General features: G+C 38.8%; 2 protein-coding genes and 1 non-coding gene across 9 annotated transcripts in view; all 3 read left to right on the plus strand.

Annotated features, from left to right (window-relative positions):
• Nucleotides 1-12882: 12882 nt before the first annotated feature.
• UBN2 (ubinuclein 2) lies at nucleotides 12883-69838 on the plus strand. Its single transcript, XM_068973330.1, has 17 exons — nucleotides 12883-13353; nucleotides 18401-18493; nucleotides 32094-32195; nucleotides 37970-38107; nucleotides 38768-38871; nucleotides 40781-41270; nucleotides 45270-45340; nucleotides 49508-49637; nucleotides 51658-51776; nucleotides 52248-52361; nucleotides 52952-53095; nucleotides 53814-53864; nucleotides 56035-56077; nucleotides 59749-61299; nucleotides 67256-67487; nucleotides 67929-68018; nucleotides 69789-69838. Exons 1-17 carry the CDS (start codon nucleotides 12883-12885, stop codon nucleotides 69836-69838), a joined length of 3993 nt encoding a protein of 1330 aa, XP_068829431.1.
• A 25868-nt stretch (nucleotides 69839-95706) lies between these two features.
• On the plus strand, nucleotides 95707-95779 carry TRNAR-CCU (transfer RNA arginine (anticodon CCU)). Its single transcript has one exon. It is a non-coding gene; the product is annotated as a tRNA-Arg (tRNA).
• Nucleotides 95780-96345: 566 nt separating this feature from the next.
• The window catches only part of LUC7L2 (LUC7 like 2, pre-mRNA splicing factor), a 73266-nt gene continuing 25432 nt past the window's right edge, over nucleotides 96346-144179 (plus strand). For 2 of the 7 annotated variants that reach the window (XM_068972529.1, XM_068972526.1), the window contains exons 1-2: nucleotides 113788-114141; nucleotides 128456-128550. In XM_068972529.1, coding sequence (XP_068828630.1) covers nucleotides 114081-114141; nucleotides 128456-128550 — 156 coding nt within the window. In that variant the 5' untranslated portion in view covers nucleotides 113788-114080. Of the gene's footprint in view, nucleotides 96561-99675; nucleotides 99797-113787; nucleotides 114142-119359; nucleotides 119400-119764; nucleotides 119867-124026; nucleotides 124104-126818; nucleotides 126890-128359; nucleotides 128551-136705; nucleotides 136849-144179 lie in introns of those variants that run through there. The other 5 variants (XM_068972527.1, XM_068972525.1, XM_068972530.1 and 2 more) reach the window with 5 other exon arrangements.

Below are 144179 nucleotides of genomic sequence, written 5' to 3' on the forward strand. Positions count from 1 at the left end.
TGGCATTTTCTCCAAGTTGCAATAACAGATGCCTTTACTGCTCAAGGGTCACATCATTTCTGTCATCTTAATTTTAGCCATCTATGTACATGATCCTGTGTTACTGGGGAAATCCATAAAGTTTTGTAATGCATCTCTGAATCTTAGGAGAGCAGAAGTTATAAATAGCTACCTGGTTCTAAGAATGGCAGTAAGACCCTTTATCAAACTGTCCAGGCATTAATAGATAATAGACTTATGGGGTTATTCTTTTGATAGTTGAATTGTTGATGATAATAACATGTTACAGCAGAGTAACATGTATATTGAAGTTTTTAAAAGGTGAGTTCTATATGAAGAAAATCTGTGTGGGACATTTTAAAGATATTCAGGAAACCAAGTATGCAGGTCTCATCAGTCACTTCTCCATTATATTTTAGGTAATCGTACCGGTTAGGTTTTCCTTCCTATATCTCACTAAGTAAACATCAATTTTTGAAAGGAGGGCTCCAAAGACTATTTTATTTATTAATGTATTGATAATAGAATATGAATCATGTCAAGTTCTTTGAGGGATTCCCTAATGGCTGGACTTTGTCCGAAGCGTATTCCAGCTCAATGTTGCTGAGCTCGTACAACACAACTTATACAACTGAGCATTCTTAGGCTCACAACCTATTTTCATAAGATCGACCTACACATTTTATGTACCAGGTTGCTTTGTTTCTGTATTACATACTTTGTTTCTGCGAGTTGAAGGTAGCAGCATTACAGATACAGAAAGTGCAGAGCCATTCCTATCCAGCAGAACTCAAGGTCGCAATTCCTTGAAGCAGTAAAGACAAGACTTCTTTCTATAAGCTCTGAGTCAGGTTTTCCGCCCCATTCCCCACCCTCACCCCCACCCCACCCCCCATCCACTGTGGGCGAAGGAGTTGCATAGGATGGAGATGGGAACGTGGCAGAAGTCGGCGCAGTGGAGGTGAGCTCAGTGACGGCAGAGGGTCTTGCCTTCTGGACAATTATGAGGGTTCTCCCACCTCCACTCAGGAAGATGGCCAGTTCTCCAGTCTTTTATTAGACCCAGATCTAATCAAGTCAAAGCACAAATCAAAATAAACTGGCCCAAATAGCTGAGTTTTAGAAAACAAAATTATACCACAATTTTTTATATACAAAAGCTTCTGTTCCTTATTATACTGTTTATGTTTTTTCACTAGTTTGTTCTCAGTATCTAAGTTACTAGGTGGATCAGATCTGGACAGAAACTGCCATAATCTTTAGAGTCCTTGTGATTCTTCCTTACCTCACTCAAAATATTAGGAAACATGACAGTAGAAAAAGACGTATGGGCCTCTTCAGTGGTTCTTGGCAAGGAAATTTGTCTTCCAGTTAGTTGCTGTTATTTTCAAATTTCCTATACTTGGAAAGCTTTTCCACGGATGGCGATTTACTTTTAAATGAGCTCTCGTTGATCTTAACGCTCCAGCTTCTCCCTGCCATTTTTCTGTCTCCTGGAAAAAACAGATATTCCAAAAAGAGCAATTCCCAGAATTTTAGATTAACTTTTTAAAAAGTTTTTATCTATAGAACCGACCTCCCCCCCAAAATCCCATAGAGATTAGTTTAGGAGAGATACTACCCACTTCTGTTATTAAGGATAGCTACTTCTGAAGTAGCTTGGCCCCTGGGCGGGCCTCAAGATTGCAGAGTACTGCTGCATGGAGAGGAGAGGGTCCAGGTTTGGGAATGGAGTGGTAATGTGTACAATTCATAGCATCAATGTGCTCTTTTTACTCTGTAGCAGATACTACTTGCAAATGGAAAAAATGTTATTTTTATACTTCCAAAGAATTGTTATGTTCCACTGTAACATATTTAAATTAAAGTTATTATTTGGTTATTTACGGTATTCTGTTAAGTGTGGTGAGTAAGGGCGGTGGGTTTATAATGTGCCTCCTCCCCTTTCTTTCCTGACCTCAGAGTGAAGGGGGAAACACCAAGTTTTACTCTCCACAAGTTACTCTTTCTGAGAAGAGAATAGACAGCCCTAAGAAGCCTTGTCCACTAAGGCTTGTATTTCCTGCTTAGCCATGTTAGGTTTGGCTTTCTACTAAGTCACAGTGCATTCCAGAAGTTCGTTATACAATGTTAACGAACGTTATACAACACTATACAAGTCTCATATGTAGAAAGCTTCCAAATACTTGACTGAATAGTTTAAGGTAGTAACTGGAAGAACAGGGTACTTGTGAGATCTGACCTCATGTATTCTTGTTCCCATCTAATTTTCTTTTCCTTTTGAACTTTTTATTTTGTACTGGGATATAGCCAATAAACAATGATGTGATAGTTTCAGGTGAACAGTGAAGGGACTCAGCCATGCATATACATGTATCCATTCTCCCCCAAACCCTCCTCCCATCCAGGCTGCCACATAACACTGAGCAGAATTCCCTGTGCTGTACAATAGGTTCTTGTTAGTTATCTATTTTAAATAGAGCAGTAATTGTTTTCTGGTGTGCCAAGCATATACTGGGCTTCCCTGGTGGCTCAGACGGTAAAGAATTCACCTGGATTGTGGGAAACCTGGGTTTGATCCTTGGGTTGGGAAGATCACCCACAGGAGGGCATGGTAATCCACTCCAATATTCTTCCCTGGAGAATCCCCATGGACAGAGAAACCTGGCGGACTACAGTCTATGGGGTTGCAAAGAGTTGGACACGACTGAACGACTAAGCACTGCATAGCACAGCAAGCATATACTAGGTGCTAGAGATGCAGAGAGAATGCACAATCCTGATCCTTAAGAAACTCAGTCTAAAAGAAGTATACTCACCGAAACACAGTAACATGTGATTGTTGTCTCAATAGGAACAAGCTACTGAGAGAGAAAATAAGGCAGTGGGAATGTTTGTATCCATATATAGGAGACACCTCCTTCCCCATTTGGGAGAAGCAACCAGAATGGATCCTAGAACTCAACAGCTACCAAGACGCCCAGACCTCTGCCATTTGTGCGGCACATGCAACGTATATCCAAGTACACAGAAGCCAAAGGACTGCTTTCCTTCTTCATGGCTTGATACACTTAAAAAGTTTCAAGCTAGTGGGCATTAAATCACAATATCTACTTTCTAACAACAAAAATGAACTTGTGATTTACTTTTGCTGTTATTCAGTCACTAAGTTGTGTATGACTCTGAGACCCCATGGACTATGGCACGCTTGTCTTCTCTGTCCTAGACTTTGAGACACTAGCTCCTAGACTTTGTTCAGACTCGTGTCCATTGAGTCAGTGATGCCATCCAACCATCTCATCCTCTGTCGTCCCCTTTTCCTCCTGCCTTCAACCTTTCCCAGCATTAGAGTCTTTTCCAATGAGTTGGATCTTTGCATCAGATGGCCAAAGGATTGGAGCGTCAGCTTCAGCATCAGTCTTCCAATGACTATTCAGGGTTGATTTCCTTTAGGATTGACTGGTTTGATCTCTTTGCTGTCCAAGGGACTCTCAAGAGTCTTCTCTAGTGCCACAGTTCAAAAGTATCAATTCTTCAGCACTCAACCTTCTTTATGGACTGACTCTCATATCCATACATGACTACTGGAAAAACTATAGCTTTGAGTATACAGACCTTTGTTGACAAAGTGATGTCTCTGCTTTTTAATACACTGTCTAAGTTTATCATAGCTTTTCTTTCAAGTAGCAAGCATCTTTTAATTTCACTGCAGTCACTGTCCACAGTGATTTTGGAGCCCAAGAAAAGAAAATCTGTCATTGTTTCCAGTTATTCCCTTCTATTTGCCATGAGGTGATGGGACCAGATGCTATGATCTTAGTTTTTACTAATTTTAGTGATCTACTAGTTCCTGTATTTATGACTCCCTTAATATGACTTGCTGCTAAGTCACTTCAGTCGTGTCCGACTCTGTGTGACCCCATAGATGGCAGCCCACCAGGCTCCCCTGTCCGTGGGATTCTCCAGGCAAGAACACGGGAGTGGGTTGCCATTTCCTTCTCCAATGCATGAAAGTGAAAAGTGAAAGTGAAGTTGCTCAGTCGTGTCCGACTCTTCGTGACCCCATGGACTGCAGCCTCCTCCAGCAGGCTCCTCCGCCCATGAGATTTTCTAGGCAAGAGTACTGGAGTGGATTGCCATTTGCTAATATGACTTAGATAAATAGCTATCTTTCTTCTTCATCCTATAAAATACTTCTCAGGTTTGTATGTATTTTATGATAATGTTCAAACAGTCATCTGCTTATTTAGAGATGCTCTCAGAAAAGCAGAGCTGGAGACCTGATGATGTGCCCACAACCTGCCTCGACTCTGGAGGAATATGTGACATGATGAGGCAGCCACACACCAAAAGGATGTGTGAACACAGTCAGCTGATGCATGTGTATTGACTATGTAGTGTATAGACAACCTTGCACTCTTTTCTGCATCAAACCCCTTCCTTGAAATAAAGTCTAGATGCCAAATACTAAAGGACTACCTTGGTGGTCGGGGCAAAAAGAGAAAAGGAAGCAGACACAGCAAGCCTACCACTCGGGCTACCGAACAAAGCAACACAGTTTACGAACCTCAGATGTAGGAAAGCAGGAGGCTGCTAGGTGAACCTCAGGAAACAGGGCAGTGGGAAACACAGATGTAAGCATCCATACCACAAATTACAGAAGCATTTGATTTAATTCACCTTTGTGTGTGTGTGTGTATTGATTCATGTATTTATTTGGTCAGTTACTTCTACTGTGTTCAAGAAACAATTTGAGATAAATACCAAATAAATATATATACATACATATATATATATAACAAATAGAAGGCATTTAAGAGTAAAAGAAGGAATACCCTGGTGGTCCAGTGGTTAAGATTCCGTGCTTTCACTACAGAGGGTCTGGGTTTGATCCCTGGTCAGGGAACTGAAATCCCATAAGCCGTGCAGTCTGGTCAAAAAAAAGGAAGGCATGAGTAAAGTTAATACACAAAAATATGTACCAGAATTATGAAAAATGGGCCAGAAATCTGCTTTCAAGCTTCCCACAAACCAAAGCAAAAAGGGAAATACAAGCAGATAAAAAACTCAGTCCATCTGTGTAAATGAACTCCTTATAGGGAAAAAAATCCTGGGATCTCTGTTGATGGGGTTCTGAACTGGGTTTCTGGATCATAACTTAGACATAGCTATATGTGTAACAAAAATTTCAAGGGAATCTTATTGCATCTCTAAATATGTATAAGTCTTTCCCACTATGTATAAACTATACATACATACTATGTACAGTTAATTACATGAGCCCTTCCAATTTTCATTTCCTCCATAGACATATAATTATACCCTCCTTTGCTAGTTTTAAACTGAGAAGTAGCTATGAATATGATGGAGATGAGACATGTTATTCAAGTCTTAAAAATTAAAAGTGTATGTTAGGATGAAAATGTAGATAACAGCAACCTAAAGAACAATTACAAGGTACTATAAAAGCAATGAAATGATAGGATAGTATAGCTTATATTAATACGTTTACTGAGAAAATGTAACAGGGAAAACACTGTGGATGCGTCACACAGAAAAGGCTACATAGGGGAAGTGCATCTTAAGATGAAACTTGAAGTACAGAATTTAACCACATAGAGAATAAGTCAATAATTATGTCCAATGAAGATAACATAAATGAAGGCTTGAATAATATTTACAGATGTTTAATCTTACCTTTAATTGTTCTGCTACTGCTACTGCTAAGTCGCTTCAGTCGTGTGCGACTCTGTGGGACCCCATAGATGGCAGCCCATCAGGCTCCACCGTCCCTGGGATTCTCCAAGCAAGAACACTGGAGTGGGTTGCCATTTCCTTCTCCATGATTATTCCTATTTACCTACTTTCATTTACTCTTTGAGAAACGGTATGACCTTTTTTGTAAACTTTAGCTTCATACTATGACCCAGGAATTCCACTCTTCAGTAAATGTTCAGGAGAGACTCTTGGATGTCCTTGGTGGTCTTGGGGTCAAGAATCTGTTGCCAGTGTGGGGGACATGGGTTCGATCCCTGTTCCAGGAAGATTCCACATCAGATGGTGCAGCTAACCTCGCGTGCCACAGTTACTGATGTCCAAGCACCTGGAGCCTGTACTCTGCAACAAGAGACACCTGTCATGTCAGGAAACACTTGGTGTGTGGCTCTCCCACTTGCGAAGAATTCTATTCCTGTTAGTAGACTTGTATTACCAAAAAAATTATGGTCAGTGTCTATTTTTAATTTCATCAATAAGAAATTTGGGGAGATTTGTTTTCTCTCTTGTCATGTAAATAGCTACCGAATAGTCTCAATTTGCCTCTTGGGTCTGCAAAACCTAAAGTATTTACTGATTCTTTACAGAAAGAGTTCTTTGACTCCTGCCCTAGAATATTACCTTATTTTCCTCAGTGAAACTTTCAAGCAAGGTGTGGTTGCTTGAAAAAATTGTTGGGACTTCTCTGAGCTCCCATACTACACAATTACAGTTACATGAAGTATCCAAAGCAGTCAAATTCATAGAAGCAGAAAGTTAAATGGTAGCTGCCTGAGGCAGGGAGGGAATTGTTTAATGGATATAGAATTTCTTGTTCTCCAAGATGAAAAAGTTCTGGAGTGTACATTATATATGGTGGTGGCAGTAGTTTAGTCGCTAAACTGAAACTGTTAGTCACTCAGTTGTGTCTGACTCCTGTGATCCCATGGACTGTGCCCGCCAGGCTCCTCTGTCCATGGGATTTTCTAGGCAAGAATACTGGAGTGGGTTGTCATTTCCTTCTCCAGGGGATCTTCCCAACCTAGGAATTGAACCTGGGTCTCCTGTATTGCAGGCAGATGATTTACCAACTGAGCTATGAGGGGAGCCCGTATATTATATATAAAAGTTGTTAAGAGAGTAAATCCTAAGTGTGCTCATCATAAGGAAAAATATTTTTTTCTATTTCTTAATTTTTTAATCTATATGAGATGATGGATGTTCACTAAATTTGTGGTAATTCATGATTAAGTCAAATTATGCTGCATACTGTAAACTTCTACAGTGCTGCTGAACATCAACTGTCTCAATAAAACTAGAATAAAAAGTGAATAAAACATAAAAAAGTTCTGGAGATCTGTTCCAAAACAACATGAAGATACTTCTGAACTATACACTTAAAAATGATTAAGATCATCAACGTTTTGCAATTTTTTAAATCACTATTTAAAACAAGGAAAGGAATGTAAAAAGATATACCATACAAATAATAATCAAAAGCAAGTTGCAGTGTCTATATTAATAACCAGGCAAAGTAGCCTTTAGCTTCCCTGGTAGCTCAGCTGGTAAAGAATCCACCTGCAAAGCAGGAGACCCCAGTTTGATTTCTGGGTCAGGAAGATCCCCTGGAGAAGGGATAGGCTACCCACTCCAGTATTCTTGGGCTTCCCTGGTGGCTCAGCTGGCAAAGAATCTGCCTGCAATGTGGGAGACCTGGGTTCAGTCCCTGGGTTGGGAAGATCCCCTGGAGAAGGGATAGGCTACCCACTCCAGTATTCTCGCCTGGAGAATCCCATGGACTATATAGTTCATGGGGTCCCAAAGATTTGGACACAACTGAGCAACTTTCACTTTCACTTCAAAGTAGACTTCAGACCAAAGAGCCCACAGAAACCACTCAAATCATTTGCCTTGTTTTTGGACTGACTCTTGATGTTGCTCCCAATATCTTAGCTCCTTGAACAACTGTTCTTGACACAAGGCTGATTTATTCTATTTGCATACATTTTTCATCGACTGCTACAAGCAAACACAGTTTAATTAACTCTCCATTGGTAAATGGCTTTCCTTGCTTGACTAACAAATGAGCCACTCAGAAACCACTGCAGCTTCATTTTCACATTTTATTTTTGTGAAGAAATTCTGCTGTGATGAAACATCATTTTAAATTTTCCTATGTTTCAAACTTTGCTTTCCTGTGAGCTGGAAATAGTGTGGGGACTGCTTAATCTGGAAATGTGACCTATTGTGTTCTTCTAGAATTATTACACTGTCATTACATAATAACCATGAAGCTTTGACATCTAATTTGACACAAAATAATTCACACTTCAGTTCAGTTCAGTCACTCAGTCATGTCCGACTCTTTGCGACCCCATGAACTGCAGCACGCCAGGCCTCCCTGTCCATCACCATCTCCCGGAGTTCACTCAGACTCACGGCCATCCAGCCATCTCATCCTCGATCGTCCCCTTTGTCTCCTGCCCCCAATCCCTCCCAGAATCAGAGTCTTTTCCAATGAGTCAACTCTTAGCATGAGGTGGCCAAAGTACTGGAGCTTCAGCTTTAGCATCATTCCTTCCAAAGAAATCCCAGGGCTGATCTCCTTCAGAATGGACTGGTTGGATCTCCTTGCAGTCCAAGGGACTCTCAAGAGTCTTCTCCAACACCACAGTTCAAAAGCATCAATTCTTCGGCGCTCAGCCTTCTTCACAGTCCAACTCTCACATCCATACATGACCACAGGGAAAAATCATAGCCTTGACTAGACGGACCTTAGTCAACAAAGTAATGTCTCTGCTTTTGAATATACTATCTAGGTTGGTCATAACTTTTCTTCCAAGGAGTAAGCGTCTTTTAATTTCATGGCTGCAGTCACCATCTGCAGTGATTTTGGAGCCCCCAAAAATAAAGTCTGACACTGTTTCCACTGTTTCCCCATCTATTTCCCATAAAGTGATAAAGGCTCCAATATCAAGGGTGAAGACTCACTGGGGTTTCTCTAACTATCAAGTTTGTAGATCCTGATTATGTGTTAAAGACAGGGGAAATGACCACAAGGTGGGTCTGCCAACCAGCAGACCCACAGTAAGATGGACTTGGACCAGGGCTGCACTTATTACTTGGTTCCCAGACTCCAAAGCTGTACCAAAAGGGCAACGGTACATCCTGGGTCTCTGTATCAATGTCAACTAGGACTTTGAGTCTCCCAGTCCTCAGAAAAGTCAATTATTCCTCAGTTTACTGTCATCTGAGTAAATGGCCATAGGTCCTTTGGGGAAAGGACTGGGGAAATCATGAAATGTATGTTTTTTACAGTTCGATGGTTTTGACAAACGTATACAGTCATTAGCTCAGTCACTCAGTTGTGTTCAACTCTTTGTGACCCCATGGACTGCAGCACCCCAGGCCTCCCTGTCCATCACCAACTCCCAGAGTTTACTCAAACTCATGTCCATTGAGTTGGTGATGCCATCCAACCATCTCATCCTCTGTCATTGCCTTCTCCTCCTGCCTCCAATCTTTCCCAGCATCAGGGTCTTTTCAAATGAGTCAGCTCTTTGCATCAGGTGGCCAAAGTATTGGAGTTTCAGCTTCAGCATCAGTCCTTCCAATGAATAAAATATATATGTTATATGTAGATTTGTTAATGTATATATGATTTTTTTGGTATAAAAAAGCTATTTAAAAAAAAGAATACAGGGGACTTCCCTGGTGGTGTCAGTGGTTATGATTCTCTGTTTCCAATGCAGAGGGTGTAAGTTCAATCCCTGGTTGGGGAACTAAGATTCCACATGCTGCAAGGTGCAGCCAAAATAATAATAAAATAAAAAATAGAAATAAAAAAGAATCCCAGGTTTAAGTTCATGCTCACCTGCTATGGTTGCAACCACTGTTTGGAAACTGGCATGAGACCCGGGCAACTGTCCAGTGTGTCAGTGGAACTAAAAAAGATAATTACCGGAACATTGGTGATGAAGAGAACTAAAGCTTATAACGGGGAAGGTTGGCACAGGTTGCAGACAAATATCCAAAAATCAAATTGATAAATGGCCTTGGACTTCTCAGTAGCAACTCTGGAAGCTTTAAAACAGTGTTGCAAAGCCTTAAGAATTCTGAGGAAAAACTGTTTCCAACTAGAAACTGTCATCCAAGTATATAGTAGAACAAATGTCTTTTCAGACATGTATTTAATTTCATAAAATTAGCTCCTGAATTTTGTGCTTTACTATCTGTTCCTGTATTTCCCCATTTTTCTTTTAGGTTATTGTGTGCATGCATGCTGTCTCTTCAGTCGTGTCTGACTCTTTGCAACCCTATGGACTGTAGCCCGCCAGGCTTCTCTATCCATGGGATTCTCCAGGTAAGAATACTGGAGTGAGGTGCCATTCCCTTCTCCAGGGGATATTCCTGACCCAGGGATCGAACCCGCTTCTCCTGAGGCTCCTGCACTGCAAGCAGATTCTTTACCACTGAGCTGCCAGGGTACTGTTGTTGTTTCTCCTTGATTATTATCAGGGAAATTCACCCTTCGAGGAACGTGTTATAATTGTTTCTTTCCGATTTGTCTTTTGACTAAGGCTATTTTTCTTTCATGAAATTTATTTTAAATAGTCAAAATTATCAATCATAATTGGAAAGGCCTTTCCTAGTGTGAGTTTTTAAAAACATCTCAGCTGATTACTTCTAAAGTTTTTTTATTTCTTTTTTTTACATTTAAAATTTTGATTCACTATGTATTTATCCTTTTGAAAGGTGTGAAATAAAATTTTATTCTTGTCTCAGATTTGTCTCTTGCCTCTTTCCCCATCTTGCTCACTGTGCTCCAGCCACTCTGACCTTTTGTCCCACTCCCTACACAGAGCTTTTGCACTTGCTTTTCTTTCTCAGTGATACTCTGCCTTTGGATCTTCCCAAGACATTTTAGTCTTAAACCTGTCATCCTCAGAGAGGATTAACATAAAAAGGACTAACATGACACTGAACTGTCTTTAAATCTACCTATTCATGTTAATTCCATTTGTCTCTGCTATTACCAATTAAGATTTTCCTATTTAACTCCACAAAGCAGCTGTTTTAAGCTTATTGCTAAATTAATTCTGGGGAAGACAGAGATTTGGGGACAATCCTGCTGCTCTGCCTCTAGGACAGAACATTAAGGGAAAGGCATTAAATTAAGGATCAGATTGACCCGCCCTTTCTCTATAAGTACACTTCTCCATAAGTGTATGTTTATGGCACCCTGGACAGAACATTGATCCTCAACCTGAGACTTGAGAGTCTGTAAAGTTATCAAAATTGCTGTGAAGATGTTTTAGATAGTAATTATCCATTAAAAAGGTATGAGTAGGTTGATCTCACAGGATATTTTATAGATAACAAAGAATGCCTGCGCTCACAGCCGCTGTGTTGGCTTCATTTGTGGCTCAGCTGGTAAAGAATCAACCTGCAATGTGGGAGAGCTGGGTTAGATCTCTGGGTTGGGAAGATCCCCTGGAGAAGGGACCGGCTACCCACTCCAGAATTCTGGCCTGGAGAATTCCATGGACTCTATGGTCCATGGGGTCGCAAAGTGTTGGACACGACTGAGGGACTTTCACTTCACAGCGTTACAGTTAGATAACATGAGTATCTGACACATTTTAGATAATCTAGTATTTTAGACAAAGATATTTTGACTTTGAATGAGAATTGACTTTGACCTCTTCCCAACTTCTTTAAATGACCCCAAAACTAGGATTCTCATATTAGCAGTTGAGAGCTGGGAGGGAACATCAGAACAATCGATTCCAACACCATCTTTATACAATATGAAAGTAATAATATGAAGGCAAAAAACCCAGAACCTACTCATAATTCGTCTATGATATCACACTGATTCAAAGTCATCCATAGGTGTTAACGCTGTTAACTTGGTTAATGGAATTAACAGAAGGCGTGGAGGGCAAACTCTCAGATTTGTTTTCTATTAAATGTATTATTAATCAAATGGACCGTAACCCTCATTCTTTTAAAGGTGAATTTCAATTAGTTTATGACAGGTGTGCCTGTGAGTCGTTTCCAACTAAGGTTCCTCTGCTACCAGAAATGGGTCATGTAGCATTCCACTTTCAAGAGAGTCTCATAAAATACCAACACACTCTGTTGAGAAGGGTTTTTTTGTAAATTAAACAGCTTAGACTTTATGAATGAGTCCAGAAGTGTTCATTGGCTGGTTCAATTTCCCAACTGCAAAACGTTACTGGGCATTTTATGACCCTGTGACACAATCCCCGGCGCAGTCCGACCGAAAAAAAAAAAAAAAGGAGTCGGTTTAGGAAAGGGAGGCCTGTGGGAGTCAACGTCGCGCTTTGCGCAAGGAAGCCGCAGGGTGAGTCAGGTTGGAGTTAGCCATTTCCCTTCTTCCCCTGACATTTCGGGCTGCCGGGCGCTGGGCGGGCAGACACCGAGGCTGGTGTTTGCGGCCTTCTACTCTTTCCCCGCATTGGCCTTGACTAACCAGCTGACAACCCCAACTCTCTAGAAGCGACAGAGAGAGAGAGAGAGAAACAGAGAGAGAGAGCGAGAGAGAGACAGAGAGCGAGAGAGAGACGACCCGGCGCCATAGCTAGGTCGGTCCCAGGCACATCTCCACGCTCGCCACTGAGCGCCCCTCGGGTTTCCAGGTGCGAACAGGAAGCTTCTCGCTTACCCCAGACCCCTCCCCTTTAGGAAGGGCGCAGACAGCGTCTCTGTTTCCGTGGAAACCGGTCCTGCCATGATGTCACTTCCGCTGACCTGTCCGGACTCCAGACTGTTGGGAGGAAAAGAGGAAAACTGAGCTATAGCCACGACGGTGGATGCGAGCGTCTCCTGCCTGCGCATGCGCCCGCTCGGCGGCCTGCTTCTATTTATGTGGGGGATCCAACATGGCGGCTGCGGCGACCCTGGCGATGGCGGTGGAGCCCGTCAGAACATAGTGGCGGGGAAGGGGGCACAGTCCGCACTCACGGTGGCGTCGGCGGAGACGGCTGAGGGTGGTGGAGGGAAGAAAAGCTACAGAGAGCAAAAGGAAAGGCAGGCAGGCAAACAACTCGGTGTAGAACCGAGCGCCGGCTCGAGCGAAGGCAGAGGGCCAGAACAGTGGGGATGGCGGAGCCACGCAGAGTAGCGTTTATTAGCTTGTCACCGGTGAGGCGGCGCGAGGCCGAGTTCCCGGGGGCCGAACGCGAGCCCGAGTATCCTCGCGAGCCTCCCCGGCTGGAACCGCAGCCGTACCGCGAGCCGGCCCGGACGGAGCCGCCGGCCCCGCGGGAGGTTGCCCCCAGGTCGGAGGCGCAGCCCCCGCCGCGGGAGAAGCCGCTCCCTCAGCGCGAGGTCAGCCGCGCCGAGCCGCCCATGTCGCTGCAGCGCGAGCCCCCGCGGCCCGAGCCGCCGCCACCGCCGCTCCCGCAGTTGCACTTGCAGCCGCCCCCGCCGCGGGAGTCGACTTCCCGGGCCGAGCCGCAGCCGAGGCCGCCGAGGGAGACGGTGCGCCTGGAGCTGGTGCTCAAAGATCCCACCGACGAGAGCTGCGTGGAGTTCAGTTACCCGGAGCTGTTGCTGTGTGGAGAACAACGGGTACAGAAGATCCCTCCCTCATCCCCCAGACCCCAGGAGCCTCGAGACCAGACCCGTCCGCCTCCCCCCAGTGGTTTGCACCTTCCGACGCCCACCTTGCGCGTCTCGGGTCTCCGCAGAGGGTGGCTGGAAGGGGCAGGGGCCGAGCGGGTGTGCTTTCCTCTGCTCCCCTGGGTTGGCCGAGGCTCCTACCCGCTCCACCGACCATCCTCCCCTACCCCCCGCATCCTGCTCTCGCTCCCGCTCCAGACGCTGTTCGGATCTGGCTTTCCCCTGCACCTTTCGAAACCTCAGGTTTCATCTCTGCCTTCTACAAAAAAACCTGGGGCCCCTGCAAGTTGCGTTGTTGGGTTTTGCTTGCGGACCTCCAGCAGTCGTTTCGGTAGAAAGGAAGAGAAAACCTGGGGGACACGCCCCCCAGTGTGAAGCAGAGACATTGTGTAACCCCTCCAGGATCTTCCTCACCTTCGTCGCTGTTTGTTGTTGTGAGCGCTGAGATGTGCTTCTGAGCGTGGGGTATTTTTCTTAATTGAAGGGGATTTAAAAGTAATCTAAACATTTTCAGACTAAGGATTCCACTTTAGGAATGAAGGATACCTGGGCTAGTTATCTGGTTCTTTATTTTTCTCTTTCGTGTTGATATTGGCAAACCTTTTAAGCTTTGTTTTCTCTAGTGTTCATGCAGCAATTGAATGGGAGGGTGTCTCGTTTTATTTGGTGCTTACCATCATATACTTATTTGAGTGTACATATCATTAGTTTATTGGTCCTAGTTGAAGGATATTGCACTTGGCCATTGTGATTTTTGGATGATGAAAATAATGTTAGCTTTGAATTTCTAAAAACTTTATTAAAAATACCTAGGTATGCCTTTGGTGGAACTGGTGAACAATGGAGATAGAAGAGGGGCTTGTTGGTAGCTGTAATTTTTATTGTTGGTTGGTGATCTTCAGAAGTCGGCTAGAAAGGGAAATGACGGGGTAAGAGTAATAAGAACAATTTCTTCTGTTGTTTAGAGACTATTTTATTAGGTTTTGCTTTAGCACCCGTCTAATGGACCCCAGAAGTCACTTGTTTTATTTTCATCCTCGATTTTCTTTATAGTTGAAATGAATAACTTAGTTTAAAAATAGCATATTAAACAATGTCACTAGATTTTGTTTGTTGTAAAGCCAGCCAATGTTTTGATCATTATTTACAAATACTATTGTGTGATCAAATCATTACTAAATGTTTGCAACCAAAATGAATTGTTAAGGATAGAGATCATTTTGGTCATTTCCACACAGCATTTTGTCCTCACTTTAGTGCCCCTGTTATTCATAAAGTGATCACATATTTTTCCTCCAAAGAATTTTGAGAATATTGAACTGAAGCATTTTTTTAAAAAATTGTGCTATATTTGATCTTCTAATCTAAAAAAGGCTTGCAGTTGTACTCCCTAATCTACTTCATAAATTATAGGTGATTATATTGGGGGAAAAAATACATGATAATGACATTTACTGATTTCTCACTGTGTGCTAAACACAGTTCTAATTGTGGCTTGTGGAGTTTAGTCCAGCAGAACTGCATGAGAAAAAACCTTCATCCCCATTTTACAAAGAGGCGGCTGGTTCCCAGAGTGCTTATATGTCATCTTATTGGTACTTTTTCCCAAATGCTAGTACCAGTTCTTAATAAAAACAGAATTCTTACAATTAACTCATATAGTATAAATTTAGAAAGTCCTGCCCAATTGAACTGAAAAAAAGAATTATAGTAGAAATACAAAGACCTCCGTTATGATCTTTATGCTATAATAATCATGGGATGATAGACTAATAATAGATACGTATCTTTTAATTATGAAGTTGATTTTGACACGCTACCCTATTAATTTGATAATATCAGAACTAATAATTTCATGTGCTAGGAGAAAGGTGAATAATTCATTTAATTTTCCTTTTACACTATCAATTTGTGGTGTATTAGTCTAGTTATCTTGTACATTCAGCCATATATCATTTGACATATTCCACTGAACCAAAATATCCATTGTTTATACATATAGTGTGCCTTTGCAACAAATATTTGTCAGATTTTCCTATGATTATTTCCAGTGAACATATTTATTACATAAGGAAGTATAGAAAACACCTTTCTAAATGAAATTGTCACATTTCCATGAAAGGAAATCCTGGGAAGAGAAACCAGGAAAAGGCAAAATGTAAGCAGTAGAATTAATCTGCAAAGAGATTCCCAGCTTTGGTTTTTCTTCCCCTCAGGAGAAGTCCAGTTTATTTTCAATGATGATGGAATATTTTCAAAATAGTTTTTAAATTTTGTGGTGATTTAGTGGCTAAGTCGTGTCCGACTATTTCGACCTCTTGGATTGTAGCCTGCCAGGCTCCTCTGTCCATGGAATTCTCTAGGCAAGAATACTGGAGTGGGTTGCCATTTCCTCCAGGGGATCTTCCTGACCCAGGAATAGAACCCAGGTCTCCTGCATTGCAGGTAGATTCTTTACCTACTGAGCTATGAGGGAAGCCCTCATTTTACCATATTGTAATTGAACAACATACTGTGTAGCAGGTTAAGAGTAGCAGGGGAAGGAAAAGAGATCTTGTAAAATTAAAAGAAGAAAACTTTCTGCAATATTGGGATAGCTATTACCCAGTAAGGCTTTACTTGATAGATATGTAAGTATAAAAAACCTGTTATATGTGAGTACAATCTGTACTGGGGTGAATTTAAACCATCTTTCATAAATACACAACAGTAAAACCCCTATTAACTAAATGCAGTCAGGAATTTTTCTAAACTTTTTATTTATAAGGGAAAACATAATCAAATGAGCAGGTGTTGGCAAAATACGGAAAACAAAACCCACTCTAGTTGTCAGAACACAGATTAGCTAAACCCTTAACCTTGTCTGCGGGAGTATTGATCCTGGTTGAGGTGGAGGTATTGTAATCACCTCTATCCTGAAAGAGTAATTTGTTCACCTTTTCTGGCTCAGGGGAATTGATACACAAGAAATCCTTTTTTAACTCTTAGTAAACCAGAAAATCACTTAACCAGAAAACGTCTTTCCATAAACATGATTAATTGAGCATTTTGTATAAAAATAAATGATTACAATGGTAATGTGAGAATACTGTTCCCAGAGAACTCTGTGTTATTCCATTATTTGTCATACTGCATATTTTGGATAACATATATGAAACCTCTTCTGAAAATGGTGTTAGTTAACATCAAAGGAAAGAATCGTTGCATCAGTTTTGCCTATGGGTTGATCGGTTATTTTGGTATTTACTAATTATTAGGTCTTTTCACCCGAAAAATGTAAAGCTTAGAGCCTTAATTTTGAAAGCAAGTCAGTTTCCTTAAATTTACTTTTATAGATTATGATGAGTAAATAAGTGATTTAATTTTGCTGCCCATATAAAAATCCACATATAAAATATTTGATAATGGTATATAAGGTGATTCTTATTTAAAATATCTATTCGTGTGTTTATATTTGCTCATACAGAGATGGGTCAGGTCAGTAGTGAGATGTAGTATTTGGGCTCCATCGTGATATAAGGGGAACAGTTTATAATGGCAAGGGTGGTTGTTTACTGTCCATAACTCTAATCTCATGTTAAGGCTATCTCCTGAACATACCTAGTGCTTCTTGTTTCATTACCTTTCTGCTTGCTTGCTTGCTTTTTTTGTTTCTTTCGTTTACGTTTTGTTTCTTTCCTTTCTTATTTCATCACCTTTCTGCTGCTTTGTTTGCTTCAGGTCATATTTATATTTTCCTTTGATAACTCCTGTTGGATAAAGGACTGTACATGTTATTTAATATAATAGATAATTTTCAAAATTGATTTAAAAGTTCCTTTAAGGTTTAAAATGTATCCTTTCATTCTAATGCCTCCTAAGTATGAATTGTTTTGTATTCATTCTGTCCATATTTTTCGATTAATCATGTCTCAGCCTTTATAGCCAGGATGAAATATCTTGGTTTCAAAGTTCGCAAAATGTCATCCCTTCTACATTTTTTCTTGACCTTCAGGGCAAATCTGTGTCTAATATTTCAGCTGTATTGTACTTTCATTTTAATTACTGCTTGAAGATGGTACGTCAGTTAAAGCATCTAGCCTTTTTTTCCCATGAACTTTATAGTCAGTTCATAATTAGATAATATGTAGCTCCTTGTTTTGTTTTTTTTTATATATTGGATTATATCTATATATATATGAAGTGTGTCTGTGAAATAGTAAGCTTGAGTAAAAGATGTGATGTGTCTTTTTGTTTATTTTGATCACTAGGTGGTAAATGCTGGATCCTGGCTGTATGTTTTGAACTGTGCTTTATAGTAGATTTTAACTCTTCCTGCTAAAAGGAAGCCTTGATAATCTAATCTGTAGCTATTGAACTTTTCTGCCTTGTTTAGAAGTCGTATGAATTTCTTGAATGGATATTCATTGACAGGATGTAGGTGATACAGAGCTTGTCTATGCTTGGCCTCAGCAAAAAGCTATAGCAGCTACAGATATTCCAGTGCTAACTCAGGGCAGATGATTAAATGATGATTGTAATAAACTTTTAAAAGCAAAAGAATTTCTGACCAAATTGGTTAATCTTTGTTGGGAAGTTATTAGTGTTTTGGGTTTTTTTTTAACCTAATTTTCTTGGGTTTCTTTGGCCTTTTTATTTTGGATAGGGTAACCATAGATCATTTTGTGACTGAAGACAATTTGAATTGTTGAGTTTTTAACTGTTGAAAAACTTTAAAATGTGTAAGACTCCATTAAAACTGCAAATATTTTTGCTATAAACTCACATTTCTTTCTAGTTTTTTTTTAATTTTTAAATTTTTTAAAAATTAAAATGGATTTTTCAAATCAAGTGTAGTTGATTTACAGTGTTTTTTTTTTAGTTACTTTTTAATGCTTCTAATTTATTTGTTAATATTTGGAAAATTTGACTCATTTACTAAATTTTAAAGATATAGTCAACTCTAATTGAAGTAATACTAATACTTCTGTTTCTTTTACCATTCACTTTGAATCAGAAAAAGCCTGTTTACACAGAAGATCCGTTCAGTGATGATCATCAAGAGAGGCAAGAAGTGGAAATGTTGGCTAAGAAGTTTGAAATGAAATATGTGAGTATAATAAACTTCACTGAGGTAATTTTATCCTGTTGGCCTTTTTTTTTTTTTTCCTTTTGACTGGTTGGGAGGGCTTATGACATCCATTGCTCACATTATCTTGTTCTAATAAATTAAACCCAGATAAATGGTTAGATGATCAAATAAAGATGCTGGTAGGTATGTGGTGGCTATAGTAGTAACTGTCATTTCTTGTACTCCTTCTGGAGTTTAGGCAGTTTGCTTATTATTATCTGCAATCCTTGTAACAGCACTGCAAGGTAAGTGACATTGACCACATTTACAGATGAGGAAACAGGTCTGTGCTTAAGGTTAAATAACTGATCTAAGGTCACATGTACTGATGGCAGAAATGAGACTGCGTTTCCAGGTCTATTTTAGCTTAATCCTTTGCTCTTTCCACTGCCATTGAGAACACTGCTTTAATTCCTTTGGTATAGTAGTTCTTAGCCTTCCTGCCTCTTAAGTGTTTAAGAGATTTTGAATGTGTGTCCTTCTAGGCCACTTACAGGATCAATCAGAAGCAGCATGAAATTTCTTTATAAGTGCCTTGTCTACCTTAAAAACCCATGTGCATTTTATAAACTGTGCCACAATAGATTAGTATTTGTTTTAATATAAAAATAAATTTGAATTTCCTGATTGTGAAGTTGCTTACTATTATTCTCAATTTTTCTGGTGTAATTGACTTTGTTGGAAAATCCCTCCCATACCCTTCCCATGTTTATTCTATGGCTTTAACTACCCCTGTCTTGTTGCTCAGACCTGACCCAAGAGAAGCAAGACCTTACCTCTCTTGTGGTTCCTCTGAGAGCACTGAACTAGCCCTGTCATTCGTGTTATCTTCAAAATGCAGTTAGGGTGGCTGTAGTAGTAACTGTCATTTCTTGGTGATCTTGGTGAACACTTATTGGCTCTTTGTGGTAATGAGGAAGCAGTTTGAGGGGAGGAAAATATATGAGAATGTTTTGAAATGTGGGTCAGGTTCTAGGTCATACTTTGCCAGCTGCTAATTGTATCCACTGGTGAGTTTATTTAACCTCTTTGTGCCAAAGTTTTCTTCCCTGTAAATTTGAGAAGTTCAGATTTTTCACACCCTTCTCTGGCTCTGTGGTCTGCGGCTGTATAATATCTTGAGGGGTGAACTGATGGAAAGAATAGCCAAAGTTGTTACACTGATTTGCAGTGTTAATTATAATGCAGTGTTCTCAGATTATAAATCCTGAAATACCTATCCATAATTTTTCTACAAATTAATAAATACTTTGGTTAAATTTAGTGTTTTAATCAGCTAGTCCATTTTACATGGTTCAAATTCAAAAGTATGGAATGAAAAATCTTCCATTTATTCTCTTGTCCACCCACTGAATCTCATTTCCGAGAGGCAAATAGTGTTCTTGAGTGTCCTTCCCAAAGATATTTTATGTGTATCTTTATACATTATTCATTCCCCTGCCACCACCCTTTTACACATATTGCAGAATACATGATTCTGCTCTTTGCTTTTTTCATTTCCTATATCATGGAGATTTTTTTCCATATCCAGGCAAAGGGAGCTTTCTCTCTTTTTCAAAGCTGCATGGTATTCCGTTGTATGGAAATATCACAGTTTATTTAACTAGTCCCCCACATAATTGCAAAATTGTTTCCGAAAATTTGCTTTTCTAATAGTGCTATAGTAAACTTAGTAGCATGGCATTTCATACTTCTTCAAGTTTATCTGTAGAACAAATTCCTAGAAGGGGATTTTTTAGGTCAAAACATTTATGCATGTATATTTTTGGTATATACAGTATTATCAAATTAGGAGTTTCAATTATTAGTTTCTACTCCCTCCAACACTCTTATTAAAATGTTTTTTTCCCCCATGGGTTATAAAACCAAGGGTTACAATTGCCCTTTGGAAATGGAAGATTCCCAGCATATCCTATAAGGAAGGAACCTCATAGTTTGCATTAAATCTTATTGGGAATCTTTTAGATAGTTCTTGGCATAGAAAAACCAGTGTCCAGAAGAAGTTGGTTGTTGTGTAAAATTGTTTTATGTGATTAGAATATACTCAAGCACTGTCATTTTGCAAGGATAAAATGTTGCTCTTGTTATCACTGAATTTAATGGACTATATTTCTTCTCTAGTTTTTTATTTTGACTGCTGACTCTTTTATTTCATTCTAAGTAGAGATTTAAAATATTCTGCCTCATCAAGGTTTTATGTACATAGATCTAAAAGCCTGCCATGAATATCATAACAGTGAATGTTAAGTATGCATATTATTACAAGTTATTTGGAACCTTTTAAGAAAATCGTCAGACTCTTAAGTGACCTGTGAGAAGATACCTTGTCCAGCTCTAGGCTCCAGGCTCCACAAAAGATCACTCTTAAATAGCAGATTTTTATTGGTGTTTAAAGACAGTATATGCAGATGTCTATATGTATATTTATACATATATGACAATTGTTTATGTAAGTACCATATGTATATTTATATTTTAACTAAAAGAAAATCTTTTAGATATTTGCAAAATGTTAACCCACCAAAGTTCGATTACTTTTTGTGCATATGACAAAAAGATGACTTATAAACCTTTTGAGGTTTATAAAACACAAATAAAACTTGTATCCCTAGCTACCTTTTCTTCTTACTTTTTTTCCCCCTAAGTAATATAACTTAGATGTCCTTGTCATTATTTCTGAAAATCACTTAAGGTTATTTCTGACCTTTTGTTTCTTGTAACAAGAGATGGAGATAATTTGTTAAATTCTGTATATAAATAATAAAATATTTGAGTATTTATGTTGGACATACAAAGAATCATGTTATTTGCCGCCTCCTGGAGAAACTTTAAAAATAATTGGGAAGACAAAACATATATGACACACAAATGCAGTGTCTGTGGAAATGAATGACTCTCCTTTGGGGACCTAAAATTGAGTAGAAGAGCCAGTCTCATTCTTGAAATTGGGAGGAATTTTGGAGACTTGAATGGATCCTTTGAACCTCCTTTCCACCCTTTGTAGGCTTACACTGGATGAGAGGCGGCAGTAGCAGCGGGTTGTAGTGGAAAGAACCCAGGGTTATGATTTAATGAAGCTGCATTCTAATCTTCTCTGCCATAACTAGCTGGGTTACCTTAGTGAAACCTCTTGGCTTTTTTGTGCTTTAGTATGTGTAAGGGGAAAGTAAGGTCTGCTTAGTCAACTTTATAACACAAAAGTTTTGTCAGCATAAGATGAAAAATAGATTGTTAATGTTTAAAATGTTTAAAGTGCTATCTAAATGCGAAATGCTGTTTAGTCACTTTAACATATCATTCTTTTCTCTGAAAAATAATTTATTTCAGGAAATAGCAAGTAACAGTTAATTTTGCAAAAAAAGACATTAAAACACCAATATTTTTCTCTCTCTTTTAGGCAGATATATTAACCTGGCCTCCTGATTACCCAGAGGGCTAGATCTATGCAGAGAATTACTTCATTGGATAAAACAGAAATTAAAGCTTATCATTCTTGTGGAGAGTTGCTTTATTCTGTACATGTCATAAATTCTTTGTGTATAAACATCTGTGTGGTTTTAACCTCTTAATTGACAACCCCACTGATTTTGATCTTTTCCTTCAGGCATTCTGTTCCATGTAGCCTTTATCTTTGGTCCTCCAATCACTTGTTACATATTCTTCTTAACTGTTGTGTCTTCTTACAGACCACAACAGATTATTTGGAGCCCTTTAAGAAAAATTATTGGCCAACAGTGACTTGGGAGAAGATATCTTCTCCAAACCTAGGCACTCACAAAAAGAGTACGGTTAAACAACAAATGGGGATATTATTGCCCTATAGTTTATACTGTCCTATAGTTATTTTAGTGTTTGAAATTCAGGAGTAGCAGATTCAGATGTCCTCAGTTGTGCACTGATCAATCAGTGAAGCAAGTCTGATGGACATTGGAAGTGGGGAATTCTTCTGAACAGGGGACAGACAGCACATGCCCTATGTAAAAGGGGACACTGCTGCTCGGTTCCAGCCTTTGTTAACTTTGCAGGAATTTGGCCTTAGGGTTGCCAAATCTTTTCCATTTCTCCAAAGAATGCTGAAATCTGCATTTTCTTTATTATTCTTACTTTTGAATGTTGGCTTCTAACTAAAACACCTCTCGGGCTAGCCAAAATATATCTGAGGGCCATATTTGGCTCTCAAGCTTTGGTTTGAGACCTTTGTGTACTTGGTTCACTGTTTTTTTTTCCTAATACATTTAACTCGTCAGTTCATCTACTTTTTACATTCTGCTCTTTCTCTTCTGTGAGCAGGGTGGCTGGTGGTACACATGGGAGCCTATACCATTTCTACTGTGATGAAGCATGTATTTGTATGAAGATTCAGAGAACCAGGCAAGCTAAACTCAGTTGGGGATTTCCAGATAAGGAGAAAATAGGATGCATTGAGATGTGGCTGGGTCCAAGAGAGATGTTAGTGATAAATTCTGTGATTTGTTGGAAAGCCTGTGAGGCCAGTTTGTGGGCTTTTTGTGGTCTTTAGTATATATAGTTGTTACTTGTGCTGGAGAGGAGTTATGTGAAGGGGGAGCAGGTGACCACCTAAGGGAGAAGGGAAGGCTGCCTGTGGAGTATAGGATGCACTTTATCCTGCAGCCGTTGCTTGTGGATAGAAGGACTGAGACAGCTTTGGTAGTTGAAAAGCAGTGATAACAGAAATTATGGGGCGTATAGAACCCTGTGTTGAATGATTGGTTTGTGTTTTTCCCCCATTCCATCCTATTTTTATTGTCTGTCATATTTCCTGCTACATTATTTGTCAAATAATGTGACAGTGTGTCAGTTCAGTTCAGTCGCTCAGTCATGTCCAACTGTTTGCGACTCTCACATCCATACATGACCACTGGAAAAACCATAGCCTTGACTGGATGGACCTTTGTCAGCAAAGTAATGTCTCTGCTTTTGAATGTGCTGTCTAGGTTGGTCATAGCTTTCCTTCCAAGGAGCAAGCGTCTTCTAGTTTAATGGCTGCAGTCCCCATCTGTGGTGATTTTGGAGCCCAAGAAAATAAAGTCTGTCACTGTTCCCATTGTTTCCCCATCTATTTGCCATGAAGTGATGGGACTGGATGCCATGATCTTTGTTTTTTGAATGTTGAGTTTTAAGCAGCTTCTTCACTTTCCTCTTTCACTTTCATCAAGAAGCTCTTCAGTTCCTGTCGTTTTATGACATAAGGGTGGTGTCATCTGCATATCTGAGGTTATTGATTTCTCCAGGCAGTCTTGATTCCAGCTTGTGCTTCATCCATCCCGCCATTTTGCATGATGTACTCAGCATATAAGTTAAATAAGCAGGGTGACAATATACAGCCTTGACATACTGCTTTCCTAATTTGGAACCAGTCTGTTGTTCCATGTCCAGTTCTAACTGTTGCTTCTTCACCTGCATGCAGATTTCTCAGGAGGCAGGTCAGGTGCTCTGGTATTCCCATCTCTTAAAGAATTTTCCACAGTGTGTATTTCCTCAGTATGTGACAGTATGCATTCAGCAGCAGTTGCTAAATTATTTTTTGGAAAAAGGGCAACATAAGTATTCAGCACGTACTTCTACCTAGAATATATCAAAATGGTTGTTGTACACTCATAATAAATAGCTAAGTCCAAGTTTTGACATTTGACATTTGTCTTGTTGGTTATTGTAGGCAGGAAGTAGAAGACAGTTTAAAGAGACCACCATAACTTTCCTCATTCCCAGTCTTAAGGCTCCACATGTTGAGGCTAAATATGTATAGTACTTTCCAGTTCAGTTTTTAGATATTTCCAGGTTGTGTATGTTTTTCTGAGGCCATGTATACTCTAGATTAGAGCATGGAACGAAGTTTGGTTTGATGGGTATAGACTTGCTCTCTAAGCCTGCGAGGCCATAGGATGACATTTGGTGGTTGGAAGATTTGTTTTAGTGATTTTCCTCACTCTCTTACCCCAGCATCTTGAAAGATCATGCTGTCCTAGAACTGGATATAAATTCAATAATCTAAAGGAAAGTGCTCAACCCAATATCTGCTACCTTGCAGTTAAAACTATTTGAATCTCAATGACTCTCTAAACAGGAAGACATATATTCTGCCAGGCATTTATTAGCCTTTATAAAATCACATCGTGACTTTAAAATCTGCTTATTATACCACATAGATTTTGAATCCCACCTCTGATGCTTTGATTTTGGACTTTCTGAACCCTTAAGTAGCTTCATATTTATTTTAAAAGAGAGGAGAGGGGTAGATTTGACGGTTTAAAAGTTATGAGCAGTCTTATAAGTAAGGCATTTGATGAAGTAGAGTTAACACTTTTTAATAAAAAAGTACATGAAAAGTCATTCTTCTGGTATGGCTTTTAAAACTGATTTTGTTCAATTATGTTTAAAAAAATGGCAATATCTTGGCATAACTAATTTTCAATGAAATTGGCTTCTTCATAGTATATACTAAACTGAGTTGAAACGAAATATATTTTTGTACTTAAAATAATTATAAATTGTTAGAAAAGTATCCTCAAATGTGAGAATGATATAAGTGGATATCAGAAAGCATTTATGTGCCCTGTCTGGGAATTTTAAGGATTCTCTCTGCTCTTCATATTATTAGATCATCATCCACACTTGCTGAGGCATTCAAGCTTCCTTGAGAACTTCCTGGGCTGGTTTTCCTCTATTTTTTTTGGCCTTATACTAGATCTTGTCCGTAAGGATCAACTTGGTAGGACTTTGGGTAAAACAGTTCGGGCGAGCTTGTTAATACTACCACAAAATGAGTTCTACTTACAAAGCACTAGTGTTTTTAAGTTCTGTTGACCAGTAATAGTATGGAACTGCAAATACAATAAAAATGTAAAATAATAGCCTTTTAAAGCAGTCTGAAGGGTGTGGTTTTTCAAAGGGCAAGAGAGAATTCTCCCCTCAAATAATAGTTTCTTTATTGCAGTTAACAATTCTAATTGCTTGCCATGACATGCCCTTTTAAGTCCTTGGCCTGTTTAAGCTAAATAAGTTCTCTTCATCTTCTTTAGATCCCATAGGAACAGTTGAGAATCAGCAGTTTTAGGGTATTTGGGAGGAAGGTTCTGAATCCATAAGTGGTGATTATAGAAATCTGAGTATACTGTTTCTCTGTTGTTAAGTCAGCTCTTGACTGACTTTCCACTGACTTAAATCTCTACCCTTTTCTGTTGGTAGGTTAAGGAAATTAGTAAAGGTGGAAGATAAGGTTGTGATAGGGCTGCAACAGCTATCTGTGTGACCGGGAGATATTTTCTTCTCGGTTATCAAATTGGAGTCTTGGCAGTGTCATGCTTCTGTCTTCCGTAGGTGATCAATGAAAGTTGGTTATTCAGTTCAGTTCAGTCGCTCAGTCATGTCCGACTCTTTGCGACCCCATGAATCGCAGCATGCCAGGCCTCCCTGTCCATCACCAACTCCTGGAGTTCACTCAGAGTCATGTTCATCGAGTCAGTGATGCCATCCAGCCATCTCATCCTCTGTCGTCCCCTTCTCCTCCTGCCCCCAATCCCTCCCAGCATCAGACTCTTTTCCAATGAGTCAACTCTTTGCATGAGGTGGCCAAAGTACTGGAGTTTCAGCTTCAGCATCATTCCCTCTGAAGAAATCCCAGGGCTGATCTCCTTCAGAATGGACTGGTTGGATCTCCTTGCAGTCCAAGGGACTCTCAAGAGTCTTCTAGGGTTATTATAACTTGGAGGCAATAGGTGGTCCTGTAAGTTTGTTTTCCGTTCTGGTGTTCCAGTATAATTGGGCTTCCTTGGCTTGAAACACTGATTATTAGGTTAAGCAGGTACTAATGACTCGTAAGCCATTTTTTTCTGAGTCATGGTATGTGAACTAGTGCCCTCCAGGAATAGATTTAAAGGGATTTCTTCGTCTTAGATGTAGCAAAATAAGGCTTTTTAAAATTTGGAAAATAAAATTTGCATTGTTTTAAGATGCATTTACTATGTAAACTATAATATCAACAACTGCAGGAGGCCAGACAATTTATCAGGTAAGGCTTTGATGCTTCTGAGGAGTATTTTTGCTAAAGATACTGGACAAGAGAGCAGCTCCAAATAGGCCTAGTAGGAAAGACATGATAATACAGTCCTTTGCCAATCTGTCTTGAGTTTCTTTAGGTGAATTTTAATATTTGTAGATTAAAAAAAAAAGAAATTTCACTGGTGGCCTAGAGGTCAGGATTCCAGACTTTTCTTTGCTGTAGTTCTGGATTCAGTCCCTGGTTGGGGAACTGAGATCCTGCAAGCCAAAGTCTTCCTTCACTGCTACTTCCAATTATATCCCTTCCACACTGGTAATAACCATGGTTATCCAGTGGTTATAATTCTTTGAGCTTTTTATATATAAAGCTATATATATAGCTATAGACGTATATTGTTGTGTTTTTCTTAAATCCTTCCGTTTGTATGATAGTTGAATAAACAACTTGTTATTTTTAATGTTGTCTCTGTGATTACCAGTTAGGTTGAGCACTTCCAGATACTTAGTGAACATCAGCATTACTTTTTCTGTGAATAGCCTGAACTATACGTAACATTTGGTAAATTGTTCTTGTTACCTTCTATATTATTGAATAGTCTTCTACCACGTTGTTTTAAAATGGCTGTTCATATTGAATAGATTTGTCATAGTATATATAATTTATACCTTTATCATTGTTATGGTGCTATAATAGGAGCTTGGTAAAATGCTTATACTTCTAAGATCCTATTTTTAGAGGCATTTTAGTTTGATTATTACTATTAGGTAAAGCATTAGCCATTTTGGTTGCTATCATTAACAAGTGTCACATTTACTTATTTAACCATTTTACTGAATATAATAGGGATTCAGAGCTATTCATAACAGCTATCATTTTCAGTGGTAATTACTGGTATCTTTGACTAGACTTAAATGTTCCTAAATCTCTCTACTTAGGCGTAAGTTACTGGACTTATGCATAAGTCTCATTGTGTTCATTAAAATAGAACCTATTTGTTTCTGAAGTTTTCCCTAGATAAATCTTTTATAGGCAACTAATTGTGCCTAGACAAAAAAATATATTAGGAGAGCAGAAAAAGATCATTGTGATTTTGAGTGGAAAACATCTAGGAGAAAAGCTTTACAACTTGGGCTAAGCTGTAAAGGGTGGGAGTATTCAGAGAGGTGTTAGGGGAAAGCATGAGGAAAGATAAGCTAGCATGTTTGGGAGGAGAGTGGGTATATAAACTAAATGGATTAAAGTGCTCAAGTGAAAAGTTGGAAAGGTAGTTTTGAGTTAGCATGTAGAAGGCATTTAATTAATGCCATAGTAAGAGTTTTGGATTTATGTTGTTATAGGATGCTTCTGAAGTATTTTGAGCAAGGAAATGATACGAAATGATATTTTAGAAATGTTAGATGATATTAGGCAGGATGAATGGAGGATTAATATGAGGAAATAATATGACAAACCCAGGCAGCATATTAAAAAGCAGAGACGTTACTTTGCCGACAAAAGCTATGGTTTTTCCAGTAGTCATGTATGAATGTGAGAGTTGAACCATAAACAAAACTGAGCGCTGAAGAATTGATGGTTTTGAACTATGTTGGAGAAGACTCTTGAGAGTCCCTTGGACTGCAAGGAGATTAAACCAGTCAATCCTAAAGGAAGTCAGTTCTGAATATTCCATTGGAAGGACTTATGTTGACTGGTATTGACCATCTGGTGATGTCCACGTATAGAGTCTTCTCTTACGTTGTTGGAAGAGGGTGTTTGCTATGACCAGTACGTTCTCTTGGCAAAACTCTTGTTAGCCTTTGGCCTACTTCATTTTGTACTCCAAGGTCAAACTTGACCGTTACTCCAGGTATCTCTTGACTTCCTATTTTTGCATTCCAGTCCCCTGTAATGAAAAGGACATCTTTTTTGGGTGTTAGTTCTAGAAGGCCTTATAGATCTTCATAGAACCATTCAACTTCAGCTTCTTCAGCTTAACTGATTGGTACACAGACTTGGATTATTGTGATATTGAATGGTTTGCCTTGGAAAGGAACAGAGATCCTTCTGTCGTTTTTGAGATTGCATCCAAGTACTGCGTTTCGGACTCTTCGGTTGACCATGATGGCTACTCCATTTCTTCTCAGGAATTGCCCTCAGTCGTAGATATAATGGTCATCTGAGTTAAATTCACCCATTCCAGTCCATTTTAATTTACTGATTCCTATAATGTCGATATTCACTCTTGTCATCTCCTGTTTGACCACTACCAGTTTGCCTTGATTCATGAACCTAACATTCCAGGTTCCTATTACCAACCTAGACAGCATATTAAAAAGCAGAGACATTACTTTGCCAAACAAAAGTCCATCTAGTCAAGGCTATGGTTTTTCCAGTAGTCATGTATGGATGTGAGAGTTGGACTATAAAGAAAGCTGAGTACAGAAAAATTGATGCTTTTGAACTATGGTGTTGAAGAAGACTCTTGAGAGTCCATTGGATTGCAAGGAGATCCACCCAGTCCATCCTAAAGGAAATCAGTGCTGAATATTCATTGGAAGGACTGATGTTGAAGCTGAAATTCTAATACTTTGGCCACTTGATGTGAAGAACTGACTCATTTGAAGAGACCGTTATGCTGGGAAAGATTGAAGGTGGGAGGAAAGGGAGACGACAGAGGATGAGATGGTTGGATGGCATCGCTGACTCAATGGACGTGAGTTTGAATAAACTCCTGGAGTTGGTGATGGACAGGGAGGGCTGGCATGCTGCCGTCCATGAGGTTGCAAAGAGTCGGACACAACTGAGCAACTGAACTTACTTGCTGATGCAGTATTGCTCTTTATAGCATTGTACTTTACTTCCATCACCAGTTACATCCACAACTGATTGTTGTTTTTGGTTTGGCTCTGTCTGTTCATTCTTTCTGAAGTTATTTCTCCAGTGATCTTCAGTAGCATATTGGGCACCTGTTGACCTGGGGAGTTCATCTTTCAGTGTCCTTTTTGCCTTTTCATACTGTACATACTGTTTGTACTGAGAAATCTGTATGCAGGTCAAGAAGCAATAGTTAGAAGTGGACATGGAACAACAGACTGGTTCTGAACTGGAAAAGGAGTACATCAAGGCTGTATATTGTCACCCTGCTTATTTAACTTATATACAGAGTACATCATGAGAAATGCTGGACTGGCTGAAGCACAAGCTGGAATCAAGCTTGCCAGGAGAAATATCAATAACCTCAGATATGCAGATGAAAGCACCCTTACGGCTGAAAGTGAGCCTCTTGATGGAAGTGAAAGAGGAGAGTGAGAAAGCTGGCTTAAAACTCAACATTCAGAAAATGAAGATCATGGTATCTGATCCCATCACTTTATGGCAGATAGATGGGGAAACAATGGAAACAGTGACAGACTTTATTTTCTTGGGCTCCAAAATCACTGTAGATGGTGACTGTCTGCCATGAAATTAAAAGACGTTTGCCCCTTGGAAGAAAAGCTGTGACTAACCTTAATAGCATATTAAAAAGCAGGACATTACTTTGATGACAAAGGTCCATCTAGTCAAACTATAGTTTTTCCAGTGATCATGTAAGGATGTGAGAGTTGGACCATAAACAAAGCTGAGCACTGAAGAATGGATGCTTTTGAACTGTGATCTTGGTGTAGACTCTTGAGAGTCCCTTGGACTGCAAGGAGATCAAACCAGTCAATTCTAAAGGAAATCACTCCTGAATATTCATTGGAAGGACTGATGTTGAAGCTGAAGCTTCAACACTTTGGCCACCTGGTGTGAAGAATGGACTCATTTGAAGAGACCGTTATGCTGGGAAAGATTGAAGGTGGGAGGAAAGGGAGACGACAGAGGATGAGATGGTTGGATGGCATCACTGACTCAATGGACGTGAGTTTGAGCAAGCTCCAGGAGTTGGTGATGGACAGGAAAGCCTGGCATGCTGCTGTCCATGGGGTCGCAAAGAGTTGGACACAAGTGAGCGACTGTACTGAACTGAACTCAGTCATCTTATCCAGGAAAATAAAAGGGTTTCCACTCTGTGTTGGTCTCCAAATTGTTTTTAAAACTGGTAAAATATGAAAACGTGAGCAACTACTTTATTTCAAACCAAAATGACACTCTCGCTGGTGATCGTATTGTAACGGTTTTATTCAATGAAAAGCATACAATGGCGTCATAGTTATGGGGGGTAGGTTTTTTTTTTTAACATTAATATGCAATACAAACATAGCATTTAGTCAGAATTACCTTACAAAATTACCTAAAAAGGAAATGGTTTTATGTTGGAGACATTTCAAGTTCATCATAATTTTTTTTTTTTCATGTGAACACTGGAAGAGATCACCATTTCTTCACATGGAAATAGATGAAGTAATTTGCTTTTATTTAAGAGCCATGTTGCAGAAAACTCAGCCATCTTTCACCGATGGAAGAAATGGTGAAATGAACTGCATTGAGAGACATGTGCACTGTGGAAATACAAAGCATAGGAGAGTTAGGTCTCACATGTTGCAGCTTCTGCAGGGCTCATTCTCACTCAGTGGTGGCGTGTGGGCAGGCAGCACCCTTAGCCCTGATGGTTTTCTCTCTGCTTTCTGAGCCTCCTTTTCCCCACTCCCGCTTCACAGCAGGTTTGACCTGGTTTTTCTCAGTGACTTAACTATAGTTACCAAAACTAGGAAATTGGCATTGGCACGATACAGTTAACTAGACTACAGACCTTACTCAGATTTCAACAGTTTCTCCATGCATTCATTTTTTATTTTCTTATATGTCTATGTGTATAATTAATTCTAGGACATTAAAAATACTTTTAAGAATAGTTTGGATTTACAGAAAAGTTGAAAAGAAAATATAAAGAATTTTCATATAGTTTTCACCCACTCTTCCCTGTAACATCTTATGATTGTATAGCAGACTTGTTACAAGTAACAAACCAACTTTGGTTCATTACTATTAATTGATAGTGCATTTTATTCAAGATTTGCTTATTTCCCCCTAATGTCGTTTTTTTAGTGCCTGCATGCCAGGCAAGAGAGCAGATCACAATTTGTTTTTCTGTCTCTCTAAGCTTATCTAGACTATGACAGTTTTTCAGATTTTTCTTGTTTTTTGTAATGTTGACCACCTTGAGGAATACTGGTCAGTTACTTGTAAGAATGTCTCTCAGTTGAGTTTGGTGTTTTTCTTGTGGTTCCGTTTGTCATGATTTTATCTCGTGGTTAACCTATAACTGAGGTGAAGGGCTTTTGAAAGGAAGATTGCAGAGTTTAAGTGCCATTTGTGTCTGTTCGTGTCAAGAGTAATGCAGTATCAATATGACTTACCACTGTTGGTGTTGACCTCGATCATGTGGCTGAGCAATGTTAGCCAGGCTTTTCACTTCAAACTTACTTTGGAAGCGAGTCCCTAAGTACAGCTTTCGTTCAAGATGTGAAGGGATTTAAGTTCAACCTCCTGAGGGGTATTATTTACAGAAGTCATTTGCAGATTCTTCTGACAGGTATATTATAATTTAATGGAAACAACATGAGTACTGATTCAGTCTAACATATCTGTTCTTCACAGGGTGGGAAGCCCCGTAAACACCGGAGGGATCGGCTACAAGATTTAATCGATATAGGCTTTGGCTATGATGAGACAGATCCGTTTATTGATAACTCAGAGGCTGTGAGTAATTTGTCTTTAATATAATAGCACTTCTTTGTTTATCTGGGTAGTGGAATTCAAAGTAAATGTTTCAGCAAGTGTTTTAACTAATTCCCTTTTGATGTATGTCTAAATCATTTACAGTTTTGGTAATTCCCTGGCATTCTGCTGGTTAGCATGCAGTGCTTTCTGGGTCGGAGCCTGGGTTTGATCCCTGGTTGGGAAACTGAAATCCCGAAAGCTGCATGGTGTAGCCAAAGGAAAAAATAAGTTTCCAGTTTTATGTGCTTACAAGTAATTGAGCCATCAGTAGTATACACTTCTCTTTGTGTACTTGAGTATGCATGTAAGATAATTATAGTTAAAATTATATGTATAGGTTAAGTTTCTAGTAGTGGGATTTATTGATCAGAGAATATTTCCATCTTGAGTTTTTAATCGATGTTCCCAAGGGCAGGTGTGTTTTGAAACTCCTTCCAGATCAGAACCATGAGATTTTGAAGACTGGGGCTGCTGGGTTGTAGTTAATCTGGCAAATACCTTGAAATTGTGCTTCATGGTTTTATTGCTGCCAATCCTTACTACAGTGGTGATAGTTGAATGCTATCCTTCATCGCAGCCTGTTTTGATGAAGCCCTACAGCTTTCCCCCTGGAATCTTCTTTCTCTTATAAAAGGAAGAGGAATTCAGGAGATCATTTCATGACTACAACAGTGCATTGGTCGCGTAGCAAATAAATAAAGGCATGTCATGTTTAGGGGTTGGTAAGTTGTATGTTCTTACATTCTTCTCAGTGTGCTGGAATAATCTAATCCCTGCATTATGATATCCCCTGCACTGTGTAGTGACTACTTAGAATATACAGAAGGTTACACTAAGGTGGCTGTTAGACTACCCACAAATTAGTACCTCTTTTTCCTGTTACTACAGTGCTTGGTTGTATAGAGGATGACAAGGCATGTAGTGGTAGGAAAGTGATAGGAAGGACTTCCAGCACGAGGCATGCATACCCTGTCATACTCCTGTGTTACTTTGGTTTCCTGACATAAACTGGTTTACAAGCCTACTCTGTAGAAGTAAAATGTTGACAGTGTCCTTTGGAGTTGAGAGGACTTTGTGTTACCAAAAAGATTGTCAGCCTTTTTGTAGGTTTGGGCATGGAACGGTCGCAGAGAGTTTTGGCCTTGATTTGACATTGAAGTCAAAAGTCCTGGATTCTAGACTCCACTTGTTTTCTAATTCACTGTGGACCAGGAGCAAGTCTTTTATTCTAGCATCACCCAGTTCTCTCTGTTACGACTGACTTGCCCAGCAGCATTATGTCCTCTGGGACTCAAGATAATGGCATGCTGCAAAGCCTGCGTGGGTGCTCAGTCGCTTCATTTGTGTCCAGCTTGTTGCAATCCCATGGACCGTGTAGCCCATCACGTTCTCCTGTCCATAGGATTTCATAGGCAAGAATACTGGAGGGGTTTGCTGTTTCCTTCTCCAGGGGATTTTCCCAACCCAGGGATCGAATTCATCTCTCCTAGTGCTCCTGCATGTGGATTCTTTACCAGTGTGCCACCAGGGAGGCCCATCGAAAAGCATAAAGCAAGTATAAAGCAATGGTATTGATGTGAACACTCTATGTGAAGTAGATTTTCAATTCTAAATAACCCAAGAGGAAACTCAGCCATGGCCATATATAAATGAACATTGCATGTACTCAGGCTTACATAAATAGAATTAAAATTTTTTTAATTAATTTTTTTATTGAAGGATAATTGCTTTGCCAAATTTTGTTTTCTGTCAAACCTCAACATGAATCAGCAATAAGAATACATATTTCCCCTCCCTTTTGAACTTCCCTCCCATCTCCCTCCCTATCTCCCCACCTAGTTGATACAGAGCCCTTGTTTGAGTTTAATTAATAAACCTAAATTTTTTAGAGCAGTTTGAGGTTCACAGAAAAATTGAATGGAAGGTGCAGAAATTGCCCACGTACTCCTTGCCCTCACAACATGCACTGCTTCCCCCATTATCAGTGTTCCCCCACCGGAGTGGTATGCTAGTCACAGGTGAAAAATTGGCATCAACACATCATCACCCAGAGCCCATAGCTGACCTTCAGAGTCACTCTTGGTGTTGTACGTTCTATGGATTTTGACAAATGTATAATGACATGTATCCAGTGTTACACTGTCATACAAGATAGTTTCACTGCCCTAAAAAAAATGCTCTACCTATTCATCCCTCCCTAACACCTGCAACCACTAATCTTTTTATTGTCTTCATAGTATTGCCTCTTCTCCAGCGTCATACAGTTAGAATCATATGGTATGTAGCCTTTCATAAAGAGCATTTTTAGTATTTTCCTTTTGTAGCATTTCAAATATTTGAATAAAAGTGTTTTTCAAACTGACTTTTGTGAACTGTAATTTCTTTGGGTATTGATTTAAAGACTGGCTGGCATTTTCAAAGAGAATGAAATAGAGTAGGAGCTGTTATAGTAAGCCACTGATACATTATGCAGTTTTTATTATGTGTGTGTGTTTATATACGCATGCACTGGGTTTTGATGGGTAGTGTATTTTCCACTTGGGCTGGTGAAGAAAATTTGCAAGCCACTGCTTTAATAAATGAGGATAATTTTGTAGGTATAAGTTGTTGTTATATATATATATAAATATATATCTATTTGTTATATATATGTATATATAACTACACAGTTACTGACATTTATAGGACAATTTCGGTCCCTGTTTTATATGAGGAAATTGAACTAAAACACAGGTTGTTTATTGACTTGCAAAATAATTTTGCATCATTTTCTTTAACATTATTTCATTTTTACATGAAATAATTCAGTGATTCAAACAAAACACTTTTGAGCCAACCAAATTATTTTCTTGTTTTTTTCCAATGGGTATATTGCCAATTGGGTTTTTGGTTTTTTTTCCTCTGCGTCACCCTCATGGGATCTTAGTTCCCTGACTGGGAATTGAACCTGGGCCCTTGAAAGTGAAAGTGCAGAGTCATAACAACTGGACCGCTAGGAAATTCCCACTAGTAGGCTTTCTCTGTTTGTATATTGTTCAATAGGGATCGAAAATAATCTGGTTCTGTTTCACTTTAAGAATTGTGTACTATTAATACTACTGTAATATCTGAAAATAAATGCTTTTGAAGATTATTTTTAGTCTAACATGCATGCTGCCAAATTTTAAAAAAACAAGGGAAATCTTTTTATTGTTGAAATAATAGATATGATTAATGCTTTTATGTAGGTTATGTCTTTTAAATTTCACTAGAACTTAGTGAAGTAAGTAATATTGAATCTGTTTCACAGCCACAAAGTATTGACGTGAAGTGATGTATTCTGGGTCACAATAGCTAGGCATCTCTGTTGGCAAAGGATCTAATAAATCTGGTTTGCAGGTTCAGTGATCCATTGTCTCTTAATACATTGTACTCAAAAGGCTAAAATTACTACAGAAGTAGAAATGTCACATACTCATGAAACTTATGTAAGGTTATAAATGAGTGTTACCTTAACAAAAACAACCCCAGAATATATCCTGTACCTTGCAAGAAAAAAAAAAAATGCTTGGTACGTGTATACCTCACGGTGCAGTAGAAGCTGGGTGTTGATACATGTATACCTCACGGTGCAGTAGAAGCTGGGTGTTGATACATGTATACCTCACGGTGCAGTAGAAGCTGGGTGTTAATCCTTGCTCTGTCACATTGGTTGTGTCACTTTAGCGTGGTTGCCAGGTTTATCAAGTACAACTGTAGTCCACCTGGTTATATTTTTTTAAAAAGGCTAAATAAAATATGCATAAAGAGTTTGTTCTCCTGAAGAGTGTTTTGATAGGGAAAGCTCAGCAGAATACTGCAGAAGAAGATAGACACTGAGCACCTCCACATTGTCTGGTAGCCTGGTGATGCGTGTGTTTCTAAGCGAGATGCTGCTTATTATAATGGATAGGTTGGGAAAACAGCCAGTGACACTGCCATAAACCAATACAGGTACTGTGGCAAAGTTCTTAACCTCTCTGAATTTGGTTTTCACTTATAAAATGGGAGTAATATTTGTCTTCCTTGCCTCAAAAGGGGATCGGGGAACCAAGTGAAATAATTTATATGAGGAAGCTAAAAATTGTAAAGCATTATACAAGTTTATGTAAGCAAAAAGTGCAGGTGTATTTATCTTATCACAGTTACACATTTTCAAAATAATTACTACAGAGACTTTTCACTTTGTAAAAAAATTTATTTATTTTTGTCTGCTCTGGGTCTTCATTGCTATGTGTGGGCTTTATCTACTTGTAGCAGGCCGGGTCACCTCTCTAGTTGCAGTGCATGGGCTTCCCATTGCAGGGCCTTCTCGTTTGTACCACATCTTCTTTATCCATTCATCTGTTGGACATTTAGGTTGTTTCCATGCTTTGGCTCTTGTAAACAGCGCTACAGTGGCCATTGGGGTGCATGTATTCTTTAGGGTCATGTTTTTCTCCAGATAAATGTGGAGATTCCTAAGCACTGGACCACCACGGAAGCCCGGTCTTCTCACGTTTTATTCTTTACTCCTCACATTACTCCTTTACTTACAGATAGTACTGGGCCCTTTCTGAAGGTCTTAGCTGCAGGGCTTTGTAGTAACCCCTCAAGTGGAGCAACAGGAAAGGAGTGTGTTCCTTTCTTCTTTTTCTAACATCATTCAGTTTTGGTTCAAAATCATTAAATGTACAGTCTTTCTCCATTCTCCATGTAACTTAAGAGGATACAGTTTAAAATCACAAGTTTTGTACTTAGCCTTAATATGTCTAACAAATATGTTCTGTACATTTTTTGCCCATGGCAAAAGAATTTTCCTTACAAATATGACTTTCTTAAAGACTAATTATATAATATGAAGAGTACCCTTAAGTAGAGTTCTGGGGACCCCAGGTAGCAGGTATCTTGCTTCTGTTAGATAAGTACTTCCTTTTTTTCTCTTTTGCCATGAATACCTTCATTTACTTAAGATTGACCTTCCATTTAGTGCTTGTTTTTTCTTCTTCAGGTGAGATAAGATAAACCTTAAAATCCAGACTTACACAACTAGAGAAAGCCCATGTAGCAACAAAAGACCCAGCACAGCCATAAATACTTACATACATAAAGTTTTTAAAAATTGAAGCTTAGAGGACATCAGCTTAATGTGATATTCTAGACCAGATCTTCATACTGATTTATACAATTTAAATCTTTTTTTCAGAGCAGTACCTGGATTCTCAGTGTATGCTTACTGAACAGGGCAGTTCTTTTTCTACTTCCCTTTAAAATTTATTTTTGTTTTATATATTTAAAAAAAAATTTCTTACTTAAAAGCTTAGAACTAAGGCAGAAGAAATAACCTTTAATTTTTACAATCTATTTATGAATAAAATTATATAGTAATACCATTATTGGTAAGAAATGAAGTTCATTTGTCGTCTGGCCATTTAGTCTTTTTTAACTTGTTTCGATTTCTCAGCAGAATCATTTGTCATTAAGAATAGCAGTGATTGATAAGTTTTTCTCAGCAGATGATATATTTAGAATTAGCTTCAGTGTTTGAGAAGTTTCTTTTTTTTAACAAATACTGAATGATCAGAGCTCATTTCTGTTACAGATACTAACTTTTTCTAAGTTTATTCACAGACATCTTCATTGCAGTTAGTTTTGTAGTTAATATGTAAGGAAGATGCTGACGGGATTGAATTTCTTTGACGTATTTATAGAATTAAATATAGTAAGATATATCTGAAAAATTTTTTTCAATCTAGTATGACGAATTAGTTCCTGCTTCTCTAACAACAAAATATGGAGGCTTTTATATCAATACTGGCACTCTCCAGTTTCGCCAAGCTTCAGATACTGAAGAAGACGATACCACAGACAACCAAAAGCACAAGCCACCCAAAGTGAGTTTATCCAACACTGCAACAGCAATGAGAGGATTCAATTAAAAAGATGTGGTTTTTGAATTTTACTTTTGCTTTACAGCTGTGAATATAAGGAAAAGTAAAATGCTAATCATTTTTTAATGAATTTATAGTTAATTACATGCTTTAAAGTAAAATTATATAATATGGGGAAATATATTCTTATATCATAATAAGTTATATTTTCTGTTAAAACTTCTCTCTCCATATGTAGTCTAATAATCCACTATTTCTGGATAAGGTTGTGGTTCTAGGATAGCTTAAGACTTAATATGGAAATGACCGGTTTAGTAGTTACTTGTTCTACGATGTAAAGCAAATTTTATAGAATATATATATTGTATTTGAGAAGTGAATAAAATGTCTTTACATGTTTCCTGAAATGTGAGCCAAAGACAAATATATTTGTACCAGAATTATCAAAATGTTTGTTAAAAATGCAGATTAAAAGGCTCTCCCCCAGATAACCAAAACCAAGGTTTGGGGGCTCTCATGGACCCAAAGAATTTGCATTTTTAGCAAGCAGTTCTAATGCACCCTGAAATTTGAGTAAAATCATTTTCCCTGGATGCTGGATTGATATCATCAAAGAGTAAAGCAGTAATACTTCAGTAAGTGATGTACTTTATCATTTTATAGATTCCCAAAATAAAAGAAGATGATATTGAGATGAAGAAGAGGAAGCGGAAAGAGGAAGGGGAAAAGGAGAAGAAGCCAAGGAAAAAAGTACCCAAACAACTAGGGTAAGTGAAATTAGACACAATGAGGGAACTAGTATTGTAGCATAACAAGCACTCTTTTTTAGAAAGATATATTTAACATTAATTAGTTCAACTTAGCTGGATCTAATTTAATACAGTATTTATAAATGTCAGTGACCTATTAACTTCTTTTTAGTATTATTAAGTAGAAGTCATCTTAGAGACTTCAGGTGTTTTAGATCAGATTTACATATTTGTTCATGAAGTATTTTGCTCATTACAGCATTTTATCAACAAGAACCAGTTTGAAAAATGGAACACGTTTTCTTAATTTTTTGCACTAAAACAAAGCTTAGATACCCGGGGTCTGAGAATTGGCAGTAGTCTTTGTGTTAATGATTGATGGTCGTTTTAATATTTTTTAAAAGTCATTGATTTTATTTAGCTATTCTTAATGCTTGTCACAAGTCATAAGAGGGAATTCCTTGGCAGTCCAGTGGTTAGGACTTGGTGCTTTCACTGCCAGGGCCCGGGTGCAATCCCTGGTTAGAAACTAAGATCCTGTACATTGAGAGGCACAGCCACAAAAAAAAAACAAAAAAAGAGCGAGAGAAATGAAATAAAAAGTCATAAAAATAAAATGTACCTTGCAATTACGAAACTACCAGTCTCCCTACTTCTCTCGGCTTTTTTAAATAGAGCTTAGGGACAAAAACTTGTGAGAGGCTGGATTTTTCTCCCCTCCTTAGCAGAGGAAGAGGTACATCTGAATTTGGGACTCTGAAAATCTCAAGAGTTAATGTAAGGACGTATTTAGCCCCTCCTATACGTGAGATTGAGCTTCCCAGGTGGCGCAGTGGTAAAGAATCCACCTGCCAACGCAGGAGACGCAGGTTCAGTCCCTGGGTCGGGAAGATCTCCTGAAGAAGGAAGTGGCAACCCACTCCAGTATTCTTGCCTGGGAAATCCCATGGTCACAGGAGCCTGGCAGGCTACAGTCAGTGGGGTCACAAAAGAGTTGGACACGACTGAGCGACAAACATACTTCCTGCATACCAGACACTGTCTGGGTTTTGGATATATAATAGTATGAAATGAAACACTGGCCTACCTTCAAAGCATTAATCATCATTTTTAGTTTCTATAGTGCACATAGAAGCATATAAGCCAATGAAATTCGAAAAGATTTTTTAGAGAAACTGATGGCTAAACCAAGACCACCCTTTCCTTATAATCCCCACAGGGAGAAAGTTGTCACTGAAAATTACATGTATCTATATGACACCCTCAGAGAGAAATGGAAAGTGAAAAAGGATCAGAAGGTAGTAGCAGACGGAATGAGTTCTGAATAGATGACATGGTGATGAATGGAGGCTCACAGACTGACACAGAGGACTTTGCATTCCTTGGGGAGTTGGTAGCACGAACCGCCTGGGGCGCCAGTTTGAAGGTGTACTGTGTAGGCTTCTCTGGTTATTAAAGTCAGCTCTGTTTTCAGCAAAAGTGCAGTTCTTTACTTCATTAATTCTTTAGGTGACTACTTTATAGATGTGGCAAAGAAAGAATATTCCAAAAGGTGTAGAAGTTTAAGTTCATATACTTTCCTTTTTTTCTTTTTTTTTTTTTTTGACTTGCGGGATCTCAATTCCCTGACCAGGGATCAAACCTGCACCCTTGGCAGTGAAAGCTCAGAGTCCTAAACCACTAGACCAGAGGGAATTCCCTAACTTTGTATACTTAATAAACCAGAGCTCTATTCAGTGTTGTTTATTTCTGTTGACTTTATCCCTTTCATTTTATTCACTCTAATGGCCATTTACCCATCTGCCTTTCATAAATGACAGTCCAGATGATGAAGATGATGTTACTTTAACTCTATGCCTCCTTATTTCCATGGGGTTTTAACCTTTAAAATCATACATAGCCTAACTGATCACTATTTTCTTCACAGAGTTATGGCTCTAAATTCACACAAATCTGAAAAAAAGAAGAAACGTTATAAAGATTCTCTTTCTCTAGCTGCCATGATAAGAAAATTTCAGAAAGAGAAGGATGCATTAAAGAAGGAATCTAACCCTAAAACCCCAGTGAACTTCTCAACCTCCTCTCTGAATAAACCCCCCTCTGCTGCTGTAGCGTTGGGAAATGATGTCTCGGACCTGAATCTGAATAGTGCTGATCCGGACCTCCCCATCTTTGTTAGCACAAACGAACATGAACTATTTCAGGAAGCTGAAAATGCCCTAGAAATGCTAGATGATTTCGACTTTGACAGATTACTGGATGCTGCTTCTAATGGTAGCCCCCTCTCGGAGTCAGGGGGAGAGAATGGAAACACCACCCAGCCAACCTATGCCTCTCAAGTTATGCCCAAGGTGGTACCTACACTCCCAGAGGGTCTGCCTGTCCTCCTTGAAAAACGTATTGAAGACCTCCGTGTAGTAAGTGTGATAATTCTCTTGTTTTTTGTTTACTGCATAAACATAGCAATAAATACTTATTTTCAAGCAAAAATAATAACCTGTAACCCTAACATACTTTTAAGTAACTTTATTTTCTATATTTCCTTTTAAGCATTGGATCTGTGCATAGCCTTTTTAGGTATAGTTATAACATGGGAATGGCAACCCACTCCAGTATTCTTGCCTGGAAAATTCCATAGACAGAGGGACCTGGTGGGCTACAGTCCAGGGCATTGCAAAGAGTCGGAAGTGATTGAGTGATTGAACACAAATGCACACGTGACATGGATACAGTTCATTGTTTTATTACCTCACTTAATCATATTTTTCCATATAATTTTCATAAATATAATTTTTATTGGCTTACATAGCCTGGCAAAGAAAATACAGGGAAGGTAGGAGCAAATAAGTGTACCTGAACTTGGTCCAACTATGTTGACTACTAGTTATTCTACAGTTGATTTTAGCAGCTAGTCCTGACCCACTCATCAGCTTTCATAAGTGCACATTGTGTTCTCACTAGACAGACTTTTAAGAGTTGAGCTTTTAGCGTTTCACAATGGATTCCTCTGCCGATTGACTTGGATACATAATCTCTGTTCAGTTGCAGATTCAGGTATGTGAGTACACTTTTTTCTTTAATCTCAGGGAGATACTATTTTGACTTAAAGTGTTCCAAACATAGCTTAAAATGCCCCCTCCCTTTTTTGTTACTACTTTGGCATGTTTGTCTAAACCCATGCCATGTTTTTAGTCCTCTTTTTTATTTTTTTTTCCCTGATTACAGAAGTTATATATTCAATATAAGTTGTATTTTTCACTTAGGGAGGGAAACATACCTGATAATCAGACATTTTCCACCCCCAGTATGGGACAACCACCATTAAACTACTTATTTTTCTGGATTTTATTTCATGCATTTGCAAATATGTTGTTATTAAAAATAATTATTGTGATTATTAAACATATTAAATAATAAAAATAATTATTAAATAAAATAATCCTGTCCATGGGATTCTCCAGGCAAGAATACTGGAGTGGGTTGCCATTTCCTTCTCCAGGGGATCTTTCCGACCCAGGGATCAAACCCAGGTCTCCCGCATTGCAGGCAGACGCTTTAATCTCTGAGCCACCAGGGAAGCAAATCATTGTTAACAGAAGTGTATCCTATAACTTGTCTCTTCTAGGGTTATAGTAGCCATTTAAATCACATTGTAAATTTATTAATCGTCTCCATGTTGTATTTATTTCTCTTAACTCTTTCTAAATTTTAAGTATCTGATTAGGGGAGCAAGAGATCTATCTAATTTTTCCAACAGGTGACTCATGGATTCTAATTATCAATTTTATTCTTTTTCTATTTTTTGTTCTTTAGCATTTCTTCTGAGCTCATCGGTTATTAAATTCTCTAAAATTTTTACTAATTTTAAGGTAATTTGTTAGTTCAGGACTTACAGAAGTGTGTTCAAGTATCTCATTGCCAGTGTTTCTTAGGTTATGACTTGCATTACCATAATTTTTGCTTTATGTCTATGCTGTGTTGTTTGTTGGCCCATACAGTTCTTGCTGGCTAGATCTCTGTTGGATGTGTATCATTTGAAGATGGCCCTGTCTGTGCTGTTAATGTTTCTTACTGCAAATTCAGTATTGTCCGATTTTACTGTGGATTCCTTTCTCTTTATTTTTGCATGGAATAGCTTTTCCCATCATTTCCCTTCATTTTAGCTCTTTTTTGAGTTCATTTGTTTAAGATTCTCTTTAGGATTTTATCTTACCTACAGCTGTTACAATGATTATGACATAATCTTTATTCTGTCATTTTCTTTTATATTCTGTTTTATTCCCTCCCCCTCCTTTGTTTTTTCATTCTTGCTATTTTCTATGCTTATCATCATATAGTTTTTTTATTTAATCTTCTTAACCACTGTATGAAGTATAGGCATTGTTTCCTTTTTATGGTTAACAAACTTAAGTGGAAATAGATTAAGTAGCTTGGTCAGGCCCCACAACTAGTAAGTGGTGGAGCCCTAATTTAAACACAAGGGTTCACCTGACTCCAAGGTACGTGCTTTTTGCCATTGCGTATTGCCCCTAAAATCTTTGGTTTCTTTGATGGTTTAAATATAAAAGTGCTAGGGATGTAATCCAGGTTTTTCAACATGTAATTAATAATAACAGCTATTATTATTAAGAAATAGCAAATAGTTATTAGCAAATACCTATACCCTGCACTGAGTGTAGTGCTCCTGGGACCCACAACTTCACAGGACCCCAGTTACTGTTGAGGAGACAGTGCCCTGAGTGGAAGTGGCTAAGCCGTGATGCAAAGTCAGAATTGAAAGGGAGGACTGTCAAGCTTTATATAACTTGCACTCTGTCCACTGTGTTGTGTACCATTCTTTCCCACTTAATAAACAAAACTGGTTGGCAGTGAGTGTGTTTCAGCTTTGTCGGGCGCTGGCATATCTCATATACTAAAACCCTTTCTGTAGTAGCCATGGCAGCACTGAAACAGCTACTTTCTAACCTCTTAAGAAATGATCAGTAAGAAGATTCATTTCATTTGCTAGTATCTGTAAATTCTCCATATTTTGTCTTTCAAATAGGAGTTGTATTTTTTCCTCAGGAAGTAAGGATTCATCATTGCCTACAGTGCTCACCTCTGTCTGATAAGGACTTTCTTCTTGTAGTTCTTTTCTCACTTTGTAGCATTCTTCCACTATTCAGCCTCTTGAAAGTTTAGTTTTCATTCTGGCTTTCTTCCTATATTTCTTCTCCCTACACATACCCAGTCTTCCTCCTTTCTAAGAAATGCTGAGGCACATCCCCAAAATTGTCTTCATCTATTTATAGCATGTGAGGTTGTCAAACAGTGTAAAATTATCAACAAAGTTGACAGAGTCAGCATGTTTCTTGCTCAGATTATTGGATCAGGATGTTTTACAACTCAAGTGTCTTAAGATAAGCTGTCTTTTGTGATTTCCCTGGTAAGTTTCACTTATGGCAGTGTACTGGTTGCATACTTTTTGTTTCTGGTAAACTGGTTAAGAGACACAGTGATGAAAATATCATTCTTATCTTCGTTGAATTGATTTTTGCTTATCTCTTGGTAATGATCATGGCCAGTTTTTTCATTGTTAGTAATTAAGTGGAACCCAGACTGGCTGCGGGGCTTCCCTTGTGGCTCAGGTGGTAAAGAATCTGCCTGCAATAGGGGAGATCTTGGTTCGATCCCTGGGTCGGGAAGATGCCCTGGAGAAGAGAAAGGTTACCCACTCTAGTATTCTAGCCTGGAGAATTCTATGGACTGTGTAGTCCATGGGGTCTCAAAGAATTGGACATGACTGAGTGACTTTCACTTCACAGACTGGCTGCAGAGGCTGAGTATCTTTGTACAGAGTCACAGTATTATACAGTTGAAGTCAGAAAGCTTCTGGTCTGAGTCCTGGATCCACCACTTACTAGCAGTGTGATTTGGGGGCATATCATGTAACTTCTGTAAGATTTAGATTCCTTGTTTGTAAAATGGGAGCTATAATACCAGTGTCACTGGCTGTTACGAAGATTAAACATGGTAATGTGTACAGTATATAGAATATCAGACATATTGTTAGACAATATTGTCTAGTAAAAAGTGAGACAGCTGCTTTCTGTTATCTTGGATAACAGAAAGAATAAATAAAACTAACATATTCAAAATACGCAAGACACCCATAGCACTAAAAAATCTTACAGGTATAACTTATTGAATTTGGAAAAATTCAGAAAAATGAAATACAGACGTAAAATTAGGAAAGAATGTTACGTATGCCAAATTTTGTTTCAGCACCCTTTAATTGTCTGTCACACCAGGTAATAGCTGGGATGTGAAGTGGAACTAATCCTAGCCCTGCCCTCAAGGAGCTTATTCTAAAGTAAATAGATATGGAAACAAATGTGTTTATTGAGAGTTATATTGACAATTTTGTGTTTCTGTAGGCTGCCAAACTTTTTGATGAAGAAGGAAGGAAAAAATTCTTTACACAGGATATGAATAATATTCTTCTGGAGTAAGTAATTTTCTTCTTTGATTAAAAAACCGTAAGAATTCTTTGAGAAATATGGTAGACCTTTGAGGTGCAGATGCTGCTTTTTGGTTAGTCTCAGGCCTTAGCTCTTTCCTTTTGGCCTCACAACATGTGTGATTAAGTTTCTTAGCAAAACTATGTGTCTGTGTACAGTGACCCCTTATGATAATCAAAGCTTCCAATGTGAAAACCGCCAGAGCAAGTGACTACTGTATGGATTGAATGTTATCCTACGTTTAAATGCAGTCTTTGTCATGTTATGTGAAGATATCTTTTTGAGACGTCTCTGATTGTTTACATTAAAATTCACACAAACATTTTATATCCAAATGGAAAGTAGATGTTTTAACGAAGAATCGTTGTTATGGGATAGGATGGAGGCAGTGTAGAGAAGACAGATGGAAAGGAAAGGGTAAAAGCTGGTGTGTGATACAAACAGTATTTAAATTAGTGATGCTCTTCACCCTTAGGTAGAATTTGATGTTAGTGAAATTACAGGTTCTAAGATTGTTGTCAACTAAGCTGTATTTGTAAACCTGTTGCCTTATAAATTTTGACCATGGTTCCAGAAATTGAGTATATAATTGGCTACAGACAGAAATGGGCAAAAGAGAAGTGGTCCTGGGGAAAGCAGTAAATTCCTTTCTGATGAAAATGATTATGCCTACTTTTGGTGGTTTAGTAGCATCATATATATAGAAACGAGGCAATGTTTCCAATACTGTGATTCCTGTCTTTTAAATGTATAATGAAGACAGTTTCTCATGAGATATAAAAGATGAATTGGTTTACTGGTTTTGATAACTTTTAATTAATGAAGTACTTAAAAAAATCTTTTTGGTCCCATGGACTCATAAAACACATAACCTAGTATGCTGCTAGCATGGAGACTGAGGAATTTCTTGTTCCTATTATTTATTTTAGCCAGGGGTTTTCAGATTTACTCAGTTTGCTTGCAAATGCTTCCTGTCAGTGCCACCTCCTTTTACTTAGCTCTCCTCTAAACCTTAAATTCAGTAACCAGTGTAACCATTACTCATCACAGCTGCCCCAGATTCCAGGATCAGGGATCTGACTAGCTCTTTTTCTTTTTACCTAATAGCCCAAGTTTACTAGATTAGGTCTTTTTCCTGTGACTGAGACAGTCTTTTTTTTATTTTACTCTTCTATTAAGGGGACAACTCTTTTTCTCTCTTTGAGAATCAAAAGGTCATACTTGGGACATAACATCTCAAGTAAACAGAATACCAGTTAAGGCTTCCCTGTTGATTCCTGCCATGTCTGTCTTAAAACAAATCCTCTAGTCTTTTTTTGGGCCTATTTATTTTTTTATTTCACAGAGAGTGTGCCTGTAATTCTACAAGCCTTAGTGTTCAGGCTTTGAATTTTTTTCCCTTTTAGTAACTTTCTTATGCTCTCTTGTCTTCTTACACTTTCCTGAACAAACATCCCTTATTTCTCTGTACTGATTGTCTAAGGGCATATGATACATGATTATTTGGGGGTAGTAATTGCATGAATTTTTTCAGATAAATTTTAGTCATCCCCATATACTAAAAGCAGAGAAGGCAATGGCACCCCACTCCAGTACTCTTGCCTGGAAAATCCCATGGACGGAGGAGCCTGGTGGGCTGCAGCCCACGGGGTTGCTAAGAGTCAGACATGACTGAGCGACTTCACTTTCATTTTTCACTTTCATGCATTGGAGAAGGAAATGACAACCCACTCCAGTGTTCTTGCCTGGAGAATCGCAGGGACGGGGGAGCCTGGCGGGCTGCTGTCTACGGGGTTGCACAGAATTGGACACAACTGAAGTGACTTAGCAGCAGCATATACTAAAAGATTGGAATTCTTAGAAAAAAATATTAAAGTATATATGTGAGGGATGTGTACTTAAACTGCTCTCCGATATGAATTTGTATCTGTTTGGGATAGACCAGTATAGTCAGTAACCTCTAGGGTTAATCCTTTTCTCTAATTTTTCCCTACTTTCACTTTTTACTTCCATGCATTGAAGAAGGAAATGGCAAGCTACTCCAGTGTTCTTGCCTGGAGAATCCCAGGGACGGGGCTAACCCTAGTGGGCTGCCATCTATGGGGTCACACAGAGTCGGACACGACTGAAGCGACTTAGCAGGGGCTTGGGAGCAGAGTCAGTGCTTCCAGTTTCTGAGTTGCCCCCTCTTTGGAAACCACTAATTTTTATAAGTCATTGATTTAATGTGTTCTTACTTGGAATCTCTTTCTGTTTGGAGTTTCTGTTTTATTTTAAGCTTTAACTAACTTTTTATAATGGGACAAGCCTAAAATGCCTCCTACTCAGAGTCTAGACTTTTAATAAGTTCTAACCACATTATTTAGCCAAATGTTTACACACAGAACTTATGACCATAGTGGTTATCTTCCATATGTACCTCTGCGTTTGACCCTCTGGCTCTAGTAGGTCTTAAACTTCTGCTCATTTATTTCTTTATTGGGTTGGCTTCTCTAATACTGAAAATTTTACACTGTCCATTCTAAGGCGTATAGTTAGTTTTCCACGTTTCATTGTTTCTGAAATTGCAGTGTATATTGTAAGTGTTAGGTACATTTGATCTGGCAGGCTTTCTGGTTTCTTTTTTTCTCCAAAAGCTGTTAATTGAATCTTTGGATGCACCTACATTTATGAAAGTATTTAAGTCTGTCAGCACCTTCTCCTATAGAAGAACATGATGATTTGGACATAATTTGCTACCAAGGGCCCCAGTTTGGTCTTGGCCTTCAAATTAACATCTGTTCTCACCTTTCTACAGTAGCAGCTGCCAGATATAATGTCTTCCATCTTAAAGAAATCTCAACTGTTTATTATAGACCTGTCCTGCTAAGAATATGGTGGCTGTTACAAAATCTTTTTTTTTTAAGCAACTATTTGGCTAAATACCCTTTAGGAACTGGAGAATTAGAATATATTGAGTAGACTAATAAATACCTAGCTTGTTCAGTGGAGGCACAATAAGGCCAATAAAAGATGGATAAAACAATCTGTGTTTGTAGCCTCTTCTGAATCTGTAGTTTTTTCAAACACCTTTAAGGAAAATTTACTCAGAACTTATGGAAATTGTAACTCTAGTATAGCGGCTGCAGGGTGGTGAGGAGAATTATGAAATCTCTTTGATGAAATGAGTTTTTGGTTAATAGTGGAGTTCCTTTGCTTTATGCAAAGATGGAGACTGTATCCCTATCATTAGGAAGTTATTTGGTTATAGCTGATTCACGTGGTGGTGTTGTACAGCAGAAACCAACATAACGTTGTAAAGCAGTTATCCTCCAATTAAAAATAAAAGATCCCCCCCAAAAATTATTTGCATGGGAGGGGAGTAAATTAGGAGTTAAGGACTTTTTTCTGGCCATGTTGTGTGGCTTGCGGGATGTTAGGGCCCCGATCAGGGGTCAAACTTTTGCCCCCTGCAGTGGAGGCATGGAGTTCTAACCACTGGACTGCCAGAGAGTTTCCAGGAATTTAGGGATTAACAGATACACACTGCTGTATGGTAAAGAATATGCTTGCAATGCAGGAGACCTGGGTTCAGTCACTGGGTTGGGGTTATCTCCTGGAGAAAGGAATGGCTACCTACTCCAGTATTCTTGCCTGGAGAATTCCATGCCTTGCTGGCTACAGTCCCAAGGAGAATTCTTTGCCTGGCAGGTTACAGTCTATGGAGTTGCAAAGAGTCGGACACAACTGAGTGACTAACATGATGATGATATATAAAATAGATAAAGATACTGTATAGCACAGGGGACTATATTAAATATCTCATAATAACCTATAGTGGAAAAGAATCTGAAAAAAGTATATATATAAAACTAAATCACTTTCCTGTATAACTGAAACTAACACAATGTTGTAAATGGCTATACTTAAAAAAAGAAAGCAAATTATTTGCCATCTTGTTTAGGGTTATGAATTCTACTCTTAAACTAGATTCATTGAAATTTTTTTATAGCATAGTTATTTATGTTGGGTTTTTTTATTTTTTTACTTGAACAATGCTGTCCAGAAAATCAGGGAAGTATAAAATGAGAAAAGAATCTGCCTCTGTCTCCTTGCCTGTTTGTTACTACCTAAAAGAAATTTTCTACTACATATTTGTTATTGTTTTTGGTCAGCATTGAGTTACAGCTGCAGGAACTAGGCCCTGTCATTCGTAGTGGTGTCTACTCCCACCTTGAAGCTTTTGTGCCATGCAATAAAGAAACACTGGTAAAACGTCTGAAGAAGTTACATCTCAATGTCCAGGTAAGAAGAGGAACAATAATAACTGCATCTGGGGTTTTAGAACCTGTAAAGAGACTGGTTTCTGTTTGCTGCTTTTGCATATTAATTGCTGTATAGTCATAGTATATATATTTAATAACCATAGAATGTTCTTTTTAAGGCCTGGGATACAATTGCTTTTCAACAATTGATAAGTTTCAATGAGAAATAATGTTTTCTAATGCTTCCTGGATGAGGTAAATAACTTCCTTCCACAGCTGACACAACTTTATCTTCAACAAATAACCTGACATGTGTCACTCAATTTTCTTATTCCCGAAATAGACCTATATAGATATACTTACTCACATAGGCATGAAGACCAATGGAAAAAATCACAGGGTTGCATGTAAACTCAAAGATTATTCATTGTAATCATCCGTGTTTTGCTAGGTTCTTTTCCACTACAACCCTTCTAAGTGTTTCATTACAATATCAGGAAGTTCTTCCATACATTGGGCCAGATCCAAGTCCTTTCCATCCTTTCGACCCTAATTCTGCTTTTGGCATGGAATTCTGTTACAGGTTGTATACTTCCATTAATCAAATGGTTCCTTTGAATTGAGAAACTATAGTTCTTTCTCAGTTCAAGCAGGTTAATGAACAAATGAAATTTATTCTAGGTCTCAGATTTCCTGGACTGTGGAATGTTAGCTATGGAAGAAGACATTTATCTAACCCTTGCTTTTCTTCATGTGGTATAATTATGTACCTTTGTATCCCTAAACATATTGTGTGGTTTGCATGTTTTTGAGCTTCATATAAATGGAGAAAGAGTGTCTGTTTTCTTCTTTAGCTTGCTTATTTACACTCAAGATTATGCATTTCAGGTTTATCTGTCTTTACGTGTAGTGAGACTCCATTTTTACTGCTGTGCGTACAGTGTTCCATTCTATGAATATATTTTAGTTAATTTATTCATTTAACTGTTGATGGATACTTGATGTTTTCCCAGGCAGATAGTCTCAACTATGTAATTCTTAAGATCATCAAGAAACCATGATACTGGATTTGCATTTTTAAGAATGATATTTTATAGCAAACACTGTCATGTGTGCTGCAATATTAATTGGTATGCATGAAATAAGTAAAATGCTTGTTAGTAATATTTGTGTTTTATTTTTATTAGATTTTGGTCACTATTTAATCATTTTATTACATTTAAAGTGTCCATATAATTTACTGCCCAAACATGGAGTACTTTTAAGAATGTAATTGAACACTATTAATTATGCTGAGGCAACAGGCAAATGGAAGGACAGTTATGACCAACCTAGACAGCATATTAAAAAGCAGAGACATTACTTTGCCAACAAAGGTCCGTCTAGTCAAGGCTGTGGTTTTTCCAGTGGTCATGTATGGACGTGAGAGTTTACTGTGAGGAAAGCTGAGCACCGAAGAATTGATGCTTTTGAACTGTGGTGTTGGAGAAGACTCTTGAGAGTCCCTTGGACTGCAAGGGGATCCAGCCAGTCCATCCTAAGGGAGATCAGTCCTGGGTGTTCACTGGAAAGACTGATGTTGAAGCCGAAACACCAGTACTTTGGCCACCTGATGCGAAGAGCTGACTCATTTGAAAAGACCCTGATGCTGGGAAAGATTGAGGGCAGGAGGAGAAGGGGATGACAGAGGATGAGATGGTTGAATGGCATCATCAACTCGGTGGACATGGGTTTGGGTGGACTCCGGGAGTAAGTGATGGACAGGGAGGCTTGGCGTGCTGCGATTCATGGGGTCGTGAAGAGTCGGACATGACTGAGCGACTGAACTGAACTGAACAGGCAAAAACTGGGACTCTATTTGGCTGTCTGAGAAGTATGGTTATCCTAATTTTATATCTAGTGTACATTATGAGAAGTCAGCGTTGTAGAAGAAATGTCTGTATTTGAGTATGCTATTGTGTGATCAATATCTAAAACCCAGATTTCATCTTTTGAGTATCTGCTTACAAAATAGGCTATGTAAATATGCTTGAAAAAACTTTTAGTTTTTTTTCCCTCAGGATGATCGTTTAAGAGAACCTCTGCAAAAGCTGAAACTGGCTGTCAGCAATGTCATGCCTGAACAGCTATTTAAATACCAGGAGGACTGCCAGGCTCGTAATCAGGCTAAGTGTGCCAAGTATGTACCTCTTTTAATTGGACTGGCTATTGCACTTGAGAAATAGTTGTTGCTGTTAGGGATTGGTCTTAAGTAGAAATCCACATAAACCACTAGAGTGGTATAATTGAATATTTTCTAAATGGTCAATCACTTCCCACTCAGTTGCTTTGGGGTAAAAGGCAAAAGATCTTTTGATGTTGTGTATGAGTGTGATCAAAGCTAGAGCTGACACTGGTAAGACATTTTACAGGTTGACCTACTTGACTGGTTGCAGTTAGATACAAAAGATAAGTGTTCATGCCTTTATATTAGAATTTAAAGACCTTATATACCAGAGTGCTATATAATGCACTTCAAATTCAAAGTACTATGTGGAAAGTTAAATTCCTTATTTACCCTGTCTTTGAAGCAATTCAACAAGTATCCAAGGAGCATATTATAGCAATGTTGGGTTACCACTTTGCTGCATAAAGTGTTTTCCATTTTTAGGTTTCATACAGATGAAGAACGAGAAAAAAATGGGTCCGAGGAAGATGACGAGGAGAAACCAGGGAAACGTGTGATAGGACCAAGGAAGAAATTCCACTGGGATGACACCATTAGGTAAGGTTTAACGAAAACCTTCACTTTCAACCAAATAGATAATGCAGAAGTACAGTGTTTACGGTTTCTCATTAAAAAAGACTCTATAGTAAATGGAAAACTCGATTAGAAGCAACCAAAAGTTAGTGTGTAGGAAAATTTTATTCAAGAGAAATTAATTTAGTTCTAATATCCATAGAGTTCTGTCACTTTTATTTTCATATAGTGGTTTTCATAAACTAATCTTACTGAGTAAGTCATACTGGTTTCAGAGGTGAAGTACTCAGTGTGTTCGTGTAACGCGTCATCTTTCTTACCAGTATTTCTGTACTCTGAGTAGAGGGTTTAGTTGTAGGACTACCCCTTTTAAACTTTGGTGCCTGGATTAAAGGTACCAAAGGGAATTATCTCATACTGGGGATTTGGCTATAGTGCACTGAATGATGTATGTTAGAAATTATTTATCTTCATGTCATCTTCTGAATTCTTCAGATAATATTCTTTATTATTGCTATCAGATTTGTGTGCTTTTTAAAACATCTGTTTCAAGCTTAATTTTCTACAGTTTGCAGTCAGATTTATATATAAATATATATTTTTAATCTGTTTAGAACTTTGTTATGTAACCTTGTTGAGATCAAATTGGGATGCTATGAGTTAGAGCCAAATAAAAGCCAGTCTGCTGAGGATTATCTTAAATCCTTTATGGAGACAGAGGTGAAACCATTGTGGCCTAAGGGCTGGATGCAGGCAAGGTAAGAAATGTGACATCCTAGATTTTATTTTACTCTCTTATTGCTGTTGTTAAAGACACATATATACACACACATTACATTCATTTTCCTAAGAACCTAGTGTGTTTAACATTTTGTAAGTCATCTCAGATGATGCCTACTCTGAAAGCTTCATTCACTTAAAAGAAAAAAGTCATATGGACATAGAGATAAACGTAGAAGTGATTCTCTTTAACTGACCACTTTTTCTTCTTTACACCTAAATCTTCCTAATAGAGAAAAAGGGAGGGGGGAAGAAGGTTATGAACTTTGGGAAGGGGGACTTTATATGGGTATCTTTAAGATAAGTAACTGAATACAAGATTTAGACTGCAGAAAAAGAGGCACAGCCTTACTTCTATTGAAAATATAGTCAGTGTAGAGTGGTATCTCAAAAACTCAGGGTAGCTCAGTTTAAAGAGTTAAATGTAGAATGTTAAAATCAATAGGCCTGGTTGTCTCAACCTGTCATCCAAAAGTGTTCATCTTAAATCAACAGAAATCTGTTAAAAGATTTAAATAAAGAGGTAATACAAAATTTTGCATAATATAGGTTATTGAATTTACTGTACCATTGTAAGTCTTTATTTGGTAAATAGGAAGTAGTAGCCTGTTGAGTATCAAATGATTAAAATGACAAAATGATTATCCTGTTATTGTCTGCTATGGAAAAATAACTGTGTTTTTTTAATTTTTCCAGAATGCTTTTTAAGGAAAGTCGGAGCGTACATAATCATCTTACTTCTGCTCCGTGAGTAAATGCAGACCCCAGATTTCTTCATTTATTTTTATTCACATTATATTTAGAAAACAAAATATTCATTAAATGCTAGGTAAAATAGGACTTAAACATACAATCTGTCTTAACACAGCTTTAAAAAAAAATCATTTTAACTGTTGACTCTCTAGACCTAAGGACACATTTCTCTATTTAAAAACTTCTCAGGCTGGTCTCTAAAAATTTGAATCCGTAATGTAATATGTTGGCTTGAAATCTGGTGGTGAGAAGCCATTTAAATAGGAAGGCTTCAGTGGTTTCCTTTGTTCCTAGACAGTCTGCCCTCCAGTTCTTCTGTATCCTTTTTCTTTTCCTCTTAATGACCATCTACAAAGGTAATCTGTTAGCCTCCTGCTTTCCACTACAGTTCTGTATATATCCTACCTAGCCTTGCCTTGCGAAGTGTTTTATTCCACAAGATTAATGTACTCTTCATGTCCTTCCTTCTGTCCCAAAATGGATCTTTTCATTCGTGATGTAATTACTAAAGAATGGTCTCTAGTAAAAAGGCAGGTTTTTTCTGTGGTTATATTTTTGTTAAAAGACTTCGTGGTGGCTTAGATGGTAAAGTATCTGCCTACAATGCGGGAGACCCAGGTTCGGTCCCTGGGTTGAGAAGATCCTCTGGAGAAGGAAATGGCAACCCACTTCAGTACTCTTGCCTGGAATATCTCATGGACGGAGGAGCATTGTAAGCTACAGTCCATGGGGTCGCAAAGAGTCGGACACGACTGAGTGACTTCACTCTACTGGTTATCTTGACTTCAAGGATTCTATTTTTAATTACAACTTAACGCTCCTTCTCTATAGCCTAGAAGTGTAGTGTTAAGGGTTAATAAAATATAAAATTAGCAGGTCACTGAGAAGTTACTGAACAACTCTAGTGCAGTACTTCACTAAGAGGTCTGGATAACAGTCTGGGTAGTGTTACAAAATTCCCCCTCTCCTTATATATAGTTGTAGTAGATAGAATTTTTTTTACAGCTTTTAGGAAGGACACTTTGTTAGTATACTATCGGAGATATATTGAAGTTGGCTTTGGTTTTCAGATCTTGCTATTTTTGTTTTTGGGGGTATAAATTTGGAGTAGTTTGGTTTTATATGTTATAGGTTTACTTTGTTGCAGGTGGTTTACATATCCCAGGGTCAGCGTAAATGTATTTTTTTATGCATTTATGTGTATTTGTGTCAGTATTCCAGGCCTTTAATTTCCCTATAGTCCTAAAATCCCATTACAATTCAAGTATGGAAATAATTTATTTCTTTAATTCTAGAACAAGTTTTACATAGATCCTTTCCCTCAGTTTGTCTTTTTTTTTTTTTAGTAGCCTCATTATTATGGCTAACTTTTTGTTTTGTTTTGTATCAGAAAGTAGGAATCTGTGTGATAATATGGGCCTGGAAGTCATGAATATTACTGTTGCCTTAATGAAGTTGTAGATTGACTGTAAAATTTTAATTGAGACATTTGTTAATTTAACTTAGTGAAGTAGAAATATTCAGACAGTGTTCAGAAATATTCAGACAATTTTAGCTTTACAACCCTTTAATTATTCAGCAAACATGTGAGTACTTTCTTGTGTAAAGAAACCTTAAGAGTTTTTTAATCTTTTCACTTTTTCGCACTGCTTCACAAGTGTTCTAAGCTTCCATGGTATTTTTTTATTGCCCTTTTTCTGTCAGCTTTGAAATTTTTTATTTGAACTCTTTATGTTAAAAATAACTTTCTTAAAAAACTTGAGGATTTTTTGTTTTGTTTTGTTTTTTAAATAGTATCTCATTTATAACCTCTTAGCATGGTTTCATTTGAGCTTGAAGTTCCTTGAAGCTCTTTTCTATAAATAATTACAAATTCCTACCAATTCTTTGAAATATGTCTCCTTTAGGCAGCTTCGTTAGCCTGTTTTGAGTTTTAATTTTTATTTTTAATAATTATATTTAATTTAAAAAATTTTATCATCTGCATTTTACTAATGGTTTGACCTTTATTGTAGTTAATTGAGGACTTGAAATTAGTAAAAATATTGGGGTATATTCACATATAAACTGAATACTTACATACGTACAAGATTATGTGTTATAATTTCCTAATGAGTGACTTAACTGCTATTGAGATAACCTCCTTTTTAATCTTTTCTCTTAGGGCAAAGAAAAAGGTGATTCCTGCACCTAAACCCAAAGTGAAGGTGAGTATTGAACCAAATCTTTAGTTAGTGATAATTGGTGACTATTCAAATACATTCTTTTGATGAAAAGGTTATATGGCAGTTAGCATAGATTTAGGTACTGTTCTCTTAAGATGGGTATTTTTAAGCATTGTAAAAATCCTGGGACCATTGTATTTGGGAGAATAGATGACTGTGGCACTGGGAAGTTTACATACATTAGTTGAATTCTAAGGCTTAGTACTACTTAAAAATATTGGATAAAATATTAATATGACAAATAGCATTTAAAAGCGTGGCTGGGATCTTGAATGAGTGAAATCCCTGTCTCAAAACAAAGGAGAAGCTGCCAGAAAATTAATCTGTCACTGAAACTTCAGTTGCCTTAGATGCATTGCTGATTTCTATCACCTTTCACAGCACAGCTGATAAGATTTTCTTAGACTTAAATAGATTGGGAATTGGAATGAAGCTCTCCATAAACCTGGGACTCTCAGAGGATGACATTTTTAGTAAAAGGACTAGAAAAGAAATCCATTCACCAGTAGAAAGATTAAGAAATTTGTGTGTTTTGGCTTTGGTTCTGAATTAGGAAAGGAAAGTCTTCCCTGAAAATTTTCCATGGATTAGTTTATACAACCTGCGTGATCTGGGAAAACCTCAAGCTAAGAAAATAACTTAAAAGTTGCTAGATTAGTATTAATCCAGGGCACTGGCAAATCACATTCTTTCTGGAATAACGTACCCTCATCCCATACCTCAGAGGCTTATTACATGTGCTTAGTTGCTGAGTCGTATCCCACTCTTTGCGACCCCGTGGACTGTAGCCTGCTAGGCTCCTCTGTCCAGGGGGATTCTCCAGGCAAGAATACTGGAGTGTATTGCTATGCCCTCCTCCAGGAAATCTTCCCAACCCAGGGATCAAACCCAGGTCTCCCACATTACACGCAGATTCTTTAGCATCTGAGCCACCAGGGAAGCCCAAAAATACTGAAGTGGATAGCCTATCCCTTCTCCAGGGGACCTTCCAGACCCAGGAATCAGACTGGCGTCTCCTGCATTGCAGGCGGATTATTTACCAGCTGAGCTACTGGGGAAGCCCAAAGAAAGGTTTCCCTAATTGGGAAACGAACCTAGGTCGTGGTGGTGAAAATGCCAAATCCTAGCCACTATATATACTGTGTCAAACATCTGAAAATACGGAATACATGAGGAAATGTTGTGAGGAAGTATTCCTATGAGTGGGTCAGCAGAGACAACCAATAGAATCCCTGAGAACAACAAGTGATGGATTTATTATGTTTAGAACATAAAGTAACTTAAGTTATTTAATATTTTAAAATGTAGAAGCAGGGGGCAAAAAACGTCAAAATAGACAAGGCACAGTTGAACCAAGTATATTGGGTTGGCCAAAAAGTTTGAGTTTTTCTGTAGGCTGTATGGAAAAAACCAGATGAACCTCTAGAAGTGAAAACTATAATCATTTGAAATTAAAATTGTAATGAAAGCCCATACCTTTTAGATTTCAGACTTTTCCCATAGCTTTCACTCTTTGAATAAAGTTTCTTTGCTTGTGAGGTTATGGGCAGAAGATCTGTATTTGCTACTCTGTGGTCTTCTTAACTTAATAGTGTTAGAGGCTTTTTGAATACAAATTAAGTAGTCTTCTTTTTCTTGGTTAACCTACTTTTAACTTCTAATCCAAATAATATTGAGCCAGTATTTGATTAAATCTATTGGTTCATGCTTCGTTTTGACATTTGACTTATTTTTAAACTCCTAATACCCACCATAAAGAGTTGGTTAACTTTTGGTACATCTATTTAAACATACAATTAAATTTACCAGAACTCTGATAACGAGTGTGTTAACAGTGGGATTATCTGTTGTGTTCATCTTTAAAAAAATTTTTTTAAATTTATTTTTGGCTGCACTGGGTCCTTGTTGCTGTGCACAGCCTTTCTCCAGTAGCTTTGAGTGGGAGTTACTCTTGATTGCGGTATGCGGGCTTTTCATTGCTCTGGATTCTCATTGCAGAGCACGGGCTCCAGGCACAAGGGCTCAGCAGTTAATGCCAGTAGTAGTAGGGCATGGGCTTAGTTGCCCCCAACGTGTGTCAGATCTTCCCAGGCCAGGGATCAAACCCATGTCCTCTGCATGGGCAGGCAGATTCTTAACCGCTGAACCACCAGGGTAGTTCTGTTTGGTTCATCTCTGTGATGAACTTACCTTTTTCTTTTCCCTAGATGGAAAAAACTGTATTCTGATTTTTCTTTCCTGCTCTAATGCCCCTTCAATACCTATTTCAGTTATAAAGGTAATACAAGGAATGCTTACAGGAGAAATTGCAAACAATATAGAAAAGTGAATTTCAGAAGTATCCTGAAATTTCTGCTCACACAGAGGGAAAAAAGCTTCTTATTTTCTGGTACACATCTGCCCTCCTTTCTTCTGGATCTCTGTGCTTGCCTCCCCTCCTTCCTTCCAGATGCATCTGCCCATCCAGTCATTCATTTATCCAGATTGAATTAACATTTTATATAAAAGGAATAACCTGTTTTTTCCACTCATTTATCCTAAACAATTGGCCAGTATAAATCTACACAGTACTCTTGGATGGATTAAATGTTATTTTTATAAAGAAAAAATAAAGAAGTTACTTTAAAATGGCAATTTTATACTGGTAACACTACCGATATTATTTTGATGCCCTCCCTCACTCTCAGTTTCTGTCCTCTTTATAGTGATGGAGTTTTCATTGAATGGTATGTCAGTGCCATCGTGTCTCATCTGCATTTCATCTTAGCAGACAGTCTTGACCTTAATGTAGCTACACTTCAGACTGCTAAAAGGCACTGAGGCTTTCAGTCAGGGCTGTTTAGAAGTTTTAGAGAAATTGCTAACAAAGTTAGAGAGTGCAGTGGCATTCTTAAGAGAAATAAGAATTTACTATTCCTATTTATTGTTATCATAATACCTTAGAAGGTAGATGGTAGAGACTATTTCTCCATGCTTTCCCCACTATAGTTAAGGTAAGTGCTATGGTGGTATAAATTAATATATAAGGCTTTGGTTTTATTTGGATTTGTCTCTTTTTGAAAAACTAATTAAAACTTTGAAATGATTTTTGTATAGTTTTTTTTCTTCTTAATTGTAAAAATAAAATGTCAAGTACTTCATATTTTTCTTGAGAAAGATACTTTTTTAATGCTTTTGCTCTTTAAGTATTTTAAACTGCTCTAATTCTATCTCTTCCTTGAATTTTAAGAAGGTTAAATTCTTAATTCTCTCTTAGGTATTTAGAGTTTTAATTTCTAATACTCTTGTTTTCTTAGCCTAGTACCTTGCTCATAGTGAATATATATGAAATAAATTATGAATGACTTCTACCATAATGAATAGAAAACATAATTTAAATGTGCTTGAATTGAATCATCTACCAGTTTGATGTTCTGGTTTCTCTATGTACTGTCTGTAGGTAGCTGTAAGACAGGCATATAAAGAGGCCAAAATGCAAGGAAGCAGGGAGTGATGATCTGTATCATAGCAAACTATACTATATAAGATGGGTAAAATCTTAAGATAAAGGCAAAGGGACTTGTGAATTATGAAAATTCTAAGCCTTTAAAAACTAATAGTGTAAATTTTGATTAATTGTTTTTATTTTTCCAATATAATGCTGCTTATGCTAGGAGTGTAGTCCAAAAAAGGACCAGAAAACTCCTGCATCCTCGGTGGCTTCAGTTGGTGGTCCTTCAACGAGCTCTAGCACATCGGCCGTGGCCTCTACCAGTTCTGGCTCCACGCCAGTGCAGGAGACCATCTGCCTTGATGACTCACTAGATGAAGAACTTTCCTTTCATCCACCTGCTCTGGATCTTGTTTCTGAAGCTTTAGCTGTTATCAACAATGGAAACAAGGGCCCTCCAGCTGGCTCAAGGATAAGTATGCCAACTGCAAAACCTCGTCCAGGACTGAGAGAAGAAAAATTAGCAAGTATCATGAGTAAACTGCCACTGGCTACGCCCAAAAAACTAGATTCTACTCAGACTGCACATTCGTCGAGTCTCATTGCTGGCCACACGGGGCCAGTACCAAAGAAACCCCAGGATTTAGCTCATACTGGCATCTCTTCAGGCCTTATTGCTGGTTCTTCAATTCAGAACCCAAAAGTTTCCTTAGAACCTTTGCCAGCCAGGCTGCTTCAGCAAGGACTGCAGAGGTCAAGCCAGATTCATGCTTCTTCCTCTTCACAGACCCATGTCTCCTCCTCTTCCCAAGCCCAGGTTGCTGCCTCTTCTCATACTCTGGGAACATCAGAGGCCCAAGACGCTTCTCCTTTAACACAAGTAACAAAGGTGCACCAGCATTCAGCTGTCCAGCAGAACTATGTGTCTCCATTACAAGCAACTATTAGTAAATCACAGACCAACCCAGTGGTGAAGTTAAGTAATAATCCCCAGCTTTCCTGTTCATCCCCACTTACTAAGACTTCAGACAAGCCACTTATGTACCGCCTTCCCTTATCTACACCCCCACCTGGAAATGGTTCTCAAGGGTCCCACTCCCTGGTTTCTAGGACAGTACCTAGCACCACTACCTCCACTAACTATTTAGCCAAGGCGATGGTGTCACAAATCTCCACGCAGGGTTTCAAGTCCCCCTTCTCAATGGCTGCATCCCCAAAACTTGCCTCATCTCCAAAACCCGCCACGTCTCCTAAACCCTTGCCCTCACCTAAGCCTTCTGCCTCACCCAAGCCCTCTCAGTCAGCTAAGCCTTCAGTATCGACTAAACTTATTTCTAAATCCAACCCAACTCCCAAACCTACTGTATCCCCAAGTTCTTCCAGTCCAAATGCACTAGTGGCCCAGAGTAGCCACTCGAGCAGTAACAACCCAGTCCATAAACAGCCCAGTGGAATGAACATCAGCAGACAGTCTCCCACCTTGAATTTACTGCCCTTGAATCGCACTTCAGGCCTTCCGTCTACAAAAAATCTTCAGGCCCCTTCAAAGCTAACAAACTCACCATCCACTGGAACTGTTGGGAAGAATAGCTTGAGTGGAATTGCAATGAATGTACCTGCCAGCAGAGGTAGCAACCTTAACTCAAGCGGAGCTAATAGGACTAGTCTGTCTGGGGGAACAGGAAGTGGAACACAGGGTGCTACTAAACCGTTGTCTACTCCACAGAGACCATCCTCTGCCTCAGGGTCTTCAGCGGCAACAGCCAGTGTGCAGGTACGTATGTCAGATGCACTTACCTGATGAAGCGGAAGGTGGTGTAATCTCTCTCGGTCAATTTAATGATCTTATTACAATGTGTCAGTTGTTTATACTTTATAACTTACGGATGTTGACGTCACAGTGATGGATAATCTTGGGGACACAATTTTTGTTGGGGTGTGTTTTTTTTCATCACATGCTTGCTTTCAAAATTCTTGAAAAACACAATTTAAAACTGTATCTTATCAAAGTCCAGAACAAAATAGTCACTTAGGATTTTAACATACCTTCGCTTGTCTCTTCTTTTCCCTGTCCTAGTCCCTTTCTCCTGTTGACTTTCATAACTTTTTAAATCAAATTTATACATTCATATTATTTTTTTCCTTTAACTGTATCTTTTTGAATAAAATTATTATTTTTTATAAATTTTGCAGTTGTTCATATATAATTGTCTGTCAAATTAGTATCAGTAGTCTGTTAATACCATACTTCCCCCATTCATGAGTTTTTCATTTAAATTTCTCTCTCAGTTAACAGGAGTACCTAATTCAAGGAATCTTTTCGAAAAGGCTAATGTGAAAGTTGTTCTACTTCAGCACTTATATACCTGATGATTTCTGTCACGCTTGAATAGATACAGACTTCTTGGGTCACTAAGTGTCTCACTCCAGATTTTATAAAGATTGCTCCACTGACCCTTTCTATTTAAGATTATAAAAACGTTTGAGGCCATTCTGACTTTTTGTTCCATTATAAGTAACATGTTTTCTCTGCCTAAATGCTAATCACATTTTATCTCTTTCCTTTAAAATCAAGTGTTCCTAGATAATGGCTAGGTTTATCTAGATAGTTTTCATTAATTTTGTGCCTAGAAAATAGTGACATCTTTCAGTCTCTGACCCACCCATTTTTTCAGCTCAAGAATATTTTATTCTGTTATGGGCCTGATTATCATTTCTGATCCATTTGCCTAGGTTTTTGAGAGCTCTGTTGCTCATATATTTCATCTCTCTGCCTTTCATGTCATCTCTTCTGTTATTATTTTCATCTATCTACCACTTATTTGTATTCTGAGGCTTTCTCATATTTGTTCTTCACTTTACTCATTTGGTTTCTTTAACTTTTCCCCCCTCCCTTGAAACATATCCATGTTCACAGTTGGTAAAATTCAGAAAAAATTTTAAAAAGAAAGAAAAGTCATGTATCACCTCACCAGTGTTGATGTTTTCCAGATACTTTTATTAGACTCTTCAAGAAAGTAGATTTATATAGTATGTTTCATAAGCTTTTTTAAAAATAGCATTTTATGATGTTATTTCTTAGCTTCTCAATTATCCTTTGAAAATATGACTTATTTGTGAAACTCTGGTGTCTAAGAAAGTGCTCTGACTTTGTACTGCATCTTATTTACGTGGAATAGGAACATCTCATGAAGTAAGTTTCCTCGTGGTATCGGAGAGATTTCCTGCTGTTCAGTACAAGCTAAGTGTTGGTGTTCAGTGTACACCTGAAACCCAGACCATCACTCTGCCTCTACTATAGGCTTGGAAGTGAATGAATTCTAAAATTCTGATATAGAACAAAATCCCATTAACTGACACTTCATTAATTGAAATCTAGGATTTATAGATATTTTATCTATATGATTTTGCTTTTATCAGAAATAAGAAAATAGCCAAAAAAAAAAAACCCCTAGGGATCGTATGTTAAAATTTAAGTTATAACTAAGGTCTAGGAGTTAGTCTACATTCTTATTTTATTATCTTTGTTAAAATGTTGACTGTTTTTGAAATCAATCTTTAATTTGATTTAATTTGATGTGAAAGGATTATAACCAAAGTGACAGTTCCATGGCCCATATCCTCCTTCCTATTGTCAACTACTTTTAACTGTTAGCTTTTTCTCTTGTGTTTTTTAAAAATAAGAATGAATGGAAGTCTCTTTTAGTGTTATCTTTCAGCTTCTCATTGTGATAAATAAGGCTTTTAACTGTCTTATACTTCTCCCATTCTCTTCAGAGACTAAAATGACAACTTTTGGTTAAATCTGTGACTTTGTAAAAGATTGTCTGTGTTGAGCTAACTATTGTGATCTGTGGTTTCAATCATAAATTTTGGGCTTGTTTCCTGGAGTTAAAATTTGCTTGTTTTTTTCTTTCACTTAACTTTGTTTTCTTTAAAGTTAAATCTCCCTCTATCTTTCGTCATCTCCAGAATCTATCAGTTCTGCCCACCCCCCCCCCACCCCCCCCGGAAAACTTCCTACATTTGATCATTTATCCCAAAAGAACAATTTGGTTTATTGTTTACCAGTTAGTTTCTTATCAAGGAACCTACATGGCAAAATTTGTGTTTCTAAAATGTAACTCCTTTCTTCTGATTTCTTCCTCTCCAAAATGGCTTTATGATTTGGAGACCTTAATGTTCCTGCCTCATATCTGATCCTTTTTGTCTTTCTTACTGGTTTGACTGAAGAAAAGATCAGTAATTGAATAAGGTTATTCCTAACTTTTATTCTCTTTTTTAACACAACATCTTATTGATGTCTTATCAGCTACCTTGTGGCCCCTAGATCCTGTCTTTCTAAAGCTAGCCAACACGAAAAACAGATTTCCTATCTAAGTCTATAAAATATTCCACTTGCCTCTGAAAGATGTCTTTAGCTGTGTGCAGATGTGAAAATGACAGGTCCTGAGGTTAACCAAAGTTAAAGTCTTTCTAGGTTCAGATTAATCTCTACCTGCTTTTTATTTAATAACTTTGCACTAAAGGCTTTCCTGTTCTTTCTTACCCTTCAGCTTATTGATTTTCTTTGAATCCAGTCTTTGCCACTCTATAATTTCCAAAATAATTCATTAAGCAAATATTTACTAAGTGTTTAATATGTGCCAGGCACTCTTCTAGATGCTGGGGAAATTGGGATGAGTCAAGATCATGCCCCCACTGATGGGGCATATATTCTAGGACGAAAATAAGCAAAACACAGTATTTAAAAATATTTTGTGCTATAAAAATAAAAACAATAATATGATAAAGTGTGATTGCTGCTAACATGGATAAGGGAGATGGAGAAGGCCTCTTGGAAGAGGCAAAGTTTGAGCTGATAATTGAATGACTAGGACCAAGCCTTTTGGAGAGAAGAGCAAACAGCCCAGGCAAGAAAGGGAAGGTAGATGTGAAGACACTGAGATAGGAAAGAGCCTGACAGGGCTGGACGGTTGGGAAAGATGGGGAGGTGACAGGTCGAAAAACAACTCCAAACCATGTGATTGAGGACCTTGGGGGCTACAGTAAGGACTTGGGCATTTACTTTGTGTTCAGTGGGAAGCCGTTGGAGGGGAGTGATATGGTCTGATACACATTTCAAAAAATCACTCTGGGTGTTATAGAGAGTGTGGGGGGCAGATGTACTCACCAAAATGAAACATGTCCTTAAAAAGAAATCTAATGCCCACCACGAAGAGCAAGGTGTTCCTTTATATGTTCCCCTGGAGATGAAATGTGGAGATCATGGAAAATATTTCTGATTATGGGGCATTATCCTGAACTGTTTGCCTGCTTCGTGTTGATAGCTTCTCCTGTAGTGTTTCTGAATAATACCAACAATGGGATACCTTGCTTTTAAAAGGTCTCCATCTTCTGTGAGAGAAAATTAGAACTGTGATGTAACATTTAGATAAGCTGGTGTTTCATTTTAGTTTTATAAACAAAAGTGGATATGGAAGGTTTTTATAAGTATAAAATGTCAGACAGTTAGGGCCTAGTGCCATTTTTTTCTTTTGCTAATACACATAACTTTATTTTGGAAGTTCCCCTAATTTACATTTTCTGTCAGCTTTAATGCTTCAATGAACCTACTCCAGAAAAGCATAAGAGTTTTCCTTATTAGCAGTATTTAATGTTCCTCACCAGGAGGGCTCCACTTGGGGAACACAGTTTTAGAGTGTGTTCCCCATATTATCCTGAGACTGTAGTAGAATGTTGATGAAAAAGAAGAGAAAACTCTTGTTAACTCTTGATACTGATCCTTTTTTTTTTTTGCTTCAAACCACTGTTGTTTCTAAGTTAGTAATTTTTTCCTAAATCACCCATTTTTAATATCATGGTTGGCACAGTAGAGGGGAACAACTGACAAATAAGAAAAACAGTTAAGTCCAAGCGTAAATTGATAAAGATTTGCACTTAAATGTGGGAGAAAGTTGTGATTTAAAAAAAAAGGATATGTTGAATATGAGATCATTTTGTCTTTCATTTTGTGTTGTGTAAAAACTAAGGTTTCAAGCCTTGAGTGGTGGGAAAGAATTGAAACTACTGATCTTAGCAGCTAACATATATGGGAGGGAAATGATTGTAACAGATGATGAGTTCAATTCTGAGCATAACAATTTGGTGAGGTTAGATATCCAAGTGGAATTCTTCACTAAACCATTAGCTAAATAGGATTGGAACTGAGGTAAGAGGTTAGAACTGTAGGTACAAATTTGAGACAAATAAAGGAGGTAAGGGAAGGCAATTGGAGAACTAGTGAAAAAACAGTTCTAGAAAGCTTTTTAAGAATGTTCTTCATTTTTTCATTCAGCAGTGGTGTGGACCATTGAGTGTATAAATACGTGAGATGATGTGGCATTTTTGCATGGGGAAATCACCTACATTTTTCCTATAGATTAACTGAGAAATAAAATGACCAGCCCTTTATTAATAATGTTTACTGGTAGAAATCATCAGTATACAAAATGTAACAGTTGCTAATGCTTATTATTGATTAACAAATATTCAGAGAATTCAGTTTTCTTGACCAAACTTAGAACTGTGAAAATTTTTTACCACAGAAATTTGGAGTTGATAAAATAAGGCTATAAAGGAAAGCTCACAGTTGCAGATATAGTAGGTAATATCTGATACTGAGAAATTTTGGTTATAATCTTTATTAAGTACACACAAAAAAAGTCAGAATGGAAAAAAATGTTTACTTGCTGTATAGAAAATTGTTCAAAGAACTAAATTAGCTTTATAGAGTATATTTCAGTAATTTCTTAATGAAAGCTTATCAGTGCTGGCATGTTTCGAAGTGTTTTTCTTCATAACGATGGCATCAAAGCCCAAGTGGGGGAGTGTCAAAACACTCTATAATTTACCTTTTGCCTTAGGAGTTTGAGTTCAGAAATGTAGTGGAATTGAAAATCAGCTTTCAGGGGTTAAGAAGAGATGAGATAGTGTGGAAAATGAAGGCTGCCATTCAATAAGTTTGATAATAAAAGAAAGATACATAAGTCAGGTTGTTGCTAGGGGTTAGGGAAGATCCAGGATTAACGGTTGGTTGTAAGACAGTTGGTTTTAAGATATGTCAGCGGTCTCTGTATATGCAAAAGCAGAGGAAATGCAGAGAATGTGCAGTTCTTGGTTGACATCTGTGACAGAAAGTTCTGCAGGGGTGATATTCATGGCATAGGTCAGGTGGTTAGCTTTTGAGGAAGAGGCAGATAAAGCTTTTGAAGAGGAAAACACGGATGGCCGTTAACGATGAAAGTACAGGGTATCGAGTTGAGGGATCTGAGAGAGTAATAGTCTAGAACAGAAGCTGCAGAGATTGTGCCCAGAAAGACAGTTAAATTACAGATCAGAGACCGAATTGAAATTATATGGAATTAATTACCTGTGTCAGATGTAGAGGTAAGAGCAAAAGTGGAAATCCAAGTAGTTTAGAAATGGAGAGGAATGGGTGTTAATGTAGACACTGCAGTAACAGTTAAGGAAGCTTAACTGGTGCTGAAGAGCTACGTAGAAGTATTTCCAAAGCCAGTATTGGTCACTCATTGAAATGTAATTTACACTTCAGCCTTCATTTCTGTCTCCCAGAGTTTCTGTTAGAGTAGATGTAAGACAGTCTCACGTCCATGAGGATATTAAGTAAAATAAATCAATTCAGGTTAAAGACTTGATTTCTTATGTATTTTGACCCCTGGTTTCTGCAGTCCACAGCAGGAGCATCATTATTGGCTAATGCCTCACCTCTGACTCTCATGACATCACCTTTGTCTGTAACAAATCAAAATGTGACTCCTTTTGGGATGCTGGGTGGCCTTGTTCCAGTGACCATGCCCTTCCAGTTTCCCTTGGAGCTACTTGGCTTTGGAACGGACACAGCTGGAGTGACAACCACCTCGGGATCTACCTCAGCCGCTTTCCACCATAGCCTAACTCAGAGTAAGTGGGGCTCTTTTTCTTACATGGCTGCCTAGTCTTGACAGAACAGGAAACCTCACAAATTTATACTAATTGAGAGCAGTCCAGTTGGAGTCAATGGAGATGATAGAATTTCTTTTTAGAAGAAATCCAGTTTATTTCTTGTGTATATATAAAATAAGTGGAATTACTGGACTCTGAAATTTTTTTATAGGTTCTAAAGTGAACTGGCTATTCCATACTTCTATCTTAATGAAATTTATAGTAAGAGAAAGTCAAATTTCCTGGGTTATTTGCATGCACATTTATATTTATACACATAATGTATGTGCTCTAGTTTACAAAAACCTTTATAAAGTCGAGGTCTGTGCTTGCATTGGATAAATTATTTTCATTTTTGTATCTAAGAGGGCTCAGGTCTTAGTTTGAAGAAGATCACTGACAAGTGTGTTCTTCCCCCAGATTTACTAAAGGGTTTACAGCCAGGAGCTCAGCACGCAGCAGCGCTTTCCCACGCACCTCTGCCTACACATGTACAGCAAACATTTAATGGTAAGAGAGCCCCCTGTTTCTTCCTCTATCTAATATTTATACAGATTTACCAATATATTAAACAATGTGAGAGAATGACAAAGATTGGAAAAAGTAATTTTCATATGAGCAAATCCTCATCGGCAACAAACACCTTTTCAGAGAAAGGAAACAGGTAAAGGAGATCTTTTGTTACATGTGCAGAGAGCCTTTTTGAAGGTGTTTGTTATATGGGAATGAGGACAAAGAATAGGATTCATAAGACAGTATACAAAAATCATGTCCAATAGTTAATCACACTTGACCTTTATGGAAATTTTCCAAAGTGCCAGATAGTCTTGTGACACACACATTAGCTAATTTAATCCTTACAATAAAGCTGTGAATGAGATCACAGTCCCCATTTTACAGATCAGGAAATGGAATCAGAGGTAAGCAACTTGCCCAAGTTGATGGGATAATAAGTGTTTAATCTGAGATACAAATCCAGGAAGTCTGACTCCATGGCCTGTATTCTTAACTATCACTCTTCTCTGCATCTTAGTGCTGATTAAACTAATGTGATTTCAGACTGTCTGTGTTATATACTTGGCAGCCCAGCTAGATTCTCTGAGATCTGGAGTTGGACAGTGGACACTGCACCCAACCTTGGCCTTCAGATTCTCGCTCTCATCAGCAGCTGACCCCAGTAAAATGCTGAAACTGTTCTGAGGGCCATTTTCAGCATCTTTGAGCAGCTCAGCTGCTCTCTTAACTTTGAAAGCTGACTAGGGCCTCACTGTTCTTTTTGGCCACTGCATTTAAAATGGTTGTTGAGCAAGTTTACAGCTGACCACAAAGTGGAAATGGGAGCTTCAGAGCAATCTTGAGGCAGTAGGTTGTAGTAAATGCTCTAAGACACCCAAGTGTTAAGCTGCCCCAGACTAACTCCTTGAGAGAATGAACACAAGGCCACAGTTGTGCCAGTGTGGGAACAAAGTGTGAGTCACTCAGTCGTGTCTGACTCTTTGCGATCCCATGGACTATAGCCTGCCAGACTCTTCTGTTCATGGGATTCTCCAGGCAAGAATACTCAGGCCTGGTGGAGCTTAATTTTCCTTGACAAGGCAACAAATGATAAGAGATTTTCTACATTTTTTTTTGGCCCTCGAAGTCACCCAGTCCTACTCTTGTCCAGTTTAAGTAGAGTGATTAGCATTTTCCCAGTATAAGTTTCATAGCCATATGTAAAACTAGAAAAATCATTCTTCCCATAGCAGACTTTCCTACCTTTTACGTTTGCCAGGTTAGGACTAAAAGATGCAGCTGGAATTTTCACTCCCAGTGTGGCCCAATCATTTACATAAATAATTTAGAGTTATTAACTGCTATGTTATGGCAAGAAGTTTTCACCTGCATGAAAATGAAGTCGACCTTGAAGTTGACCTTGTTTTCTAAGGGAATCAAAAAATGTGATAAGTTCCTTGAAGGAGGGGGACTGATTGTGTTTTTACATTTCTTTATAATCCTCGTAGCATTTGACACAGTTGACTATGAGGTAGATAACAAATACTTGTTGAAATAGTATTTGTAGGACACTGGAAACCAATTAAACCATAGTCATATTGAGATAAGAGAATCATTCTTTATATCTCAACTTCTCTGTGCTGTAACATGTAAGGTACTAAAGGTTATCTTTCTAGCAATGTCGTCATCCACATGAAAATTAGAAGTTAATTGTATGTTTTGCTTCATATGCTTTTATTTTTTATGACATGCTGACCCATACTGATTAAACACCTCTTTTCTCAGATGGAGGCCAAAGTAAAGGGGACACTAAGTTACCACGGAAATCTCAGTGACTTCCCAGTAAACAAAGGAGATGGCACACTTGGCTGGCTGTTGGAACCTACCTGATGGGAAAGTACTCGTGTGGTCTTAGGGCTGCTGTTCTGTCGATGTTTACATTCTCTCGTCCCAAGCACTGTGGTGAGGAGGAAAAAGAAAAGGAAACATTACTTGAGTAAAGCCAGGTGCAGGAGGAAGAAATGCTTTTGTGCAAAGTTAAGTGTGACCCTTAGTCTCTTCTAAAGAAAGACAAAGTTACCATATTAACTGACTTGAAAGAGACTCAGTTGTCAAACCCACAGAAATACAAATTTGATTTTTCCCTGGGCAGGAAAAAGGAAATTGAGGATTTGGGTAAACTCCATCCATCCTGGGGGTTGGATCTGAACACTTGTAGACATAGTTGCATAATAAAAGGCAGTATACTCCAAATTAGGCCAGTTTGTCAGGAGTAATGGTCATGTCTGAGTGGACTATGCAGCAGATTTGCCACAAAAAATATTTAATGGCCCTATGTCTGATGCAGACAGTAGTTGAGTATAAATCATGTACCCTCAAAAATCCTGAGCAAACTTGAATCTTCTCCAGTGTGTAGCAACTCCTATGTAAATCAGTGGACTAAAGATGTTTCAGGAAAGTTATTTTAGCACAGTGATATATATTACATTTTTTTAAGTCAAAAAATTGAGCCTGTTGCTCATAACAGATGAAACTTAGATGTCCCCTTTTTGTAAAAGGGTCAATTACATCTTCCATTCAGAAGCAGGTACTTAACTCTCTTCTTCAGGTGATTTGTGCATCTGGTGTTGACTGGTTAATTCTTATTTCCATTCTTGATGTTAAAATGTGACTTGTGTTCACATTTTCCTCTTGAGAAATGGGGATCTTTGTTGTAGGACTGCAGCTTTGGTCCACTTAGCCTTTGCAGGCCTGCCAGTATGAACTGTCAATTTCCCCCAGCATCACTTTAGTTCATAACCTCTCCTTCTGTTCTTTTAGCTAGTGGTATTTCAGGTGATTATTAACTGTTGATATAAACAGGTATAAGTGTGTGTTGCAGTGCTTCTTCATTGGTCATTCAAATGGCATATATGTATTTGGGGGGAATTTTGAAGATGGTATTTTAAAGGGAGGAATTAAATTAGGATCATTGTGTACAGGGGATTATTTTTATAACAATCATAGTGTATTTTTACTCCCTATATCCACTGTAGTGAAACTGATTTGGAGCATTTGAAATTTTAAAGTTTTACTAATACTTAGAGTATTGATATATGAGTAAACCTGCAGATAATAAGACTCCGTTACTAGAGCTTTCTCATGCAAATTGCATGTTCAACAAAGGATGTTAAGGGAGAAATTTATAGTGTTTGGATACATTTTGTTGACTTTTTTCACCTCATCATTGTTCTAGTCTTTTTCTTCCTGTTTAGGCTTCTGAATGTTTTCAGACTGTTCACAAGAATGGTGTAAGGTTGGTCCATTAATAACGCCAGACACCTAAAAAAATTGCACCAGATTGGTGGTAGCAAGATTTTTTATGTACGTTTTCATTACAGGTCACCCAATACCATTAATATTTATCCAGATAAGGGTATAATCAGGCCCTTTTTTCCTTTCACAAGCAAAAGTTGCAAATAGGCTTTAGGACTGTGAATAAATTAACAGAATGCTTTAGATCTGTAAGCCCATATTTTGACTTCAGAGTCATATTGGCTTACTTCACAGCGGAAAAAAAAAAGTTAATAACCGAAAACTTTAGTTCCAAGAACTTGTTACAATAAGGGGAAAGGGTTATTTCAAAGAAATCGTTGATATAATTACTTGCTTCTAAGAATTTAGTTTATCAGTAAAGCAAATAAGAATGTTCTGTCAACCCTAGTAGATATTTTGAAAGGATATTGGGATGTTGCAGATAGGTTTGGCTTGAATGGAGAATGTTTGATTAAAGTTTGTTCAGTTTTTTTAACTAGGAAGCTTACCCAGTTCTTGAGTTCTTCCAATGTAGCATACCTCTTGCTTTTATCTAATTTAGAGGGGAAAAAAAAGTCTGCTAATCCTTAGGGATTTTCCTTTGAGAAGCCACCTTCATTTTACTTCCCTGAACAAGGAGGGAACCCAGTGCAGATTTATCTCTCTTCTGGTGGAGAGTGGTGCATGTACTCATCTGTGTGTGTGTGTTTGTACACATATATTTATTGATAGATGAGTTCAGTGGTAGTTTAAGTTGAGGAATGACAACTTTAATTTGGTAAGCCCATCAACTCAATCACACCATATGAAGACACCCCTCCCCCCCATGATTCTGTCTTCATTCGAGAAGAGTGGGATTATCAGTTCCTCCCCCATATTGTTTTATAAACACCTGAGGGCTCTGGGCTCTGAGGCCTCCTCTGTGGAGATTTTATTCTGTTCTCTTCAATCCTAATTCTGTGAGAACTGCTGCCTCACCCCCATCACATTTTCATTACCTTCATCCATTTCAATCAAGACTGCCCTTTTATGTTGTACAAATGAAATAAACATCCTTATATTTCTTAAAAAGTATGATCAAAGAGTTACCGCATGTAAATACCTGTTTCTTTTCTAGGTCATAACATTGAAAATGGTGTCCATACCGTATGGTCACCTATTTTTACAGCTTTTCTTACTAAAAACATACATACAAATCAGTTATTTTTTAGCACAGAGGCTTGCGATTCATTCTATTTTTGCACTTGAAAATCAAATTATGTTATTTTTTAAAGTGGAGAGTAATTGGAAAGGCTATAGAGCAATGTGTCTTTTCTGAAGAGCATTAGCAACATCCCAGTGTAAAAGTAATCAGCACACAGTTACATCCCATGCCATGGGATTCTTGATTCAGGAAAAGTAAGCTGTTTTCAACGGTCTTGTATTTTAAATTGCCTTCGCTGACGTATAAGCTGTTACTGTACATACAAGTTAATCCTCAGTATTCACAAGCAATAATGAATGATCAGCAGAGCTGTCTCTAGAGATAGCAGTGCTGAGCCTCGGCTGGAGACTGAGAGCAAAGTGTCAAGCTCATTCAGAGCCTCCACAATCGATGTAAGCAATAATTTCATTACCAGTCGGTTATAATTCTTTCTCATCTGCTTCTGAGATCAGAGGGTAAAAGAAATCATGATTTTAAAACCAACTGAAGAGATTAAGTATTGGGGGAAGAAGTAAAGTTCATCTGAGGTCCCCAAATCTCAATTTTGAGGGACTCAGAGCATTGTGTCAGCACATTCCTTCATGCCTGCCACCCCTTTGATGGATGTTGTTAGCCCAAATTTCTTTCTTTCTTTTTTTTTTAATATCATAGAAGCTGAATAGGGTTTATCATATCACCCAGCTAGAAGGAAGAACCGGGCACACACCTGTTTGAATGCTGTGGGTTTGACACCTGTATGAAAACAACTTCTACAAAAAGATATTTAATCGAGGATTCCCACCCACCCCCAAAGCAGATTTAAATTGTTTACTACCCAGGTTTGGAAAGGGCAGACACCTCTAATCTTTCTCCTCTCGTTGCCCTCTACCACACCCCCTTTCCACCTCTACTTGGTTCAAGACATTTTCTGAAATGTAATTCTACTGTTATTCAAACTGCCATTGATCACGCGAATACTGTGTCCCTTGGGATCATCTCTTAGCACTCCAATTAATCGATCAGATTTGCTGCTACATTTGTAAAATGAACTTTGCCTGTAATGTTCAACTTCAATTTACAGTTCTTTATTTCTGGGAGGCTTTGTCATATAATTTGACCCATGTACAGAACTAGGATACTTTATTTTAGGGGTGTACCATAAAAGCACACTGGTCCTTGTATTCTTTTCATCATTTGGGTTTTGAATTTTTGTTTGCTCTTTTTGTTGGTCGATGTTTATTTTGTCCTGTTTTAAATTAGAAGAGTGAGAGAAATCTGCAATCAGGCCAAACGTGAGAACTTGCCCCCGTGCTTCAGCACTGCAGTTTCTGCTGACCTTACATTCTCAGAAGGGCACTTTTACTTGCTGTTGCGCATGTATGGTGGTTTTTGTTTGTTGTTTTTGTTTTTGCTTTTAGGGGGCTTTTGTTTTTGTAACAATGATGCAGAAGACAAATGCAGTAGTACGTAAATGATTAGAAACATGTTAGTTTTATTTCACAAAATTTAAGAGGAAAGGTTTAACTCTGTAAATCGTTTCTTAGCTCTGGTAAAATGGCTTATATTACTCCTCTGAAGCATATTCAATTCAGGCCTTTGTCTTTGTTAAGTGCCTTTTTTTCCTTTCTTTTTTCCCCTCTTTTGAAACTGTTCTCAGATATCCTAAAGTACAGGCTAATAACTAACGTCAGGGGATTCAGGAGGAAGAATCTCAGAGTTGCCAAGATCATGCCATGCTGTAATCTTCTTTTTCTTTATATGTATATGGATATATGTGTAAGATACACACATACATGCATACATATATATGTGTGTATATTTGTATACATATGTAATATATATATATATAAAACTAGTAGCTGCTGTACCATTGCGTCCTTTCCAAGCACTCCCCTTTTAATGTTTGCAAAATTTCTGCCTTGTTTATTCCATTGCCTTTAGTTGATTTGAATGGGTAGATTGGGAAATTGTCTTCTCACAAGATACTGTCTCTGCCCTTCGAATATCTGTTTGTAGAAGTTAACAGGAACAACAACTACATATAAAACAAGTCAGTTACTATAACTGAAATAAATTTAGTGGGCTCATTGGCTGCTCCTGGATGTAATCCACTGCTGTGCCCTTTGGACTGGGCATATGTAATACTAGAGAAAGCATTGGCACAACAAGAGTCTGTCCAGGTCAGGTTGATAAGGCACATGATGTCAGGCAAGACCAGAGACATGGGAGAGCTAGAGTTAGAACCATGGTCTTGTTTCTGAGTTTCGAAGCAAGTTAGCAACTTTGTCCATATTAAAAATGCACCATATACTCTTCTGGAAAATGGGTTTTGAAGAATTCATAGAGCTGCTTATCTGTTAAAAGGGTAATAAACTTAGAAGCAGAAGGACTTCAGATATGGAGGGAAACACTCGTATAACCCATGGCATTCTTGAGAGAGCTTCAGTTTTCTCATTTGCCAAATAATTACCTTTGGCTTAATATGATTTAATGGTTATTTATGTTTCTCCTTTGAGCAAAATAACATAATATCAGTAATTAGTGTCCATCTGTTTCTTGTTGAAAACAGATGTGACATGTGAAGGGAGACTAAGTTGAACCAATCCTCAAAACCCAGTATAAATATGTTTAATAAACGCCCCCTTTTAAATTCATTTTAACTGAGGAGACTGGTGGCCAAAAAGGAGAAAGCAGAGGCTCCTGGCAGTGTTACTTGATAGCAAGACTGTTATCAGGTAGCCTCAGTTCAGTCATGTTACTCTTGAATTATTGTGTTTAGGGGGAATATCGTTTAACCTTTGTGCCTCAGATTACCCATTAGAAAATTGGGTATAATAATATTGACCTACCTCCCAGGGATATCAGAGACTTTTTCAAAAATATTTTGAGTTTTTCTAAAATGTCCTATATAATTTTAAAAAGTATTATCATCTTCCTGCAGAGGCTAAAAAAATGTTTCCCTATGATGGGTATAAAAAGCACCATATGATTTTTAGGTTTAAAAAAAATCACTGGAATTCTAATTTAGATACATATGTGTTATTTAAACATACTATATTTGTGGTTGGATAAAATGCTTAGTTTCAGGTTAATAAGAGGGGAGGGGGTAAATAACACTAAGTTTCCTAATTATAAGTAGTTGGTTTTTTTTTTTTAAGCTGTTTATGGTATTATTACATGTGTGATTTTTGCCAAGATTGTGGAGCTGAAGCTAGCTAAAGTGTGAATGATTGGTTACTGGAGTTGATTAATGATCCCAAATGTTTTATCTGCCTCACTTTGCCATGTTCTCAGCCTAATTTCCTTATATTACTGTTCAGTGATGAGAATAGCTAAGCTTTTAACTTTCTAAGAATGAATGGGGGTCTCCTTCTCGTAGAGACTGTCCTGTTCCTGTAGGTTCATCCAGCTCCGCACTGAAGGGGCAAGCACTACACAGTCTGCTAGGCACACTTCAGCCTGTCTCCCTTTGTGATTTATGCTTCTTCAGCGTGAAAGAGTTGGAGCCATCAACTGCTCAGGTTGTAGAAAAATGGGAGAGAGGAGGCAGGTTCCTCTTCCTAGCTGGGGCAACCGTGGGAAGGGTGGGGGTACAAAGAAATATATTTTGCCCAGCTCCAGGGACGAGAGGAAGGTCATCTTATCCTGCCCTCCATCAGGTATATGAAGCAGTAATACATAGAATTTTCCTTTTATCATTTAAAACAGTAACAACAGGAAACATCGGATGCTGCTTCTCTGTTAGAGCTAGATGCTGAGCACCATTTGTGAGATGTGTGTAGATTTTGTAGCACATATTCAGGGTCAGGAAAGAGAATGTCAGGGGATTAGAAACAAATGATCCAGTGTGAGTGAGTCGGAAGAAGGCCCCAGGCCCAAGTAGACAAAGCCTCTGAGTTAATTCCCAGAACTGGCTGAGGCCCATTTACTGTCTAGTGATAGGATGTTTTTCCTTAAAAGTCACTTTTTGGTTTTTTGTTGTGTTTTCCAGATAAAGCCTTAGTTAGTAGCCTCTAAATATCAACTATGCAGATAAACATACACGTTTTCCACATTCTTCCTCTTTTTTCCATTCTTTAAATAACAGATGTTAATTAAGACTTCTACCCAAAGAAATAAGGCATAAGGGTTTTGTTGAATGTGTGTTTGTTCCTCTTGGGAAAATTAATGGAAGCATAAAAATTGAGATATTTTGTGTGTTCATCTGTCCTAAAATGTGAACTTTATATTCAGAAACTAAGTACAGATTCTGGTGCACACTGTAGTTAGAATCATGGAATGTCTTCGGGTTGTTAAGATAAAACCATCCCAGTGTTCAATTCTGAGAAAGTTTTAGATTCTCTGGCACAGTGTTCAGGTTTGTGGAGCTAATAGACAGATGGTCAGACTATCATTACAAAGTGGCATTAAATATTAATGTCAGATTCTCATTCTTTCTCCACTTTATTTAGTTTTCATTCTTCTTTTCTCTAGTCTGAGCTCTCAAGTTAACATTTCATCAACCAGTGGGTACACTAGAATAAAAGTTGCTAAGAGTCTGGGGAGGAAAGGTTTAACTTTCACCTCCTCTTCTCATTCACGTTGGTCATCTACGCTGGGTCCCCACTGAATTTGAAAGTAAAGACTACAAGCGTGTTGTAGGAGACTGTTTACATCCCAGCACACTCAGACAGGGACTGGTAGGATTTTAATCAGGCTGCCTTTGAATAACTTGATATTTTTCTCAGATATTCCCAAAGTACCATTTGCTTGAAAGTAGCTATTTGCGATCTTTATTTAATTTCCTCATACTGTAATATGTAATACTTCTGCTTTTCAGACTTTCTTTCATATGTCCATTTTAGAGCAGGTTAGTACTTAAATTTTGGACACTTTTCCGAACTGTTACCCAAACAGGTCAAGAATACTTTAAAAATAAATAAATAAATAAATAAATCTCAGTAGCATAATTAAGGGGGTCTATATGTCCAGGACTTAGAATCATCACTGGTGACCTGAATTTTTTTTTCTCTTCTCCTTTGTGTTAAAAATAGATTCCTCTACTATATAATATAGTAGTAGCTACATTGCATGGCCTTTTCTTGATACTTTTCAAGGTTATTCAAAAGAGAACTCTTGTTTTTGTTGGGTTCTTATTTCACATAATAGCCTGCCTTGCTTCTTTTCATTAATTCCTCTGGAATAAACCTACTTTACAAAGGTCTGCGTCAGAAAGGCCATATGAATCCTTAGTACCAATTTTAGGTTCCTCGGAAAACTCTTGATATATTATTTGTTACTGTTTTGCCAATAATAATATAATTCTATTTTATCTTGTCTAGTTTTAAAATATTTTGTAACAAAGCACTAATGGAAACTTAATTGAAACACAAGCAAGGTGACTATTACCTTAGATAACGTGGAGATACTGTTTTTTAATTTAACAGTTCCATCTACCCTCCAAGCACATTTAGGAGTTGGCAGTAACCAAGACTAGCCAAGTGGCATATTCTCCTATGTGACAACCTGCTACATTACATTTCATGCTCTTTTGGCTATAAACTTCCCTCCTTTTTTGCTTCTCTCATCTGTTTGCAGGGGTAGTGTGCCCTGTGCCAGCATATTGGGTTTTCTTTCCTGTACCTGTGAAATTACCAAGAATTACCCCCAATTTTGGCCAGAGGCATTAAAAGAGAAATTATTCTCAGTTGACAGAGTTATTACTGTTTTAAATAGGTAGTCGGGAAGTTGACCAAGTTTGGCCAACTTTTAAAATCCTGGCTATGCTTATATAATTAATTACATAGACCTTCTGAGGCTTGTAGATAAGCAAGGGGCCCTTGCACCGGTAGAGGTAGGTTTCCAACATACACACAATTTTTTTGGCCAGCCTCCAGAGAAGGGATTCAAGCTTTGTACTGCTCTTTTGTTGGCTGTCATTGAAAAATTATATTACAGAATGTATCAAAAATATCTAATTGTTCTTAAGAGTATGTAAATCTTGGAGCTTGCCCTTCCTTATCTGTTGCTTGCTAAAAACACTGGCAAGCTGAAAAGGAAAGGAAAGGAAATCTCTGGCTGGTGAAAATTTTGTGCCCCAAATAAGTTAATCAAAGTCTCCCAAGGTAACCAAGTGATGAGTGTTTTCTCGTTTATTACAAGCAAGAAAATTTATTCACAGTTGTAAAAATTATCGTGGGACTGCAGACCGATTTGCTATAACTGATTGGAAATAAGGATTCTGATTTTTAGTCTGGGTAAGCACATATTTCCAACTCTTGCAGTATGAATTTTGATAAAGGAAAGACTTTTGTTTGGTAACAGAAAGAAAAACGGGACTTATTTATACAGTGAATGTTCACTCTATAGAGGAATGTCCCTCCAGTTACACAGCATCTTCTTTCTTGAGCCACCTCCCCGCTTTATATAGATGCCAACAGGTTTTATAATGCATCTTTAAGGAAGGAGCCTAAATAATTACTGCTCCTCTGGGTGAAAGGCCCTGACTACCATATTGCAGTTGTTTTTAGGGAGGTGCATTTTTGCTAACTTGAAGGGATATGCTGTATTTTAAATTTAAATAAATGTGTGACTTAATATTTTGGGAATTTTTTTTCCTCCTTTAAAACTGGACCTGAACACAGCTTTGAGTTGATATTTGTAATAATCTCAGGACCTGAAAGATTGTAGCATTTAGTGTGTCTTAAAAATTATGTACTGTACCAGCCATGGATTTTTGTAAATATACCTGTCTCCCTTTTTTGTATTATTTTAGTAAAAAAATAATAATAATAAATTTAAATAAAAGGGGGTGGTGAGGAGATGTGAATGGGTGTGGGTGTGTATGTTTGTATAAGGCTCTTTTGAGATGAACTGGTGCTTGTTTAATTTCCGGCTCTAATCAGAGCAGGAATATGGACAAACTGCTGCTACCGAACCCTGCACTGAGCCTAGATGTTTCCATTGTGTTTCCTAGTGACTGATCAGGAAATGACTAAGTTAAATTCTTCTTCCCACTGCCATCTTGCCTTTGAATTCTCAGTTCTACACACTTTTTGAACATTAATGGTAAAGCTTTCCAAACTTTGGGTGGTTTGCTGGTCTCTAGTTTTTAGAGAGCTCTTGTCACTATTTTCTAAAAAGAGAGGACAGGTAAAAAATTTTAACCCCCCCCAAAAAAATCACATTTCATAAAACCCTGATGACTTTTGGATATGTAAGAGGACTTAAACATTCCTAGATGTGGATCTGTGAATTTAGTAAATTGACCCCATTGATAATATATACTCCTTCAGTGCAGGGATTTTTTTTTTCTTCTTTTTTTGCAACAGCCTTGCTCATATTCCAGGTGTAGCTAAGCAAACCCCTGTTTTAAAGCAGGAGCCTTATTTGATTGTGTAGATGTTTCCTGTCTATCCTTTGCGACAGGGCCTTTTACATGAGTGTTTTTTCTTTTTGTATGTGTTACGTGTTGTTGTATTAAATAAAGAGGAATGTACATATTATTCTTGCGTCTGTTGTATCATTGAGTTAACTTGAATTTTAATATCTCATTCTTCCAGTGGTGCTGGAGTATCTCTTGCTTGTATCACTGTGCTGGGCGCTATGGGATACAGAAATCCGGGCATAGGCCCTACCCTCCATGTATTTACAAAGAGTCTCCCATCATATGACAAGTTACAGTTCAAAATGTGTCACAAAGGTGTGGCCCATGGCCACCTGGCACTTGAGTTCAGAGCAGGGGAGAGATGGGCTGGAAAGATCTGAGGAGACCTTGTCAGGTTGATGACATTTGAACTGGGCCTCCATGGATAAATGGGATTTGACTGGGAAGGAGGAAAAGGGAGCATCCTGAGCAGACTCAGGAAGAAACGGGAAGGAGGCCAGGCTGGTGTGAGGTGGGTGCTGGGGTGACTAGAGGAAGCCAGACTGTGGGAGTCCTGGAATGCCAGCATACTAGGTTCCTCCTTCAGATTAGAGGGTGTGTGCCTGTGTACGCCTCCAGGGTCAAGGCTTGCAGTTGCAGATACAGGATGCCCATCGAGTCGCATAGGTGAGCATCTTTTAGTCTTACTCGTAGAGGACTTCCTTAGGGAAAATATTGGTGTGAAAAAAAAATTAACCTTAGAAATCCAGGTAAAGAGTGGGAAAGAGGGTGAAAAGATAGCAATTTGTGAGAACGGTCGAACAGTTTTGTCATTTATAAGTGTTATGTGCGTGTAAGATACAGAAAAGAACATATGCCCTCAAATATAAACAGTCCTGGTATTTAAGTGTATTTTCAGTGCACTGTCATTAAGATGAAGTTTAAAGACATAGTCCTTAGGCAGGAGAGGGTAGGCTGCAAATGCTTTTACGAAAAACTCGTAACATTTAAGGCCAGTTTTGCAAAAGTGTGTTTTTGGGAGTAACAGCCCCTCAAATTTGTAGCTAAGTAATCTGACTACTATCTTGCAAAAGTGGATTAACGTATTAAAACTGCCATTGTTAAACAGGATTTTTTAAACCCATAATTTCCTCAAGCTCCTTTGACTGTGGAATACTTTTTTTCATGTAACTTTGATTAACATTAAATTATATATAAGGCATGTGAAGCACTTAGCACAGTGACTCATAGTGAGTACCAGATAAATGTTAGCTTTTATCATCATTTATACTAGTCTGTTTTATTATTGATTATATGGTGTATATATTTATATATGTTTGAAGTTTTTAAGAAGAAAAAACATGGCCCAAGGAGTTAAGGATTTCAGAATAACCAAGTCAATATAGAGCCAAGAATTAAACAAGAGATGCAGCCTGTTCTCTGAGGCTGAACTGAATGAGGGACAGATGTCCAGAGGGGTTGGTTCACAGGAGTATAGAAAACTGAAGCAGCAAGTATGTTTTATACTTGTCCATGTAGTCAAGAAATCATTTCCAACCTTAGTTTTAGTGCAGAAAAGTGTCTGTGGCTAGTTAGGAAAAGTGACAACAGTAGATGGAGCTCAAAGGCAGAAGTTAACTTTGGTTTTACAAACATATTCTAAGGAGAAAAGGGACTCATACAAGGGTGTTCGTCTGTGTTGCTCATAACAGTAAAATTTTGAAACAGCCTAATGTGCTGGAGGGGATTGGTTGAGTGAATAAAATCACACTACTAAATAAAATTGTTTTAAGATAAGAAATGATCAAGATGTCTATGTATTATTAATAAAAGAGCAGTTATAAGTGTTAATGCACATACATATGCACAGAAAGAAAGGAAAAAAACATGGACATACACTTCAAAATACAAAGAGTGGTGAGATAAATGCTTTTTTTATCTTTTTACATAAATGGATTTTCAATGAACGTGGATACCATGAATAAGTTTTTTGGTTTGGGAGTTTTGTAAAGAAACAAAGAGGTAGGCTTAGTTGGAGAAAAGGGGGAAAAAATGGGAAGGAGCCTCTTGCTATCTAATCACTGGGAGAAGGGAAATAAATAATTTATTTCTTCTACTCAGACCCCAAAATTGGATCTGGTTTAGAGGGAAGACACAACTGAACTGCTTGATATAAAGATTTTAGGGGAAAAGATTATTCTTGCACTTGGATAGAAGAAATACCAAATACGTGATTGACAGTGAATGCAAAGCATCTTTGCTACCCATTGTCCCCCTTTTTCTTCCCCAGACCACCCACTCCTACCAAGTTCTCCAGTTAAAAGTATAAATATGTATCCAACTTTTTAACATATCTTGGAGGTTGTTCCATGTCAGTACATAGAGATCTGTCTTTACTTGTTGACAGTTCATATAGTATTCCATAGTTGCAGTACCACAGTTATTGATGAGCGGTTAGATAACTATTACAGGTCAAATTGTGCTGTCCTTTAGGTATTTGGTATCTGTATGCATAACCAAACCAGCAGTCACAGGTTTGTTTTGTAATGGATAATAAGGACTGACATTCCAGATTTGAAACTCAGTGTCTGGAATCTGTAACATTGCTTCATATCCATGTAAAGCTTTGAGGAATACTTGAGAAAATAAATATTTTTTTTAAGAGTTTTGAAAATTGGAAGTAAAAGCAGAAGAGCTGACTCTGGATGCTCGAAGGATTGCATTACATTGCAGGTGAGATCACGAGCTTTTCAAAGGGCAGTGACAGGTGTCGGCTCGTATGATGGTTCTTCCTCATCGGAATGTGCCCTGATGTGGCTTGTTTTCTTTCTGTCTCTGTGTATTTACCTCGTCTGTGTCCCTGTGTCTGTCCCTTCGCTATTTTCCCACTATCGTTTCTGTACCAGGGTGGCACAGCGTGCAGAACAGGGTGACATTAGACTTGGGCTCTGAGGTCCCCTTCATGAAGGTGGCACTTCAGACATGTGGCTTTCCATTCAGCCTCCTCATTTCTGCAGGGATAATTCCCAGTGGTGGGTTTTGCTGTTGAATTAAGAGACAAGGAAAGCACCTAGCATAGTGCCTCGCACATGAGAACTAATACAGGGTGGCTGCTATTATTCTGTCTCCTGCCTCTTTTTTTCCCCCGTGTAAATTCATGCTTCCTCTTGCTCTAATTTTCCCGAATATATAAGTGAAACCAGTACTTTTTAAAATCTTAATGTATATTTGAAAGTATAGGAGTGGATAAATACCAGTTAAAATTCTTCCATGACAGGTGTCAGTCCCTTGGCATATAAAGTGAAGGGAGACTGCGCTAAACGTCTGTTAAGCAAAACAATTAAGGGAATCTTTTGGTTCATGTAATGAGCAGTCTAGGTAAACCTAGCTTTTTGCTGTTCAGTTGCTAAGTCGTGTCACACTCTTTGCAACCCCATGGACTGCAGCATGCCAGGCTCTATCCTTCACTGTCTCCCGGATTTTGTTCAAATTCATGTCTATTGAGTCAGTGATGTTCTTTCTTATCCTCTGCCACCCCCTTCTTTTGCCTTCAATCGTTCCCAGGATCAGGGTCTTTTCCAATGAGTTGCCTCTTCCCATCAGGTGGCCAAAGTATTGGAGCTTCAGCATCAGTTCTTCCAGTGAAAATTCAGGGTTGATTTCCTTTAGGATTGACTAGTTTGATCTTGCTCTCCAAGGGACTCTCAAGAGTCTTCTCCAGCATCACAATTCAAAAGCATCAATTCTTTGGCCCTCAGCTTTCGCTGTTGTCCAAATCTCATGTCCATACATGACTACTGGAAAAACTAGATTTGACTATACAGACCTTTGTCAGCAAAGTGGTGTCTCTGCTTTTTAATATGCGGTCTAGTTTTGTCATAGCTTCTCACCGTCCACACTGATTGGAGTCCAAATCACTACTTCCACTTTCTCCGCTTGTATTGAAGTAAAGCCATGAAGAGAAATAAAGCTTTATCCAGTGCTTCAGTTTCACCTCTGTCTCTGCCCTTGCACTCAAAGTATCAGGTTTCACACGTAACCCTCTGACAGCTACTGCCTCTCCCATCATAGTTTGCTGCTGCATTTTCAAACTGTGTGTCAGTGTGTGTTGTATATAGTTCATTTCTGCTTTCTGTACCGCAAATGCAAAGCAGTGCATTAACTGTGTACCTTAATCCATAGCACATGGTTTTCATCTCTTAATAGAAGCTCTCGTGTCCTCCTTTTGTGATAAATTAGGTTTCTCCTTCCTTTCTTATCCCCCCCACTCCCTCTATCCCAAAAGTACCCACCCTTAGTTTTGCTTCTTGTTCTGCTTCTTGTTCTTCATCCTTAAAAATCCTCTTTCATGTCTTCTAGTAAAGCTTTTAAATTTTCTCTGTAATGGTATTGTTCATGTATTGATTTCTAGGTACTTTAGATTTGTTATTTTCACAAATGGTTATGTTAATATATTTTCTAGTAGTTTTCTTGGGATCAATGCTTTTGATTTCACAAACTGAAGTATCCAGCAGCTTTATTATCTTCTAGTTACTTGTCTGATTATTAATTTTTTAACTGAGTTGATCATATAATTACAAATAATGGCAGGTTAATTTCCTCTTCCAATTTTTTCACTTTTTTTTGGGTCATGCCATGTGGCTTGTAGGATCTTTGTTCCCTCATCAGATATTGAACCTGGGCCCACGTGGTGAAAGTGCCAAGTCTTAGCCACTTGGCAGCCAGGGTTCCCATCTTTGTTTCTTATTTTAATGGGAAAATTTTCTAAGTATAGCATTTGTTCTATATTTTTGGTATATAGTTTTTATGAAGTTAAAATTCTATTCCTAGTTTTCTGGAAATCTTATTAAGTATGAGTTGAATTATGTCAATTGCTTGTCCTGTAGCACCTATATATGATCAATCCACTTGTAGACAGTTTCTTAGAAGTGTATTAAAAATATTTTTATTAAATATTTTTAATATATAATCTCTGTTGTATTTGCATTTGTTTTCCTGCTCTCATTTTCTGTTTTTGTTCATGTGCATCGTCTTCCTTTTCCTTTGGTCTTGGCATATATTGAGTGAATATATGTTCATTATGGTTATATCTATTTTTTCTTTTTTTTTTAATTGAAGTATAGTTGATTTACAGTGTTGTATTTGTTTTGGTTATATCTTTTTGATATATTTTTCAACAATATATAATGTCGCTTACCTTTCTTTATATTTTTGCCCTAATATTAAATTTAATATCTAAGCTATCTATATCCTGAATAGTATCTTGTTGTATTAATATATTATACTTTTATATAACCATTTATTAGTATAGATACTTGGGCTGTTTCTACTTTTTTAATATTATGAATAATACTGCTATGAACATTTGTGTACAAGCTTTTGTGGAATATATGTCTTCAGTTCTTTTGTATATATACCAAGGAATGGTATTCCTGGGTCATATGGTAACTTTATGTGTAATTTTTTTGAGGAAACATCAAACTGTTTCCCATTGTAGCTGGACCATTTTACATTCCCAGCTGATGTAAAATATTGTATATTATAGTATACAATATAGTGATTCATAATTTTTAAAGGTTGTATTCCACTTATTATTATAAAATATTGACTTTCTTCCCCATGTTGTATAGTATATCCTTGTAGCTTATTTTATACCTAAGTTTGTACTCTACCCACTTCCCTCTCCCCACTTGTAACCACTAGTTTGTTCTCTGTATCTGTTGAGTCTGCTTCCTTATTATATTCACAAGTTTGCTGTATATTTTAAATTCCATATGTAAGTGATATTATACAGTTTTTGTCTTTCTCTGACTCATTTCACTTAAGCAGGAGGGCTTTCAAAGAGACTTTTTGTGCTGTAAATTTTCCAAGGCCTTGTATGTCTGAATATATCATCTTTCTGTCCTTACATTTAAGTAATAGTTTAGCTGGATATAATACTCTTAGGTTATTTTCCTTAGGAAAATACATTCTGTATTCACTTAGAATATATAACTTCACCAGTTTTCTTGTCTCCATTGTATTTTTTAGGAAGACTAATATAAATCTAATTCTTACGCTTTTGTGAGCTTTCTGCTTCTTCTCTCCAGAAGCTTTTAGCATTTTGTCTTTTTAAAAACTTTTATTTTTCACTGGAGAATAATTCCTTTAAGATGTTGTGTTGGTTTCTGCTGTCCAACAATGGGAACCAGCCATAAGTATACACATATCCCCTCCCTCTTGTGTTCTTAAATATGACATAACGTGTCAAAATTTTGATTTTTCCATAATTTTTCTATTTGGTGCTCCATGAGAACTTTGGAATCCTTTTTATCTTTAATTTTTGAAAGTTCTTACTTATGATTTAAGTATCTCTTCCCTAAATCCATTTTCTCTCTTTCTCGGTGGGATTCATATTGTTCAGATACTGACTTATTATTACTTCTTAAATGTTCTTTCATATTTTTCATCTCTTTCCAATACCTTCTAAGAAAATTGCTGGAGCTGATATAGATTATTATTCATTTTTCAGCTAGGTAGCCATTGTTTTTATCCACTGTATTGGGGTTCTTCAGCTATTACATATTTCATATATATTTCCATTTAGTTCTACATAATTGCTTGTTTCTTACTATTATCCTGTTTGTGAGGACTTTTATTATGCTTAAGTTTTTGATCAGTGTTGTTCCATTCTGGTTTGTCTAGCATGGTATGTTGCATTTATTGCCTCTCTGTTGTGATTATCTTCCTCAAATATCTCATTTTCATGTGTGAGCTGATTTTTTCCTTGGTTTAGCATCATTCTTAGCTGGTGAAGTGTGCTAAAGAGTGAGGCCAATGTCAGGGCCCTAGCATGTGCTTAGTGGGTTGGGAGCATCAGACCCACAAAGTTCTAGACACCAGAGTCAGATCTTGAACCAACTGTAGGTCCAATCCTACAGTTTTTCTACTAACTTGCTTATACTGGCTTATTTCTGCATGTGTTTGGTGATTTCTTCTTTTTTTAATATACCCCTGCACTTTGACTTTGGGCATTCTTTGAGGCCTGGATTTAAAGTGTGTTCCTCTAAAGAGTATTTGAGTTTGCTTCTTCCAGATTTCTAGGGACATTACCAATCCAAGACCACTTCAAACTAAATGTTCAGCTTAAGGATTTCAAGGCCACAGAGATAGGATGACTTTCCAGCCACAGATGTATATGAGTAGTTACTGCTGGTGGTTAAGAATTCTTGTATAGAAGCTTTTCCTCACATGCCACCCAGCCCTGAGCTGAGACAGAAAAGTCTCCTCTCAGTGAGGTCAGGGATATTGTTTTCATTCCTAGCAATAAGGTTAATTGTTGGGGGTGCCATCATTTTGTAAGAGTTTATGATCTGACCCGGGCTTCCCTGATGGCTCTGTGGTAAAGGATTGCCTGCCAATGCAGGAGATATAGGTTCAATCCCTGGGACGGGAAGATACCCTGGAGGAAGGAAATGGTAACCCACTCCAGCATTCTAGCTTGGAGAATCCCATGGACAGAGCAGCGTGGCAGGCTACAGTCTGTGAGGTCCCAAAGAATTGGACATGACTGAGGAGCATAGCAACGTGATCTGACCTACCACCAAGGTGATATGAGGCTTTCTCTTTTTTTTGGACTGCCTAAGGCAAATTAGAGCTTCCCTTGTGGCTCAGCAATACAAGAGACCCCAGTTCAATTCCTGGGTTGGGAAGATCCCTTGGAAAAGGGAAAGTCTACCCACTCCAGTATTCTGGCCTGGAGAATTCCATGGACTCTATATAGTCCATGGCGTCCCAAAGAGTCAGACACGACTAAGTGACTTTGACTAAGGCAAATTAAAATCCACACTCTCGGCCACCAGGGATAGCAGGCCACCAGGATTATCCCTCAGGGTAAATGCTATTTTTATTGTTATCTTTCTTCCTTTCTGATTTCTGGTTATTCTGGCTTCTTTTACTCATTCACACTTTGAAAAAATATTTTTATGTGTATGGAAATTTCACGCAGCACTTTAAGGTGTTTTATATTGAGATTTCTCTGTACATCTAATCTTCCACAATGTGAAAAACAACTTCTAGGAAATATTTCAGAATGTCAGCTAATACCTTTGCACAAAGATTTTCACACCAGCACGGTGTTTAATCAAGAAAGAGTTCATAAATATCCAACAATAAAGGAAGTGTTACTAAAATTCCTTCTAAATAATATTTATGGGGAATTTTTATAAGGATATTTTTATGATGTTTTCATGATGAGATTAAAGGTATGATTTCATATCGCAAAAAAAAGTCTTATACATAGTTTTCATAAAAATAGCTATCTCTCTATATAAACATATGTTAAGGTCAAGGTCACTGTCCTCAGTTGTGTCTGACTCTGCGACCCCATGGACTGTAGCCCGCCAGCTTCCTCTGTCCATGGGAGTCTCCAGGCAGGAATACTGGAGTGGGTTGCCATTTACTTCTTCAGGGCATCTTCCTGATGCAGGGATTTAACCCACACCTTTTGCGTCTCCTGCATTGGCAGGTGGATTCTTTACCACTGCACCACCTGGGAAGCCCCATAAACATATATGATACTGAAATTTAACAAATCAATAAGATTATATTTAATAGTTAATATGTAAGGGCAAAGAAACTGCCTGCAATGCAGGAGACACGGGTCCAATTTCTCGGTCAGGAAGATCCCCTGGAGAAGGGAATGGCAATCCCCACTCCAATATTCTTGCTGGGAAACCCCATGGATAGAGAAGCCTGGTGGGCAACAGTCCATGGGGTCACGAAAGAGTCGGACATGACTTAGTCACTAAAACGAAAAAGCAAATATTAATACTTCTGTATTAACCGTACATTCAAGCAGTCCAGTTCACTAGCCGTGTTGCCTGCAGTGCCTCAGGCATCCTGATGAAAGAACGGGGGTTCCATAAGGAAAGTCTGAAAATGGTACCTTCATTTACTAAAGTGAGACTCTCTGTGTCAGTTTCACCAGAAACCCCAAAGGCCGAGAACAAAACAGTAGGTGCCAAGTCCATCCACGTTCTAAAGGGAAAGGGAACTGGATTACCTGTGTGCCACGTGAAGACTGTGAAGAGGATCCTGGGAAGCACTACCTCAGTGCTGGGACGGATGAGCTGGCTTGGCACCTGCCTCCAGGCTCCTTGAGAGAATGTGAGAAGATTCCTCTGGAAGCAGTTGTCAATATGCTGGACATTTCCTTTCTGCTGCCCAAGCAGGAGAGGGTCGGGGTGCTTCCTCTTCAACTCGTGCCAAATGAGGGAGCCCCTCCACAGGACTGTTTGGAGGGCTTGACCCGTGTCCGGTGGAATCTGAGGGACATAGGAGCCTGACTCACTCCTTAAAGTCTAAAGACAAGTGAGGAGTAGGTGACGAGCTCCTGGAGAAGACAGAAGAGGAGAGAAGGCTGCATGGGGAGTGTGGCATGACTGCATGCCCAAGTTCCCGAGTACCTGTGAGTCTGATGTGGTTCTCAAGAAAGGGAATCAGATTTGCTCATTTTAAGAAGGAACCCAGCCAAAGGGAACGCTTGGATGTATGAAATGACTTCAATGGAGGGGCGGATCCTGGAAACTAAGCAGCTGGTGCAGGCATCCTGAGTAAACTAGAGGACACGGCCCACAAGGGACGGCAGCTGAGAGATCCCCAGAGAAAGAGACACTATTGAGCTATAAAAGAAGAAGCAACGCTGGAATCTGCTGCTCCTAGAGGTCACGGACACCAGCTTATCTCTCTACCAACGAAAAAAACCTCATCTCTTCTCTCCCTTGCTGCAACTGCCGCTGGAACAGCAGCCAGCAAGGAGGCAAGAAGGAGTGAGAATCAGAAATGACACTGACCCTGATAGCCCTTCTCTTCACATTTCCAGGCTGGAGGAGGAGAGAAATGTTAAATCAGAACTGGCATTTGCAGTTTTGATCTGATACTGGATGAGACTGGTTCATACCTAAAAAAAAAAGACTTTTTAAAATGATAGCTCTTTAACCTGTTTGTCACCTAAAAGAAAAAAAGCCATGAATTTCATCCAAGCATAACAAATCATTACAGCAAGTGTGTAGGGGCACTCCTGGTGTAGGGGCACTCCTGAGAAAACAACGTTGCTTTCTGTTTATACAAATCCAGCTTGTTCCAGGAAGAGGTTACATTTGAAGAGCGGGAGAGAGAAGTAGGCTGCATCCTGCAGTCCTAACTGCTCGTCTCAGCCTGTGGCAGCCTCAGCTGACGACGGGGAGAAGTTTTATGGAAACAAGTTTGGAGTTTTAATGTTAAACAGGTTGAACTTTTTAAAAAACCAAAGCGGGGTCGGGGGTTGGGGGAAGAAAAAAAAAAAAAGGCCAATTGCCTGTTATTCCCTGCAAAAGCTATGTGAACCACCCAGGATTTCATGCCAGAGAGGAAGAAGTCCATGAGCAGCAGTGGTGGGAGGGATAAATTGCATTCTGCTTACATCCAGCAAGTCTGGCTTGTTGGTTAATAGTCACCTTTGCTTCTGAGTGTTATACTGCAGTCTGTATGCTACAGGATGTTATTGGTAAGGTTAATATTTAAAAGTAAGACCTTTAAAAAGCAGAAACTACTATGAAATGGGAAGTAGACTACATAAAAATACATAAGCTACACTGATGCAGTGATTAGCTTGCTGGAAAAGATTTGCAAGAGCTGTCTAACTTAAAATTTACCTATTTTTCTTTTATGAAAGGGGAGAGTGTTTCTCACTTGCTGTCCCTTTCTGTGATGACAAGAGGCTCACGAGTATGCTGCTGTGTGGGCTACAGTCTGGTTTTTGGCAGCCAGCATTCATTCCTACATCCTTTTATGTATCACAGGGATTAGAATTATGGAAACGTTTCCCAAACTCCTTGCCTTTGAGGTTCTGGATGTGATTTCTTCCTGCCAGATGTATTCATAGGGTATTCTGTAGATGGGAGGGAAAAGCGGCAGCACCTAGCAAAATGGGCTGTCTGTGGGAGACTTAAAAGTTCTCTGCAGCTCACAGGTAATCTCCGGTCAGCTCCTATATGAGTACTTGGGGGTGGGGAGAGCAGCTCTGATCAGCACTGGGGCGGGGAGTGTCCCTGTATTTTCTGACTTATGTAAGAGCAGCAACCTCCCAATACTCTGAACTGCTGAATGTAAGTAGCGACTTCCCCTGACTCCTGCAGGTCCTCTAATAGCGCCATCAGGCATCTCAATGCCCTGCACTCGACTACTTTCTGCTTGAAAAGCCTGCAGTGGTTTCTCTTTTTCTGATTCATCCCTGATGGATACAACTGCCTAGCTGATCTTCTGAAAGAAATCAACATATTTAAAGGTTCCCTTTAAGTTAAAAGTAATTTTTAAAAACTGTAAGTGACTGCCTTTTTAAAAGAAACTCATGCAATGAAGAGAGAAATTTGAAAATGGATGTTTAGAAATGTTTATCACTGTGTGATCTTGTTGCCCCAAATGTGTTAGACCAAGATTTTCAAAATAATAAAACATATTGTATTACACTGCATTTTCAATAAAGTATGTTCATCTTTCTTTACTGAGAGAAATTAGGACTTTGTTTTTTACTGTTAATAAATACAATAAAAATGTTTTCAAAATACTGTTTTTCATTTTTAAAACATTTCTACTTTGTGCACGTTTTAAATATATATACTAATCAATAGTGCATGTATGTAGTTTTAAAATAAATACAAAAACTTATGGGGGAGGCACAAGACTTTTACCACTGTGGATACACAAAGATGTTTAGAAATCACTGCCTTGTGACACATGTCTCTAGAATCACGACTTAAGGAAGCAAGTGCCTACGTATGTCTCATCTCAGAATCACCCTCTTTCATTAGTCTTGTCTCTTTCCCACTAAAACTTCCCCCAGATTCCCACGTGCACAGCCAGGTAGCCAGTCATTGCTGTAGTTGCAGAGTTAAGACTAGACTTCCAAGGGTCCGTTCTACCATTTCTCTGGGCATAGAAAACTTGTCCCAGAACTTCTGTACCTCACAGAGCTTGAAGGACAGAATAACGGTGGTCTCACAGTGGGTGGGAAATGGAGGCAGGGTCTTACTTAAAATGTGGGTACACACACACACACAAGCTGAAGATGCAGTTTCTGCACATCATTTGGGTCTCTGCTCAAATGTCCTTACCTTATCCAGAAGGACTGCCCAGAACCCGAAACAGGTCTTAATTCCCGGCCCCTGGCTTTATTTAGTGATTTTTCATACCACTCCTCACCATTTGACAAATTTTATGTTCTGCTTGTTTATTTGCTTATTGTCTGTCTGCCCCTTTCTGGAATGGAAACTTTCGTGAGTAGAGGAAAGTTTGGCCTATACTACTTGTGCTTTTGTTTCCCTAGCATCTAGAAGTGCCTGCCTCATAGTAGAAGCTTAATAAAAATTCACTGAATGACCAAGTATTTGCTCTCCCAGCCGCCTCTGACCAGCATGGGAACATGACCCAGGCCATGTTTATTAGAAGTACTTAGCCCAGAGCTCTGACTCTTAGGTAGTGACTTTCTCCATTCTGGCTCACGTTGGAGCAGAGGAGCCAGCTACTGACAATGTCCTGGAGCCATAGGTTTGGTGCCAGTGTCCAGACCCTGTGCAGCGTCCCTGTGTCAGCACTGCAAGCTGTAGTGACTGCCTGCTGCTGTTTTCACTGGACCACATCTGGAGCAGGCTTTTAGGTGAGGTTCTTGGCTGTGTAGCTTCCAAACCTGGTCTCTAACCTTACCCAGTTCTGATTATGACACCCCACCTCTTTTTCATAAAAATCCCTTTTCTGCTATAAAACTTTTTTTAAGTTTAAAAAATAGGCTTTGGAGTTAAGACTGCCTGAGAGCAAATGCTGGCTTTATCACTGAGCAGTCAGTAAAGCTGACTAAACCATGGAACTGCCTTGAGCTTGTTCCCACATTTCAAAGTAGGTAAAGTCAGAGTACTACCTCATAGGGTCCCATGAGACATTGCCTGTGAAATGCCCTGGGACACAGTGTGCACCCTTGCAACCTTAGATTATATAAGGTCAACAGAAGTTTTTTATTCAACAAACAGTATTGGTTTTAACTGACTGCTAACACTTTTAATTAAAGAAGCATTGCATTGACTGATTTGATTTTCTTTTGACACAGTTGTTCTAAAATTTAGTGGAATTTATTCCCAAACAACAGTCATGTTATTTTAACGTTTCTTTAGGTTGACTAGATTCATCTGGGCAATTCTCTGCTACATGTGACACCAATTAAGACTATCGTCAGTTTGTGGGTTCTACTGGATTGGAACATTCAAGATGGCCCACTTCCCTGGTTGGTAATTAGTGCTGTCAGTTGAGAGCTCAGCTGGGCCTGTCTCAGGATTCTTCTATGAGCCCTGTGGTTTTCATAGCATGGTAGCTAGATAAGAAGCACACTGTGAAAAGTAACAGTTTTAAAGCCTGGCGTACCATAGAAGTTCCAGAACATTCTACATATTAGTTAAAGCTAGTCACAGAGCCTGCTCAGATTTAAGAGCAGGAATGGTGGAAAGGATGGGTCAAACGCTTCACCTCTTGTAAGAAACAACGTATGTATGAAAGGGGAAGCTTGTTAGGAGGCCATCTTTGGTGACGAGTGGCTACACAGAACTAACTTTTCATGATTATCTATTTACTCTGCTTTAGTCTAAAAATGGAAGAAAAGAGTCCCTTAGCAGTTCAGTAAAAAGGAACTCAGAATTATGTCTTATTGCCCCTTACCATAACATATTAACAGTTACTGAAAACCTACTTCCAATTATTCTCCTTCTTTCTCAGAGCTGGCTTAAATTTGCAACATCTTTGAAAGCTGGATAAACAAATTTCAATTAAGGGGAGAATATCTGAAAGAGACCAGACTACCTGACCTGCTCTTAAGAAATCTATATGCAAGTCAGGAAGCAACAGTTAGAACTGGACACAGAACAGACTGGTTCCAAATAGGAAAAGGAGTACATCAAGGCTGTATATTGTCACTCTGCTTATTTAACTTCTATGCAGAGTACATCATGAGAAACGCTGGGCTAGATGAAGCACAAGCTGGAATAAAGATAGCTGGGAGAAGTATCAGTAACCTCAGATATGCAGATGACACCACCCTTACGGCAGAAAGTGAAGAACTAAAGAGCCTCTTGATGAAAATGAAAGAAGGGAGTGAAAAAGTTGGCTTAAAGCTCAACATTCAGAAAACTAAGATTATGGCATCTGGTCCCATCACTTCATGGGAAATAGATGGGGAAACTGGCTGATTTTTTTTTTGGGGGGGGGGAGGGCTCCAAAATCACTGCAGATGGTGACTGTAGCCATGAAATTAAAAGACGCTTACTCCTTGGAAGGAAAGTTATAACCAACCTAGACAGCATATTGAAAAGCAGAGACATTACTTTGCCAACAAAGGTCCGTGGAGTCAAGGCTATGGTTTTTCCAGTAGTCATGTATGGATGTGAGAGTTGGACTATAAAGAAAGCGGAGCGCCAAAGAATTGATGCTTTTGAACTGTGGTGTTGGAGAAGACTCTTGAGAGTCCCTTGGACTGCAAGGAGATCCAACCAGTCCATCGTAAAGGAGATCAGTCCTGGGTGTTCACTGGAAGGACTGATGTTGAAGCTGAAACTCCGAATACTTTGGCCACCTGATGCGAAGAGCTGACTCATTTGAAAAGACCCTGATGCTGGGAAAGATTGAGGGCAGGAGAAGGGGACGACAGAGGATGAGTCGGTTGGATGACATCACCGACTCAATGGACATGAGTTTGGGTAAACTCCCGGAGTTGGTGATGGACAGGAAGGCGTGGCGTGCTGCAGTCCATGGGGTCGCAAAGATGGGACACGACTCAGCGACTGAACTGAAGATACAGGCGACCGTCAATTTAGGTAGGGTCCAGCGGTCTTAAGTTTATCTCACTGGCAATGGGGAGCCACTGCGAGATTTTAAGCAAGGGGTAATGTCGCTGAGACTCAGAAATGAATTGTCCGATTTATGCAACTAGATAAAAAACCAAAATAAACTCCTAGTTGTTTCCAATTAACTAATTCTTAATTAACTCGGAGAAGGCAGTGGCACCCCACTCCAGTACTCCTGCCTGGAAAACCCCATGGACGGAGGAGCCTGGTAGGCTGCAGTCCATGGGGTCGCTAGGAGTCGGACGCTACTGAGCGACTTCACTTTCATGCATTGAAGGAAATGGCAACCGACTCCAGCGTTCTTGCCTGGAGAATCCCAGGGACGGGGGAGCCTGGTGGGCTGCCGTCTATGGGGTAGCACAGAGTCGGACACGACTGAAGCGACTTAGCAGCAGTAATTAACTCCAATTCCCTCCTGGCCCATGTTTCCCACTGAACAGCCAACTCAGAACGCAAGATAAACGATTCTAACTGGCCCCTTACTCTGCGGAAATGGCTTCAAAGTTTCAACCGGAAACAGAAAATGACCGCCACAAACGCCACCTAATGGCAGGATGGAGGGCAAGCTAAGTCCGGAAAGCCGCAACACCGGAAGGGGCCGGCTGTTTCCGGAGAAAACCCAACGCAACAGAAACTCTAGAGGCGAATCTAGAAGAGGCAGCCAGCGTCCCAAGAGGGTTCGGCTCCGCGACGTCGCATGTGCGCTTCAGCGCAGGCGCGGGGGTACCGCGTAGGAAACGTATACACAAAACCGTGCGCGCGCCCGTTCTCCGTCCGGCGCATCGGTGCTGTTTTCGAGGGTAAACCTTTTGGAGCTGTAACGCGGGATTTTGTTTCTTGAACTACAACTCCCAGCATGCCTCGCCCCCTATTATTGGTACTAAGTGTGGTTTCCTAGGATAGGTTAAAAGGAAACTCTGACATGACGTACCAAGAAGGAAAAAAAACTGAAAACGTTGTTTGAGCACGTTATTCACAGAAGCCCCAGTGGCCTAATGGATAAGGCATTGGCCTCCTAAGCCAGGGATTGTGGGTTCGAGTCCCATCTGGGGTGGTAAGGTTTTTTTTTTTTGCCTTTAAAATGAACTTTTCAATAAAACTTTTGCCTTTTCCCCTTTTTAAACAATTATAGAGAAATATGCTAACTTGATTTTACTTTTTAAGGATGGGAAGTGTATGCGTGGTTTTTCTAGGTTTGGGGCTACAGTTTGCGAGAATCAATAGACTTCCATTTCCTTCTGAGCCGTAATCTCGTTAAGATTTTGGGAAAGCCGATAGGTTCAATTTTTATATCGCCTTTAGAAATAAAATCTCAAAGTTTTCTATTTTTAAATTGACACCCACTTGCGATATGCCCTCATTTTCTCCAGGTTCAGCGGTGGTCCGTCAGCGAATGGCGTCTGACATGACGCAGTAAGGAAACGAACCAGGACCTTCTTTCTCTCCGCCAGGCTTTTTCCAGCCCATTCAGTTACACTCGGCTTTCGTTTGCTTTTCTGTTAACACCTTAGGAAGCCGCTCGGCGTTCGATTAATGCTGCTCGGCAGAGAAGGGAAGTGAGACATCCCACTATCCTGCAATCGATAGGGGGAGCCTGCAGTCTGGTCTCAACCCTACCATTAAGCGGCTGGGCCGGAGGGTGAGGGAGCAGGGGGGTCGTAGAGCGCCGTCCCGCACCTGACTCCGACGACGGGAAAATGGCGGCCTTAGGGTCACCGCTGCGCACTTGGCGAGGCCTTCTACGGGAGTTGCGCTACTTGAACGCGGCCACAGGCCGACCCTATCGCGACACCGCAGCCTATCGGTACCTCGTCAAAGCTTTCCGTGTACATCGGGTACGGAAGCCTGTGTCCGGGTGCTCCAGCGTCCCCTTTCCGGGGAGGGAGGGAGTCGCTTCTGGGCGGGATGGAGCCTGCCTGGCCTTAACCTTAATTCTGAGGCCCAGGCTTCCTCCAGACAGACCCAGGCCCTAGGCCCTGGTCTAAGATCTAAGCCCAGGGACTAAGCAAGGACCGGGGGGAGAGCAAAGTCGTCCTGGGGTAGAGCCGTCCCTGGAGATTCCACTGGCCGTCTTTGGCCTGTGTGGATGGGAAAGTTAGAGGAAAGTGAAATGGAAGAAACAGAGGGACAAGCAGAAAGATGAGTGTAGGGTTGCTAGTCACAGCATCTATCCAACACGCGCCTTCACTAGGAGAGCTGTTCTGAGAAGCAGTTCTAGATGGGGCGAGGGATATTGGGAGCTACTTGAAGAGCATGACTACACCGCCACTTGGAGCTGGCTCAGTGGTAAAGTATCCGCCTGCTAACTGAAGAGACGCGGGTTCAGCTCCTGGGTGGGGAAGAGCCCCTGGAGGAGGAAATGGGAGCTCATTCTTACCGGCTCCCAAGAAGTGGGACAGGACTGAGCACGCACGTTGTAGAGCTGAACTAGACACCTCTAATGAGGTAGTACTGTTGAGTTGCAACATTAGCGTGATGTATGACCAAGTAACAATTTTTCCATCTGTAGCAGACAAGTATGAACATCCATCAGTTCAGTTCAGTTCAGTCGCTTAGTCGTGTCCGACTCTATCCATCATCCTTGGACAATTCCTTTATGAATTCTGCACTCCAGCACTCCATTTACCCCCGATAGGCAGGATGGAATGAAAGATAGTATCTTTTTTCAAATGGGCCAACTGAGACTCAGGGACAGTTGAACTATACAAGCCCAACTAGATTTAGAGTACTGATCTGGGTTGGAAAGAATTTGCAATCTATCTCAAAAGTAAGTTGACTAATTAGCTTGGGCTTTAGTGAAGGAAACCTGGTGTCCTTCGAGCCGTGTGGAAAGGGGAGAACCATTATCTTAAACTCGATTTTCTGAGCCATGGAAGTTAGAATGCAAAATGTTAGAACTAAAGTTCAACTAAGTTTTGAAAGGTCACAATATTAGGTACTAATAGGAACTTGACTAAAAATGACGAGTAAGATCCACATGGGTCTTGTCTTTTAAGAAGCTTGCATTCCACCTGAGGAGCCATTTGACCAAGGACTTAGAATAAACAAATGCTAAAGGAGCAGAGACCCTGGAGTCCTGGTATATAGAAGAGGTAGGCTTTACAGGATGGAATTTATTAAATTTATTACCCAGGAACTTGAAAAATATTAGAGTTAGCAAGTAAATGAGGGTTAGTAAAAGTCCAAGAAGCTGCACAACTGAAAGCCAAGAGGGTAGAGGAACTGACAGTTGAGAGCAGCTAAGGCTTAGGGTGTGGTGGATGAAGTGGAGGAAGATGAGGTAGGCGGGAATTTAAACTTTCTTGTAAATGCAACAGGAAGTCACTCTAAGATTCTTAATGTGACAAGATTATAGTTTATGCCTTATGGAGGCAACATTATTTGCCCTTGAGAGAGGCTTGGAAATGGCTGTGAAATCCCTTGGGAATAAATGAGAAAATTCATGCTAAATATTCCAGAAACAACTCTTTGGAATGCATGAGAGGAATTGGGAATGGTTTCTATTTCCTGCTGGCTCAGAGCTAACTCTGGAGAAGGAAATGGCAACCCACTCCAGTGTTCTTGCCTGGAGAATCCCAGGGACGGGGGAGCCTGGTGGGCTGCCATCTATGGGGTTGCACAGACTCGGACATGACTGAAGCAACTTAGCAGCAGCAGCAGCAGCAGCAGAGCTAACTCAGTAATCATTTTTGCCTATTGTCTCCTTTCTCTAGGCTGAAGGGATTCAATTAGGGAGAGGTCTCCCCTTTCGCCATAGGGGAAATACAGCTTTCTATTTCATTAGATCTCTTGATCTCTGGTGGTTCATTTACTAAGTTATATTACTGACACTTCTCATAATTCAGGTTTAGCTTAATCAAGATTGGTTATGTGCTATCTTATACTAATGTAGAATTCCTGTTTCAAATTCTATCAAACTAGACTTAAGAGATGAATATTACTCTTTGTTGATGCTTAACGTTAGTGTTGATCTCATAAATTTTTAATTATAAAAGTTAAATTGATTAAAACGGATGAATTCTGTTTTTGAGCAGCTTATATTTTCATATATATGATCTGCAGATGTTAAATCAGACTTACTAGTTTTCAGATTCCAAACCTAGATATTCCAGTAAAGAAAGGTCAAAGAAAAGCGTATGTAGGCAGTGGTGCCTAGAGCTTAATCCACACTTGGGCAGGGCTCCTTGAGTCATTTGAGGCTATGCATACACCTCCCTCTCACCTTTCCTGCCCCTTTATCACAGCCTCAGAACATAAAACTAGTCAAGTAAAGTCTGTTCTAACGTACTTAATATTAAAGTTAATTATCACTGGCTTCAGATGACCTTAGGTCATCAGAATATAGATTTTTTAGATGAAAACGTAAATTGTGAGAGGGAGTATATATAATTACGTAATATGAACATATGATTCTCATATATATAAAACCTTCGTTTTGTTACTGGTGAAGACAAAACTATTTTTCAGATAAAATAAGTTTTTAGTTTTCATTGAAAGGCATGTGCCATGTTAACCAAAGTCCACAGTCACATAAAGTAGTCCTTCATTTTTTGAAGGGTAGAAAGTTCTGTATTTTATTCCTTAGGTGACATTAATGATTAGTGACCTGACTATAGTTCCCCATCTCTGCATTAACCAACCATGAAACCTCTCTGGGCTTTAGATCCCTCATTCGTTAAATGAGGATGTTGAAATGAGGTAACTTTTTTTTCCCAGTATTAAAATTTGAGGACACTCAATGAAATGCTTCAGTGAAACTTGTAAAATTCTTCAGCTAACAGGTGGACAAATTACAGATGTACTAAGTATACACAAACATATGTTTGTATTTCCTATGTGCAGTTTACTTTTATTCTAGAGAATGCTTGTTTAATGACGCTGTCTCAATACAGTGCTCCTGTATCTGCAGCTGAGCTGTTAATAGACTATCTGACCTTGCTACTTCTCCAGGTCACCAGTGAGAAACTGTGCAGAGCCCAGCATGAGCTTCATTTCCAAGCTGCCACCTATCTCTGCCTGCTACGCAGCATTCGAGAACACGTGGCCCTTCATCAGGAATTTCATGGCAAGGGTGAGCGCTCCGTGGAGGAGTCTGCTGGCTTAGTGGGTCTCAAGTTGCCCCAGCAGCCTGGAGGGAAGGGCTGGGAGCCATGAAGGAGAAATTCCTTGGATGCTGTCTTCATGCAAGAGTTTACTAATTTCTGTCAATATGTATTTATCATTAAATTTTTTTTTAAAAGTTTAGGGGTTTTCTCTGAAATTTTGTTGACTGAGTGTTTCTCAGGGAGGTTTCATCTTTACTCTCAGTGAATTTACTGAAGTTCTTACATTAGGCTGATTGATGTCCTTGATTTACTTTGAAAACTCTTAGTTATTTTTCAATTTAAAAAGTAATACAGCCTATTATTAAGAAATTCAAATAGTATAGATATATAAAATAAAGCCCTCTCATCTTTTCCCTTATATCTCCCTCCCCTCTTCCAAACCCATTACCAATCCTACAATTGCTGACAGTTGGTGTGCATCCTTCTAGATGTTTCCTATGCATAAACAAATAATTATACAGATGCACCTTTTATTTAAAAGTACACAAATACGATGTTAAGATTCTGGCAGGAAACAGATGGTACATTCAAACAGGGTTATTGAGGAGAGTTAACGATGGGATATATACGGAAATGGCAACCCACTCCAGTGTTCTTGCCTGGAGAATCCCAGGGACGGGGGAGCCTGGTGGGCTGCCCTCTATGGGGTTGCACAGAGTCGGACATGACTGAAGCGATTTAGCAGCAGCATGTATATATATATATATATATATAAAGATATGGTTTGAATTAAGGTGAACGAGATGGGCTACAACAGTGGAGAGCTAGTGCCTCCCTAGGCCTGATCCTTAGGTAATGAGAACACGGCCACCACTCAAGTACAGGCTGCAGAAAGACCAGAGAGGGTGATGGAATGAGAACACTGACTTCTCTCCCCTTCTGCCTTCTACCCTCCATGTCAAATTGCTCTTCCTCTTGAATTCTTTATCAAGGTGAGGGACTCTACCATGCACTTGGCTGAAAAAGTCAAGAAGTTGGGCTTCATTCTGTATTTCTCTTTCTTCTCACTCTCCACATCCAGTCAATAAGTTTGGAGTGAAAACAGTTCTGCAAGAACTGTTAGCATTACTATCTCTGTCCTGGTTCAAGCACTGGAAATCACTGGCCTGAACTATTAAACTAGACTCCTAAATGTTTCCTTTGCCTCTAACATCCTGAATTCCTTAAATAAAAATTCTCGGAACTACCAATCATTCTTTACCTGTGCCCCCTTTGTGGTATATTGCAGTTTCTTCTGGAATAATTGTAGACATATAACCTCTTTTTCCCTGAATGTCAGCTCCTTTACAGTAAGGAAGACACCTCATTCATTTTTGTATTCTGTAAAGCGTCTTCCACAGTGACTTACATAGACAGTTATTCAGTGTTTTGAATGCATGGCTCAGTCCTACTCACTAGGAGTACAACCTAAACAAACACTCATAAAGTACTTCAAAACATCATCTTTTTCTTCTAAGAGATTAACATTAAAATAACAGTATTAAGAGTCAAACCAAGCATCTATTCAATTGAACAGATCAAAAAAGTAAAAATGTTTAATATCCTGTCTCCCCTGCTTTATTTCATATGTGCGTGTGTGCTCTGTTGCTTCAGTCGTGTCTGACTCTGTGTGACCCCATGGACTGTAGCCCGCCAGGCTCCTCTGTTCATGGGATTCTCCAGGCAAGAATACTGGAGTGGATTGCCATTTCCTCCTCCAGGAGATCTTCCCTACCTAGGGATTGAAGCTGCGTCTCTTCCATCTCCTTGCCCTGGTAGGTGGATTCTTTACCACTAGTGCCACCTGGGTATATTATTATCTGAAGATGTTTTACTTAGATGAAGAAAGCAAAAGGATTAAGATAGACTGATCTTTTGATTGCTTTTGTTAAAATATATACCCAGGTGGCTGTATATAATAATTTTTTTTTTTTTTTTTTTTTTTGGCTACGTGGCTTGTGGGAATCTTAGTTCCCCGACCAGGGATTGAATCCAACACACAGCAGTGAAAATGCCAAGTGTTAACCACTGAACTGCCAGGGAATTCCCATAGCATTTTTAAAGAATGAGAGTTGAGGCAGAACTGCATAACAGGGTTGTTGTTTAGTCAGTAAGTCCTGTCCGACTCTTTTTCAACCCCATGGACTGTAACTTAGCAGGCTTCTCTCCATGGGGTTTCCCAGGCAAGAATGCTGAAGTGGGTAGCCATTTCCTTTTCCAGGGGATCTTCCCAAGCCAGGAATCAAACTTGTATCTCTTGCTTGGCAGGTGGATTCTTTACCACTCAGCCCCAAGCCCTGAATAGCAGGGTAAGAAATACTTACTATGGGTTTGAAATCATATAGTGTGTATGCTCAGTTGCTTCAGTTGTGTCCTACTCCTTGTGACCCCATAGACTAGCCTGCCAGGCTTCTCTGTCCATGAAATTCTCCAGGCAAGAATACTGGAGTGGGTTGCCATGCCCTTCTCCAGGGGATCTTCCTGACCCAGGGGTTGAACCCACATCTTCAGCTCCTGCACTGCAAGCAGATTCTTTACTGCTGAGCCACCAAAGAAGCCTGAAACACAGATGTAGGCTTTAATCCCACCTTTATAATGTGTGTGATCTTGGCTAGGTTAATTGACCTGGGCTTGCTCCCTCTTCTGTAGAATGGGAATGCCAAGAAGGTGGTTGTAACAAATGAAAATAATGCTGACATAAAACATTTGCACAGTCCCAAAGTGCTTGACAAAGAAAATCTTGTTTTCATCTTCAACCACTGCACCCTTATTCTTTTATCACGGACCCTTCTCTACGCCCTGGAGAAGGAAGTGGCAACCTGTTCTGCTATTCTTACCTGGGAAATCCCATGGACAGAGGAGCCTGGTGAGCTACAGTCCATGGGGTCAAAAGTCAGACAGGACTCAGCAACTAAACAACAACTTCTCTAAGCCCTATTGCCACCAGTCTTCTGAAATAAATTATTTCCCATGGTTTAAATGATTTGCTTAGGCCGTTTCTGTCCATATATAACCAACCTGTACCTCTTTATCAGTGGTCTTACTATCCAGAATTAACTGAACTCAACATGAAAAATGGAAGGAACTGATTGTGGAATATGAATTGTATTGGCAATAAACTCTCTATACTTGGATGTCCTAAAACTAGGGACTCCTGAGGTTTGGGCACTTGTTAGCTCACTATTCTAATTTTTGATGTGGTACATCCTTTATCATATTCCTTCACTTTATCATATTCCTTCTCTTACCTGCTATGCTTTAACTGCTTCCTCTCAGTGAATTTTATTAGTATTTAAATATGTTCAAGGCTCTTCCATCTAAAAGCAACTATAATTGACCCTTGAACAATTTGGAGGATTAGGGGCACTGACCCTCCACACAGAACTCTGAGTATAACTACAGCTGGCCCTCCATGGTTCTGCATCTGTGGATTCAGCCAACTACAGATCCGGTAGTACTTTAGTATTTCCTATTGGAAAAAGTCCAGGTATAAGTGGGTCAGCACAGTTCAAACACCTGTCATTCAAGGCTCAATTGTAGTCAGCTTTATCTCAAATATTTTTTCAGCTGCTCTCTTCTAACTTGTTCCTCTTTGCAAACAAATTGAATGTATTCAGTGAATTGAATGTATTCAGTGAATTGAATGAATTTTCATTTTCTACATTAAAATTTTTTTATTATTTATTTTTGGCTGTGCTGGGTCTTTGTTGCTGCATGTGGGCTTTCTCTAGTTGTGGCGAGTGGGAGCCACTCTCTAGTTGTCGGCATGCTTCTCACTCCAGTGGCTTCTCTTGGTGCAGAGCACAGGTTCTAGGGTGCATGGGCTTTAGTAGTTGTGGGCTTCTTAGTTGTCTCACAGTATGTGGAATCTTCCTGGGCCAGGGATCAAACCTGTGTCCCCTGTCGGCAGGCAAATTCTCAACCACTGGACCACCAGGGAAGTCCTCACTTTCTATATTTTTTAAACTTGTAAAATAAGTTGTATTGAGGTATAATTTACATATAATAAATATGCAGGTCAACAATAATGACAAATGAATGCACCTGTGTAATAACCACCCCAGTAAAGCCATATAATATTTTCACCTCCCCTCAAAGTTCCCCTATGCCCCCCTTTGCAGACATCTCCCCTTCCCCACACCTGGTCCCACGCAACCACTGACCTGCTTGTTGTCACAGTAGATTAATTTGGCCTGTTCAAGTATTTAATACAAATGCAGTCATAATATGTATGTACTGTTTTTAAGTTGGCTTCTTTGGCTCAGCATACAGATTTTGAAGTTAATAATCTATGTTGTCTCATGACATTTTCTACATTTTTCATGGCCATTCATCCTTAATCCACTGCAGTCTGGATTCTCCCCTACTAGAACTGCCTTGCAAGTTTACAAATGACCTTCATGCACTAAACCCAATGGATCATTCCTTATCTTGCTGAGCAAATTTGGAAAACTCAGCAGTGGCCACAGGACTGGAAAAGCTCAGTTTTCATTCCAATTCCAAAGAAAGGAAATGCAAAAGAATGCTCAAACTACCGCACAATTGCACTCATCTCACATGCTAGTAAAGTAATGCTCAAAATTCTCCAAGCCAGGCTTCAGCAATACGTGAACTGTGAACTTCCAGATGTTCAAGCTGGTTTTAGAAAAGGCAGAGGAACCAGAGATCAAATTGCCAACATCCACTGGATCATGGAAAAAGCAAGAGAGTTCCAGAAAAACACCTATTTCTGCTTTATTGACTATGCCAAAGCCTTTGACTGTGTGGATCACAATAAACTGTGGAAAATTCTGAGAGAGATGGGAATACCAGACCACCTGATCTGCCTCTTGAGAAACCTACATGCAGGTCAGGAAGCAACAGTTAGAACTGGACATGGAACAACAGACTGGTTCCAAATAGGAAAAGGAGTACATTAAGGCTGTATATTGTCACCCTGCTTATTTAACTTCTATGCAGAGTACATCAGGAGAAACGCTGGACTGGATGAAGCACAAGCTGGAATCAAGATTGCTGGGAGAAATATCAATCACCTCAGATAATGCAGATGACACCACCCTTATGGCAGAAAGTGAAGAGGAGCTAAAAAGCCTCTTGATGAAAGTGAAAAAGGAGAGTGAAAAAGTTGGCTTAAAGCTCAACATTCAGAAAACAAAGATCATGGCATCCGGTCCCATCACTTCATGGGAAATAGATGGGGAAACAGTGGAAACAGTGTCAGACTTTATTTTTGGGGGCTCCAAAATCACTGCAGATGGTGATTGCAGCCATGAAATTAAAAGACGCTTACTCCTTGGAAGAAAAGTTATGACCAACCTAGATAGCATATTCAAAAGCAGAGACATTGCTTTGCCGACTAAGGTCCGTCTAGTCAAGGCTATGGTTTTTCCCGTGGTCATGTATGGATGTGAGAGTTAGACTGTGAAGAAGGCTGAGCGCCAAAGAATTGATGCTTTTGAACTGTGGTGTTGGAGAAGACTCTTGAGAGTCCCTTGGACTGCAAGGAGATCCAACCAGTCCATTCTGAAGGAGATCAACCCTGGGATTTCTTTGGAAGGAATGATGCTAAAGCTGAAACTCCAGTACTTTGGCCACCTCATGCAAAGAGTTGACTCATTGGAAAAGACTCTGATGCTGGGAGGGATTAGGGGCAGGAGGAGAAGGGGACGACCGAGGATGAGATGGCTGGATGGCATCACTGACTCAATGGATGTGAGTCTGTGTGAACTCCGGGAGATGGTGATGAACAGGGAGGCCTGGCGTGCTGCGATTCATGGGGTCGCAAAGAGTTGGACACGACTGAACGACTGAACTGAACTGAAGGAGCATTTGCCACTATTGACCACTCCTTCCTTTTTTCTCTTTGCTTTCATGATACATATTGTTTCCTTCTCACTCCAGCCATTTGTCTTCAGTGTTCTCTTCTGTATATCACTTATATGTTGGTGTTTGTTGGGTGCAGACCTAGGTCTTTAACCTCATACTCTGTGCTTTCCCTGGTTGATCACCTCCATTCCAATGCTTTAATAATCAACAGGCTAACTCCAGTCCATGACCCCCACTCCAGTCAAGTTATAAAAACCTGTTTGTCCAGTGGCCAGAAACCACCACTTAGATGACTCAAAGGCATCTCAAATTCAGTGCATCTAAAATGGAACCTCCTCATTCCCTCATAAATCTCTCTGGCATTCCCTAACATTTTTACTCAATCACTCAAGTCATAAATCTGAGTTATTCTAGACTGCTTCCTTTCCTTCACATCCTCAGTTAAATAATCACTAAATTAGATAATACCCTCCTAAGAATCTTGAACCTCTATTGCTACTACCCTATTGGAGACCTTATGTCTTGCAGCTTTTCTGTGAACCTTTGCCCTCCCTAATTGGTCTCACTAAATCCAAATTATGCTCTTCAATCAATTAATATTCCATAATGTACAGATCTGATCTTGTCTCTCCAACTTATAACCCTTCAAGCTAAACTTAACAAGGTCCCCTAGGATCTGGCCCTTGCTAAATCTCTTTAGCTTCATTTCTCCTCTCTTTACATCTGACGGTCTAACCATACAGAAATTCACTCAGTTCTACAAGCCATGGCTCTCTTTCAACATTCTGTTGTTCCATATGCATGGAAAGCTCTTTCTCCCAACTATCCCCCACTTCTCAGGCTAATTCCGATTTACTCTTTAGCTCTCAGGTTAAATTTTGCTTTCTCTCTTTCCTTCTTCCTTCAACAAGGTTTTTTGTTTTTTTGCACATGCTGTGTGCCAGGGATGGAGCCCTGGGCAACAGCATTGAAAGCGCCGAGTACTAACCACTGGACCGCTAAGGAATTCCCTCAATAAGCATTTTAAAATGCCTATTATGGGGCTGACTGTGGCTTCGATATCTACTTTTCACTCTTTAAAACCTCTATCTTTAATAGAGCAGTCAAGTAGCTCACTCAGTTTAGGCTTGGTTCTTGCTATTTCAGTCAGTTCACTTGCTTAGTAGTGTCCGACTCATGGGACCCCATGGACTGCAGCACACCAGGCCTCCCTCCCTGTCTATCACCAATTCCCAGAATTTACTCAGACTCATATTCAATGAGTTGGTGATGCCATCCAACCATCTCATCCTCTCTCATCCCCTTCTCCTCCTGCCCTCAATCTTTCCCAGCATCAGGGTATTTTCAAATGAGTCAGCTCTTCGCATCAGGTGGCCAAAGTACTGGATTTTCAGCTTTAGCATTAGTCCTTCCAATGAACACCCAGGACTGATCTCCTTTAGAATGGACTGGTTGGATCTCCTTGCAGTCCAAGGGACTCTCAAGAGTCTTCTCCAACACTACAGTTTAAAAGCATCAATTCTTCAGCACTCAGCTTTCTTTATAGTCCAACTCTCACATCCATACATGACTATTGGAAAAACCATAGCTTTGACTAGACAGACCTTTGTTGGTAATGTCTCATTATTTCTCCTCTCCATAAACTTCAAATGTTTATGAATTCTGACTAGACTGTTTCTGTCTGGTTTTGAGTCATTAGTACTTTGCTTGTCCTTTGTATGGATAAATGTTCAAGACATAAATACAAACATAATGATAACAAAAGGTTCACATACTAGGATTATGTGGGGTGGAAAAAAAGCAGTGTAGTTTTGAACTAAAGGCAGGCTAATCCAAAGCACTTTATGTTTGTAAGGTAAATTTTTAATCACTCAACTAAAAAGATATAATTTACATTGATTTCTTTTTTGGGGGGACAGGGGTCATGCTGCATGCAGGATCTTAGCCCAAACAGCGGTCTAACCAGTGCTTCCTTGTGGTGGAAGTACAGACTCTTAACCACTGGATCACAAGGGAATTACCCCAGAATTTGAAGTTTTTAATCTATATTTAAATTAACAGGAACAATGCTTATAAAATTTGTTATTAGGTAGGTACTCATGATGAAAGAATCACTGCAATATTAAATTTTACTATATAGCCTTTATTTACTAGATTAATTTATAAATTACAATAAAATGAAGAGTTGTCCACTCTGGATGGCTAGCAAAATGTATGCTATTTAGGTTGGTGCAAAAGTAACTGTGGTTTTGGACCATGAATTTTAAATCATTATAACTAGACTCAAACACATCTTTATTAACCAAAATAGGAAACATTACAATCAACATATTTTTGCCAACAAGAAATGTTTGTTTATTCCTGTGGCATAAAAATCCATGCTTCAGGATCCCATGAACTCCTGGAAAGCATTTTCTGCCTCCTGCTGGTTGTGGAAGCATTTTCCCTGCAAACATTTGTTGAGATGCTTGAAGAAGTGGTAGTTGGTTGGCAAAGAGGTTAGGTGAATATGGCGGATGAGGCGAAACTTCACAGCCCAATTCATTCTACTTTTGAAGCACTGGTGGTGCGATGTGCAGTTGGGCATTCTTGTGGAGAACTGGGCCCTGTTTGTTGACCAATGCCAGCTGCAGGCGTTGCGGTGTCCGGTGCATCTCATCAATTTGCTGAGCATACTTCTCAGGTGTAATGGTTTCCAGAGATTCAAATAGCTGTAGTGGATCAGACTGGCAGTAGACCACCAAACAGTGACCATGACCTTTTTTTGATTTTCGATCAGTTCATGAGGCACCCACTTATCTTTTTCACCTTTAAAATTTGCTTCAAATGCCAAATGACCATAGAATGGTTGACGCTGAGTTCTTTCAGCAACTTCTTGTGTAGTTGTAAGAGGATCAGCTTTGATGATTGCTCTCAGTTGATCGTTATCAACTTCTGATGGCCACCTACTGCACTTCTCATCTTCAAGGCTCTCATCTCCTTTGCAAAACTTCTTAAACCACCACTGCCACTGTATGTTCGCTAGCAGTTCCTGGGCCAAATGCGTTGTTGATGTTTCCAGTTGTCACTGCTGCTTTAAGACCCATTTTGAACTCGAATTAAGAAAATTGCTCGAATTTACTTTTGGTCTAACATCATTTCCTAGTCTAAAATAAATATAAAATAAACAGCAAGTAATAAGTCATTAGAAAAACATCAAAGCAAGAAATGTGCATTAAAGTGATGTATAATATAACCACATTTAAGAATGTATTCCAATTTTAACAATGCAAAAACTACAATTACTTTTGCACCAACCTTGTACCTATTCTAATTTTTAATTACCTAGTTGATGGCATGTATAGATTAAGAGTATATACTGCTCTTGTAAGTTCCTGTTTCCTTATGACAACTTATTCCTAAAGGAATGGATATCATTGCTAGAATGTACACAAAGACATATTCACAGGTTTGGTTTTGTTTTTGGATAAGAGTAACATAGTCCATTCTAAAGGAGATCAGCCCTTGGTGTTCTTTGGAAGGAATGATGCTAAAGTTGAAACTCCAGGACTTTGGCCACCTCATGAGAAGAGTTGACTCATTGGAAAAGACTCTGATGCTGGGAGGCAGGAGGAGAAGGGGACGACAGAGGATGAGATGGCTGGATGGCATCACGACTCAACGGATGTGAGTTTGAGTGAACTCCGGGAGATGGTGATGGACAGGGAGGCCTGGTGTGCTGCGATTCATGGGGTCGCAAAGAGTCGGACACGACTGAGTGACTGAACTGAACTGACTGAATACACGGTTACTAAATTTTAAAAATTAGAAAAAGATTAAAAAGAGAACAAACTTCTGTTAATGACAGTCTAGGTAATTTAGATTAACACTTCAGTTGAACACAGCTAAAAACCATGGATGAAATATTTTAATTCTTAAAATCATTAAAGAGCTGTTAAGATAAGTAAGAAATAGTAGGCCAAATCTTAGAAGACAAGAACCAAGAAAAGTGCAGCACACAAAGGCACATATTTGGCCTCAGGACATTTGTCAATTTAGTAGCAATAGCTTCAGTTTTGGAGAAGGCAATGGCAACCCACTCCAGTACTCTTGCCTGGAAAATCCCATGGGCGGAGGAACCTGCTAGGCTGCAGTCCATGGGGTCTCGAAGAGTCGGACACGACTGAGTGACTTCACTTTCACTTTCATGCATTGGAGAAGGAAATGGCAACCCACCCCAGTGTTCTTGCCTGGAGAATCCCAGGGACAGGGGAGCCTGGTGGGAGGCCGTCTTTGGGTTTGCACAGAGTCGGACATGACTGAAGCGACTTTGCAGCAGCAGCAGCTTCAGTTTTGAAATTAACCTGCACTTTTGGTAGGATCATAGAGGTTAGGGAGGCAAAAGGCAAAGTCTCAGGCCCACCAAGGTGAGCACTCTAAGAAACCCACACTCACTTTAAACTAGGACCCTGGAGTTCACTCTCAAGGGTGAAATGGAAATAAAAAAGTCCTTGTCAGCCTTTCAGACCAGATTTTTGCCATTTTGGTGTCAAGAGAAATTAAAGCATTGAATCTGTATTATGATGATCCTCTTTGGAGAAAGACAGCATTATATCCTACACATATTTTTTCAAGTACATGTTCAGCAGACAAAGATAATCAGATAGATAGGAAAACAAGACCCCAAAAGTGAAATCCAGGAGAAACAGACACAGAACCATAGAAAACTTCAGATATTATAATTAGCAAATTCAGATTACAAGACGATTATGATCACTGGGTCAAATAATAGCCAACCTTGGGAATTTCATCAAGGAACCAGAAACCATAAAAAATTACTTAGATTTGAAAAACAACCAAATAAAAATTCTGTAACTGAAAAAATAAAGAATTCATCACATAGGTTTAACAACAGACTAGATACAGCTGAAGGGAGGTTAGTGAACAATAAAATTCATCAGAAAAAAAGCATCAAGAAGGGAGCTTGGCACAACAAGGTGGAAAATGCAAAGAGAATAAAGAGATATAGAGGAAACAATGAAAACTTGATTTAGAGGTCCAGAAGTTGATGAATGACAGTATTCAAGAATAGCTAAAAATTTTCCTGAAATTGATTAAAAAAAAGATGTCAGTCCACTGTTTCTAAAAGCTCAATGAATCACAAGCAGAATAAAAATAAATCCATATCCAGATAGAGTAAGCTGCAGAAAAATACAGGCAAAAAGAACACAATTTGAAAAGTAGACAGCCCAGCTTTCTTCAAAGGAATGAGACTGAGAACTGACCTCCCAGGAGCAAGGAAGGCAGCAGAATGACAGAATTTATGTGCCAAAAGGAAATAACTTTCAACCTAGAATATCCATCTAGAATTGAGAAAGGCAAGCTAAAGGTCTTTTCAGATCAACAAAAATGGCAGAGTTCTCTACTAGCAAGCCAATAGGAAAGCAAACCCGGAGGCAGGGCAGGCAAGTATCCGGAAAGAGCTAGACAGTAAATATTTCAGTCTTCCAGGTCATAGGGTATGGTATCTGCCAACCACTTAACTCTGCTGTTGTAGTCTAAAGAAACTGTAGACAGTAACAAATGAAGAAGCCTGGCAGTATTTCAATTAAACTAGTCAAAAAATTGGCAATGGCCTGGATTTGATGAGTGAATTGTATATTGCTGACTCCTGTCCTAAAGTTTAAACATAAGACAAAAGGGAAATGATCCCAGATGGAAAGGCAGATTCCAGAAAGAAAGAAAAAGTGGTAAATAAACAAACATTGATATGAAATTTGGTTTTAAAAAGCCATAACGAACTGGGAAATCCCAGGTGGCCCAGTGGTTAAGACTCCACGCTTTCACTGCTGCAGGCCCAGGTTCAATCCCTAATGGGGAGCTAAGATCTTGCAAGCTCCGGGGTACAACCAAAAAAAGACAAGAAAAAAACAAACCAAAAATCTAAACCATATGATTAACAAGTGCATTTATCTTGGGAAGAGGTTTAAATGAAGTTAGTTTTCTTGGTTCTCTGTATTAGCTCTCTGAGTGAAGTGTAAAGGCATTGATTAGACTTTGATACATTAAAAATGCCCCTTATAACTTCTAGCTGCTGCTGCTGCTGCTGCTAAGTCGCTTCAGTCGTGTCCAACTCTGTGCGACCCCATGGACTTCTAGAGTAACTGCTAAAAGAAAAGACTAAAATTTCCAAACTACCAGAAGTGGAAAAAATGAAATGATTAAAAGGCAGACAAGAAAGGAGAGAAAATTAAACCCAAAATAGGTGAGATAGACTAGAGCTTTAAAATCAAGCACGTATGTAATTACATGAATATAAATGAGTAAATTCTTCAATTAAAAGGCAGTGAATATCAGATTATTAAAAAAGACAAAAACTATGTTTTCTGAAAATAAGAGATTTATCTAAAAAGTGAGCAATCAGAAAGGTAGAAAGTAAGCGAGAGATAAGAACTAAACTGTCTTCACTAACACAAACCATTTCAATATTTTAGTATATTTTCCTCTTAAGGATGGCGTGCTGCAGTCCTCGGGGTCGTAAAGAGTCGGACATGACTGACCGACTGAACTGAAGGATACTGCACATGTAATAGTGTTAGTTGTTCAGTCGTGTCCTTCTCTGCGACCTCATGCACCACCGGGGACGGCCATATATAGTAGTGCATTTCTCTCACACGTATTAATTTGTAAATTTTTCTTTTACTGTAAATAGTTTCCAAAGGATGACATTCCACGTATTTGGAGTTGTTTGAATTTTCAACTCTCTGAATAACTGGTAGGAAACTATCTTTTCAGTTACTAAACACTGCGATTATTCGAAGATAGACCCAATATGCTTTTAAAGGGATCTCGGGGGATATTCCCTGGCGGTGGGGCCAGTGGTTAGTTCTCAGAGGCTTCCCTCCCAAGCTGCACCGTAGGGCCGAATAAAAAGGGTGTGGTGGGGGGGGGGCACCTTGAGACTACAATTGCTATTTCACGTACATTTTTTATTGATCTTGCTAATAAAGTTCACAGGCGATGTATATAACATTTTAATGAAACAAAAATTTTCACCATTATTTCCTTTCAAAGTACCTGTGTCTCCTCTTAAGGAATTATTATTTTACAATAAAAGTTAAAACATCAGGACAAGGCTCTGGGATAAGCATTTTCTGTGAGCTCATTTAGTCCTCACATACCTATAGCTTCATCGGAGATTGAGATTTAAGGGGAAAAAAAAAAAAAATCACTGAAGGTCCCACAGTTAGGAATCCGTCCACCTATGTCTGGAACGCAGGGTGATGGCTAAGCTAACCCAACCCACAGGCTTTCTTTTCCATTGTCAAAGCTGCTGATATACCAAAAAAGCCTCATCCTTCAAATTTAGCTGTCAAGTAAGGGAGAAAATTCTCTACAAAATGACCTCCTTTCTTTAGAATACTGCTTAATTTTTATAGTTTATAATTTAGACTAACAGCCTCCTGCTATATAAGTAACGATGATAAATCCGAATGGGTTGGATGACCTGCTCCTAGTGTATTAATTTCAGACATTATTTCCTGAACCTAACTTATTCCAGTTGGGCGGCTTAAAGCCTCTCTGCATAGATTAAGGAAAACGACCCAGCTGTCAGATCTCCAGGGCTTCTTTCGTAGAGGGTCGGGTCATAATGAGAAAAGGGTTGAGTCTACATGATCACAGGCCCTTGGGCCTGTGAAAACGAGTTAATTGGTCAGGTCAATGAGTATGTCAGGAATACGCCCATAATAGCTACTAACGCTGCTAACCTCCGTCGAAATGCCAGATATGGTTTCTACTTACTTTCGACTCTGGCTAACCCTCTGGCCCACTGGCTAACGGGTCTGGCTCGCCAGCACACCGCCCGGCAAAGCCCTTAGCAGACCCACAACCCGGAGAGCGAGGTTTCGCGCCCGGGGCGTATCCGGCTTGAGGCACCCGAGTCTCGCGATATCTAGAGGCAGGGGCGGGAGAGGCCGGCGTGCACGCGCCCTAGAGACGTTAGGGTGGAACCCCTCCCGTGCGGGGCGGGCGGAGCGAATACAGTTAGACGCCAGTTGGTGGAGCCCCCGCGGGAAACGACTAAGCGCGAGGAGCGTGCGCGCTCACGTCGCGGCGACGGTGGCGGCGAGCGGCGTCAGAACTTGGAGGGGGGGCTGACGTCTTCTGGCGGGTGGCGGTGTTGGAGACGAGAGCTTGGTTAGCCGGTATTGCTTCCGTCCCAGGAACCGACGGAGAGAGAGGGAACGAGGGTCGCTTTCGGGGGCTGCTGACTTCCACGTACGCGTCGTCGTGAGGAGCCGCAGCCCGGACTCTCCTGCAACCCCTCCGGCTTCCTTTCCGCACGCCTCGAGGCAGCGGCGGCAGAGACAGGCGTCTCAGCTTCCCCCACCCCTTCCCCTTGTCCCCCCCGCCCTAAAGGGCCCTTTCTGCGCCCCACCCCCGCCCGCCCGCTACGCCGCCGCCATGTCGGCGCAAGCCCAGATGCGCGCGATGCTGGACCAGTTGATGGGCACCTCCCGGGACGGTAAGTCTCTGCCAGTGCCCTGGGGGTGGGGGAAGGGATGGGGAAGGCGAGGGGAAGGGGCTCCGCGGGCGCACCTGGGCTTGTGTGTGTGGCTGAGTAAGGGGCTCCCAGATTGGTAACACGAGGTCCCGGCTCCCGTCCCATCCAATGAGGGCTGGGCAGGCGGGCCCGGGGGGCGGCGACCGAGCGGATTGGCGGGAACTGCTGCCAATGGGGTCAGGCGGGGCCTGGAGCCTGAAAGGAGAGTTTGAGCCCCGAGTGTTGACTTGGCTGGGACGGGAGAGCCCACGTCTCTCCTGCGTAGTTCGGTGGCCTGTGTTGTCGCTTGTTAGGTACCTGCAGACCGCTAAGGCCTCCGCCCCCTGAACTAATTCCTTAACCCAGAGCTGTGGGATCAGCCCTCGCCGCCGCCCTGCGGAGTATCCAGAGAGAACTGGTCCCCACCCTCGACTCCTTTACCTGGGTCCGGAGAAAACCTTTCCTAGAATCCAGTTCCAGAGATGAAACCACCATTCTTATGGGAAAATCTGACCCAAACCATGGTTTCCTGAAGCGGGTGTGTTTGGCCCATTTTGTGAAAAGAATGTTACGGCCTGTTTTTTCCGAGAGACCTCCATTTTGTTACACAATTTAATAGAAGCTTTGTTCAGTAAATATTGACGAACTTTGCATGGGCCCCGAATAGAACCATTTTGAAAATGTGGTGCCCAGTGACGTAGAATTGAGGGAAACAACGATGATTTTAGGCACTTAGGTTAGTGTTTGTACAAAGAACCACTAAAGGCTGGATATCTTTTTGTTATAGAGAATTTCTAGGTAAGATGAAATGCTGTTGCTTTTTTGGTGATGGTAATTAGTAATATACTCTTTGAAATTCGAGTGAAGCCCATGCTAATATGGAGGAAGGGTGTAGTCCACTACTTTCTTAGAAACAAAGCCAATACTTGCTCATTTTTGTATGTTGTTTGTTCAGGCAAATAGTTTCATAGCCATTAAACCAATGCTTTTTTCTTGAGTTACTTAAGTTGTTTGATGTAAGAGAGAAAAGGCACACTCTTAACTTTTGAGCAGTCGCTGTTATAATTTCCTTGAGTGCTTTGCAGCAAAATGTGAGTAGATTTAAAACATTTTATTGAATTCAAATGTTTTTAGCAGCGCATAATTTGCATGGTTTATCAGTGTTCATAATTCAGTTTTAATAAAAACCCACATTTGGAACTTTTCTTAGAACATAGAAAAACAGGTGTAGATCGCAAACCTACTTGTGGTTGTGTATAGAGGAGGGGAAGATTGGGAAGGAAATGAATTTTATTTATGTAGTAAACCCTTGAAAGTTAGCATTGATTAAAAATTCCACTGGAGAAATTTCTATCAGTTAACGTTTTTCACTTTTAGTTTAGAGTGGTTTTTATAACTGTAGCGTGTTTTAACATTGCTCCTTTTCCATTATGAAGATGGTGTTGAGAAGGGGCTTAATTCAGGATTTTAACTAACAGAATAATCTTTGTAGTAAAATTATAGAAATCATTTTATTTAAGACATACTTTACACGATCCTATTAATCCTAGTTGGGTGCCGTTTTTGGTACCTTCTTCATGGATTTAGTTTCCTAATTTTACTGGGTGGGTAGTTGAATCAAAGCAACTATTATCACCTGATAAATTCCAACTAGACTGCAATCTACTGTTGCAAAACTGAATTAAAATATGTGTGTGTGTATTCACACACATATATACATACATACCTATTTTTCCTATGTGCGTAATCTGCAGAAACTTGCATTTCTTGAAATCCACTCTGCTTTGTATACAGATAAATTTATATTTTTATGTGTCTGTTACTGGATTTTTTTGCCTTCAGACTAAGGATTTACCAGTGAACTCATGTTTACAAGTCCACGATATTATTTTAGCTGAAATGACTGGATTTTCACTGCTGTGTTGGGCTAGAAGTAAGAAACATTCTACTTTCAAGAAGAAGAATGTTTTTTTAGATACCCAGATTAGTTCTTTTATGTATATAGGAATCAGAGCATTGTTTTCTTTCTTACCACATAGTTAATGAGTTTATATGCTCACCTTATTCAGGACCTTCAAATAGGATTTTTTTTAAGTGTTCAACTTCAAGTTATCCAGGGATAGGGAATATGGACGCCTTCCTGAATAACACCATGTGATTTGAAATTATATAATGGGAAGCTTTGTATGGGACACAGAAACAGCTTAAGGGAATGGTTACTAAGAAGTGGAAATGGGGTCCAAGGGGTGGGAGAGAGATGGAAAAGGTAGGTAGAGTATTTAAAGCAGCTGTGTCCATTTTTTTTTTTAATCCCAGAGACTATAAAACAACCACTGTCTTTTTGTCAGGGTGGCAGTAACCACCCCCTCTACTCTTAGAGTGCTGTCTGTGAGGGAATCTGAAGTGGCACAGGAAGCCTAGGGCACTTTCTCTTTCACCTCCTTTGCCCCTCTAATGAAAAATTTATTTCCTCTTTCCCACCCCCAAATCAGAATTTTTAATTAGTTCCTTTTTAAACTCCTTGGAGATTTGTGTGTTAAGTGTAACTTGGAATTACTCAAATCAGTAAATTCATGTAGATGACCTAAACTTTACTGAAATTCTTCAGAAGAGGGACTTTTAGTAGGGAAAAGGAGAGGTAATTTTGGATCACTGGGCACTTCCAGAAAGGACAGTCCTGGGTGAGTGGTGGAAGTGGGAGGCTTTGGACAACCAGAGGGCAGCATGATCGCGCTGGGAGGCTGGGCAGGGGGATGACCAGGAGGTGGGAGAGGAATGCATAAGGGAAGTGGGAGGGCCAAAGACAAACTTTGCCTTCTTTGCAATTTTGCCTAGGGCCCTGGTGGTGGCAACCGCCTGTGTGCCACTGAAAATCGTGCCGATGCCTGGCATACTGCATAAATGGAAGCAGGGTACCGCGTGAGTTGAAACATTGGTCACACTATATAAAGTTTGTATATGTGAATCAGTGTAACTCATACACATGTAACTGGGGGTCTGACTGTATTTGGATTTTTCTGATAAGGCATCATGGGCTAAGGAAAAGAGCATTGGGCTGAGACTCAGGAGACCTGGTTTCTAGCCCCAGCTGTACCTCTAATTGTAACCTTGGGTAAGTCACTTAACCTTTTTTGCCTCAAGTTAAAATCTATACTTTGTTAAATGAGAAGTCAAGTAATTTCTTATGTTATCCTCAGAAATGTTGACAAATATATTTTAAATTTTTTTAAAGGAAGAAACCATAGGTAGATATTAGCATCTTATTTAAGATACATTAAATTTTATACTTTGTTTTAGTTGTTAGCAGTAACAGAAAAGAGAGGGATAATCTGTTTTCCTCAAAATATTCCATTTGAAAAGAAGGAGCAGCACAGGAAAAGTCAAACAGCGGTTCAGCTGAATTGTCTGTGATGGTTGGAGGAGCCTAGTGTCCCCACACAGACTAGTCATTTTTGTTGTGTTGGTTTAATTGAAAGGGTGTCCCTTAGCTAAAGCCCTTTTGCCGGCAAGTACGGTTTAGTTATGAGAAGTCTCTTGTCCTGACCCCAGAAAGGTTTTGCAAGATTTGAGGGATAGGAGTTAAACGAAATTGAGGATGTATATTTAGATTACTTTCTAAGTTTAGCAACTAGGGAAGTTACAGAAGGTAGTTTTAAGGATTCCATACTTCTTGAATTGCTTATAACTCTTAAATGGAAATACAGTCCATCTCTGAAAGGTTATATCAGGCCAGAAATGGCAATCTGCCCTCAAAAACAACCAGTAGACTATAGGATTCAGAATATAGATAAGAATTTTACAGCATCATTTGTTGTCCATTATGGTTAGGGAATGTTTAGGGCAGGTTAAAGTTTTCGGGTAATTTTAGCTGTTTTGGATGATAATCTTTCTGAACCTATGATGTACTTTCTCAGTTAACAGTACATTAACCATAATTAAATATTTTTGCTGATCATTTATATTGCACGGTGGTTGTATCTTATGGGATATAAAGTTAAAGGGACATGAATCCCAGGAGATAATAAGGAAGATACAGTTCAGAAAATCAGTTACTTGTTCCTGGTACTAGTGACGCATAACTGTTGAACCTATAGGACAGTATGACCATGCTGCTTTTCTTCAAAATAAATAATGAATCAAAGATTGTAGTGTTCTTTTCAGTGACTTTTCTTCATAAAATCACCTTGACTGTAATCTGTGTTCCCTTAGTTGTCATCAGCATCGAGAGCATTTTCTCCTCATTTTCTATCATTAACATAATGGATCATTTATTTCTTGGTCAGTTGTAAATCATTCTTGTATTTCACTTGGATTGTTCATTTTAAGTGAAGGAGGCGTAGCCTTTAGTGTGTAAGCACACATTTTTTGAAATAATAATGGGATATATCTAGTTCTAGAGCTTGTGAATTCTTTTGACATTTTAAGGAATTTTAACAAACATTAAATAGTTAAACATAAAGTTAAACAGTTTTAGTAAATGTAGGATTTTATCAGAGGTCCAGGCATATCAAAACATTGAAAACTGTTAATACCCGCATAGTGAATTCATTTAAAAAAAAACTAGTTTTGAACTCTGACTGATATTTCTGACTACAGTACAGCTTGGAAAACAATAATAGTATCACCTCCTACAACTCTGCATCATTCTTGGATTTTCTACATTTTAGCTCTCCTGAAGGAAGCCTGTGCTTCTGAGACATTCTTTGCTTCGGGTAAAAAAATAATAATAAAACCAAAGAAATCATTTTGTCTGTCAGTGCATAAGTTTTATAAGCAGCAAGTAAATACTTTTATTTGGTTTGGTTAAGATGTCATATAGGGATAAATGTGAGTGAGCCACATCTTTTAAGATGGGTAGTAGGAAGTTAAGGGCAAGTAAGGTGTCATGGATGTGGGTGAGGGTTAGTGAGTCAGTGTTCAGTACCAGGTGGTTCATATAAACATTAAACCTCGGAGTTGCTGGGGTTCAGGCAAATTCGGGGTTGCAAGGATAGGCAGAAGGCTTAAAACTGTGGGCAAGACTAGGTAAATGAGACAGGTACTCCTCAAGAATGGAATTCCAGAAAGGTGCTTGAAATGGACTGAATCCTAAAAGCTCAGGGCTATTAGTGTATTCATTGAGGACACATAGATGACTGTACCACCCAACTTAATAATCGGTGTATGGAAAAATTGTAGGTAAGAAGATGAAGAAAGTTGGAACATTTTGTTGGAGAAGGAGTGAGGGAGTGGGCGGAAGGGTAAGTTTATGACAGAAATCTTACGGATTCAGCACCTGCAAAAGTCATTCTATTCCTTTCCAGTTTAAGTTCTCATAGGATAGAAATTAGAAGGCAAGGCCTTTTGATCATTTAATCAATTATGTAAGATTATTGAGGATGTAGAGAAAAGTACTTTGTAAAAACTCTGAATTTAGCTACAGTTTTGTGTTTTAACTAAGTAGCTTGAGACTTGAAAAATCAAAGCCATTAGAAAATAACATGTAACTCAGTCAGCTGAATAACTGTTATATTTTGCTATTTAACATGGGCTAGAGAAAGGAGTCTTTAAAACTTTTTTCTTAAAAAAGCACTCACTAGATACTGATCCTTATGTTCTGATTTAGTTGTGAACCATGTGCAATGATGTTTGACCTCTGTGATTCTACATGAAAAGAATTTAACCAGCTGCCCTTGCTGAATCTTTTGTCATGTCTCCTGAATGCATGGTAAATTGTTTTTTTATTTTCTTGAGACCTCAGTTTACTGCAGACAGTTTTCTCTTTCAGAGTTAAACTTTACAAAGCTTTTCCTTTCAATAAAATTGGTTAGATATTTATGGATAGTATCTATAGTGTACGCACCTTGCTGTTTGGTGGCTTCTATATTCTGTCCTACTGCTGTGTTATACGTTATACTCTTCTCTGTCTCTTGAGGGTGTGTTTTAGGTCAGGGTTGGCACTATAGCCCACTCGATTTTTGTAAATAAAGTTTTGTTGGAACACAGTTGTACATAGACATACAGTCTATGTCTCCTTTGCTTTGCAGCAGAGATATATAGCTGGTAAGTTTAAAGTATTTGCCATCTGGCCCTTTAAGAAAAAGCGTGCTGACCATTGTTCTGGATCAGTGTTTCTCAAAAGTGTGGTGCCTGATCAACCTTAGGGAACCTGGGAACTTGTTACAAATACAGATTCTTGGACCTACCACTCCAGGCCTACCAAATTAGAAGTTCTGGGGTTGGGTGCAAGCAATTTGTGTTTTAAGAAGCCTTCCACGTGACTCTAATGCACATTAAAAGTTTGAGAAACCCTGTTCTAGATAAATGTTTCCCAAATGTTAGTCACATATATCACTTTACTATTTTTCACCCTGTTTTAACATTTTTAATTGTCAACTCACTTTCTGAAAATTTAAGCTAACTTTAAGGTGAAAGCTTATGTCACCAGAAAAATAAATACAGTGAAAACAACATGGTGTTATAAGAGAAAACTAGATTCTGCTGTCATTTACCTGTGTTAAAAATGAGCTCGTTAGACGTATTAATTAAACACATACTAGGCAGTAAGTGGGAACTTTTTTCTTGACTTAATCATGACATATAATCACCACTAAGTGATTGAGTGGTGTTCAAAGTGTCATGCTGGTGAAATTACATAACACCTAAAATCACTTTTTGTACAAATTCCATACTTTAGGAAATGCAGTGCTGGTTCCTTACATGGAAGGAAAGCTGTTTGAACTGTACATATCTAAACCCCTAAGTAGAAATGACTTTTCCGTGGACATAGAAATACACACCCATAAGATGGAACGATATAGAAGCCCCTAGAGAGGTCCATTCAGACTTCTAGGATGAAATTCCCTATTTAGCTCTGATCTTACCTCTCCATTAATGTTCCAGTCTGTGGTGGTCAGTATTTCTGCAGGATTTCGGCAACCTATTCCACAGTGGGATTGTGAAAAGGTGCTGGCTGTTTGTCAGAGAAAACTCATGGACTAGAAACTGGGGAGAAGTGCTGTGATTCTGCATTATGGGCAGGGAACCATCAGTGCATGCTTACTAAGGAAAACAATTGATTCACATCAGATTTTAGAAACCATGTATTTGAGAAATTTTGGTATGAAAATAAATGATTTAATTTGCCTCCTAGTATTACAGGGAATACTTCCCCAGACATGGTATTCTGATACCGGCTGATGTGTTTTAGGATGTAGTCATTGTTGGTGCGACTAGAACCTGAATATCCCTAGGTTGCTGGGTTGCTTCAGATTTTTCTTGGTTTCTTTTTCTTAGAGCTTATGGACATATTTGCTGCTTTTGTCATTTGACTCTGCAATAACGTAGTGACATAAGACTCTGACCCTAGATGGACTGAAAGTCTGGTAGGGAGTGAAGGTGTACAGTAAGTGATAAATTCTGTATGCTGATTACATATCTAGATATCTAATTTTGAAAAAATGTTAAAAAATATAAAACACCGCCAAACACCTCTAAGACTGAGCAGATGTTTTGTAAGTTCCCCTTAAGTTAAAAAAATTTAAAAAGTGTTACAAATGAAGTCTCTTAGGTTCTCCTTCACAGTTTTAGTCCTTTCCCCCAAAGGCATTTTTTGTGAATATGTCAGTGGATTTTCCTCTGTGTTGTTTCAATACTTACAAGGCTCAGTCTCCTTCATGCTAATCTGTTTTTTCGTTTTAAATTCCTTTATCATTGAGTTGTCTGTCACCTCTGTCCTTTGATATTCTCATTTCTTTTCCATTTTTGTTTCTTTACTTTGTTTTAGATTTGGGGAGGTTCTGCTTAGCTTTTATAGCAATCATCAAACATTGAAAACTTGCCTCATTAATAGATCTGCCGAATACTTTTTCTTCTGCTGTTTTCAGCTATTTTTTCATAGCCAGAGATAGCTTTTGTTACTTCTAATTTTGTGTATGAAACGTTGTGGATGATAGAAGGCACCAGATATCCAGAGTATGAGTGTTATTGTATCAGAATTGCAGCTCTGCAAGTAAGCATCAAAATATAAAATTTAGCAGGCTACAGCTTTTTAATAATTGACTTCCCTTAATGGCATGTACATAAAACAAAGTATATGTAATCCACTTTTAGGACTACATTTGTGGATAACTATTTATTCAAGACACACTTCTAATATGTGCCTTAAATCTAAGAGGAGCAACATGTTGATTTCCTAAAGCATATATCCCCTGGCGGAAGTGTGATGGCATTGACCCCTGCCAGTGGCCAAGACTCTGCTTTATAATAAGAGAAAATAGAATTGTGGCAAGAGGTGGAATAGAATTCTTGGAATGCAGCTACTTTAGTATTTATTTTTGAACATTTCTTTTACCATTCTGTTAGCTCTTAAAGACCCTGAGTAAGCTTTTTCTCCCACTACAAGGCTGTTGCTGTTTCATTCCTTATAGTTTTTTTAATAATGGATTTTCACAGACAAATAGACTGGTAAATTTAAAAAATTATTTTAGCATTATTTATCTTTGATTTTCAGCAAGAACAAACTTGTCTTGGGAATTTCTTCTGCAGTGGGCATTGCATTTTAAAAATGGGCTTGTCATGGGGAATATGATAGTGGGGGTGATACAAGTACCAACTTGTGATGATAAACCCATAGGACCATCTGAAAGAGTTAAGAGGGCTAGCCTTTTAATACTCTAATTTTTTTGGATTTTTCTGGGGGAAAGGAAAGCCTCTACTAGTACTCTGTATGATTTCCTAAGTTCTGTTAGAAAGAAATGACTTGATATTACATTTGGAAGGGAAAATACCCTCATTAGTTTTTCCTGCTGCCATCTTTGAGTATTTTTTCTTTCCTTATATAATAAATATGTTCCTGGAAAGTTGCATATGTGCCAGGTTATATTAAATATTTTTAAAGCATCAATAATCATTATTTTAAGACATGGTAGTGAATGCTTTCATAAAATGAACTTACACTTTGTACTGTATAAATATATGATGGATTAAACTGAGTGTATTTATTAACAAGGTAAAGGGAGTAATGACTTTTTTCTTTAGAGATTATTTTTAAAGGATCCTTATAGGTGAGCTTTAGGCTAAATTTAGGCTGTAGATGAGCTTCAGGCTAAAGGAACAACAAAGGTAGGTGGGAGAAGTTAGGGGAGTTGGTGAGACTGTTGGAGAAAGCTGTAAAAATGATCAAATTTGTTCTTTATTGTAATAGTTACTGTGTAGCAGTAGCTATTATCTTGGTTCCACAAGAAGACCTAAGAGTTTCACAAAAACATAGGAAGATGAGTGTTTACCAGTACAGGACAGGTCTCTTTCTGCTCTGTACTAGATTAGAAATTGGTGTTTATATAGTTTCCACATTCTGTTGACTCATAGCTTATGTTGTAAGAAATGGTGATAAGAAGGTGACACATTTGAAGATACGAGGGCACAGGGAAATAAAAAACTTTAAGCTTATTCACTGCTCTTTCTAGCTCTGGCTTTTCTTTCACTGGAAGAGTAAGGAATTTATTTCAGAGGGAGTAAGCCTATCCTGCCCCAGCCAATAGTGACACATGGCCCCAACAAGTACACGTGTGGGGAGGGGAGGGATTTGGTTACCACAGAAGAGAGCGTGGGAGCGCTTTTCCCCTCTTGGCCCCGTTTATCAACTACGACGCTTCTGTTTGCTTTGTGTGCTGTTGAGTTTTTCCCTCTGTTTTCTCTAAGCTAAGCTTTAAGCTAATTCTGTACAAAAGAAATACTAATTAGTTGTTTTTATATAAATTGCTTGCCATTAATGCCTGATAAAATGCAGTAAAATAAGGATTCTGCATACCATTATATATGTCAAATATTACAGACTTTAAGGTTCTTTTGAAATTACAATACTAAACTCAGTTCACTTTTGCTTAGCCTTCACAGTTGTTGATCACATAGCATGGTCATCCACTCACAGCTTAAAAAAATACAGGGAGCATCGGAGAGAATGGGTAAAGTAAAATTTTGATGTTTTTAAAATAGCACCTGAATCTATGAAAATTGATTTGATTTATTGTTTGTATGGGAGGGAGAGGGTGGTTGGCACTCGAAGGGAGGGGGTGGATATTGGGGAAATAGCATGCACCATGTAAAATGATGTTAGATATCATACAGGCTAAAATTTTTAAGTATTACTACTGCAGTTTAAATACAAGTCTGTTTCAGAAGAGGCAGGACCATACAGTGGCAGTGTTGGGATTTACAGTGGGCCTAGCTTTTTCTCCCTGCAGATTGAAGGGGATTTTGAGAATAGCAGTTTTTGAGTAGTTTGGACAGAAGTCGCCTTTTTAGAGTGACCTGTCCATATTCCCTCAGTGAAACTGCTTTGGTAGCACCTCAGGTTCCGTTAATGTTACTGAGGAACATTGTTTAAGAGGAACAATGTGCATTCTAGTTTTTATTGTACACCTGTGACTCACGTGTTCCTAAATATAGGTTAGGATTCATGAAGCCCTTGAGGGGGTTGAAGAACAGATAGAGGTTACTCTGAAGTTAGTTGTTTGGTAGAAAAAATAGAAATTTTGGTGCTTCCTTTCAAATGAAGAATACTTTTCCTTTCAAAGTTCTAAATCAAGGTTTTAATCTCAATCCTTACCTTTATAGTTATCTACAGAGCCTAATTAATGAGTACTGTGGAGGTTATAGAGAAGAGAGTCTGCCATGTTTTTATGGGTAGGGCATTTTGTTGTAAATTGTGTTGACTTGATCTAATCTCTGCCTCATTATTTTTAAGCTTTGTCTTTGTTTACACATTTAAAATCTGGGGGAAGAAATTAAAGAAACCAGATTTTACCCTAAAAATATTCTTGCCTCAACTTTGCTAGTCCCCTACCTGAAACCACTTGCCAAAGCCGGATAAGATTTATGTACCGTTTCCCAAACCTTCCTGCCTTCCTAAGCTTTGTCAAAGATGGTATGCCAATTTGGAATGCTCTTCTTTCCCCATCCCTTTGGTCTAAGGCCTGTCTTTCCTTCAAATAATGGCTTCTATGTATTGCACAAAGCCTCCTCTAACCTCTTCAGTCCTGTGGTCATTCTAGTCTAGAATCCCTGCAGTACTACTATTTGATAGTATTCCATCCATTATAGACATTCACTTGGCACTTGGATCATGCCCCCTTTTGTTGTTTCTGTATTTAAATACCCTCTCTTCTCTAGGAGAGTGATGGGCTCCTTGAGGGTAGAGAGCTTGTCTTAATTAAATGCCTCTTTGTAATCCCATTGCCTGGCACAGAAGATATCTTCAGGAGTCGGCTTGATTCTTTGATTTGGATCCAGTATTAGTGTAACAGGGCAGTTGTTTAACTTAGGTTATTTTTATAGTGAGGACATACCCAGAAACCCCAAAGATAAAGTACATCTGCAGTACATTTGATTAATAATTTCTTGTGTTGTGGGGAGATTTGGTTCATATTGGTTCCTTACTAATTACAGCCCCTCTCCCCACCTTTGTTTTTCAGTGGGTGCTGTTGTTCCTAGTTTCTTTTGAAAAACATGGTTTGGGCCAGATACGTTGACAGAAATCAAAATTACTAGTATTTTTATTTTAAATTCTTTGATTAGTCAGATGATACTTTCACGGTATAAGCCCAAATAAATTTATTAAATACTACGTGGTAATGTAGCCAAATTATTTTAAAATGTTAACCTTAAGGTCTCTTAAGTAAAATTTTAAAAATACCAATAGACAGATACTCAGTTGCTAATCCTTTTCACTTCAGTATCTCAGATTATTAGGAATTTTATTATTTCTCTGTTTATAAAGAGTTCTTTACTGTGCAGGCTGATGTTTGGTAACTGTGTTTATTGTGTTTGCTGCAGTTATCAAATAGAGCAGACATTTATATGCAGTGAAGAATTAATTAAAAATACTTTTTGATGTTTATGGAAACTGATACTTTTTTAGTATCCCTACACTCATTGGGGATAATTTTGTTTAATTCATATTTGAAACTGTTTACATTTTATCTGATAGCAGTGTCTTCAAGGCACGTATGTATATTAGATTTATGTTGTGATTTCTTACAAAATGCTTAACTAGTAAAACTTCTAAAATCTTAATTTTACTCTAAAGCCTGGCTTATAGTATTCTTGAGCCATTAGTTTGACAAAGCACTGAAACGATACTTCTGTTGCATTACTGAAAAGCTTAGATAATTGTGGCAGGGGACTTGTAGAATATAAGTTTTTTTCCTCTTCAAAAATTTTTATTTAAATTTCTTAGCATAATTTGGGTACAGAATTAAGGTAAAATATTTTTTCTTACATGTGAGGAAGCAAAAAGCCTCTAATAATGGCATTGCCATTCTGATGTGAGCTCATCAGAGTACCATATGACATGAGCTTAAGGCCCTGATCAGTCTTAATGAAATAAGCTTTATAAAAAATTTTTTTTCTGAAACCCCAGTTGGCCCAGGGACCACTTTACAGAGCTCCAGCCTTGGACTTTCACCTATGATCAGTCATATTCTTCTCCAGGGTTTATACTTGTTAAGTCAATATTAAAACACAGAAAACACCCCCCCCCGCCCCGATTTTGTTCACTTTTGTTTTCATATACAAGAATCTTTACAGTCAACATGTACTTCTAGATGCTGTATTGAAATTGCTGGCAGAGTCTATTCTATACAAACTGAACAATCTGGCCCCTTGTTTTATTTGTAAAGGTTCAATGTATCTATGCCTGCCTACTTCAATCTGCAAGGGAGTGTCAGAAAGGCCCCGCATTCGCCGAGCCGTGAGTTATCACTAACTTTTCAGATGTGTTAATGAATGTGGAACAAAAAGCAGTTGTGTTTAAAAGGAAAAAAGGACCATCAAAATAACCTCTATTATAGTAGCAGGCGTGAACACTTAAATGAATTACTCCAAATTGTGGTGTCAAAAATAACATACTTTAACTAGAGACTAGCCTCTAGAAAACCTATTGTTGAACTGCTCTGAAGCTGTTGTTTTAGCTATGTTACTGTTCTTAAAGTTTTATAAACCATGATTGCAAATTAATATGTTCTTTAAGTCTTTTTAACCAAGTTAAAACAATCTGAACAAAATCTTACCCCACCTGAAAATGGTAGTATTTAATTGACTTTGAGTTAAGCTCTTTAAAATAATACCATGTGAAAGGGGTAAAGTTTTAACCTTTTTTGTTACTCACATGTGAAAGACAAACAACTGAACATCTTCCTCTATGAAAAGTTTTAGTACAGTGTTATTTACAGTCTGTTTTGGTACCAACAGTTCTTGCTTCAGTAATTCACCAGTAGGTTTTCATTCATCAATGACTATGTCAATTTAAGGCTAAAATCATTTCCTAGGGCTTAATCAGTCTCCTTAGAGGAAACCATCCTTAAGAGTTCCCCCCTCCCAAAGAGATTTGAAGCAAAAAAAAAAAAATTGTAACTAACATCTATTTTTTGTTGTTGTTAGAGCTAGTTACCTTTCTTTTTCTTAGATTCTTTCAAGTTTTGAGTAGATAGGTATATTTGACTAGCAGGTCGGAAGCTTCTGTTGCTAAGGAGGTGTTATTGTGTTAAGTGAAGACAGAATAAATTTAAATGTACCCAGTTTGGCCATTTATAGCACAGACTACCTAAAACTTGGAGATATGGGACCTTTGGAGCCATTAAGTTAAATGTTTCATTTAGGCAGTGTTCCTTTGTTTGACTGGTGTGTAAGTCCTTCTTCCAGGTTTGTACACTCTTAAACACGTCATTCTACCCTCTCTAACTCCTCCCAGCAGCAAAAGGGAGACACTTCAGCTGGAACAAAATAGTGGAAGAAATGGCGTCTGGGGTTCAGTGGGGATTCGCAGTGTGTATGCAATGTTTGCAAGATTACTTTTTATGTTTTTCAATTAATGTAAATAATTACAGAATAAATCAGTGCTTAGTGTCAACGTAGGGGACATCGTATACCAATAGAAATTCTCCTAGTGGGTCTGCTGCAAGTCGTTTAACCTCTTGGGTCCTCAGTTTTCTCATCTACAGTATGAAGGAGTTGGACTCAATAATCTTTAAGGTCCATTCCTGCTCTAAACCTGTGCTTTTCTGAAGTACTCTATTTAACAGAATGCATTGCTTTCCCATTTTGACTGTTTGAATTACATGTGCAGTACATGTACTGCAACTGCATGTTGTCTAAAGTAGTTTTTCTGTAGGATATTATATGAACTAACCCCTCTTGAGGTGATTTACAAATGTGTGTGTATAGCCACACAGAAAAAGCTAGTGTTAGTAGGGCTCTCAGAAAATACATATTTTCCAAATGTCTAACCTTGGATGTCATTAACTTTCCTCTATTACAGGAGATACTACTCGTCAACGAATCAAATTCAGTGATGACAGAGTATGCAAGAGTCACCTTCTCAACTGTTGCCCCCATGATGTCCTGTCTGGAACTGTATGTGTTTACTAAATCTATTATTTTATTGTTGGTATACTACAAAAACAAACTGTTTGATAAAGTCTTAGTTTTGTGTCTAATTACTATGCAGTGATTTTTTTAAAAAACATTTGTTAGCAGAGCAATTTACATCTATTTTATTCAGGTTGATTATTTAGGTCTGCAATAATGGGATTCCTCACAGAAATTATTGCTATTTTACTTTATAATGTTTTTCATTCTTTAGAGCATTTATTGGAACAAAGAGGCAGTTATAATACAGCAGTTACACTTTTAGTTTAGAAATAATGTAAATTATTTTTTAAATTATTTGCTTTAGTGTTGAGCATAGTAGACTTTTATCCAAAACAGTTTACGTATTCATTAAGATTTCTGCACATTTGTATTGTAGAAATTATTGTGAAGCAGTATATTGGTAATCACTTAAATTCACAGTGAAGTTTGTGAGTAGTGTTGTTGGTTAAAACTCACTTATATTGCTTACTCTTGATAATACATAAAGCTTACTTAATTTATATTCTACATCTAGTGATGTTAGTTTATCTTAAAGTATTATTATTTTTAATTTGGTGGATAAATTACATATCATGGACCTGTAGAATAAAGGATTTGGTTACCTGGGTTTTGGATTTGATTGAAATGATACTTTAAAGAGCTCCTGGTCACCCGGATAGCAGAGGAGGGCTAGTAGGGCCTAAATATTTAGCTGACTTATTCATTTTTCTAAAATGCAAGGATTTCATACTTCATTTGCAGAAGCAGTGAGCTCCCTTAATTAAAGATGTCTAAATGAATGGTTTCTTCTGCCATAAGACGTGGGGTGTTAGTTCCCTGACGAGGGATGAGACCCACATTCCCTGCAGTGGAAGTGTGGAGTCTTAACGAGCAGTGTGTTTTTGATAGGAGGAGTAAAATACCCCGAATGTATAGGTATCCAGGCATTTTTGATTTAAAAAAACACCTGTCTTTTGGGAGCTTCCCTGATAGCTCAGTTGGTAAAGAATCCACCTGCAGTTCAGGAGACCCAGTTTGATTCCTGGGTCAGGAAGATTCCCTGGAGAAGGGATAGGCTACCCACTTCAGTATTGTTGGGCTTCCCCTGTGGCTCAGCTGGTAAAGAATCCTCCTGCAATACAGGAGACCTGGGTTGGGAAGATCTCCTGGAGAAGGGAAAGGCTACCCACTCCAGTATTCTGACTGTCACTACCCACTCCAGTGTTTGGTCTTCGCTGTAGCTCAAATGGTAAAGAATCTGCCTGCAATGCAGGAGACCTGGGTTCTATCCTTGAGTCAGGAAGGTCCTCTGAAGGGAATGCAGTCCTCTCCAGTATTCTTACCTGGAGAATCCCATGGATAGAGGAGCCTGGCGGCAGGCTACAGTCCATGGGGACCCAAAGAGGCGGACATGACTGAGCGACTAACGCTACTACACTTGTCTTTTTCCAATAGGGAAGACCATTGAAACTATGTTATATAAGTTAAAAGAAATAGAAGTGCTAACATATAAAAAACATATAAATACTTAAATTTATTTTTTAAGTGTCAGTATATTTCAAGACAAGCATGCTGGTTTCTCAGTGCTTGAATTAGGACTGTGACAGATATATCTCTGTTAGACCCTCATATCTACTCTTTAGAATTTGCATAATTAAAATATTCTGCTCTGCTGTAATATTGAAATCTATATTATCTGTAGTTATCTGTGGTATTATTTGATTCTTCACATTTACTGTTTAACACTTAATGATACTTAATGGATAAATTATCACTTCAAATGAATTTTGAGAACAAGATTAGTTGTTAAGTGGCAGAATTTAAGGTTTTGGTACTTTAAAACCAGCAATAGCAAGACTTTGACACATTATTACATTCTTCAGGTATGGCATTTAATAATAACTTTAAAAATCTGACATCACAGTTGTGCTTTTGCATTTTATAATTATATAATTCAGTTACACTCAGTTGTTTCTCTGTTGGGCAAAACAATTTGTTAAGTATATGTTCCATAGTTAGCCTTATAGTAAAGTGATTTATTAAAAATCATTCAGCTCTGTTGATTTAAAGTAAAACTGGGACCAAAGCCAAATTTTCTGAGCTCTAGTTTTATTTACTCTGTAGGTAATACTTAATCCTTCATCATGCTGGTCTTAGACTTTCATTGTAAAATTCTTGCTGGTGGATTTGTAAGAAGCACATTTTTTCAAATTTCAGTGTCTCTGTAGTATGCATCTTAAAATTGATGACAGAAAAATACTATTTTAATTTGTAACATTTTTCTTAGAGTGAGGCTTAAAATTGGTGTTTTGGATCACATGAAAAACAGCGAATGACCTTTGAAAGGCACTTGCTAGAGAAATTCTATATGAGACATATCTTCTTTATGTCAGCTTAATAGGCAAGAGATTGTCATTTATGTAGGGATGGAGTTAAGTCCTTATGAGCCTCTTAAGCAAAGTTTTCAGGGCTGGCTCTTGAATTTTGTAAGAGTCCAAGGTTGTCTAGAGTGAGGAACTTGAGAACTTGAAACTACCCATGAGTGACTGTCTTATGACGCTTACTATAATACTAAAAAGGGCTGTTTATAGCAATTTATCCTATGTGCATGTGGTTTTTAATTACAGAGCTCTGACTTCTTTAGCAACCAATCTGTGTCAGGCTAATGCTTTTCTGGCACAGAATCTAATAGTTCACACCTCTGTATGTTGAAGATATTTTTTTGACCTCTTAGATCAAAGATGAAAAGAACCAACTTGTAATTGTTGATTTTATAGTGCTTTTTGTTTGTTTTATAACTAAAAGTTGCCCTTTAGTTTTCCAGACCTTGTTCCTCAGATCTGTCACTGCCAGGAGAATATGACTCATCAGTGTTCTAGATTATTTAGCAGAAGATAACACGGAAATATATTCTCTGGCTTTTCTTTATTATTATTGTAAAAAGGTTGAACTTTATACTGAGTACTTGGAGATAAAGGGTATGGTTTCTGAAAATGTACTCATAACCGACAAATTGGAGTATTTTTGAAATTCACTTTGATGAAAAGGCCCCTGTAGCATTGTACCTTTCTTTAGTCTGGTACTTTAGTATAACTTTTTTTTTTTTTTTGAGTATAGTTGATTTACAAAGTTGTATTAGTTTCAGGTATACAGCAGACAGATTCAGTGTTTTACACACACACACAGTGTTTACACACACACACACACACACATACATGCATACAAATATCGTCGTTTAGTCGCTAAGTCCATGTGACCCATGTACTGTAGCCCGCCAGGCTCCTCTGTCCCTGGAATTTCCCAGGCAAGCATACTGGAGTGGGTTGCCATTTCCTTCTAATTCAAAAGCTTGGATTATTTTCCTATTCATCTAGAACTTTTTGTTTGTCTCACTGTTTTCATCCTTTGGTCCATTTAGTTGTCTCCTTATATTTAGCATGCATAAAGTAGACAGCACCCCCTTTCAGATTTAGGCAAAACAAAAAGCCTAAGAGTTGTCATCTCCCCCTGCTCCCTCCCTCCACCAAAATAAACCACATTGTTTCTGGTTCATATATTCCCTAAGGAAAGATAAGGATATTGAAGTGCTTAAAAAAATCTTTGCATCTAGTTCCTAGGAACCTGGGGGAAAGGTATATAATAGTAATAATTTACAGAAGGTGTTAAATCTGAAGCAGGTGGCATCAGAGATTGAAATTAAGATCTGCAGGGATGGGGATGTATACTCACAATACATTTATCCTAAATTCAAAAATGGCCACTATTTCTTACAGACTTCATCATAGCATAATTTTAGTGTTGACAGGCCATCATGTCTTCTAGCTTAAGGCCATCATTTTATGTAGATAGAAAAATTAAGATTCAGGGAAATTGTCAGATGTCTCACAGATAATCATGGTATATTATGCCACACGGGAATCTTAGAGTTATTTTAATCCAAATACTTCTTTAATGTTTTATGTTGTAAAGAGCTGATCTTGAGAAATACTTCAGTTCTGTTGCTCAGTCGTTTCTGACTCTCTGCAACCCCACAGACTGCAGCACGCCAGGCTTTCCTGTCCATCACCAACTCCCAGAATTTGCTCAGACTCATGTCCATCGAGTCAGTGATACCATCCAACCATCTCGTCCTCCGTCTTCCCCTTCTTTTCCTGCCTTCAATCTTTCCCAGCATCAGGGTCTTTTCCAGTGAGTCAGTTCTTCGCATTGGGTGGCCAAGTATTGGAGCTTCAGCATCAGTCCTTCCAATGAATATTTGGACTGAGTTCCTTTAGGGTTGACTGGTTTGATTTCCTTGCAGTCCAAGGGACTCTCAAGAGTCTTCTCCAACACCACAGTTCGAAAGTATCCTTTCTTCAGTGCTCGGCTTTCATTATCATCCAACTCCCATGTCTGTACATGACTATTGGAAAAACCATAGCTTTGGCTAGACAGACCTTTGACAGCAAAGTAATGTCTCTGCCTTTTAATATGCTGTCTAGCTTGGTCATAACTTTTCTTCCAAGAAGCAAGCGTCTTTTAATTTCATGGCTGCAGTCACCATCTACAGTCATTTTGGAGCCCAAGGAAAAAAAAGTCTGTCACTATTTCCATTGTTTCCCCGTCTGTTTGCCATGAAGTGATGGGACCAGGTGCCATGATCTTTGTTTAGTGAATGTTGAGTTTTAAGCCAGCTTTTTCACTCTCTTTTACTTTCATCAAGAGGCTCTTCGGTTCCTCTTTGCTTTCTGGCATAGTGGTGTCGTCTGCATATCTGAGGTTATTGTTTTTTCTCCTGGCAATCTTGATTCCAGCTTGTGCTTCATCCAGCCCAGCAATTTGCATAATGTACTCTGCATATAAGTTAAATAAGCAGGGTGACTATACAGCCTTGACGTACTCCTTTCCCAATTTGGAACCAGTCTGTTCCATGTTTGGTTCTGACTGTTGCTTTTTGACCTGCGTACAGATTTCTCAGGAGGCAGGTAAGATGGTCTGGTATTCCCATCTTTTGAAGAATTTTCCACAGTTTGTCATGGTCCACATAGCCAAAGCCTTTGGTGTAGTCAGTAAGGCAGAAGTAGATGTTTTTCTGGAACTCTCTTGCCTTTTCTATGATCCAGTGGATGTTGGCAATTTGATCTCTGGTTCCTCTGCCTTTTCTAAATGCTTGAACATCTGGAAGTTCTCGGTTCACGTACTGTTGAAGCCTGGCTTGGAGAATTTTGAGCATTACTTTACTAGCATGTGAGATGAGTGCAATTGTGCAGTAGTTTGAACATTCTTTGACATAGTCTTTCTTTGGGATTGGAATGAAAACTGACCTTTTCCAGTCCTATGGCCACTGCTGAGTCTTCCAAATTTGTTGGCATATTGAGTGCAGCACTTCAACAGCATCATGTTTTAGGACTTGAAATAGCTCAGCTGGAATTCCATCACCTCTACTAGCTTTGTTCATAGTGATGCTTCCTAAGGCCCACTTGACTTAGGACTCCAGGAGAAATACTTGGGGACAGGGATAAGGTAAAATTTTATCTGCCTCTTTGAAGTGATTGGGTGGGAGTATTGGTTGTCAAAAATCCTGAGTCGATTTCTGAACCAGTAGGTTCGAAAATTTTTCAGTTCCCCAGTAGGTTCTGGGTTTTATCCAAAATGAAATTTTTATTAATCAGAACTCCTTTACTGCTTCTCTCTTGAGACTTGGTTACAGTCAGTTCCTTGAATACCTACAAACCTGAACTTTACAACTGCTGAAGTGTCTTTGATAGTACAAATTTAAAGGAGCCATGAAAGTTTAGAGAAGCATTGATAAGAAATAACCCTGCACAAAATTTTCGCAGCCACTAAGTAGAATGTAAATTTCATAGTGAGAGCAGACACATTTCGTCCAGTTGCTGTATCTCTAGCATCTGGAATGGTGTCCTTCCCTTGTGTTAACATGAATAATCAATCACTTTGACTTTTCACTTTCATGCATTGGGGAAGGAAATGGCAACCCACTCCAGTGTTCTTGCCTGGAGAATCCCAGGGACGGGGGAGCCTGGTGGGCTGCCGTCTATGGGGTCGCACAGAGTCGGACACGACTGATGTGACTTAGCAGCAGCAGCAGCAGCAGAGGTAGGACATGGAACAAGTGTTTTTCAGAACAAGCTTTAAGTTTCAAAAATTAATGATTGTGGAAAAAAGTGTTATCTTCTCATGGATAAGAAGTGTATCTTGATTTTGAATTACTTACCAAAACATGACAGCAGTGGTTTCCCATGCATATGTGAAAAAGTCTGTAGATGATTTAAATAAACTCACAACCTTTCCTCTGGAAAGGGTTTGTTTTGGGACATTTTAAACATTTTTAAGCAAGTGGTTTTTGTTTTTGGTTTTTTTAATTGGAGGTTAATTACTTTACAATATTGTATCGGTTTTGCCATACATCAACATGAATCTGCCGTGGATGTACATGTGTTCCTCATCCTGAACCCCTCTCCTACCTCCCTCCCTGTACCATCCCTCTGGTAAGCAAGTATTTTTAACATTAGGTTCCCAAGTGATCTAGTGGTTAGGATTTAGCATTCTCACTGCCATGGCCTGGATTCAGTCCCTGGTCAAGGAACTGAGATATACCTTAAGCTGCGGTGGCATGGCTAAAATGAAAAAAAAAGAAAAAAAGAAGGAAAGCAAAATAAAACACGTGCCTAGATTACTAGCTTGAAATTTTTCCCCCTAATTTCTGTGACCCCCAGTTTCTAGAGCTTCCCAATTTGTGAAACTGCCAGATAACCCAGGTTTTTAGCAGAGTTGGCTTTTGAGGTGTTCTTATATTATCAAAGTTGCTGTTTGTATTTTAGTCTCAGTTTCTTACAGAAAGTGCCTTACAGTAAAAATACATTTGATGCCTAGGAAATCAGAGGCACATTAAGAGCTTCCCAGTGAATAATTTGATCTTTACTGCCATGCTTCAAAAACCTAGTCCTTTTTATGGCTGACTAATAATATTCCATTGTATGTATGTAGCACAACTTCTTTATCCATTCATCTGCTGGTGAACATCTAGGTTGCTTCCATGTCCTAGGTATTGTAAATAGTGCAGTTCTGAACATTAGGGTACATGTTCTTTTTCTTTTGTGGTTTTCTCAGGGTATGTGCCTAGTAGTGGGATTGCTGGGTCATATGATAGTTTTATTCATAGCTTTTTAAGGAAACTGCATACTATTCTCCATAGCGGCTGTATCAGTTTACATTCAGGAAATTCAGCCCTTAACATTCAGGGAGTTCAGCCCGGTACAGTGCGACAGGGATAGGAATGGGGAATGGCCTGAGAGGCTCAGGAGGGAGGGGGAGGGGTCATAAGTGTACTTGTGTCTGATTCACACTGTTGTATGGCAGAAGCCAACACAGTATTGTAAAGCAGTTATCCTGCAATTAAAAAAAAGAAAAGCCCAGTCCTAGGGACTTCCTGGCAGTCCAGGTGGTAAGGAATTCGCCTTCAAATGCAGGGGATGTCAGTTCAGTCCCTTGAGACCAAAAAATGAAAACATGAAACAGAAGCAATGGTGTAACAAATTCAAAAGACTTAAAAATGGTCCACAATTAAAAAAAAAAAGAATAAAGTTTGAAACCAAGTCCTGAATATAATTTGGAGTATTATTGACTTGGAATATGAATACCCTGAACTGTTCAGCTTCAGCTGGTTCTGTCCTTAGGAAATAACCCTTTTCTGTTGTTCTGAATAATCTTGCTGTCATTCATTTCATGTTCTTAAAATAAGTTAATATACTTCAGGCTTGTGGAAGTAATCTTCTAAAAGGAGATCCTGAGACCTTCTCTGGGTTTTGTTCTACTTTATTGTCTCTGGTTAAGATCAGTCAGCATATTTGTCCATGACACTTGGATTAATGGTTAAATACAAAAGTACATATATGTAAATATACGTGCATCTATTGTGCTGATGTCCAGTCTTTGTAGATCAAATGCAAATTAATTTTACTTTTCATTTTTATTCTGTGCTATTGAATCAGTTTGAGGGGAAAAAATCTTTTGAAACTTAAATTTCAACTATATGTAAAAGTAGAGTTGTATACTGAACTTCATATACCCATATACCAACTTCATAAGTATTTTACACACAACTACGTTATGTCATTTATAATTACTTAATGTCCTCTTCATCCTTTTGTTTTTTGAGGTAAATGTTAACATTTTGGACCTGTCATTTAGGATAACTCTTGAAACACTATAAAGTAGCAAAGACCAGTAACTTCCAAGCAAAGAAGAATGAGGTCTGGAAGTCATTGTTCAAGCAGATTGTTTTTAATACCCTGGTACTTGGTCAGTATATTTCACTGTCACATTGGTTTTTGTTTGGGGGCGGGGCAGGGTGTTTTGTGGGATCTTAGTTCCCCAGGGATTGAACCTGGACCCTCCACAGTTAGAGTGTGGATCCTAACCCCTGAACTGCCAGGTAGTTCCCACACATTTGTTTCTCTGTACAGTGGCTCTCAATAAATGTTTATTATTTAAAAACTAGGAATCATCACTCAGTAGTCTCTTGAACTCTTTAGGTCTTTTTTAGACGTAGGAACAGTTTTATAAATTGCATTTTAACAAATCTGAATTAGTGTGTTTTCTGAGGCTATTCATTGAGAAAGGTGGGATGAGTTATAAATGCATTGTTTGGAAGAATCAGACTGTGAACACAAAGCAGACATAGTAATAAATAAAAACTTGAAACATTTTTATTGTACAGGTAATTAACTGCAGGCGTCAAGCAAAATCATGAAATGTCTTACCATTGAAAATGTTTTTTTTTAATGTGATGCATTCTACCTTGATGTGCTGGTGGCAAGGTCAAATGACTTAGTATAATCCTTCCTTATTTAAGGGTATTTACAAAGGAAACTTTTAAAAACATTTGGTGTTTTACTCTGATTTATACTGACTAAAACATCTTGACTATATATTACCCTATAGACATTTTTGGTCTATAAAGTCAAAAAATATAAGCATATATGTTGATGTGTTTGTATAATGCAATTTGTAAAATATCCAAATTTAGGTAGATTTTTGTGTGTTCCTACCCCTTTTGTATTTATTATTACAGTGTTTGGAACAATGAAGTTAGGCAGAGGAAGAAATAGAAAAGGACAAGCAAGAGTATCAGATTAATGAGGGGCTAGATGGAAAATGTAAAGAAAATTCACAGTAAAAATAAACAGAAAATTCTCCTTCAAGAAATTAAATTTTTTTTTTTTTTACATCTCTGGGAGTGTTGCTGATTGCTGAGATCAGCATTCATTCATTAATTCACTTAACAAATACATATTGAGGACCTGCTATGTGCCATATGCAAAAATGCTGGAGATAACAGAAGTATATAGGGGTTTCTCTTTCAGTGATGGGAGCTTACCTTCTAAGGTTCTTCCACAGTCAAGTGTGAAAAGAAATACTGTGATTTCAGGAATGTTGCAAGTGCTGTGACAAAAATGCATGGTTAGATCTGGGATGGTGGGCAAGGGGCTGCTCTGACAGGACGACTGGAGAAAACGTTTTGATGAGATGACATTTGAAGAGTTCTAAATGTGGGGAAAAGAAGCCAGTTATTCCTGAGAGGAAATAAATTTGGCATATATTGCCTCCACTCAAAAACTTCTGGTGGTTCCCTATTATGTATTCATATATGGTCAAAAATCTGAAAATCTTTAGTTGGATTTGTCTCTTCCTTGAATAAATAAATCAGTTTGGTCCTGTTTGGACCAGACTGATTTTTTCATTGTTATCACACTGCTTTCCTTGCCCAGCTTGTTCATTATTGCCTATCTGCCTTTCTATGCCTGGAATAACCCTTTCTCTATAAATTCAAATCCTGCCTAGGATACTACATGTGATTGCTCTCAACCCCAGGGGAGCACCTGCCCTCCATATTACTGAGTGGTCACTTTTTTATCTTGTTTATATATATCCTTTCTCTCCTTGATTAGATAGTCTTTGTGAGGCAAGGCCTTCTGTTTTAATTTTATCCCGTTATGTTTGCATATCTAAGATTAGAAATGGATAAGATATTTCCTACTGTATTCATCAAAAAACATTCATTAAGAAATGGTAAACAAAGAGCTTTATTTTTCTTTATCTACTCAGGAAAAGTGAACTTGGAGGAAGAACATTCAAGTGAGAATGGGCAGTTAACAAGCGGGGAAGTGGTGGAAAAGCAGGAGCTACTTGGTGCATTCCCAGTGGGCCCCATTCCTCTTCATTCACCACTCACATTTGATTTGTTAGTTTTGAGTGCCAACATTGGAATTAGGAAAGAAAAGCCTTCTTAAAACAGTCGTGGCATAACTGAAACTCGTATGCAGGTTTTGTTATTTTAAGACTTTTTCCGTAGTTTATTCAGCTTTCTCTTGTTCTTAAGCTGGATCTTAAGGTGGGCACTTAACAGGGATGGAAGAGCGAGATTTTATCAGTGTGAGGAGGAGGAAGAAAGTGAAGATGTAAAATGTGAAGATGTAAATGTCAAAGTATAGATGATTTGTGTTTTGGAAAATAGCATTGGCATTGGAACCATGCCTGGAATGGTTCAGATGCTAGACCAAGGGTTTGTATCTGCTGTACGCTCTGCCCTGCTGTCATGGTTTTGTTTTACTTTTTCTTCAGTTGGTTTGTATTCCTTTTAGTACTTTGCCAGCATTGCTGTCCATTCTTAAACATTTGTTGCTGTCTGACAAGGATGTTTGTCCACCTAGTAGTGTGGTGTGAATGCTTCTGAAACAGGTTTTATCATGTCATATTTCTGTCCAAGTAGTCGAGCATTCTTCTCTGCCCCCAGAGAAAGTTCTGCGTGTGTTGATTCACATTCAGAATCTTCCACAGTGTAGTCAGTCTGTAAGTAAATCGTACTGCAGTCCTGAAGTTCCTGGAGAAAAGAGAAGTTCTGAGAGACGAGGTGAATTTCTCAGAGTTAAATGGAGAATGAGATATGGGATAATGAGAAAATGGGATGCTTTCTGAGTTCAGACCAGGTCAGTGCCTGGGCTGTCATATTTTATTTACTACTTCGGCAATATAGTCTTCAAGTATGAGGAAAAGCATAAAACATGAAATTTCCCCTTGTTTATCATACCCCTCTTCCCAGAACTAAACCCTGTTAACAAATTAATGTACATATTCCACTCCTTTCTGTACATTTGCGAGTATGTGTGATGTGTGTGTTTTAACAAATAGCATCTTTGAATTTTTCTCACTTGTCTTGGAGAAGTTTCCATTATCAGTGGTCTCCTAAGTTACTTATCCAGTGACTCGTAATTGTTCTTGTTTTTGGTGTGCAGTATGGCAATGAAATGCTTGTATATACATCTTTATTTACATTTAATTCAACCATTATCCAAAAATCCAAACAAAATATTCAATCTCACAGCAGTGTCTCTTTAAAAATGGCTAAGTTGTGGGTTATGCAAACCTGATCTCTGTTGGAATTTCAAAAGAACAGTTAAAAAGCACTTAACAATCAGCTTTGTTAAAAGTAAAACATAAAATGTTGGGAGGTTGTAGGAGAATTCTGTTAAGATCAGGTATAGTTATTTGATCCAAGACTTCATGGGAAAAGTGGATTTAGGATGGAAAGGGCAAAATGCAGATCTGAATTTATCCATTTTCCCAATAATCTAAGAATTTAAATATGCATTAATTAAAACATCAAGAATAAGTTTGTGGAAAGAAATTATGAAGTAAATTACTTGTTAAATTTAAAATTTTTTAACTCTTCCTGTGGCTTTCATCATAAATAGTTATTTTAGGTTAAAATAAATGACCAAACATTTTATTTTGTTCAGTTTGAAGCTCAACTATTTCAAAAGAGAAGCAGTAGCAACAGAAACTATCCGTGCACTTGGTGTTCAAAGTACTGTTGCACCATCAGTGATGGAGTCAGGTCCATGCTTAGTCATGGCGTGGTTCTACCGTGCTTGGCTCTGGTGGCTTTTTAATTACATTACTAGGGTCATGAAGAGCATTACTATACTTTCCCTTCACTCAGTTTTACAGTGGCAGGTAATTGTTGAGTTTATTTTGGCTTCTTAAATACTCATGTGCGCAACATGACGCCAGTGTAAGTGCTTAGTAATGATGTTTAGACTGAAGAAAAAACATGGCTAGTATCCAGAATTGAAAATCTGCCTTGCTACACATACTGTCCTGATAGGTCCCTGAAGAAATAAGCACTGAGGCTATTGGGCTGGGGGTTGGGGGGGAATTTTCATCATAACTAGGCTCTTTGAGCTCCTACGGCCTTGACCCCCAAATCTACTTTGGTGAGCTAGACAAGACTAAAGCTGAAGATGCTTTTACCCCACCATAGTGAAAAGCCCAAGTAAGTCTTCCTCCTTGGAGGAGAGGAGTGCATAGGGAAAAACAGAGAAGAGTAGCTCAAAACAGTTAAGAAGAAAGGGAGCCTCCAAAAGAACAGAATCCAAGGAGACGCTAAGAAGACCTTCCCTCTCCAGAGCTCAGACCAGTTTTGCCCTGGTCCAATTTTGCATCTTGACCACCCTTGCTTAAGAACAGGACCCTCTGTGCCAAATGTTCTTCTCTGCCCAGTTTTGTTCATTCAGTAAAGGTTAAATATTTTAAGCATTTTGATGTACAGACCCAGGTGTGTAGTGGATAAAGTAGGAAAAAGTCTCTATCTTTGTGGAGCTCACATTTTCCCTTCCGTAAGTCCCCTACAAGGCATATATTCCCCCCAGCTCTACTCCTTTCACCCAGATTCCAACTTTGCTATAGTGATGTAATGGGACCTTTTTTTAGTGTTCATTTTGTTCTTGATCGACATAGTTGCTTTTCTTTTGATTGGTGTGTGGTGTGAATTTAAAGATAGAGGCAGGGGGAGCCTGGAATTCCTGCCAAAGCATAGTATGGGTGGACAACGGAGGTTTAGGTTAAGCTCAGTGAGGCAATTAACATGTTTTTGAAAACAGATTGGAATACAGTTATGCACAAGATAAAAATAAGGGAGATTGCTGAAGTAAAGGCAGTAGACAGCTGCTTTGACTATCTGCTGTATGCAGAGCTGTTTTAGATGTTACGGGGGATGATTGTCAACTAAAAATAGTAAAAGATAAGTTAGTACTGAAATAATTGGAATTAGCATAATAAAGCAGAAGAGGTGTTAGACCAGAAATCTCTAACCAGGTTTCCTGGTGAGAACCCTGAAGAAGTCAGTCTGAGTGCTTCAGTTCCGTTGTCTTTGGAATGGGAATAAAACTAGATCAGCTAGTGGTTCACAACACTTGCATTAAAAACTTCTGGGGGACTTTTACATTCAGTTTTTGGAGGTTAGGGCTTGGGCCTATTTTCAGAAGCTTCTGCTGATAATGTTTAAATCCAAGTTCAGATTCAGAACTGCTCCCAAGATCAAAGGCACTTCCAAAACTCTGACATCTTAACATTTGATGAAGTAAGCATAGCATGAACAACTATAGCTGTGGAAATATATGTAAATAGGATTGTTGGGATGAGTAATATTAAGATATTATTAAATCAACAGGTTAGTGTAACAGAGGGTAAGAACATTCTTTTGCCATTAACTTCTTTCATTCCTGTCTTACTTGCCTGGAATTTTTTAAAAAGAGTATTAAATATTTTTCTAGTTTTTTTTTTTTTAAATAAGCATTGCCTAATAAACAGCTTTGAATTTCCAGACATCTGTAGAAAGTTTCAGTTGCTGTTTTTTCTCACTGGAAAGCTCCTTAGTTTGTTAATCCATGGACTAATTAATGATTGACAGTAAGCTTTGGAGCCTGGAAAAATCTCAGCATCACAATGACACTTTAGTAGTCCCCAACCTTTGGATACCAGGGACTGGCTTCATGGAAGATAATTTTTCCACAGACTGAATGTGAAGGACTGGTTTCAGAGTGATTCTTGTAAGGAGCAACCAAGATCCCTTGCATGTGCAGTTCACAGGCCGGTTCCCCGCGCGCCCCCCCGCCCCCCCGTGAGAATCTGATGTCACCTCTGATCTGACAGGAGGTGAAGCTCGGGTGGTGATGCAAGCAATGGGGAGCAGCTGTAAACACAGAAGAAGCTTGACTCACTCGCCCACTGCTCACCTCCTGATGTGCGGCCTGGTTCTTAACAGGCCATGGACTAGTTCCAGCCTGGGGGTTGGGTTCCAGCCTGCTTTAAACCATTAGTGTGATGACTTTTATAATGGTGGTAAATTGTCCTTATTATTTCCCAAAGGATAACTTTGAGGACATTGTCTGTTTATATTTTCCCATTCATTCCTTTATATAATTAAGAACCAAGGTAATACAGTTTTGAGAACTTTATTTTTTAAGATAGTCATAAAATCTTGGAGTTGGAAGAAAGATTTAACAGTTACCTGAAGTTCAAATTCTTTATTGGGTACCCCAAAGAAGTAGTTGTCTAAACAGTATTTCAGTCTCTGTTACCTGGAAACTCAAGTAACTGCCAAGAAAGCTTGTCCATCTTTTGAAAACTCTAAGCATTAGAATGTATTAAGAGCACCAAAGTCTCTCTGGAGTCCCTTGGGGCCATAATACAATCTTTGTCTGATTCCATATTAAAAAGTTCTTCAGTTGACTTTTCACATCTTAATTCTCCAGTTTAGTTACATCTGTTCTCTGGCTATTTTGTAAAGCTTTGTTTTGAGACACTAATTTATTCATACCACTTTTGAAATGTGTTAGCACACAGAATTTGTGTTTCGGAAGAGAGGGACTTGCTTTTGAGTGTTCTCACTTGCTCATATTATATCCTATAAATTACTATTTTATCACTTAAATTGATCTCAGTCATGCCACCCTGTAACCCTTACTCTTAACTAGCAAGTTTTTCAGTTTGTCTGATTTTTTGCTTATACTTGGTTATTTATAAATTTGATTTTTTGGTGTAACTGTGAAAGTGAAAATATTAGTCATTTAGTCGTGTCCAACTCTTTGTGACCCCATGGATTGTATGTAGCCCGCCAGGCTCCTCTCTGTCCATGAAATTCTCCAGGCAAGAATACTGGATTGGGTTGCTATTTCCTTTTCCAGGGTGTTTTCCTGACCCCAGGGGTCGAACCTGGGTCTTCTGCATTGCAGGCAGATTCTTTTACCATCTGAGCCACCAGGAAAGTCCTTTAGAACTTTGTACTTCTATCTTCATATTAAATTTAATCTGGTATATCAGTATTTTTGAATCTTAATCCAGTGAATTCACTATCCTTTTTAGCTTGGGATATTGCACAGAATTGTTGATCATATCCTTCTATATGTCCAGGTGGTTGCAAAAATGTTAAATAGGCAGAGTCATGATAATATATACAGAGGTTAGACCCAGACCTGTGTGCTATAGATAGGTTAGTCCTGTTCGTTGATACTAGAAACTTCCCTCTTGAGTAATACTTGTGTATATTTTCTTAAAGATCTGCTTTCTAAATCTGTAAAACTGACTCTCTTCTTAGCTTTCCCTAAGGTTAGCCTGCTTCCTCTCACTTTATAGATCCAGTTGGAATGTAGCCTTATCAGAAAGGGCTTCTCTGACAATCTTATCCCAAGTAGCTTCCCCTAGTAATAGGAGTGTTGCTGTTTTGCTAGATCACTTAACATTGTTCAGAGATACAAATATGGTTTATTATTAGCTTCTCCTCTTCTAGAATG

The sequence above is a fragment of the Capricornis sumatraensis genome, chromosome 5 (assembly GCF_032405125.1).
Source record: "Capricornis sumatraensis isolate serow.1 chromosome 5, serow.2, whole genome shotgun sequence".
Classification (NCBI taxonomy): Eukaryota; Metazoa; Chordata; class Mammalia; order Artiodactyla; family Bovidae; genus Capricornis; species Capricornis sumatraensis.

What these genes read in the sequence shown, in the direction of transcription:
- UBN2 (XM_068973330.1), top strand. Translation starts at nt 12,883, where the DNA reads ATGGCGGAGCCACGCAGAGTAGCGTTTATTAGCTTGTCACCGGTGAGG. An exon ending in GTATTGAAGACCTCCGTGTA is followed by an intron (nt 41,271 to 45,269) that starts GTAAGTGTGATA and finishes GTGTTTCTGTAG; the next exon opens with GCTGCCAAACTTTTTGATGA. An exon ending in AATCATCTTACTTCTGCTCC is followed by an intron (nt 53,865 to 56,034) that starts GTGAGTAAATGC and finishes CTTTTCTCTTAG; the next exon opens with GGCAAAGAAAAAGGTGATTC.